Below are 144,179 nucleotides of genomic sequence, written 5' to 3' on the forward strand. Positions count from 1 at the left end.
TTAGATCAAGGAAAACAGCCCTACTGCTTTGCTTTCTTCTCACATTTGTTTACATGCCCCTATGTGATTGATGGTTACCGTCAGGTTTTACTGCCTCACAGTTCTAGACTGGGGCTTCTCAAAATTTACCTCACCTAAGAATCACACAGAGAATTTGTTGGAATATAGGTTCCTGCTCCCACGCCCCATTTCCTGATTCTGATTCAGCAGATCAGGGATGGGACCTGAGATTCTCATGATGCTGATGCTTCTGGTCTAAAAACTACTCTTTGAAAGACACTGTAGACTGATAATTCTCAATACTCATGTCCAAGTACTACCCATAGAGATTTTGCTTTAATGGTTTAGTTTATATTAGGACCCAACATTGGTATATTATTAAATCTTCAGATAAATCTAATGTGCTGATAGGATTGAGAACCATTATTCTTTTTTCTCTTTACTGCCATTACAATTTCAGTAATTTGAGATATCTGCCATCACTGATAAACTCTAAGATCCCTGAGGACAGAGACCATACCTATGGGTCCTAGCATAGGAGGACCCATGGGTCCTCCATCCTCATGGAGGATTAATGTATGACAAACCCCCTCAAAACTCAGGGTCTCAAAAGAGTAGAAACCTTTTATTGCTAATTAGTTTACATATAAAGCTTCTAGTCACCAGTTCTGGTATTTATATCCCCCCCCCGCCCCAGCAGCACCAAGCAGTCCTACTATACCAGCTGTAATTCAACTCAAAGCTGATACTATCTTCCCAGAGATAACATCAGATTCCATGGTTTAAGGACTCAGTTCCATACGACTGCCTTCCACCTCAGATGCCAATAACAAGTCCAGGTGGTTACCTGTGCTTCTGATTGGCTATAAATCAGAGGTTCCCATGGCCCACTCTGGGAATGGGGCTGAAGGTTCTAGCCCACCAATCACATAGTTGGTTCTTCTGGCAACCAGCTCCTACCTGTCCATAGGTGTGACCAAAGTTACCTCATTAAAGTAACAAAAGATACCTTTTTTATTCTCATCATTTAATTTTCAAATTCCAGTGGTTTTAGGAACTCTGTGCCAGAAGCTGAGATGAAGACAAAGTATGTATTTCTTACTATTAATCACAATATCACAACATGCCAGCAGATGGTTCTGCTGGCCTTGAATAAGCTTGTTCTTGCATATGTGGTCAGCTAGGGTTTGGGAAACAGCCTGCTGATCTTCGCTGGGCTCTCCCAGAAGTTTAGGGGCTGGCTGACTCGAGGCTGGTCCATGTTGGCTTTGGCTGAGATTACTGAAATCTTCTCCAAGTGCCTCTCACCCTCCAAAAGGCTAGCCTGGGCTGGCCTACATGGAGGCTGCTGAAGTTTCTGAGAGAGGAGGGAAGTGTGGAAGGCCTTGCTTGGCCACATTCTGTTGACAGAAATAAGTCACCAGGCAGTTCCAATTCAGGTGGAGAGAGAGTAGACCCAACCTTTTGTTGGAGAGTTTCAGAGTCTTAATGCAAAGAATCTGGCTGCAGGGAAGTCATGAATAGGACCAGAAGTGCCATCAGTCCACCACAGTATCCAAGGCAAGGTCATCAGGCTCTCTCTCTTCATGTTGTCACCTTGGAAGAATCGCCAGTAAGTTTAATTGAAAAGTAGCTAATTGCAGCCCATTCAGTTTGTTAGCTTTAGCTATTTAGTAAATGAAAAGCTCAGAAGATTTAATTTTGAATGTTTGAAAGCTGAAGAGGTGCAAATATCTAAGAAAAATAAAATTTCAGTTGCTACTTGTTTTTATTTAAGAATAGGTTATGAATTCTCAGTGGGAAACTTGGATCAATGAACTTGACAAATGACTTGCCACTAAATTTAGTAGAAATTACAACTACAGAAGGCTGAAATGTAGGATATTAAAAGAAAATATACTCTGAAAGTCACTTTTAAATTAAATAGGCTGATACCTGCTCTCATTGGTTCCTAACTTCCTTGTAAAGGTATATAAACTGAAGAGATTGCAGTTAGGGATCTAGACAAGAACCTCATAACTCCCAAAGATAATGATTTGATGTAAACCTGAGGCCATACCCTGGGTTGCATTATAAGTTTTCCTGACTGATGCACTTTTTTCAGGAGGTTGAATACCATCTCCCTGGCTCAGGGTCTCCCTTGATATCTGCCAAGAGAGATATCTGCCATCACTGAGACCTCTGGGTAAGAAATTTAACATCTGTGCTCCTGGAGGACATCGTTTCTGGGGTACAAGTGAGCAAACCACATGAGTTCAAAGGCTCTTCCTTCTATAGCAATAAACATTTGATCAACTGCTTTTACAAGACACCTCCTACTCTGCCCTCAGGGTTTCTCATCGCTAGGCCATCTGGCTTCAAGGTAGCTAGGCTCTTCTACATTTATCCTGCTTCTCCTATTTCTTATATTTCAACTTGTTTTGAAATTATTTCTTAAAAATGTTTATTTTAAAAACCTTCCCTCTATTGCCTCCCTTACCACCATAACCTGCACTCAGCAGAGCACACTGCAGGGATGCAAACAGGGTGGACTTCTGCGAGGGAGAGGGAGGTTTGGCTGCATGGTAGTCACCTTCAGAAGGGCCCAAACATACCAGCTGGAGCTGACCAAAATCTCTCTCCCAAGGAAGACAGTTCATTGGTTTCCAAAGACCTTGTTTATGTAACTCTTTAATTATAGCATAACCAAATCACAAGTATTTTGCCATGGGAAAATGTAAAGTCATTAGGCAACTTAAATACCACCCCGCCCTTTTCAAGTAGACAGCACAACCATTAAGCAATTAATGCATGTTAAGACATTTCCAATTTTTTGGCACTATTGCAGGTTCAATCATTTGGGGCTGGAGAGCATAGGTGAAACCTACTCATTACATTCCTTGATGGGAAGCAGAGTATCTTATGTGCTTCTTTTTAAAATGCAACTCAGTCTCCAGCCCCCACAATGCACAGAACATTAAACTGGTTGCAAAACAAGATTGAATACTGTTTGACATTGCCTGGCATCTCCAATCCATGTATGAGTCATATTTGGACTTTAATCTCTGTTAATTGGGTATATTCTTGTGCTTGTGGATTTTAGGGCTTGTAAGTCCTTGGGTTCTGCTGAGATAGTAGGTTGAGGTTTGTTGTGGGTCTTATGGAGTGGAACACTTCATCTGCTTCTGTTTCTCCCACAAAAACAGCAACCTGCTGTACTGTGAACTGTGACCAGCATTGGTGACAGAGAGACATGTTCTCTTAGTACAATAGTAAAATTGTGGACATGGAAAGAGATGTAGAATAACCAAAGACTTTTGTGTGATTTGTTCCTGAAAAATATTAGGCCACTAAAAATCTTACACTCCTGCTTTTTCCATTTGCTCAAGAATCAATGGCTTCAGTTTAGTTGTTGACAGGGGATACTTTGTAGATAAAATTATTTTAGCTCTGTAAGAAGCAAGAATAGACCATTCAATGAAGACCTACTAATCCAGATTTACCATGTTCCAGGTACTTCTTTAAGTACTGGGGGCACAGCACTAAATAAAAAGCAAGAAATCCCTAGTTTGTCATGAAGTGTAGTCCTTTGAGGAGAGACAGACTGCAAAGAAGAAAACACATAAATAGAATATGATATAGCAAAAATACTAGGAAGAGAACATGGTAGTGTGGTAGATCTTAGGGGCTATATACTGGCTCATCAGATTGGGCTTTAGTGAGGAATTGACACTTAACAGAGACCCAAATAGTCCGTAAAACATCTGGATTAAGAGCCTTTTAGGCAGAAGGAACATCTAGTAGAAAGGTAAGGGTTATTGGTTTGGTACTACCTCAGGCAAATGCTAGAGAGAGACAGTGTATGTGAGCATGTGTGTATATGTGTGTATTACATAAAGAAACTATCAGAATATATGTGGGGCCCTTACAGATTTCTTATTCCTATTTGAAAGCCAGTTGATTTTTTGTGCTTTTCTTAGTGTTTGGAGAAAGTACTGTAGAATTAGGATGTTTTTCTTTCCATAAGTAGTTACCTTCTGCAGGTTTTCTGATTGGAGCTCATGGATAATACTGAGATAGTTTGGCTTGGAAAACAGAGAGGAAAGAAGGAAATCCTATCACAGAACCTATAGGCCTCATTCCTTATGATAGGTGTAACTGTTAGCTTTTGCTGTGTAACAAACCACTCCAAAATAGATGGGTGAAAAATACCATAGACATTTATTTAGCCTGTGAATCTGCAGATGGGCTCATATGAGTACTTCTTTTTATCTTGATCAGGTGCATTTGTACATCTATGGTCAGCTAGTTTAGCAGGGCAACTCCCTCTGGAGATTGGCTAATTTTTAGCTGAGGCAATGGGGTAAACTGGCCTATGTGTGTTTCTTGCCATCCCGAGGTTTATTCACATAGGTTGGGATCCAAAAGAGCAAGCAAAAGTGTGCAAGGGCTCTTGAAGCCTAGGCTTAGAATGGGTACAGTATCCCTTCTCCAGCATTCTGTGAGTTAAAACAACTCGCAAAACCAGCCCAGACTTAGTGAGTAGTGAAATGGGTTCCAGTCTCATCACAGAAAGCTGCAGCACATTGAACAGGAGATAGAGTTAGGGAGGGCTTAAGAACTGGCCATATTTTTACAATGCAGCCACTCTGGAAAACTGTGTGGAGGTTCCTCAAAGAGTTAAAAATAGACCTGCTCTGCGACCCAGCAATTGCACTTCTGGGGATTTACCCCAAAGATACAGATGCAATGAAACGCCGGGACACCTGCACCCCGATGTTTATAGCAGCAATGTCCACAATAGCCAAACTGTGGAAGGATCTCGGTGTCCATCGAAAGATGAATGGATAAAGAAGATGTGGTTTATGTATACAATGGAATATTCCTCAGCCATTAGAAATGACAAATACCCACCATTTGCTTCAACATGGATGGAACTGGAGGGTATGATGCTGAGTGAAATAAGTCAATCGGAGAAGGACAAACATTATATGTTCTCATTCATTTGGGGAATATAAATAATAGTGAAAGGGAATAGAAGGGAAGGGAGAAGAAATGGGTAGGAAATATCAGAAAGGGAGACAGAACATGAAGACTCCTAACTCTGGGAAATGAACTAGGGGTGGTGGAAGGGGAGGTGGGTGGGGGTGGGGGTGACTGGGTGACGGGCACTGAGGGGGGCACTTGTTGGGATGAGCACTGGGTGTTATTCTGTATGTTGGCAAATTGAACACCAATAAAAAATAAATTTATTATTAAATAAAATAAAATAAAATAAAATCCATTCACCACAGTAGGCAAATGCTAACACAAGAGCCTAGAAATGTCTGTATTACCTGGGTTGGCAAACATTTGTAAAGGACCAGATAGTAAACATCATCTGCATTTTAGGTCGTACAGTTTCTGACACAACTATTCTGTCGTGCAGCACAAAAGTAAATGAATGAGCACAGCTGTGTTCAGTGAAACTTGGCCCATGGACGTGTAGTTTGCTGACCCCTTGTCTATAAATTTTGCTACAAAAGCCTTACCTTTCAAACAAATAGGCTGGAATATAATGTGGCCTCTAATGGCTTTCATTAGACACTAACTCTGGGAGTCAAACAAAGTTGACTCACACATTAGACCACAGGCCAATATGTGGATGAGTTTTCATTCTCATAGTGGGGGGAGGGTGTTCCATCAGCTTTTAATACAGCACTTATTTACGGAACCACTTACATAAACTAAGATATTTATCATTGGTAGTAGTTGGTTGCTCCCTGGATGTAATAATTGCTTATTTCCTTTTGTTTATTGTGGTTAGTTCACTTTCAAGGAAGAAAGACAAAAATTTCTAAGTAGAGCAAATGCTAAGAGGCAGGAGAAGGGAAATAGTAAAGCAATTAGAGAGCTCCTCAAGGGCAGGGATGGGGCCTGGTCCAGGAAGCCAAATTCTCCAGTTGGAAGTGATCCCAGGCCTCCACATGCTTATTCTCACCCTTGAGTGCACCTTAGAGTCACCTGGAGAGGTTTGCAAAACCCTGATGCCCAGGCCACACCCTAAGGCAATTAAATCAGACTCACTAGGGGCAGGAGCTAAGCATCATACTTTCTAAGCCTTTGCATATAGTCCAGTATGCAGCCAGGTTTGAGAACTGAGAGTCAGGGTTATAATCTTGGCACCTCTCAGTGACTCTTTCTGTGGTTAAGATGATCCCGCGCATGCATGTCCCCCGCTCACCTGAACTAACCACCTGAGAATTCCTCGGCTCCAGGCCTATCCTTTCGAGGAGCTCAATAATATGTAATTATGTGATAATCTCTATGAATTGTGTCATATTCCTGTCCTGGAACTTCAATATTTGTCAACTTGAAAGTTCATTTCCTCTTTTCAAAACCTCATTTCTGTTTTCAGCATTTAGCTCTCTGTTTATCATCTCTGCTTAGAGTACTCTACTTTGGAAAATCAATACTGTTTTCAACTGAAGTATTCCTTCTGTTCAGGATAAAAAAATGAATAGCCAGAACTATCTTAAGGGAGACTTCACAATATATTCAATTCTCTAATAGATAGAATAACTTATAATTAAATATCCTCTGGATATGCTACTAGAGTCAGAATTTTATTTCTACTTTATATTGCTTACAGCAGCATGGTAGACAGACTTAGAAACTCTAATGGGTCAGTCATGTTCTGCTGTTACTTTGCTCAGGTGATGGGTAGAGATTTAAGCTACAAAGAAGTCTAGAGATCATCTGGTCTGATGCCACCTTCCCCTTTCATAAGTATACTAATGGCCCCAAAGTGACTTTCTCAGTGAAGGAGGAAAAATATTTCTCATGATGTGCAGTTTAGAGAGGCAGGCAGCCTCTCAGATGGAAGGCTCTGCAGTGCTCCCAGGAAACAGTTTGCAGACTGTACAAGTGATGTCCTCTGTTCTGTCCTCATAGCACCCTTCCTTTTGCTGTGCCCACTTCAGGGACTGTGACTCCTCTTCAGAAGTGACTCACTCCAGGCATCTCCTCAAATCCATCCTCATGGAATCCTACTTTTCCAGTTTAGTCCCTACCTGTCTCCTTTGCCCAGCTCATTATTGACTCTCATCTGCTTGTCTTGGGACACAGAATGTCCAGACCTTAACTTTCTCCTGGAGCTAGCACACTGGGGAGAAGGCAACCAAGAGATCTCTTACGTAGCAGGAAGCCCTGCTGCTGGAAACGAGGAGCTGTTTCTTACTAAATTTTCCGTGGCCAAGTCTTCTCCCTCTCCCATGATATTCCTCTAAAGCCCTTCAAGTAAAGTCATCAGTATCTGAGGGACCAGCATTGAGACAGTAAAGCTACCCATCTGTCCTGAGGCTGATCCTACACCTAGAAAGGTGTCAGCACCCAGATTTTTACAGCCACTTGGAGTTTAGAGACAGAAAACTTTGAGCTGGAACCTCTCCATTCTTGCTGCTCCTGAAGGATAAGAAACCACAACTTCTGGAATGCTGGCTGCAAATAACACCTTTTTTGAGAAAGGAACTTTGAGGGTTTGTTTCTAGCATTTGCCACTTTCATGCTACAAATGAACTCTGCTCGTCCCATACTCGGGGAAAGGAGCAGCTGTAAAGCAAGCCCATCCAGATTGTAATCAAAGGTATGCAGTACCTCCGAGAGAGAGAGAGAGAGAGAGAGAGAGAGAGAGAGCAGAGACTAACTATTAAGCCTAGGCTAGTTAACAAGTTCAGAATCACATTAACCAGTAGTCTTATAACCAACAATAAATAGTGACTTTAATACATAATTATTTTAATGAGTATTTAAAAATAGGACTAGATCATCAAATCCATGTTTAGTAGACTATTGCTCTTCTTATTTGCTATTTAATTTTGAAACATTTTAAGTATACAGAAAAGTAAAGAGGATAATATAGTGAGAACTTAAGCACTCATCACCTTGATTTAATACTTTTTAATATTTTGTCATCTTTTTTTCTATAGTAAGAGAAATTTACAGATATGTTTCCCACCCATCCCCCAAACTCAGTATGCATCTCTAAAATAAGTACATTTTTCTGCATATACTCAATAAAAGTAATAATTTCTTAGCACTATCTCATATACCAGTCCATTTCTCTAGTTGTTCTCATAATATTTTGGGGACTTGTTCGTTCAAATCCAGATTCAGTCAAGGAAAGCATGTCTTGGATTGGGATGTTACAAATGGATGAGTATCCAATCCTTTGTTGGTCTGTGGGGGGAAGAAGTTGTGAGGCACCACATCGGTCAAGGAAGACTGTATAGAAGACACATATCTGGAAGGGAAATAAAGGACAGTATTTAGGCAAGGTAGGAAGCATAGATAATTAGGGAAAACTTTTCAGGAAGAGATAGCAAGAAGGATAATATATGGGCAAGGAGAATGCAGTGAATCAGTGTCTAGAAATACTGATATCAATTATTTACTCATGAATGCTGGGCAGAGAAAGTGGTCACCTAGCCAGCTCCTGGATAATTCATGGTTTGGTAAGGAAAGGACACAGAAAGAAAGGAAGAGTATTAGAAACCAGGCTGGAAAATTACAACACAATAGTTCTAGAAAGCCCAGGGAATACTGAGCCCCAGTGTGTCTCTGAGTTGAAAGCTGCAGAGAGAAGGAGACCAGAAGTCTGCCCAAACTGTGTTGCTTATTAGAAGTGCAGATCTTGAGCCAGCCCTAGACCAACTATATCAGAATCCCCAGGAATGAGGGCCTGGGAGTCTATATTTTAATGTGTTTCCCAGAGATTCTTTATATACATTCAAATTTAAGAAGAACTGGTTTAGATCTTGTCAATCTCTGGCCTTAGCACATGCCCTGCTTCTGCAAAAGCACATTCAGTCTTTACTCTTACTTTCTGTCTATAGCACATATTTTCCCTATTCTTAAAAAGAAAGGAAAGCAAGGAAGAAAGACACACGTATCAATCAAACTAGGGGTAAAACGTGCCTCATGTTTTCTGCCTTAATAGTTTTTCCTTTAATGTCTGAAGTTATGTGTAACCTACAGCCTACCCTCCATTGACTCACAAAATGTACTATATAAGAATCTGAAGTCCATCTTGTGCAGAACCCTACTCCACAGCCTCAAGCAGCAGCATACTCTAAAATGACCAAATGCCCTACTAATCCATAATTCTCCATCCTTATTCATGACCATTGGCAGCATTGAGATTTAATTCTTCGAGCTTCTTAGTAAAACAATGTGATACCATTTAAGTTCTCAAGTCCTACTCGTAGAGGTTCCCATTCCACCCCCACCCCTAAACAAGTGCATTTTCCCAGATTCAATCCCCAGCATTCACTCTCTCTTTTTCTATTCTCTCTCCAATAGAGACAACATCAGTGTTTCTATTTCAGTACCTGGTAAATGAGCATGGTTATGCAGGGACTGCCAGGCTCTAGTCACACCTGTCAGCTCACCAGTTGGACAGTACAGGTTAGATGTGCTTCTGTCACCTGATATCCATGTATTTTCTCCAAATCCTCAGTCTTCCCAACTAGTTCTTTTCCAATTTCCTTTTGTCTGTCAATAGAATCCCACAACTCAAACCTCAAACCTCATATTACCTCAGCCTACATTGCTCTATCATATTTCCTGATTTACCAAACCATGGATCTTTTATCTATACATCTGTTTCTTTCCTAGCTTGCTTCTGTGGTTCTTGCCCCAGTCCCATTATACACATTAAACATCTAGTTATGATAATACTTTTCAATGGACTTGAAGAAAATATATAAGAAAAGTTCTAATCAGTCTACCTCTCCAAGGCACAGTTTCCTGGCCTGTAAAATTATGGTTTTGAGAACTGCTTACTTTATGGGCTGCTGTGAAGAATACAGACTTAATATAGCACATTCAGCTTACAGTTATTATTATTCTCTATCTTCTCCCTTCCCTAAATGACTTTTTTTTAAGATTTTATTTATTTACTATGAAAGACACACAGAGGCAGAAACATAGGCAGAGGGAGAAGCAGGATCCCTGTGGGGAGCCTGATGTGGGACTCGATCCCAGGACCCTGGCATCATGCCCTGAGCCAAAGGCAGATGCTCAACCACTGAGTCACCCAGGCGTCCCCCTAAATGACTCTTGATTCTCCTTTCACATCAAGATAAGAAAAATCAGGGTTGACGTCTAAGTAGGAGTATAAAATAAATGAAGTCAAGTTCCCCATCTTATTGATCTCATTGGAGTATCCCTGTCAAACCCATGGTTTCATGAAGGTCTTAATACTGGCTGTCTAAATGGTCGTAGAAACATAGGATTTTAAACATAGGTTTTGTGTGTGTGTGCACACACACGGGAGTATCCCTCTGGAGAGTAGCTTTGGGGAACAATCACCTTTCACAGTATCTTTGTAGTCTCTCTCCCACTTCTAATGAGGTAGCCTCAAAGGACTTGAGAACAAGAACAGAGCAAGTCGGAGTCAGGATTTCCTACCGCCTCACGCCACCCACAGGCACTATCCCTCTCTTCTGGAATGAACAGTCAGAAGCCAGAACAGGCTGTTCTTGCATGATTCACCATTTATGCCTCAGGATCATTTTGAAGCTGAATGGCTCAAGTCCTTAGATTGGACAGAGTAAGGTTTTATACTACCTATTCATTAATCGTTTTAATGCTATCAGATCCCTTAAGAAACTCATTATTCCAAATGTGTTAATAATCCTTTAGAATTTAGATATGTTGTAACAGCAAAAACAATCTACAAAACCAAAAGGGAAAAACAAGCACCTTGAATGGTAGTACAATGACATATGAAGTTTTAACCCATTTAAGGTATAACACCTAGAACTGGGAATATTCACACATTAAAAATGAAATAGGGAGAATTCAGAAGCTCATGCTCCCTCTCGCTTGCTCGCTCTCTTTTTGATTTGGTTTTTGTGGAAGCAAAAATGAGAATGTGATTTTGTGTAGTAGTGTAATGGAAAAATTGTGTTTTGTTTATCTGGGACAGTAAAGTTTATCTTTTCACAGCAGGTGGGAAGAGGATCTAACACTTATTGGGCCACAGAGAGCTTTATACAAATCTTAAAATTTAATCCCCATAAAGATCATGATAATATTGAATTATCACCAATGTGCACATGAAGAAATTGGGACTCAGAAAAATAAAGAATGTTGTTCAAATCCAAACAGTAGAGCTGGGTTTGAACTCAGATTTTAGAGTTCTATCTCCTTTTCTTAAAACCCTTTTACTGAAGCATAATACACCAAAAAATATGCAAGTCCTACCTGTAAAGAGCTGAAATCTTCATAAACACTTTTTGTGTAAGCAGCTCCCAGATGAAGAAACTGAGCATTACCAGTACCCCAAAAGCCCCTTGTGTTCCCTCCGATTCCCCCCCCATACATAGATAATCACTGTATTTACTTCCAGTGCCAGAGATTACTTTTGCCTGATTTTGAACTTACAAATAAGTGGAATCACATAGCAAGTACTCTTTTGACTTCTTTTGCCCAATCTTAGATTTGTGGAATTTATTTTATCATTATAAATAGTTGTAAACCATTGATTCTCACTGCTGTGTAATAATCCATCATAAGAACAGACAATGATATGTTTACCCATTTTATGCTGACTGGGACATGAGAGATATTTCCTCTTTGGTGGTACTACAAATACTCCTGCTGTGAATATTCTTGGTGAACTTATTTAACATTTATGTTTGTATCTAGGACTGGAATCACTGGGTCATGGAATATGTGTATCATCAGCTTTACTGAAAAATGCCAGTTACCCAAAGTCATTGTACCATTATGCCTTTTCATCAATTATTCTCCATCTTTGCCAACATTTGTAATTGTCTTTTTTTTTAATTTTAAGATTTTATTTATTTATTCATGAGAGACACACACAGAGAGGGAGAGGCAGAGACACAGGCAGAGGGAGAAGCAGGCTCCATGCAGGGAGCCCGATGTAGGACTCGATCCAGGACTCTGGGATCACACCCTGAGTCAAAGGCAGACGCTCAACAGCTGAGCTACCCAGACATCCCAAGTAATTGTCTTTTTCATTCAGCACATTTTAGCAGTGTATTGGTATCTCATTGAGATTTTAATTTATATCAAAATTCAGTACTTTCTTCACTTTCTTCTTCCACCCGTCTCCATTGTACTTGAGTCTTGCATTTTGGAGGTAGCCAACCAGAGGCCCTAAATGCATGCTGTGGATCCCAGATATATCTAACCAGGAAAAGAAGTAAGCCCATGAACAACAAAATGGACTCTTTAGGTGAGAACAAATATACTGATAATTGTTTCAAAAAAGAACAGATAAGAACCAGTTAGTAGGAGTGTGACAGATTACAGAATAACCCCCAATCTCCATCCTATATCCATGCCCTTTTGGCAAGGTGCCCTTGCTGCTCCTCCAATCAAGAGGTAGAGTGTGCTCCCCCAGCCTTTAAATATAGACTGGCCTTTCAGTTTGATCAGTACAATGCAACAGAACTAACAGGATGCCAGGTTGGCTTAGGTCTCAAGATGTTTTGAGTCTTTCATTTATTTTCTTGGAATTCCACTAAACCACCAAGGCTAACCTGCAGGAGGATGAGGGACACATGGCCCAGATCAGAGTTGCCCAGCTGAAACCATTCTGGTGGCCTGGAAGAAGACTCATGAGAAATTTCCTTGAGAATCAACTAAGCCTGGGCCAGGTGAGCAGACCACTGGTCAGCTGCACATGGCTGCTGTTTTGATCCCTAAATACTGACAGGTTGACAAAGTGTCCTGTGTTACACATTTCTCCAAACATAGGCCCCTGCTTCAGTCTGATACTGATTTTTTTCTGCCCCATATCATCTCATCTTCCTGGGAAAGAAACTAGTTTTGAATTGGTTGTGTTCCCTACAAGCCAAGTGATAGTTGCTCCTTCTCTTCCTTAGTTTAACTACTAGTTTGAAGACCCTTTTGAAGATTTTTTGGAGCAATCCTTCAATAAAAACAGGCTGCAAGGAGAGAAGGCCCTGCTGTATAATCTAATTGACTTCTGGCGATGGTTGCACATCAGCTCCCAAGTGCAGCCCAGAAAAGCCAGGACTGCCTGTGTCAGCACATGTAGCTCCCCTGAACTCTGATGTGCTGCCAAGTAGTCCTACTCCCAGAGCAATCAAACCATCCCTTTGCCAGTGATGAAAATGACTGCCTTTGATGTCTCACCAGGTCTGTGCTGAAGCATTTCCAATAAAGAAAATGACTCTGCAAAAAAATCCTTCCTTGGTAGAGAGGCAGTGTATGGCAGAGAGGGCCCAAACCGTGCACTAAGAGGCACAGGAATCACCTGGCATTTTGTTAAAATTAAGACTCTTGTCAAATAGGTCAGCAGTGGGGCTTCAGATGCAGCATATTTTAGTAGCTTCTAAGTGATGCAGATGCTTCTGGTCCATGGGCCATGCTTTCAGTAGCAAGGATCTGGAGCACAGGTTTTGGACAAATAGGTCTGTGATCCAGTGGCTTATCATCTCTGCTTTCTCATCTGCTAATTGGGTTGGTATAACATTTATATGAGACTGCATGTAAAGGACTAATCCCAGGCCCTAGCACATAGGACATGTGGAGGATATAGAATTTGTTTTATGCAGAGAATGGAGAGTTGTCCAGTATTTAATATGAAGTCTCTTACAAAATGGATCTTGACCATTCTCAGAATTTTCATGGGCCTAGTGCCAGGCAGCTGTCAGTGTTTTTGAGCCCCATGTTCATGTTTTGGCAGCCTTGGAGGCAGTCCTAAAGAGGAGGTAAAGTACAGGTTATGGAACTTAGGTATTGCTGAGGGAGTCTTATTTATGATGGAAAAGGTAGGGAGTCTTATTTATGATGAAAAAGGTTCAAGTGGGGATCATAGAGAGGTTACAGTGAGTCAGTATCCCCTGATTTAAAACCTATGCTGTCTACCCTCTTCTGTAGTTTTCGTTCATGTCCAGGACCTATGCAGCTTTTAGTTCTGTGCATTTACCCTAATATTGTAAGGTTAAGTTGAAAGCAGAATGAATCTGCCCCTAGTAAAAATTCTCAGCAGTTTTCCAAACTCATTAACCCATGCAAATAAAGTAGCAAAAAAAAAAAAAAAAAAAAAAAAAAAAAGCCCATTTTTTTTTTAATGAGACTTTTCCATTAGATATGCTCACTAAACCCTCACTGCTCAAAAGTACGTTTCAGGGACCAACAGCACTGACATCATATGGGAATTTAGTACAAATAGAGAATCACAAGTGCCCCACCAGACCTTACTACATCAAGATCTCTGGGATGGGGCCCAGGGATCTGTGTTTTAACAATCTTTCCAGGGGATTCAGAGGCATGTTAAAGTTTGCATGGCTTTAGGGTCTTGGACCAATAGCATCAATTTATTCGTTTTTCTTTGTTAGAATATAAGATCCCAGGCCTTAACCAACAAGCTACACTTAAAATTTGTATTTTAACAAGATTTTCAGAATATTAGTATGCTCACTAAAGTTTGGGAAACAATTCTTAAGCCTAGAGCATACCTGAGGCCCAGTCTGCCCTCTGGGGAAGTGATTAGATAGGTTGTAGAATCAGACAAAATACAAATAAATTATTGGAAAAATAGAAAAGTCCAAATAGTGCTGTCTTTGCATTATATTGAAACAAAGAAAAAAAGAATAAAAGCTTCAGGCTTTAATGTTCTGCCATTTACAGGGTTGCTTAACCAAGATCTGGGATGTACTGGACTGAAGTGTGTTACAGACTGTGTTCCTGCTGGAAGACAATTAGAACAATTACCATATTGGCAATAGGGAAGAAAAGAAAAAAAGAGTCCTGGATTTCCTGCTCCCTTTCTGTTCAACTCAGATCATAAGCCAGCAGAAGGGAGGAAGTGGTTTTGTTCTTTGGGTGTTGGTGAGGCATTCTTTCCCCAATTTTTATTCAGTGCCCTAGGTTTAAAAATGACTGCCTCCCATAGTTCTGATTTCCTTGAGTCCCTAGGTATAGAAAGAAACTTCAATGGTGATGATGATGATGATGATGATGATGATGATGATAATGATAAAACCTTCTGGACACGATATTTCAGTGGAACACATCACTGTTTATCTTGCCCATTATTTGTACTGCAAAGGGCTGTCCCATCAGTCCAGGCCAGCCACCATGCCTAGGCTCATCTTAGATTTTTTAGGAATAAATATGGGGAAAGCTGGTATCTGACCAAGATCTAGTACTGGAACAATTATCAGAGGGTCTAACAATTTTAAAATTCATTTTTGGTTTCAATGTTATTTACAAACACATATATAGCAGCTGCTGACTTAAGCATCTAAAACCCTTTGCTTCCTTGTCCAAGTCCTCCCATACTTGGATACCAAGATGCAATTAACTATGTAAAGATATTAAAGGAAATGCCTGAGAGAAAATGAGGAGTGAGCCAGGGAAGGCTGGAGAGTTGTCTGACCATGATGCAGGTCTTCCTTATATGGAGAAGAAGAGGGAGAAAGGAAGATTGGGAGGAAGCATCCAAGACCACTTTGCAGTCTAGGGAAGGGGGGTCAGTAAGGTTATCACAGGAGCCTCATTTTCCCCAAAAGTGGCCTATCTTAACATTCATACCATGTTCAGTCACTGACTAGGAGCAGCTTTGATGCCAAGAAGGCAGCGAGTGTCTGTAGTAGGTGAGAGCCTCCATCAAGTTCTCAAAGCCATATCTTTTCTTCTTTCACCTCATCAAAAATGCTCAGTGGTGCCTAGTATTTAGCCATATGCCAGTCCATTCAGCATCTCATGGAGGGTTTTATAAATATGAAATACAGCCAATCTGCATCCTCAGTTCAGACTTTCCATGCTATTAGAACAGTCTCAACTCTGTATTTGCATGAAGGTTTTATGCTCTCTTTGGAGAATAAGAATTTTGTAAAACTTGAGCAATGGAATTGTCATTCTTGACTAAAGTGTTGAGTGTTGTTGGATAGCCTTCAGGAAGGCAAGAAGACCAATGTGATAGAGACAACATGAAGCTTTGTCATGTCAACAGACTGTTGGCAGTTAGGATTTTTTGAGCAGCTCTCTGAGGTTTCTTTCAGTAAACTCTGACATAGTCCTAGAGGAGATTGTTGCACATTTTTCAATAAAAGGTATTTTAAAAGACATGCTGTGTATATATTACTAAAGATGTCCAATTTCAATTTTGAGAAAACCCTAAAGATCCTAGGACTGGGAAGCAGAAGAACTGAGTTTAAATTTTGTAACCTTGCTGTATGACCTTAAACCAGTCACTTAACCTTCCTTCAAGGCTGTAATTTTCTCTCTTGTGAAATGGTGATAATAGTAGTTGATTGCAGTTCACTTGATAGACTATTTTTACTTGTTGAAGACATTGAAAAATTTGAAATGTCATTCAAAGTAAAGGTGATTGTATGAATCGGATTTAAGCTCTGTAGGGAAAATAATTTAAGGGCACAAATGGATTAGATTTAAAAACAGAAAGACACTCCCACACCCCAAAACAGAGTAGAACCAGAGGTTGGCTATTATGTCTCTTCCAGTTTTACCTTTCACGGTCTTCAGATTGACAGAACTCTGTCTTTTCATACCTCCCAGTTTAAATTCTGGCCCATTGTGGAAGATCACCCCTTACAGAAGACACGTCTGTCAAGAGGAGCCCAGAGCTGTTTCCTTTGGAAGTAGTTTTGGACCAGGGCATTTTGGTAAGAAAGGAGAAATTGGGCATGATTGGCCCCTAGACAAATCCAACAGATGTAGCAACCCAGGTGGCTCAGCGGTTTAATGCCACCTTCAGCCCAGGGTGTGATCCTGGAGTCCCGGGTTCGAGTCCCACGTCAGGCTCCCTGCATGGAGCCTGCTTCTCCCTCTGCCTATGTCTCTGCCTCTCTCTGTATGTCTCTCATGAATAAATAAATAAAACCTTAAAAAAAATCCAACGGATGCAGATATATAAACTGGGAAGGTGACATCATTGAAATCAGACTGTTGAACAAAAATCTCAAAGCATGACCTAATCCTTTTCCCTGTGGTCCACATGACCTGGTAAAAATCATAAAACTGCTATAAGCCCCAGTTTTCTTCCTGGGGATAAAAAATGGGTTAATAGGGGAGTGCCTGAGTGGCTCAGTGGGTTCAGTGTCCTACCTAAGCTCAGGTCTTGATTTCAGGGTTGTGAATTCAAGCGCTGCATTGAGCTTTATGCCAAGAGTGGAGTCTACTTAAAAAAAAAAAAAAAAAAAAAAAAAAAAAAAGGAAATCCAAATCAGATAATTAACATGAAAATATGTTACGAACTCAGAGATGGAAAGAATGATCACTGGACCTTAAAAAGAAGTAAGCAAGCAAACTTAGTCACTAATATGCTAGGGAAGTAATAACACTCTTGTGAAGAAGTTCACTCAGTGAGTAGAAAACATGCCGCATTCAAGAAGGCTTTTTTTATTATAGCATGTGAAATTTTTGACAAATTATAAAGTTATAATAATGATTGAATAAGCAGCCCTATGAGTGAACTGAAAGCCTATCCACTAATCATTTCCTTAAAGGTTAGTGACAAAATTGGGATTCCTTTTAACAAAAGAGTGAGCCTTTAAAAATAAAAATGAATAAAAAAACATAAATTCAGAAGCACTGGTCTCTGTAAATGTAACCTCCTTTTTAAAAGCTGTGTTCTCAACATCTTGCTGGTTGGCAGACAAGCAAAACTCAGAGCACATTCATGAAAGAACAGACTGAGCACTTGAAGACCAGAGGCCTGTGTCCTGTGTTGCTCCTCTCTGGCTGCCTGATGCAAAGTTATTTATTTCCTTCGGCTAGGCCTCCAGTTCCCCAACTGTAATACTGTCTGTAGCTCAGGACTAGTGCTAACATCCTTTCCTTCTCTAACATACCCATTCCAAGGAACTTAATGTGATCATGGCCTCAAAAGCTATTTCTCTCTTCAGAAATGGTAAGTAACATTAAAAAATGTTAAACATGATAACGTTGGTATAGCATGATCTGTTGTCATGACACTGTTGTAATAAATCGCCCCCCAAACTTGGTGCTTAAAACAACCACTGTTTATTTTTCTTCTACAAGTCTGTAAGTGGCCTGGGTCACTTGGCTGACATGGCCTGGGCTTGGTTCATTGCACCTGTTCTCACTCACATTTCTGAAGTGTGCTGGTGTATATAGCTGGTGGTGGCTGGTCTGTGTTGCCAACAGCTAGGACGGGTAGAAGGGCCCAGGGCTTCTCTCCGGTGGGCTGGGGTCTCTGATCTTCCTTAGTCCAGGCTTATTCACATGGCAGTGGAAGTTCCCAAGAAAGACAATGGGAGCAGGTAAGACTTCTTGACTCTTGGCTCAGAACTGACACATTGTCACTTCCATGGCATTTTTCTGACTAACATAAACCATAAGGTTAGTGCACATTTACAGGTGAGGAAGTAGACTTCACTTCTTGATGTGAAGAGCTACAAAATATTGCAGAATCCATGGAAACAGGTAATAATGCGGAATTGGGGAAATTTTGGCCACTAAATGATAGCTAGATAGGCCGATATGATTCTTTCTGAAACATTTTGCAACATATATTTTCAAGTTAGGCAGTTTAAAGTTTCTTAAAGTCAGGAGAGTCATAGTAGTAGACTGTTCATCTTTCTAGAAAATCCTCAGAACAAACATAACAGAGACATGCCATTTGCCTAAGGAATAGCAGATTATTGGCTTATTTATATCTTTTCAAAAGAAGTGTTAGCTTCCCTGGTGACCCTAAAGGCTCTTTGCTTCTTTCCACAGTTTATAAATGACAACCAGAGCTTTTTTTCTAACGCTGTCTTCCCTGGAAACTGCGACAGATGCAACTAACTATATCAGAACAGGAGCTGCAAAACTGCCACTATGCCAGCTATCCAAACAAAAGCCCTGAAGCTCCTGTTTCATGTTAAACCTTAGTGGTCAGTATCCCCTAGTGTTGAAGGCCTCTCTCTTCCCTACTTGCCCTCTTCCAGCTAGTAATACTAACCCCATTCCAGGGCTCAGTGGGCATGAGTGCCCATTGAACAGTGGAGATATAGAACACCTCTGCTGTTGGAGAAGGTTAGGTCTAAAGCTACCTGACCTGGAGAGAGAGGGCCCGTTCAGGTGGGACGCTGACCAACTCCAGACACCTGAGAGAAAGATGATTGTCCAGAATGGACATTGTGACTCATGTAGTGTGGCCCTCTTCTCCCAAGTACAAATTCACTCAGTGACATTAGGCAACTTATTTCTTTGAGCACTAGTTGATTCTTGAGGAGAATGAGAGTTAGATCAGGCCCCTGAAACTCTTGTGCATGAATCATCTGGAGATCTTGTGAAAATATAAATTCTGGTACAGTAGATGGTTGAGGCCTGAGATGCTACATATGTAACCAGCTCTCAGGTGATGCCAATGATACTGATGCTTCTGGTCCATGGACCTCTCTGACTAGGAAAGAATTCAGGCACAGAGTCATTGAATACTGCCTGCCACGGAAAGGACCCTTCCAAATTCCTTATTGCAATCTTGTCTCTAAGGTCTTGTCTAAGAGCTCCTAGAATCCCTGAGGTTGGAGAAAAGCCCCATTCCCATTAGCAAAGGGGCCCTAGTGCCCAAGGCTCTGTAAGAATTTAATAGTCTTTTGAATTGTTGTATAAAACAACAAAATGACTTAAGAGTAACTTCACAGTTTCCTTGTAAGGAAAGGTTTGCTTCTTGTCTAATGGCCTATATGAAGTGAAGAGCTCTTACAGTTCCTATATTCCACTCAGTAGAGACTGACTAATCTTTACATTTACTTTAAATGATCTCCCAAGGCCACTCTCTTCAAATGTTAATTGTACAGTAAAATATGGGTACTCCTAATACCATGGCTATTCTTTTTTTTTAATTTTAATTTTTATTATTTTTTAATAATAAATTTATTTTTTATTGGTGTTCAATTTGCCAACATACAGAATAACACCCATGGCTATTCTTACTTAAAATTGGCAAGTGAACAGAGAAGCAGCACAAAATCATATACCAGTGAGACTGCCCCAGTAGCTGGATGACTCTAGATTTCTCCATGTAGTTAAGAACAGTGGCTAGTAGGAAAGTACACTACATATGTATACTGTATATGTATGTGTGTGTGTATAACATATACTGTAATACCAATGTAGTGTACTTCCACCAAGTCTCACAGTGTGCTCTCTAGTCCATAGATCATTAGTCTTGAATCTAAGACCTGCTGCTTTCTCATGAACCAAGTGATGGGTGCTTTTAGTGAGCAGTACTACCAGATGTGGTGCTATCGCCTCTTTAATGTGGGCCATTCATTTTGTCCTAAATGGGTGGGCAGGTTTTCTGCATTTGCAACTTGGATTTCAAGGCTGGGAATAGTAATGCTAAGGAAGCCAGAGTACAAAAGAAAAGAATAAAAGGGCAAAGGACTAAAACCAACAGGGAAAGGCAATTTACAAGGTGTATTAATGTATACTACCCAGAAGGAGGGATTTATTACACTTTCAAGGTTGTGTTTTGTTTTTGTGTTTTTTTTTTTTTTTCATGAAAGGTAAGGGGGAAAGAACTGATATTTGTCAGTCTGAATTGGATAAGTTCAATTGCAAAGAATAAAGGGAGCTTTTAGAAAGTGGGCAGCTGCGGCAGAGCCTGAAGCCATGGTACTTGATACTGCAATATACTCTCAGTGATTCTGGGCAGCTTTTGAGAACAGCAGGCGAGGCATTCAGGGCAGAGAACAATGGCAAATGTCAAGAATGAGAAAGAATACAGAGTTTAAAAGACTGTTGATTGACAAGTAGGACAGATCAAAGAGAGAAATTCATATCAAGTATTTATAATTCTAATTCTAATAGAACTCAGCAACCATAAAAGAAGGAAACTAACAACAAGAAAGCTGATGGCTTTCAATCTTAAAAACAGGAGAAACTGGTCTGTGACTCAAACTTCATCATTTCATCCATTCTGATTTTTTCCCACTGTCTATTTTGTTATTCAACTAATCATTGAAAAGGAAGCTTAAATGTGCTTGAATGTCTGCCTTAAAAATTATATTTCTTTGCCTTAAAAAAGTGGAAGTATTTTTGGGGAAGCCCAAGATGGGGTTCATGTACAATCCACTACAAATCAGGCATCAGAGACCATGTCTAAGCATGAGCTTTTATGATCTGCGGAGTGTGTTTTGGGAGAAGTGGTGTTCTGAAAATGCATCACCTGTGCCCACTGGGCTTGCTTTCACTTCCTTCCATTCTCTTCTCCACAGAGGTATTGATATGCAGAACTTCCTCATGGTAGATTGGAAGGTAGGACTGAAGGAAGAACCCTGTTTTTGGAAACTTGCTGGGGCTTGCTCGGGACCAGGGTGGTTTAGAAGCCCAGAGAGAAATGTTGAAATCAGTCATTGCAAAAGAGCTGTTGCAATAAGTAATGAATAAAAACTGAAAGAAAATCTCTTTCCTCCCCAAAGTAAAAACCTACCATAGAACTTGTCTAAACAGCTCCTTATAACAGAACTTTTGAAAGACAGCATAAACTCAAGTGCTTCCCACAGCCAAGGCCAGAACCTCTGGCCATTATCAATTGATTCATTCATTCAGGAAGTATCTATCAAGACACAGTATGTGGCAAGCACAGCCATGGACAGGTCTAAGGAACAAGAACATGATGACTCCCTTCAGAGTCCTCAGACATCAATTCACATGTCACCTCCTCAGAGAGTCATTGTCTGACAGTTCAGACTTACCTCTTCCTACCTCTGTCATTCTCTGTCCTGGTTATTTCCATCATAGCCCTTGATAGACTTGAATTGTGTCATTTTCTTAATAATACCCATTACTGTGAAAGACCGTCTGAATTATTCACTGTTGTATGCCCAGTCTTTAGAACAATGCCCGTATATAATAGCATCTCAAGAAAATGTTTATTAAGGAAATGAAGATAGGACAAACCATCCTACTGCCTTCCTGTTCAGATACAATATCATAAACAAAAAGAAAACTGTAAAACAGTAAGTGAAAGATGTGTAAGAAAAATCATTAGATTACTATAGGAATTAAATTTTTAAAAGATCACTTTAGAATAAGACCATTGGAGAATACTCTCCCCAATTCCTAAAACTTTCCAGTTTTTTTTTTGGATTCAAATCAATGTTTTGTGAAAGAACTCAAATAATTGTGAAAGCAATAGCTAACTCTTTAATCAAAATGATATTCTGGCAATAACATGTTGTAGTCAATAGAAAATGATAGAGTCTAGAAATTATCCAAAATACATGTGAGAATTGAATATGTCTCAAAGGAGGCATTTTAAGGCAGTGAAGAAGTGTTAGGCTATTTAATAAAAAGTAATAAAAAGTACCATGAAAATTTTATCTTTCTTAAAATAAAGTTTATCTCTTTCTTACTCTTTATCCCAATTCAAGTTACACATTATATTACTTTTAATTAAAATTAAATTCTACAAGAGAACATTGGTAATTTATAATGTAATTTGTGCTGGGATACTTACAGTATTTTCTTAACAAGATTTCAATATCTAAAGAACAAAGTCAGAAGAGATAATCAGCAGGGAAAATATTTGTAATATGTATTATAGAGAGATAAATTCCTCAGTATATAAAGAAGTTTTATTAATAAGAAACATAAATGAATAGAAAAGTGAAGCAAGGAGCTAAACAGGGAAATAAATACAAAGAGTTTACAATAAATGAAGTTCAATATTATATGTAAGAAATTGAAAAATGCAATATAGCAATATGATTTCTTACCTTAAAAATGACAGGAAAAATTGGAGGTTTTCATTACGTGATGTTTGATGAGGCTATGGGAAAAATATACATTCAAGCATTAAGTATAAAAATGAATTTCTATGATTTTTGGGGGGTAATTTGGCAACATCTATGAAAATCAAAGCAGGTTTCCTTAGTCCCACTAAACTGCTGTACAGTATCTCTTATGTATACTTCCATGTATACAAAAGCATGATAATGGTGAGACAGAGAGAGGAAGAGAAGAAAGGGTGAAAGAGGAGGAGGAGAAAGGACATAAAGGAGAAGAGGAAGCAGCAGCTTCTAACTGTTCATTTATAGAGACTGTTTATCTACACAGTTGAATGATACACAACAGTCAAAGGAAGTAGCTTTGTGGATGTTGACATAGAAAGATATCTGGAATATCAGAAAAAGGTAAGATAGGAACTGTGTTAAAAACCGTATTAAAAAGAAAATATCCACATATTCTGGACAAATAGATAAGAAATTTTACTGGTTATTATTTGATTGTCATTTAGCTAGAAACCCATCCTGCTATACTCTGCTCTGATCATGGAGCTGGGATACTTCAAAACATACAAAACGGCTCTCCTTTGCCGTTTGGCTCCCTGTTAAATTCTGGTGATAGATCACTCATCATGGTTCTCTTTGGGAAATAAGACTGGAGCCTATGATGGTAGAGATAATGCTTCCTTTAAAACAGAAGTCACACCAGCAGAAGTTCAGAATGCTGGACTTCTAATAGATGTGTGTGCAACAATCATCTTCCCAGTTCCCAAACCCAGGAAGTATCCATGGCATCGTCTTTTTAGGGACATTCCTTAACTTTCTCCAGATTTGATATCAGCATAGGCAGGCATACCAGTTGGATAAAGTTATAAATAGGCTGGACTAGTGAAAGAAAAACTTCCAGTTACAAAAAGGAGTTAATTTAAGAATACCAGTCAAATATTTTAGCCATTAAAAGACAAATAACAGGTATTAAGGCAGTGCTTTTCAAATATTTTTAACCCACAGGGAAAATACATATTTTTCGTTATAACTATGAACATACAAAGAGAAACAAAAGTTTTATCAAACAACACCTTAACCTTATTACATAAATTCACTTTGATATATTCCATTCCATTATAATTGGAAAAATAACCCCCTAACTTTATTTCACAGTCTATAATGGCATGAAACCTACAATTTGAACAACACTAACATAAAATAATACATATAGACTCTCTTATCAGATTGACCTCAGTCCTAAATGCAGGCTGACCCACTTAAGATTGAGTTAATTCTCTAAATTTTGCCTCATCTGTAAAATGGGCCATTTAAACCTTAAATGATTGAAGAATGAACTTGTACAATGTGTGTAAAGTGTGTAATGTGCTTGGCCCATGGTTGACATCAGTGGTTGACTTTTTTATTTATTAAAGATTCGCTGAAGGAAGTAGATGTGGTTCTACTTGCCTGCTACACTCATGTAGCTTGCCTTCATGTAGCTTCTCACTGTGCATTCAGTAAGCTGAAAACTGACTTGTTCATGCCATCAGGCCATAGAGAGGGGCAAATTCACCATTGCTTCTAACAGTCTGTCAAAGAGACTGAGGAGCCTGTTAGCACAAAGGCAGTAGAGAGGAAGGTATGTAAACACGAGAACCCATTTGTTACGGAGCCTGATTCTCTTATGGCAGTGGTTCTCAACCACGGATGATTGTGTCCTCTAGGGAATAGTTTTGGTTAGGGATGCTACTAGCACCTAGTGGGTAGAGGCCAGGGATGCCACTAAACATCCTACAATGCACAGGATAGACCCCTACAACCAAAAATTATCTGTCCCTAAGTTTCTTATAGAGCCCAGTTTGAGAAATCCTGTGTTATGGGAACTGAACCACTTTGATTACTGGTGATTTGAGGTATCTTAAGAGTCTTGATGAGGGAGTCATTCTCACATGCTTGAGCAAGTCTCCAAAGCTCCCAGTTTCAGTTTTCTCATTTGCAAAATGGGTATAATAATATCTGCCCACCTCTATAATTGGTTGAGACGTGCAAATCAATCCAAAGATGAAAAGCTTCAAGAATTAGAACTAGGTGGCTAATTTCAATAGGTACTTTGTTATTATTATTATTATTAGCCTTTTCACAAAATAAAAATTGCCAGCAAACATCAAAGATTTTGTTACTTAAAAGAGATATATCAAAAATACAACATTGGTATAATTATGGCACCAGCACCCAATTTTCATTACTGAGAATATATGGCTCATTTGGAGGGTTTGCATTATAACATCACGGTTTCAGAAGGGAATCAAAATTAAATTAGTGTCTTAATAGTGCCAACATTCCAAATACCTGATGTAAAAATAAACAAAGAATATATTATGGTTACACATTATTCATTCTGTTTATAGATACTTCCCTTTTCAATACTGTCCTGGACCCAGGGAGCCAATAAAGCAAACCATGCCAAGAATTACAAATTGTGTCTTGCTCAGTACTTGACAATTTCCCTGAAATTATCAGGGTTAATTTAAAACCCAACTTGCCAGTAGCTGTTACAGAACATTGTGAGCATAAGTTGTTGGTTTCTTTTTCTTCTGTATGCTCACACCTTGGTCTTGGTGCCTCTTTTAGAGAACAATTTGTTTTGTAGCTTCATGAATTATGAACTATTCATAATGAATTCATTATGTTCATTCATTCATCATGAACTGTTCATAATTCAGAATATTCAGCTATTCTGTTCATCTCCTGTGTAAGCCCAGCACATACTCTGATTGTGAGTCCAGAGAGAAGATGATCTTGCCTTAAAGCTCCAAGTTGTAGCTTTGCAAAGAGCGTGCCATGTAACCAGGTGAACTAAATTCTGTGAGCGTTTCTCAAGAGAGCTCTCCTCATCACTTTCAGTCTTTCCTTGCTTTCTGCCATCTGTGCAGAGATAATTGGTGAACACTTCTGGAAGGAAATGAATATGGCCCCTGCCCTTATGTAACTTATACTCTCAGTGCCACCAGTAATTTGAAAACTGCTGCTGGATTATGCCATCAGGTCATAATCAAAGCCACATTTACCATAGATCTCTGTACTTTTTTGAAGTCTGAGGACCCCATTAGCCTTTTCAGTGGAATGTCACAGGATCAGAGCAAACCTCACAGTGCAGAGTAAAAAGTAAGAGTGATTTCCTCAGTCTCTGCTGTGGGAGGAAAAAGGCTGTGTGCTAGGGAGTGTGGAGCTTGAACAATCAATGTGGGTGAGGATGGCAGTAGGACCAAATTTAAGAGCTGATAGATTATTGACCTTTAGAATTTATTTAAGCCAAAGGACTTTCTTTGAGCTAAGCCATTCTTTGAGACTCTTTCCAAAAATCTGATTATAACATAAACAAGGACAATCTTGATAAGTACAACCAAGACTTAAGTCAGTGTTTAATTAAGCACTAAATCCTGTAATCTAGTGGATTCTGGGATTATAGGGATGAAAAAACTTGGCTTCTATCCTCAAAAAAAAATTCATGAGGATTCAAGGATGTCTATAGATAATGACCTAAAGTGGGATAAGTGCTAGTACAGGGATATGAGAGCATGGACTGTGTCTGGAAGTATCATAGAATTGATGATGTTTGAAAGTAGATTTAGGACAAGGAATAACCAGCACAAGGGCACGTGGTCATGAATTGCAGAAACAGAGAAGCATGACTCCTATCAGGGGTTGATGATGGAGATGTTGGCAGGGTTAGAGCTTGAAGAACCATATATTCCGGGGTATGACATTTTGCTTTCATAGAATGTGTCAGTAGTTCCAAACTTTGACATTTTATGTGCTGATATATTGTCCCAAATTAAGTGGGGTGCTCACATAGGGTGTCTTTTCTTTCTTTTGTCATTTCATGGATTAGGAAATTAATTTGCCATCTACCATGATAATATGTAATAAAAATTCCTACTGAATATCTCATATCTTGTTCTTAATTACCTGAACACACTTAAAACTACACTTGCAGCCTCCTTTAATTTAGATCAGGCTGTGTATCTTATTCTGGCCAATAATCTGGATTACAGGCCACTTCACGGCTGAGACAGAAAATAGTTCTAGTGTATCTTGCAACTCTCTCTACAGTGACCCTGACTGGCCACATGTTTTAGGTGGCATTGCTACAATATTTAAGTAAGTACAAGTGTATCTTGGAGATATTGTGAGTTTGATTCCAGGGTGTCACAATAAAACAAACATTGCAGTAAAGTAAATCAAATGATTTTTTTGGGTTTCCCAGTGCATATAAAAGGTATGTGTAGTCAAATGTGTTAATACCATTTTATATAAAAAAGTGTACATACCTCAATTAAAAAATACTTTATTGCTGAAAAAAATGTTAACCATCATCTAAAGGTTGGTGAATTGTAATCTTTTTGCTGGTGGAGGGTCTTGCCTTGTTATTGATGGCTGCTGACTGACCAAGGTGATGGTTGTTGAAGGCTGAGGTGGCTGTGGCAATTCCTTAAATAAGACATTGGTGAAGTTTGCCACATTGACTGACTCTTCCTTTTATAAAGGATTTCTCTGTAGCATCTGGTGCTGTTTGGTAGCATTTTATCCATGGCACAACTTCTTTCAAAATTGGAGTCCGTTCTCTCAAACTCTGCTGCTTTATCAACTAAGTTTATGTAAGATTCTAAACCCGTTGTCATTTCAGCAATTTTCATGGTGTCTTCACCAGGAGTAGGTTCCATCTCAAAATCATTTTCTTTGTTCATCTTAAGGAGTGACTCCTCATCCATTAAAGTTTTATTGTGAGATTGTAACAATTTAGTCATCTTTAGGCTCCACTTCTAGTTCTCTTGCTATTTCCACGTCTGCAGTTACTTTCTCCACTGAAGTCTTGAACCCCTCAAAGTCATCCATGAGGGCTGGAATCAGCTTCTTCCAGACTTCTGCTCATGTTGATATTTTGATCTCTTCCCATGAATCACAAATATTCTTGATGGAATTTAGGGTGAATCCCCTCCAGAAGGTTTTCAATTTATGTTGCCTAGATCCAGCAGAGGAATCACTGTCTATGGAAGCTATAGCCTTACAAAATATGTTTCCAAACAATAAGACTTGAAAGTTAGAATTACTGCTTGATCCATGGGCTGCAGAAGGATATTGTGTTAGTAGGCATGAAAACAACAATAATCTTCTTGAACATTGCCATCAGAGCTCTTGGATGACCAGCTGCATTGTCAATAAGCAGTAATGTTTTGAAAGGAATCTTTTTCTCGGCAGTAGATCGCAACAGTGGGCTTCAGGTATTCAGTAAACCATGTTGTATACAGATAGGCTGTCATCCAGGCTTTGTTGTTCCATTTATAGAGCACAGAGTAGACTTAGCATAATTTTTAAAGGCCCTAGGATTTTCTTAATGGTAAATGATCAGTGGCTTAACTTCAAGTCCCCCCTGCACTGGTCCCTAACAAGAGGGTCAGCCTGGTCTTTTGAAGCTTTGAAGCCAGGCATTGACTTCTCATCTCTAGCTATGAAAGTCCTAGATGGCATCTTCTTCTAATATAAGGCTATTTCATCTACACTGAAAATCTCTTGCTTAGTGTAGTCACCTTTATTAATTAACTAACTAGATCTTCTGGACGACTTGCTGCAGCTTCTCTGACAGCTCTCACTGTTTTACTTGAACTTTTATGTTATGGAGATGCTTTTTTACTTAAACCTCATGCACCAATCTTTGCTAGCTTCAGTCTTTTCTTCTGCAGCCTTCGTAGAATTAAAGAGAGTTAGAGCCTTCCTTTGGTTTATGCTTTTGCTTGAGGGAATGTTGTGGCTGGTTTGATCTTCTCTCCAGACTACTCAATTTCTCTGTATTAGCAATAAGGCTATTTTGCTTTTTTATTATTCATATGTTTACTGGAGTAGCACTTTTAATATCCTCCATGAATTTTTTTCTTTGCATTCACAACTTGGAAAACTGACATAGAGCCTTGCTTCCAGCCTATCTCTACTTATGACATGGCTTCCTCATTAAGCTTAATAATTTCTAGCTTTTGATTTTAATTGAAATATATATGACTTTTGCCTTTACTTGAACACTTAGAGGCATTGTAGGGTGATTAACTGACTTCATTTCCATATCATTGTGTCTCAGAGATTAGGCCTGAGGAGAGGGAGAGACACAAGGAAAATGCCAGTTGGTGGAGCAGTCCGAACATGTACATTTATCAATTAAGTTTGCCATCTTATATAGGTGTGGTTCATGGTATTCCTGAATGATTACAATAATAGCATCAAAGATCACTGATCACAGAGAACCATAACAAATATAATAATAATGGGAAAGTTTCAAATACTTTAAGATTTATCAAAATGTAATACAGAGACAAAAAATGAGCAAATGCTATTAGAAAAATGACACCAATAGACATGTTGGATGCAAGATACCACAAACTTTCAATATGTAAAAAAGAAAAAAATGTAAAAAAGATAGTATCGATGAAGTACAACAAAACAATGTATGCCAATAATCTAAAGTCCTACATCACTGCTTGGAAATATGGATCTTGGGAATGCCCACTAGGTCAGCAGCAAACTTTTTGTAAGAGATCAACTTTCATGTTAAGCCTTTACAATTTGGGAGTTTGTTACTACACCTGAGCAAGCCTCTCCCGACTAATACACAGTAGTTTTATAAAGAGAAATTGCAAATTTTTTAAACCAGAAAAAAATAATCCTATAATAATGGGTAATCCTTTGAATTCAATAAGTTTAATACAATAAAGAAGTCCATATGTCTTATATTTTTTCATTTGATTTCAAATTAAGCTAAGGTCAACATTATTCATTAAACTAGAATATAGATGGAAATAGGGGCAATGAAGGGCTTCTAGTGGGAGTTGATTGTACCACGATTAGTTTTATATTTAGAAAGACCAATCTACTGCTTGTCAAGAGTGAGTTGAAGATACCACTGAGAAAAGATGATGTCAAAGTTGTTTTAGAGGAGCCATGGATGCGATCAACGTAGTGTGTAGAAAGAGAAAACGTGACTTACTGCCAGGAAGGATTGGCTCCAAATCTAGCCATAATGGCATCTCTCCAGAAGATGCCATTTTTTAAAAAAAAATGCCAGTTTTTGTGTGCTGCCACTACTGTCTATTCTCATTGGACATCTACTTAACTCATTACATCAGTTGGACCCTCTGTCATCCTAAGCTCCAGTGCTATCAAGAGAACTACCTAACTTGCTATACAGCATGAATTATTCTAAATCAAAAAGCTTAATGTGGAAGCATTCTAAGAGGAATGTCTAGTCTGTGTTTTATCTGTTGATTACAAATGTTGGCTCTCCTATCTAGACAGTGTAGTTTTGAAAAATGTTTTGAAAACATACATATAAACATACAGGATTGTAATCACAGAGTTTTATTTTAATAAAATACAAATATTATTCTCCAAGTAGCAAAGGACTTGTAATTTAGTGTCTTAGGAGAGTAGTGCTTTCCAGTGGATATCAAATAGCAACTGTGTTACTGGATATGGGCTCTGGATTCTTAACTCTAGATTTTGAAGCGTTTGGGCGAAAAGGTGTGAATACCAATAGGAAACCATATTTAATTGGCCATAAACAGATTGCCTTCTACCCATAGTACTCTTACCTTTCTAGCTGAGTCCAGGAGAGAAGCAAAATGCCTTCTGGACATTTTGAACTGTACGTTTTCTCTTGCCACCTTGACAGCCAAAATTCTGTATAGGTTGGGGATGTGGATGGGAAATCCTAACTGTCATACCAGTTCTAGTTTTATTATTTCATTTGAAGGAAGCATGGCCAGTATTGTGTCAGCACTGACAAGAGATCTTAATTCTTAATCTCATTGTGAAAATAGGAAACTGTTTTCAGTTGGAAATTTTATCAGTTGGAAATGATAAAAGAGCAAAATGGTTTGTTTTGTTTTTTTGTGGTTTGTGTGTGTGTGTGTGTGTGTGTGTGTGTGTGTGTTGTTTTGTTTTGAGAGAGAGAACATGCACGGGAGTGGGGAGGAGAGAGAATCTTAAACGGGCTCCATGCTCAGCACAGAGCCTAATGTGGGGGCTTGATCTCTCAACCCTGAGATTATGACCTGTGCCATAATCAAGAGTTGGATGCTAATCAACTGAGCCACCCAGGCACCTTGGAAATTTGGTTTTAATGCATCCTTATCACCTAATTTCTCTTGCATCCTTTCATATATACTTTGCTCTTGCTAAATGGTCATTCTCTCAGCTTAGAAGGTCTTTTCCATCTGTGTATCTTTGTGTGTATGTTTGTACACATACACACTAAATATGGCACTCCACCCCACTATCCTTGCTATTTCACACTCATTGGTTCATCTTCCAACTGTTTGCACCTACCTCTGTTTGTCTGAGGGATTTCTCTGGCCAGAAGCCTGTTCTAACTTTTCACAAGCAGGCAGAAAGTGCCAGAGAATTCATACTATCTCCCTCAGGGGCAAGCTAAGCCTATTGGCATGAATGGGGTACAAAAAACAACAGCTTTTTCATCCTTTGGGGAGAATTTGTCTAAGGCACTTTTTCAGCATGCTTTCCAGGGCTTTTCACTGGGATATAAGTTGCCCCAGGTGCTCTTATTATTTATCCTTTATTGACTAACTTCCCTTCCTATCTTCTGTACTTTTCTACTGGTGTTTCCTCTACCTCCTAAATAAATTACTTGCACTTGACTACTTATATGTATCAAGGTTACTTCTGGAGGAACCCAAACTAACATACATGCACAGTTTAATTAGAGCTTCTGAGAGGAAGCTTCTTCTGATGACTCCTGAAGAAAAAAATTTCTTCACCATTTTAATTCCCAGAGCACACAGTGTGTGCTAGGGCTCCCTACTTGGAATCAGCCAGTGGGTTTAAATCTTTCGCTCTGGCCATGATTTAGATGCCTCACCTTGGTCAAGTCAATTTAACTTTCAAAGTCTCAACTCCCTTATCTGTGAAATGGTGATACCAATACCCACTTCAGAGATAGTGAATGAATTTTCGTGAAGAGTAAATAAGATTATACATAGAACGTATGTAGTATAGCACTGGGCATATACTATAATATCAATGGATGTCACTGCTATTATTAGAATAATTTCTATTATGTGTCACTAGATTATGTACATATACACAGAAGAGTCATGCCAACCTAAAAATAATCCACATCTAAAAATACTTACCTTTAGGATGGTGTCTATACCACCAACCTGGGAGTCTTTGCTGGCAGATATTTAGGCTGTGTATTTAAAGTCAGTATCATGGAAACAATGAGCAGTTCTACATAAGTCATGTGAACCAAATGTAAATGACAATGTTTAGCTTGAAATATATAGCTTATTTTGCTTCCTGGAGCCATTTTTATTTACCATGTGAGGGAAGGATAGAAACAAGATGGGAAAAAAAAAACTCTACTTCTCTCCACCAAGTAGAATTTAACTTATTCCTTGAGTCTAGTGATCAAAGTAATTGGAAAACTGGAATAGTAAATTTGTGAAGCAATATTAAGTATAAAAATATTTTTGAATAAAGCATTTAAAAAGTCATAATAATTTTTTATAAATTTATTTTTTATTGGTGTTCAATTTGCCAACAAGTCATAATAATTTTATTAAAACCATGTTGCTTAGAGAAAAAAGAATCTCTGATATTATGAAAATACCATCACTCTGTTGTGTCTGTTGGTTATTACATCTCTGACATATTGTCTTTGGAGCCATCTAAGAAGCAATGACAAGGTGGTAAGAACCTTCTATTAAATGCACTTTTTTGCAGATCAGGATGCAAATCCAGGCCGACTAAGTTATCTCTGGTTCTTAGGAAATATCAGAGGCAGAATTAAGAAAAAGCCCCCAATTCATTGTCTAGTGCTCTTCTCCCTAAAACTTAAGCCTACTCTTTTTCCTCAGTCATGGTCCATCTGGCAAAGATGTTAAATTATCTGTAGCATTCTTAAATTCTGCAGTGAAGACCATCCCCCCCAATATCGCTAATGGATTAAAAAATTGGTCTAATTATTTTTATTTTTTATTTTTTAATTATTTAAACTATTTTTGTTCTGATATCTTTGTTCTATATCCTGTTAGTGAGTCCAGTGATCATGCCACTTAAATGTCAAGCAATACTAGATTTCTTAAGGCTTGCTTTCAGTTCCCACATTTATCTCACATAGTCCAATAGAAGTTGTGTGTGTGTGTGTGTATTTTTTTAAGTTAGTGAATGTCTAAAAGTTGGATATCGTTCTAATACAAGTATAGTGTGTTCTACAGTGGTTTTCTTCTTCAAATATCTATAAGTATATCTGATTTATTGTGTTTGGAGATAGTCATAAGAATCTCCTTAGAAAATGTTTTTAATCTCCTATATAGTGAATAGCACCTAAGATGTCCCCTGATGACTCTCAACTACTGACATTCAGGCCCTGTACAAATCCTCTCTTCAAGAGTGTGGGTTGGACTTATTAACTCACTTCTAAGGGTTAGAATACATTAGAAACCATGAGATATCATTTATTAGATTGCTATAAATTAAGTTTGATTTTACTTTTCTCTCTCTTTCTCTTACCTTCCTCTTTACTTCCTTCCTTCAGATCGTTGTGCTTTTGGGGCAGTAGTTGACAGTAGTCCTACTGTCAGGTACTGAGTAGTTGAGTAGTCCTACATATAGACCCACATGACAAGCAACTGATTGATATATCTGACCAACAGCCAGTGAGGAATTCTTACCTGCTCTCATGAGAGTGAGGTTGGTAGCAAATCCTTTTTTTTTTTTTTTTTTTTAAGATTTTTATTTGTTTCTTCATGAGAAACACACAGAGAGAGAGAGAGAGGCAGAGACACAGGCAGATGGAGAAGCAGGCTCCATGCAGGGAGCTCGATGTGGGACTTGATCCTGGGTCTCTAGGATCACGCCCTGGGCTGAAGGCAGGCGCTGAACTGCTGAGCCACCCAGGCTACCCAGCAAATCCTTATCCAGTAGAGCCTTGAGGTGACAGTGGTCCTAGTCAACACCCTGATTTTGGCCTTATGAGAGACTGTGAGTCAGGGGCATCTAGCTTAAGCCATGCCTGGTCCTCTGACTTAGAGAAACTGTGAGATAATAAAGGCTTCTTGTTTTATGCCACTGAATTTCAAGGTTATTTGTTACATAGCAATAGATAACTAATAGACTCTGCTATGAGCATAGCCAGGCAAAGCTCTAATCAGCATCAACAATTAGTGTAAATACATGTACTTTCTTTTTAGCTGCATAGGTGAAATTCAGTAGAACAAATATGAAGTCTTATTCACATAGAAAGTGCATAGTGGATACTCTTCAAGAGTAATGTACCCATACCCGAGATGTTGAGAACTAATACATACTGGTGGCTCATAGCTTTCCTCCTCGTAAGAATTTCCCTCAGGGAACAAACTACCCTTGCCGAGAGCATGACAAATTAATTCAGGAACACAAGAGTCTGGCTCCCTTGCCTCAATTAGGACATTTTAGAAGACCATGCCAGTCCCAGAGCTACTCATGGGGTCAGCTGAGGCCTCTGTTGTTCACTGTATTAAGGGATCATATTTCCTCTCTGCCCAATCTTCCTTACTTTCTTACACATATATCTCCCATTGTATTTCTGGTTGAATTCTTTGTGCAGGGTATCATGTGCTAAAATCTTTCTAAGTAAGTAGATATATTTATCACAGAAAGCTCAATGGGTTTATTATTTCTTCAGGATAAAACCCAACTCAACCTTCTTTATTACTGTCAGCACGACCCTCACCCCTACCAACATGCTTATATCTTCAGCTTGTCACTCACACTGGTTAACTTTACCCAGAACTGGGGAAATGAAGTAGACTGGTAGATTTGGTGGCTGAGAGTCACTGAGCCACTGGCTGCTTTATCAGTCTTTAGAGTGGTTCTCACAGTTCTCGCCATGTCTGGAAGAGAATATAAAGCCATTCCTGACTCCATGTTTGGCTGGCCAAAGAAGCCCCCCCACCAAACTGAACATTATAGACAGGACTTATGTTGGACCCCCCCCCCCAAAAAAAAAGTTGTAGACAAGCTGTCACTCGCTCCTGAGCCTCTTGCTGTTTAAGTCAGCTGGCCTCTACCTCCATCTTAAGCAAATGGCCTTGTTTTCTCAGATTTTGTGAGAAACAATGTGAGATCATCTCTCACTTTTTTGACTAAGAATAAAGCAAAGGTTGGAAGGGATAAATACCTTAGAATACTAACCCACTAAATGCTTATAATACTCTAAGGATTTCTAAAAATGACCCCATTCAACAAATGAGGAAATTAAACTGAGAAAACGAGTAACTTGGATAAGTCCTACAAACTAGTCATGGTCTAAGAGAAAGTATCCCAAACTTGGAGATAATACAAAAGATCGCTATGTATCCTTTCAAAGTCCTGTGAGACTATTCTCTAAGAGGCCCACCCAGGATTATTTGATTCTTTAAGACAGGGGTTGATAAACTATGGCCTGCCAGCCAAATCTGACCCATAGCATGTTTTTATAGATAAAGTTTTATTGGAACATACCCTGTTCATTTGTTTATATGTTGTTTATGATTACTTTTGTGCTACAGTGGTATAGAGATGAGTAGTTGCAACAGATACCTATGTGGCCCACAAAGTCTCAAGTATTTACTAACTGGCAGTTTAGAGAAAAGGTTTATTGACCTCTGAATTACTATGTGCTCCTAATTAGGGATCAGACTTGAAGTTACTTGTTAACTCATAGTTTTATCTGATAGAGGTATAAATGACTTGTGTGGTTAAAAAGATAATAATAACCCCACAGGTTTCAGTCTTTATACTTGGGGAACAATAGCTGGTTTTGCACCTAACCTAGCAATTTTATTTCTAGTGTCTTTATTTCTTTCAGTGTCTGTATACATTTGGTCTCTCAAGTTATCTTTGAACCAGCTTTATTATCTTGATGATTTCTTCATTACTGAATCAAATAAATTTCTGACTCATGCTCACTATATATTTGTATCAGATTAGTGTTCTTAAGTTTGTGAAAATTATACTTTGACACAAGCAGAACTGTGATTTGAAAAAAAGGTATCTTATTTTAAAATCCATTTTTTCTGCTACCTCCTCATCTATGAAAATTAAAAAATATACATGTTGATGAACCCTCTGATTATGATGTTAAAATGGTAGGGCCAGAGATTGTCAAGATTGTTTCCCCTTCACTTCAGTTTGAGTTCTTTGGGCAAGAGCTCTTATGTAAGTCTAATAAACACATCTTAACAAATAGCTTCATTCAGTGATGATGAAAAAATAAGCAAGTTTCCTTTCAAGCCTCAGCAAGCAGAAATTGATTTGGAAGACAAATCGAATAGCTCAGCTTTTTGTTGTTTTACTTTCCTTTTTTTTTTTTTTTTTTTTGTTTTACTTTCCATACTCAACATTACTATGTTCTACAATCCTTCCAATCTCCAGGATTTACCTCATGAGGAAAAGAAAAAAAATAAGATCCTCTTGAAAAAGCCTTTTGCTAGAAGATGGCTTTTGTGCAAGCCACTTGTCATTGAACAAGGTAAGGAGTTTGGGGAGGAGCAGATCAGACAGTCTCATAGCCAAGGTTCTTCTTTAATCTACCTTTGGCATCAAGTGAGATAGAAATATTCTCTTCAATAAGATCAGGATTATAATCCTTACATTGCAGACTTGTGAGGAATTGAACAATATATTCAAATTTCCCACAGTAGGTATTCAATAAATGTAATTACTACAGATTCTTCTCCCATTTAATTGGGTACTGTCATGTACATACATATATACCACCTTGATATATACCATCAGGGTGGGAGAGCAAACATAAGTTTTGTAGGACTCCTAAAATATCCTGGAACAGAGGGGCCTTTGGTGCAGCCAGTGGTGCCTCCTATTCTTCTAGGAAGGTCTCTTAGGCTGTTGTAGTCTTATTCTATTTTAAGAGATTATTCATGCCTTAGCGTTACTGATGCCGAGCATCATCATTTCTGTATCTGTGTTCCTGGCAGACTGAAGTCTTAAGATGGATCTTGAAAACTCTTCCATTGTCCCTTTTTATCTGTGAAGTTTTATGTCCTCCGTTGGCAAGTATACAACTGTCAGATTCCTTGTTCCCAAATGATCCATGTAATAAGAATGATCCCAGATCACCCACAGACTCTCAGCACAGGCTCATTTGTCTATTCCTGAAATGAGAAAGTCTCCTAGAAAACTTCATTTCTTCTTCCTGGTATATTTTCCCTGTGTATCTACTTGACTCTTCAGTTACTGAAAGGACTCCTAGTTTTTGCTTTACAGAAACCTGGCAGCCAGCACAACAGGCAGCTATTTATTTGTGGTTCCAATCATCTATTTCAGCTTCTCTGTTAAATGCCCTATATGGGTGTGCAGCTCACCCTAGAGAATGGTCTCTGCCCCACTCAGCCGGAGACCACCAGTCTCAGAGATGTCTTCCTTGGTGTACACTGTGAGAGGCAGTGCTGCCTATGATGCCCAGAATGCATATTCTCATTGGGTGGGTGGTTTTTACCTTCTAGAGGCTCTTGACCTTTGTATCCCTAGGATTTATAAAATCCATATTCCAGAAAGAATGCTTCTTAAGTCCTGCTTGAAATTGCTCCTCAGTGAGGAAAGGCAGTAAACTTTTCTTGGTTATATGCCAGTTGTTGTTCTCTCATTATGTCCATACCCAACCCTGTGAGGTAAGTTACTATTATCTCCACTTTGTGGGTGAAAAACAACCTCAGAGGGCTTAAAGAACTTAGCCTGGGTCCTGGCTAGTATGAGGCAGAGCTGGTGTTCAAATCTAGATTGGAGTCCACGGTCCACATTTTTACTGCATTTTAGGACATCACTTTGCAAATTTTAGCATAAAAATCACCCTTGAGAGCTTGTTAGAATTCATATTACTGGGTCTCAACCCCAGAGTTTCTGCTTCAGCAGGTCTAGAGTGAGCCCCAAGTGTTTGCTCCCCAGTATGTTGATGTTACTGGTCTGTGGATCACATTTTGGGAAGCACTGAACTAAATCATGTTGCTTTATTTAACAAATACACTTTCAACAGTCTGATAGCTGGCTTCCAGATCTCTTCAGAGCTGAATCCTTTTTAAACTTTTATACTTGATTGTAAACTCAGTAGGGTGAATGTCCATTAAGGGATATGAATGATGTCTAGTCCCTTGATGTAATATTAATAACAGTATTCTAGAGTTTGAAGGGACCTTAGAGATTATCTCATTCAACCTCTTCATATTACAAAAGAGCAAGCTTGTTTTGCCCAAATTTATGGGAGAAATAAATTTTCTGAGTCAATAAACTTGTCAGAAACACAATTCATAGTTGCTCAGCGTATCTATTTCTGGCCAACTTTATTCTTTCAAGACCAGAGCAGGTTGATTTGGGCCAGTTTGTGATTAGAGCTCACCTTCCTATAGTTTCAGCAAACAGATGTTTAAGAATCCAGCCTTTTTATTCATATACCAATCAGACAATGTATATGGCCTGGGATGGTGGTTCTTCGAGAAATTGGTCATGGAATCCCTCTGATTGGTATGTGTGGGAAGAGGTATGTGCATCCATACAAGTTATGAGGAGTTTTATTTTGTTTTTCCTGAACCTGATCCAGAGATTCTGACTCAGAAAGAATTTCCCAGCGCTGGTTGCTTTTAAAGTAAATCTGCCCTAGACCTAATTTTTCACTCCTCCTTAGTTGTTCTGTACTTTCTCTCACCTGGACTTTGTAAATTATATCCAGTCAGCTCAAGAAAACCTCATATCAATGGTTTATTTTATCTTATTGTCAGACACTCCAGAATATGCATATTATTATCTTTATTTTACAGTTCAGTAATGTATCCCAGAGAAGTAAAAAATAATGCCCAAAGTCACAGAGCCATTAAGTCTTAGCCCCAGGATTCAAGCCCAGCAGTTTGGTTCCAGAACATGTAATCTTTCAAAAGGTAACAGTCCTCTTAACATAGGCCAGAACACAAATGACCTCAGCACTTCATAAAGGACACTTATAAATGAACTCAGGAGTCAGAGAATATGCCTTCCCCTATTCAGATAATTTGACTTTCCAGGCTGAAACTTGTTTGGGGGTGGCGGTGGTGTGTGTATATGCATGCATGCACACGTATGTGTGTGTGACTTTGTTCTGCTTTTGGTCACAGTGTAGAAAGGCAGGATATCCCATTACTTTGTTATCGTCAAATATGTCTTCTTTTCTCAAAATTGACTTTGCCAGCTCTTTTTACAAAAATAAATCAGTGTACATAGGGCATTCACATATTTCTTTTCTGAGTTAGTGCTATTTTATGCTTGGATTTCTATTTAACTTTGGATGTCTGTTGAACTCATGGGTTAGTATCAGGGAAAAATCTTTAAAACTCAATTGTAATGCAAGTGATAGGATTTATGCAGAATAAAGTGTGGACTACTTTTGTTACATATGCTTTCAAACCCATGTACTGCCACTCTAAAAAGAAAAAAAAATTGGTTTATTTAGCAACTGGAGATCCATTATGTGAAAGCTCTTAACATCTCAAGAAGTGTCTTCATTATGAACCAAGACCAAACAATGGACAATGGACCATAGACAAAAGTTGTTTTTGAGACTAAAGAATCCCCCTTGATTTTACTTTTCTTGTTGTGTTTTCATTTGAGAAAATATTGTTGTCAGATCAATGGGATAAAGTTATTCAGTAACTTCTGTGGAAACATGTTCAAAGGAAGCTAACTTAGTAACCAGTTTTCCAGACTTAGGGGAAGGGGAGGTCATAATACAGCTGAGGGAGGGATTTGTCTCAGGAGAGAAAATATTTGAGATTTAGAGTCTGATACTCTCTTAGGCCAAACAGAGGAAGGATTTTTAGAGACCCCAGAGTTGTCACTTGTTTGGAAGGATTTTGTAATTATGGAAAAGAGGCTCATCTATCAGGCTTGTTGAACTTGACAAGCTTCTATATTTAATACATATTTTACATGACATAATTCGCCATTGCTCATAAACTGTTGATGTTCCCTGGAGTGTCCACTCTTTTATATAACCTGATTCCCAGAGTCTTTTCCATTAGGCTTAATGATCTATAGGGACATATTAATTGACCCTGTTGACAGGTCTAAGTCATCCAGTGGTTCCAGTATTGTTGACACCATTAAGTAAAGTCCCTGTTTCTACTAATACACTGATCTTTGCCTTTATAATTTTGGTGCTCTACTTGCTTTCTTAAAAGTTGGTTAGTTTTCAGCTCATTTGGAATAGCACTGAAAGATAGCAAGGTATACCTTATGTCTGATTTATGGTTATGCCTGATGAAAATAAAGAGACTAACCAAATTTTTGAACATGCTGTCATTTTTTAAAGGACTTCCATGGAATTTGGCTTTGAAATTGAAGTTGTAGAACCAAATGGCCATGTTGCACATAATATTTACATGCAGTTACCTTGGTAACCTATGGCCTATGTTGCTGGGTGTGATATTTGAGGGAAAAAGCCTCATGTCCCAGGGATTCTTGGTCTAACACTATTAACCTGCTCTTATAGACTTTAGTAAGCACCGATCTTTCTTGGATGTGGTGATGGTGGCCAGAAATAGCTCTTCTCAGCCATAGACTGTGCCTCTGTGTCTTCCTCATTCTACTCAACTGCCAAACAACACTGGAGATTTCCATGACTTTCCTGACATGCAGATTGAGTCAAGGAACACTTCCTCCATTTCTCCCATGGCATCTATCTTTTTGTTCCAGATTCTACCCTAAATGGACAAACACAGACTCATGTACATATACTTTTAGGCACATGTTCCATCACCCATTAATAGGTAATGATTTTTTTTAAAGATTTATTTTATTTATTTATTTATTTATTTATTTATTTATTTATTTATTTATAGGGCTTTTTATTTTTTAAAAATATTTATTTATTTATTTATGAGAGAGAGAGAGAGAGAGAGAGAGAGGCAGAGACACAGGCAGAGGGAGAAGCAGGCTCCTTACAGGGAGCCCGATGTAGGACTCGATCCTGGATTCCAGGATCATGACCTGAGCTGAAGGCAGGCACCCAACCGCTGAGCCACCCAGGCATCCCGGTAATGATTTTTTTAAATCACATTCTGTTGTTTGACATTTACTATTTTTAGGGTCAACAACATTTTAATACTTTCTTAGCCATTGTTTAACAGCAACAACAACATTCATCATTTTTTTAGAGATACCATGAGGTAGGCCTGGAAACACATGCTTTAGATAAAATATCTTATTTAATTTTTATGCAGACATTGAACATTACCTGTTACCAGCTCTGTTTTATGTAAGTAGTTCAGAGAGGACTTTGTCCCAGAGGATATAGCTAAACTGACAGAACCAGGACTGCCCACTTCCAAATCCTTGATCACTTGTACTTAACAACAATTTAGCTTCTCTCCACACTGGTCTTTAAACTTTGAAAACTGAATTCCCAAAGTGATCAGAAGTTGTCCAGAAGGAATGGAGGCCCAGATACTTCTGATCATTGGTAACCTCTATCAGACTCTCCATCATTAGATCCACTGTTCCCTTAGACCTTTCTCCATCAGCCCTACTTTCCCACCTCCACATCTCCCTCTATTTTTCTTCCCTGCCCCCAAACATCTGTAATTTTTCCATCAATCTCCTTCCTTCCATCACCCCCTTTTTTTTCTCTTTCCCTTTTCTCCATCTTCTCTCATCCCCCCTCCCTCCATTGCTCCTCCTTCCTTGAGGACCCCCATATCCTTAATTCTTCATCCAACACTATCCTCATGCTGCATATTTGATTTAAAGAGGATTTGAAATGTGACAAGTAGCCTTCTATGTTTACTATGTGGATAAATTTATTTCATTGTCACAGCACATTTTCCTATATTATGTGTGTGGAAATGTACTTTCAAAGAGATTAGCTAACAAACTCAAAGCAGTACCATGTGTAAGTGCTGGAATTTGAACCTCAGCAGTTTGATTCTTGATCTCTCATCTGACACTGTGATACCTTCATTTTACTAGGTCGAAATAAAATAAATGCAGATTAAAGCAATCAGATATTACCCAAATTATAGTACTTGACACTAATGAATGTGCAGTGATGCAGAGATCCTTATATTATGGGGAGTACAGCTTGCATAGTCACTTTGGAAAACAATTTCATATTCTGTCAAAAACACTTTAAAACTCCATATGGTCTGACCATGTCCCCCTTCTTCCAGGAATTTATTCTAACCAGTAAAAAATGCCTACACAAATATTTGTCTCTTGAAACCCTATTTTGGGCAGGAAAAACAGAAGGCAATAGAAATGTTTAGCAATGCAGTAAATCATTAAATACAATAAATCCAACTCTTAAAATGTAGTATATCCATTAAAATAGTTCTAACCTTTTTGTCATGATATGTAGCTACTTTTATAGAAGAGTCTACAATAAAGTACAATTTAATGAATAGACTGTAAAGAAAATATCTGTGTATCTATTTTGTAGATTTCAAAATGGACCAACATTCTTTCTAGACTTCTGTCACCTACATTCCTGATTGCTGTTTCTTTCCTGACCTTTTTTTTTTTTTCCCCCATCATCCCCTTGCTGTCTGACTGGGGAAGATAGTTTATTTTTTCTTGTTTTTGAGCTCTAATAAATGGAATTTAACTTGTAGGTATTCTATTGTATCTGGTGTTTTTTGTTTTGTTTTCAGTCACTATCCATTCTACTGATGATGCAATTTGGGTTATTTCAAAGTTTCAGGCTACTAAAAACAAAATAATTCTATAAAATTCATGAACTTCTGTCCTGGTGCACATGAGCACACAATTTTGTTATCTGCATAGCTGCCTCTGTCTAAGGCATTACTTGGTCATAGGGTCCATAGATCTTCAGCTAGGCTCTGTCCTGACAGGCTGCTTTCCAAAGTGACTGCAATAATTTATTCTACTACTAGCAGGTTTGAAAGTTCCTGCTGCTTAATACTTTCACCAGATATGCATACCATTATTAAGGATCTATTTAAATCTTTCAGTTTCTTGGGTTGGCTTTCTTTTATTAATTTATAGATATTCTTTATATATTCTCAAGGCAAGTCATTTTGGCTGTGTGTGCTTACACATCCTCTCCCAGGTATGATTTGCCTTTCCACTCTTTTAATGGTGACATTTGATTAAACATAGTTGTTTAGTTGACATTTGATTAAACATAGTTGTTCATAGTACAATATATCTTTTTTATGTTAAAAAATCTTTCTCTTCCCCATTTTCCTTTATTGTCCTCTAAAATCCTATTTATTTACCTATTTATGAATGACTATACTGTAGTTTAAATTGATCTTTAAGAATAATATGAAGTAGGGCTTCCAAATTATTTTTTCCCATGTACCTATCCACTTGTCCCATGACTTCTATTGAAAAAATACTTCCTTACTATTCTTTAGTATCACCCTTTATAAAAACCAGTTACATTTCCAATTTTGCATCATTGATCTATTCATCTATCCTAATCTTAATCCAAATCCTATCTTTAATTTTACTGTAAACTCAGTGTGATGCCAAACATTAAACCTAGTCCTAACTGTAGCTCTACCCCTAACCCAACACTAATCCTCTACTCCTAACCCTAAAGCCAACACTAACCCCAAAGCTAGCAAACTAATAAAGTCTAACACTAATCCTAAACCAAATTCGAACTTTACATCTAAAGCTAGCCTTCAACTTAAAGATAAGCATAAAGCATTCCAGCCTAAATCTTTTACCTTAACCCCAAATGTAAGCAATAAACTTAACCATACCTTTCTGAAATAACTGAAACTTTCTTTGTGGTACTGTAGAAGGTAAATTTTTATAAATTCTCCATGTAGATTGAGAAGAATGTGTATTCTGCAATTATTGGGTACTGTATTCTACATATGGTCAAGTTTGTTCAATTGTTCACTTCTCTTTTAATTTTATTCGTGTTTTTTTCTGAGAATGTTTTTTCTATCTATCTGAGGTGTTTTTTCTATCTGAGATGTAGTAAAATTGTCTATGCATGAGTTTTAGCATATCAGTATCATTTAACTTATTTTTGGTAAAATTTTCCATATTCAACCCTCTCTAATTTTCAATCCATGTGTGAGGATGGAGATCAGGTTGGCGGGAAGGCACTTCAGTAAAGGAAGGAAGAGTTATTTTCTTGAAATCATCAGCCACCTTGTGAACAAGCGTGGCTTGCCAAATTAATGATGAGATGTAGTGGAAGAAAACTTTGCTATACATGACCACCCAGCCACTAGCCAACCACCAAATAGAAGAGAGGCCAACTGATATCAGCAGAATTCTTTGTGACGTAGAGTTGACTGCACATGTATGAGGAAGCCCAGGTGAAGTCAGCCTAAATTGATAATTCAATTGTGAACAATGATGAAAGCTTATTGTTTTTAGCCACAGAATTTTAGATTGGTTTGTGATGCAGGAGTAGTTAAACAATATTCATATCTCAACAGGATTTTATAGTATTTTACCATAGAATTCACAAATTTCATGAATGGGTGGGATCCTCACAAATGTATTTAGATGTTCACATCTTCCTGCCTAACAGTGTGTGCATCAAAGTTTGGACTTACACTAATTTCACCCTGAAAATTTAAAGCCATTTGACCACCCACTGTAGAAAACAACCACCCAATAAGTTAGGTCACTCTGAAAATACTACTAACCTAGCTGAAGGTGGAGGAATTGAAGGATACTTCCCACAGATTTCAAAATTCTTGAACACAATTTCAAAAATCAGATTTCACCTGTGTCATATTTTGATATTGCATGTTTTTTGGAGACTGATTTCCTTCCTTTAATAAAATACTCCCACAAATCAGGAGCCATATGTATTATTGTGGTAGTAACATTTTAAAATATATGTTAATAAAAAAACACTAAGAAAAAAAGAAACTCAGTTAAATATTTAATGTCATTTCTTACAGTTGTTTCCATTTCTTGGAAGAACTCCTAGTATAATAAATGAAGCAAACATTTCCATCATAAATACATTTATTATTTCCACATGGCGTATATATGTGTAGTATGTGCAATTAAGTTTGCTTTCAAATTAGAAATGCTTTAAATCTCACACAAAGAGTCATTTCTATTTCATCAAGGGGGCCTGCCAGCCTGAATTTTCTCATGGAAACTGGAGAGACCCAAAGCAACTCTACATTTGTGCTCCTTGGAGAATTAAAGTCATGTCTTTGGTACTTTCATAGCTTCTTTTATTTCTTTAAACCATAAAGGAATATATGTGTCTGATTCAGTGGGTCTTTGCTCATCCATCTTTTTTTCTATTTCACATGTTGCCTTAATCCTTCAGCACTTTTCTTGGTCCTATGGTGCTTACTCACCTAGACCCTATTTGTGCCTTACACAGAGCATTGGTGGGCCTTACCAGGATAAATGGCATTGTCTCATGTCCCTACCTGTCAGTGAGTATGTATATCTAAGTATTATTACTCTGTAACCACACTCTTGAGTTCAGAAACACTAGTTTTGAATTACTTAAGATGTTCAGATACTTTCTTGTGATCATGGAGTTTAGTTCCTCAATTTCCTTATCTGTCAAGGGAGATGATAATGCCTGCATGGCAAAAGCAGTGAGAGGATGAAAAATAATATTTTTAAACTAATGGTAGAGCTTAATAAAAGGTCACTGTTTTTATTAGCATTTGTAGTGTTAGTGTAGGGAAAACTCTTTTTATGTAAAATTTCAAAAATACATAAATTGCCTAGGCTACACGTTGAAATCTATTGCTTTACTCGGTTATCTAATACTGCAGCTAGGGAAAAAACGTGCACTGTAATGATGACAGTACACTTGGGGTTCTGGAAAAAAATTTACCATTCTGGAGACTCTCTCTTTAACTTCTTTGCAAGGCTTTTACAAGAGATGCCTGTCCTCCCCACTAGTGCTCTTTTTGCTGTCTATTTATTCTACAGTCACATGCTTCCATTGCTCTACCTAACTTGCCAATATCATGAATGTTATCCTAATTGCCAAGCCCACTGGATATGTTCTATTTTCATACCTAAGCTTGCCATAATGAACAGTTATAGTACTTGTTACAGGTTTGGTTTTTGTTTGTTTGTTTGTTTTATTTAAAGTCTGTTTAATTTGTTAAAAGTATAGCTACTCCTGTTCTTCTTTGGTTTGCATGGAATATTCTTTTCCATCTCTTTACTTTTAGCCAATGCAATAAAGTTGAATGAGTCTCCTGTGGATAGCATATAGTGATCTTGTTCTTATCCATTTAGCCACTCTGTCTCTTGGTTGGAGAATGTAGTCCATTCACATTTAATTTGCCAGTGCTATCTTACTGTTTTCTGGCTGTTTTGTACTTCATTTGTTCCTTCCTCTTTTACTGTCTTGCTTTGTGAATTGATGATTTTCTGTAGTGGTATGCTTTGATTCTCTTTATCTTTTAGGTATATGTTGTAAGTTTTTGCTTTGTGGTTACCATAAGGCTTATATAAGACATAGTTACACACTTGTCTTTTAACTTTTGCACTAGAGTTAATTCACTAATAAACCGCATTCTAATATATAGTATTCTGAATTTGACTATATACTTACCTTTAGCAACGCATTTTGTATTGTCACATGGCTTTATATTTATGTTTCACTTCAGCTTGAAGAACTCCCTTTTAGCATTTCTTTTAAGGCAAGACTAGAGGTAGTGAAATTCCTCAGCTTTTGTTTATCTTTTAAAATCTTTATCTCTCTCATTTCTGAAGGACACAGTTTTTCAAATAAAGTATTCTTATTTGGCAGTTTTTGTTCTTTGAGTTCTTTAAATATATAATCCCACTTTCCCCTGTACTGCAAGATTGTTACTGAGAAATCTACTGATAGACTTATGGCAGTTTCCTTTTATGTGAGGATTTTTTTTTCTCTTTCTGCTTTTGAGATTCTCTCTATGCTTTTGATTTTAGATAGTTTTATTAGAATGTATATCGGAAAAATCTTTTTGGATTAAATCCTTTGGGGGACTTCTGAGCTTTGTGAACTTAGATTTCCAAATCGTTCTTCAAATTTGGGAAATTTGTAGCCATTATTTCCTTAAATAGGCTTTCTGTTGCTTTCTCTCTTTCTGGGACCCCAGTAATGCATAACTTGTTTTCTGAATAGTATCCTATAATTAAAATAGGCTTTCTTTACTCTGTTTCATTCTTTTTCTTTTCTGGATTGGAAAATGGCAGGCCAAATAAAATGAGTTTAATGTGACCTGTTCAATGGTTGGCCTCATCATTTATTAAGGAATCTGCTCAGATTTGAGACATTGGAGTCACTCTTGATTCCTTTCTTTCTCATACTCAACATTTAATATCAAGTAAGCCTACTGGATTTATCTCAAATACAGATTAAAACATAGTCACTTTTCACCTTGGCCTTTTCTACCACTCTGATTCAAGGCCCTGTCATCTCTCATCTAGGTTACTAAGACAATATCTTAGATGGTTGATTTGCTTCTATTATTGTCTACTCTCAATACAGTAGCCAGAGTAGACCTTTTAAAACATGATGTTACTCTGTTCAAAACCCTCTAATAGATATATGTTTTTTATGTGGACCAAAAGTCAAAGGCCTTAACTTGCTTTGTCCACTATCACACTATAATTATCCCTCTGACCGTATCTGTTACTGTGTTCTCTCACTCTTTCTATCCTTGTCACACTGGCCTTTCTGTTATTGGAAAAAAGAGACATGTCCCCTGCCTTAGGGTTTTGGTACTAGATGTTCATTCCACTAGAAGTGCTTTTCCCCATATATCTTCACGGCTAACTCCCTCCCCTCCTTCATGCTTCTGCTTCAAATTAGCTGCTCAATGAGATCTACTATTTAAAATTGTAGTCTGCGCCTTCCCAGATGTCCTCTCCAACTCTTAGTCATTGTTTTCTTCCATAATACCACATTCTGACATCTTATGCTGGAACTACCCAATATGTGGTCTTCTGACCAACATCAGCATCACCTAAGAACCTGTTAGAAACTCCAATTTTCAGGGTCCTCTTTACACTTGCTGAATTACTAGGGCAGGGTGCAGGGATATATGTTTTCATAAACTCTCTAGATTCTTATGTATGGTAAAGTCTAAAAAGCATTGTTTTGTTTTATATTCCTAACTTACTTGCCACACTTAGTATTAAACTACATCTCCTGATAGAATATAAGTTCCAAAAAGCCAAAGTTTTCTGTTTATTTTTGTTCACTATTTCAGCATTTAGAATAGGTCTGGCACATTGTAGGCATTCAGTAAACAGTTTTTAAATAAATAAATTAGTACTTCAGAGAAAATAATTCACTATTAGTATTTTTAAGGTTAAGTTTTGAGTATAATTTACATAAGTAAAACTCATGATTTTAGAGAATAGTTCTGTGAGTTTTTATAAATGCTTGAAGTTGTATAACTACTAACACAATTAAGACATGGGAGAGCCTATTATCACCAAAATTCCTTTGGAGCCCTTTGGAGCCACATACTGCTCACACACATGCAGTTCCTGGGAATCACTGATGTTTCCTGTTTCTATACTTTTACCTTTTTCAAAATGTTATATAGATGGAGTCATATAGTATAGCTCTTTGGGTCTGGCTTTCTTAACTTACCATATGGCACCTTTGATTCTCCATGTTGTTGTAGATATTAATAGTTCCTTCCTGTTGTGTAGTATTCCATTGTAGAGATATAATACAACTTGTTTAAACCTTCACCACTTGAAAAACATTTTGTTATTCTAGTTTTAGTGACTGAATGGAGGCACTATAAACGTTTACATACAGACATTTGCATGAAAACTTTTATTTCTCGGTAAATACCTAGGGGTCAGATTGTTGGTCATATGATAAATACATGTTGAACATTAAAAAAAACAATACCAGAGTACTTTCCATTTTGCATCCCCACAAACAGTTTATAAGAATCCCAATTGTTCTGGATTCTTGCCAGCATCTTTCATTCTCAATTGATGATGATGATGTGATGGTAATGATGATAACAAAGACAGTGATATTAGCTATTCTAACAGTTGTGTTGTGGTCTCTTTTTATAGTTTTAATTTACATCTCTATAATAGCTAATGAAGCTGACAGTCTTTTTGTGGTTTAAGGAATATCTTTTTATTGAGATTTATGTTCAGATCTTTTGTCCATTTTTTAAAACTATGTTTTTTCAGTTGTTAAGTTCTGAGAGTTCATTTTCCATTCTGGCTACAAGTACTGTATCAGATACATGATTTGCAAATGTTTTCTCCAAGTCTGTGGCCTATTTTTATATTTCCTTAAAAGCATTTTTCAAAGAGCAGAAGTTTTAAATTTTTATTAAGTCTAATTTATTATTTATTCTTTTCTGGATTGTGCTTTTGTGAGACATTTAAAATCTTTGCCTAAATCAAGGTCACAAAGAATGTTTTCTAATTTTTCTTTTTTTTTTCCTTCATCATGATAATGTACTCTTAAATACCCTTTATCTATTTCACCCATCCCTCTCCCACCTCCCTTCTGGTAACCATCAGTTTGTTCCTTGTGTAGTTAAGAGTCTGTTTCTTGGCTTCTCTCTCTCTCTTTTTTTCTTTGCTCATTTGTTTTGTTTCTTAACATCTACTTACAAGTGAAATTATATAGTATTTGTCTTTTCTGACTGACTTGTTTCACTTAACATTATATTCTCTAGCTCCATCCATGTTGTTGGACATAGCAAGATTTCATGCCATTTTATGGCTGGATAATATTCTTTTATATATATTTACCACATCTTCTTTATATATTCATCAGTCAGTGGATACTTGGGCTGCTTCTTTATCTTGGCTATTGTAAATTATGCTGTTATAAACATAAGGGTGCACGTAACCCTTTGATTCGTGCTTTTGTGTGTGGGTAAACATCCAATAGTGCAATTGCTGAACTGTAGGGTAGTTCTATTTTTGACTTTTTGAGGACTCTCCATACTGTTTTCCAGAGTGGCTACACCAGTTTGCATTCCCACTGACAGTGCATGAGTGTTCCTTTTTCTCCACATCCTCCACCAACACTTGTTTCTTGTGTTGTTGATTTTAATCATTCTGACAGGTGTGAGGTGATATCTCATTGTAGTTTTGATTTTGCATTTCCCTGATGATAAGGGATGATGAACATCTTTTCATGTGTCTGGTGGCCATCTCTATGTCTTCTTTGGAGAAATTCCTGTTCATGTCTTCTACCCATTTTTAATATGATTATTTGTTTTTTTGGGGTATTGAGTTTCCTAAGTTCTTTATATATTTTTGATACTAACCCTTTATCAGACATATTATTTGCAAAAATCTTATCCCATTCAGTAGATTGCCTTTTAGTTTTGTTGATTGCTTCCTTTGCTGTGTGGAAGTTGTTTATTTTTATTTTATTTTATTTTATTTTTTTTATGATAGTCACACACACACACACACAGAGGCAGAGACACAGGCAGAGGGAAAAACAGGCTCCACGCACCGGGAGCCCAACGTGGGACTCGATCCCGGGTCTCCAGGACCGCGCCCTGGGCCAAAAGCAGGCGCTAAACCACTGTGCCACCCAGGGATCCCCAAAGTTTTTTATTTTGATGTAATCCCAGTAGTTTATTTTTACTTTTGTTTCTCTTGCCTCAGGAGACATCTAGAAAAATGTGCCATGGCTGATATAAAAGAAATTACTGCCTCTATTCTCCTCTAAGATTTTTTATGGTTTTAGTTCTCCCGTTTATGTCTTTAATCCATTATGAATCTATTTTTGTTTATGTTGTAAGAAAGTGGTCCAGTTTCTTTCTTTTTTACGTTGCTGTCAAGTTTTCCCATCACCATTTGTTGAAGAAGCTCTCCCATTGGATATACTTTCCTGCTTTGTCAAAGATTAATTAACCATACATTCTGAGTGTTCTATTCCATTGGTATATGTGTCTGCTTTTGTGCCAATACTATACTATTTTGATTACTACCACTTTGTAATACAACTTAAAGTCTGGAATTGTTATACCTCCAGTTTTGTTTTTCTTTTTCAAGATTTCTTTGGTTATTTGAGGTCTTTTGTGGTTCCATACAAATTTGAGAATTGTTTGTTCTGGTTCTGTGAAAAATTCTTTTGGTATTTTGATAGGGGTTGCATTAAATCTGTAGATTGCTCTGGGCGGTACAGACATTTTGACAATTTTTGTTCCTCCAACTCATGAGCATGGAATGTCATTCCATTTTTTTTTTTTTTTTGCATTGTCTTGAATTTCTTTCATCAGTGTTTTATAGTTCTCAGAGTACAGGTCTTTCACGTCTTTGGTTAAGTTTATTCTTTGATATTTTCTTGGTTTTGGTGCAATAGTAAATAGGATTGTTTTCCGAATTTCACTTTCTGTTGCTTCATTATTAGTGTATAGAAGTGCAATAGATTTCTGGATATTGATTTTGTATCATGTGACTTTACTGAATTCTTTGATCAGTTCTAGTAGTTTTTTGATGGAGTCTTGAGGGATTTTTATAAATAGTATCATGTCATCTGCAAATAGTGAGTTTTATTTCCTACCAATTTGGATGCCTTTTATTTTTTATGTTTCCTAATTGCTGTAGCTAAGATTTTGAATACTGTGTTGAATAAAAGTGTTGAGAGTGGACATCCTTGTCTTGTTTGTGACTTTAGGGGAAAAGCTCTCAGGTTTTCACCATTGAGTATGATGTTTGCTATAGGTTTTTCATACAAGGCCTTTATTAAGTTGAGGTATGTTTTCTCTAGATCTGTTTTGCAGAGGGCTTTTATCATGACAGGATATTATACTTTGTCAAATGCTTTTTCTGCATCTATTGAAATGATCATACAGTTTTTAATCTTATTGTTGTGAGAAATCATGTTGAATGTTTTGTGACTATTGAACTACCTTTGCATTCTGGGAGTAAATGCTACTCGATCATGGTGTGTGTGTGTTTTTTAATGCATTGTTGGATTCAGTTTGCTAATATTTTGTTTAGGTTTTTTACATCTATATTCATGAAAGATGTTGGCCTGTAGTTCTCTTTTTGTATGGTGTCTTTATCAGGTTTTGGTGTCAGAGTGATATTGACCTCATAGAATGAATTTGGAAGTTTTCCTTCCTTTTGTAAGTTTTGGAATAGTTGGAGAATAGGTATTAACTCTTCCTTGAATGTTTGGTAGAATTCACCTTTGAAGCCACCTGGTCCTGGACTTGTTTTTGGGGATTTTTTTTCATTACTGGTTCAATTTCATTGCTCGTAGTTGGTCTTCTCAAATTTTCTATTCTTGATTTAGTTTTGGTAGATCATGTGTTTCTTGGAATTTATCTCTTTCTTCTAGTTTGTATAGTTTGTTGGCATATCATTTTTCACAATATTGTTGTAATTGTATTTTTCTGGTTTTGATTTTTATTTCTTCTCTTTCATTAGTTATTTTGTTTATTTGGGTTCTCTCTTTTTATTGAGTCTGACTAGAAGTTTATCAATTTTGTTGAACTTTTCAAAGAACTTGTTCCTGGTTTCATTGATCTGTCTTATTCTGTTTTTTAAATTTCTGTATTCTTTATTTCTACTCTAATCTTTATCGTTTCCTTCCTTTTGCTGGGTGCAGGTTTTGTTATTTTTTTTTTTTTCTATCGCCTTTAGGTGTAAGGTTAGGTGGTTCATTTGAGATGATTTTTCCCTTGAGGTAGGTCTCTATTACTCAAAACTTCCCTCTTAGAACCACTTTGCTGCATCCCAAAAGTTTTAGACTGTTGTGTTTTCATTTTTATTTGTTTCTATATAATTTTTAAATTTCTTCTTTGATTTCTTGGTTGACCCATTATTGTTTAGCAGCGTGCTATTTAATCTCCATATATTCATGTTCTCTTCAGATTTTTTTCTTGTAGCTGATTTCTAGTTCCATAGCATTGTGGTCAGAAAAGATGCATGATATGACTTCAATCTTGAATTTGTTGAGGCTCATTTTGTGGGCTAATATGTGATATGTTCTGGAGAATGTTCCATTGTATGCTTGAAAAGAGTGTGTATTCTGCTCTTTTAGGATTTTAGGATAGAATGTTCTGAATATATTAAATCCATCTGTTCTAGTGTGTCATTCAAAGCATTGTTTCCTTGTTGGTTTTCTATTTAGTTGATATGTCCATTGATATAAGTGGAGGTGTTAAAGTCCCCTATTATTATTGTATTGCTATCAGTTATTTCCTTTCTGTTCACTGTTAGCTGTTTTATGTATTTGGTGCTCCCATGTTATATCCTCTTGTTGGAATGTCCTCTTTAGGGTTATATATTATCCTTTGTCTATTGTTACAGTCTTTGTTTTAAAATCTATTTTGTCTAAGTATTTTTACCTTGGCTTTCTTTTGATATCCATTTGTATGATATATGTTTCTTCATCCCCCCACTTCCAATCTACAGGTGTTTTTCAGTATGAAATTAGTCTCTTATAGGCAGCATACAGTTGTGTTTTTTTTTTTTGTATCCACTCTGTCACCCTGTGTCTTTTGATTAGATCATTTAGTCCAATTACCATTTAATTTTTTATAGATATGTATTTAATGTCATTTTGTTACCTTTTTGTGGTTGTTTATATAGATTTTCTGTTTTCTTCTCTCTTTCATGGTTTGTTAGCTTTCTTTAGATATACTTGGATTCCTTTCCCTTTATTCTAAGCACATCTATTACTGGCTTTGACTTATGGTTATCATTAGGTTTGTATGTAACATCTATATTAGCAGTTTGTATTAAGTTGATGGCTTTTTAAGTTTGAACCCATTCTTTACTCCTCCCTGCCCCTTCCCCCCGTTTTGGATATATAGTGTCATATTTTACATCCTTTTATCTTATGAATCCCTTGAGTAATTTTTATAGAAATATTTATTTTTACTGTTTTTGTGATTTTTTACTTTTCATACTCTCACTAATGATCTATCCATTCAAAGTATTTCTTGTAGGGCTGGTTTAGTGGTCGTGAACTCCTCTAGTTTTTGTTTGTCTGAGAAACACTTTATTACTTCTATTCTGAATGGTAGTCTTGCTGGATAGAATATCTTGGCTGCAGATTTTTCCCTTTCAGCACTTGGATTATATCATGCTATTCTCTTCTGGCCTGCAAATTTTCTTCTGAAAAATATGCTGATAACCTGATGGGATTTCCCTTATATGTAACTGTTTTCTTTTCTCTTTTTCTTTTGAAAGTTTTTCTTCATACTGATTTTTGCCATTTTAATTTTTATATATCTTGCTGTGGACCTCCTTGGGTTGAATATTGTTGGGGTGGGGGAAATCTCTGTGTCTCCTGGATCTGGATATCTCTTTCCTTCCCCAGATTAGGGAATTTTTCAGCTATTATTCCTTCAAAGAACTTTTCTGCCCCACTTTCTCTCTCTTTTTTCCTCTGAGATCCCTATAATGACAGTGTTATTACACTTGACGAGTCACTGAGTTCCCTAGGACTATTCTTAGTTTGCATATTGTCTTTCCTCACCTTTACTCATCTTGGTTACTTTCTGTTACTCTGTCTTCCAGGTTGTTAGTTTATTCCTCTGCTTCATCTAGCCTGCTATTTATTCCATCAAGGGTATTTTTAATTTCATTTATTGTGTTCTTCATCTCTGATTTGTTTTTGTCTCTGTGTTGTCTCAATGATGTCCTCCAATTTTTTCTCACATCCAGTGAATACATTTATGATCATTATTTTAAATTCTCTATCACTTATATCCTTTTTGCTTAGCTCTCTTGCTGTAGTTTGGTTCTGTTCTTTAATTTGGGTCATATTTTTCTGTCTCCTCATTTTGTCTGACTCTCTGTTTTGTTTTGTTTTTTCCTGTGTTGAGAAAGTCAGCTACTTCTCTTGCTCTTAATGATAATAGCCTTATGAAGAAGAGGTCCTGTAGTGCCCTGCAGTGCAGTGTTCCCTGTTCCCTGGGGCCTGGTGTTTCAGGGTATATCCTCTGTGTAAGTTGCATGTGTTCTGCTATTAGTCTCAGCCTCTTTTTCCTTTAGTCCAATTGTCTGCAAAGACTCTTTTTGCCTATTGTAGGCACTATTTGATCTCCAGTAAGAATGGGGCATATTTTAACATGGTGTGCAGTGGTCTGCTTGCAAAATGAGACCTTCCCCCACTGCTGCTAGAACTGAGGTCTCATAAAACATGCAGGTCAGGAAATGTGGTTTTGGCAGGCTTTGAGCTGGTCTTCAGGGGAAGCAGGCCCATAGTACCAGGACTAAGGTGATGGTGCCTGGGAAGGGTGACCACCAAAGTGTGGTGAGCAGGGTTTGGTTCAGGCAAGTTAGTAAGGAGTGTTGGTGCTGTGCTCATTCCCACAGGTGGCCATTTATGCTGAGGGACAGGGGAGGGAACTAGTACCTGCCAGCTCCTTTATTCCTGGAGGGGTTTCCCTGTGATCCCTGTCTCCCATGCCATGCTCTAAGATGAGCAAATCACTCGTCCTCCTTTCTGCCCCTGGCATTTTTCAAACTGCTAGTTATACGCTTTATCTGCATGAGCTGTTTGTCATGCTGTCTCTTTAAGGGCATGACTCTAATTCCTAATGCCCTCCCAGCCACTGATTTTTTAAATTCCAGACTAAGTCCTGCTAGTTGTAAGAACTCATGAAATTTGTCTCCTCTTACTTTCAGAGGCAAGTCTTATGAGGATTCATCCTCCCTGTTTTGGGGCTCCCGAGTGTGAAAGGCTATCTTTCACCCTCCTCTGGGCCACCAGGTACCCCACTGTGGAAGTCAGGATCCATTTCACTCCCAGACCATGTTTTAATTCTTTCTACCTTCTTCAGTATAGCTTCCTCTCTATCTTTAGTTATGGAGTTTGTTCTGCCAGTCTTTGGATCATTTTCTGGGTTATTTTTGATGATGTGAGTGCTATCTATTTGTATTTGTAGGATGAGTCAAGCTTAGGGTCCTCCTACTCCACCATCTTTCCTCTGACCTCTTCTGTTTTCTTCTAGAATTTCATAGTTTTAGGTTCTAAATTTTAAGTTAATTTCTGAATATGGTGAAATTCTTTTTTGGTTGTATATAGATAGATGTTCAATTATTCCAGCATAATTTTCTAAAAATACTATTAGTAATTTGAAACTCAGATGCTATGTATTATTTCAAAAAAGTTTATATGAACTTCTTTAATAGACCCATAAAACAAAATTTAATTTCTTTGATGACATATCAAGTAAAGTATATGTATGACTTAATGTCTCAATCCTGAATGAAGGACCTGACAAGACTTATAATTATGAGTAAGAAGCTTTTAAGAAAAGAACAAATTCTGGAGAATAATTCATGAAGAATTATAAAACTAAAATTCTTAAAAGTTAATCCTGAGAATTTTAGAAATAAACATTTTATTGGACCAAAGGCTCTTGGTGGCAAGCAAAAGAATGTTACTTTTTTAACTCAAGTAGGAAAAAAATATACTATAATGTATTCTCAGAAAAGACAGGAATCCTGGAAAGTAGACTTATTTAGCCATCAAGAGGAGCAAAAGCCTAGCCAAGACCCAACTCCAGGAAAGGCAACTTTTATCATGGCTGCCTTGTACTTCACCTCTGGATAGCACACCCGCACTACTGCCCCACTGCTCTGTCACTGCTACTCTATATACTTGCTTCTGTGCTGCAAAGCCCACTGACCCCAGACACTCCTTGCTATGTCCTTAAACTTGCTACATCACATCCCCGTTGCCATGGTGGCCATAATGGCTTTGTGAGCCTGTACCTTTCCATCACATTCTGAAGATTCACAGTCCCCACTGGAAGTCAGTCTCCTGTTTACCACATTTTAATCCCCAAGCACAATCCCTAGAAGACATAAAGTGATGAAAAGGAATATGCATATACCCTTGGCATATGTATTAGTGATATTCCTTCTGAACATGAAAGGTTTATGGGTGAGGAGTTACCTTTTTTGTGTTTGTGAACTCTCATATGTATATCATTAAAATCTGGCTTTTCTCTGAAGGGAGGGAAAGAAATTGGGATGGTGGGGGAGGAAGAGGGAGATGTGAAACCAAAGCCAGAAATGTCCACCATGATAATTTTGGCAAATACTTTAATTTTACAAGTATGGAAATTACATTAAAAACTAGTTTCATTGGGGTGCTACCAGAAGAGAAGCTTTACCTAAAGTAACCTTACTTGAACTAAAGTATAGGCACCGGGCCCAATTCCCATTAAGCATAATTCTGGAAAGAGACTGGATTGGTGTTTAACCAAAGTATTTCCAGTTGATCAAATTGGCACCCAGACAGATCTATCTTGTATGGCAACCTGTGAGGTATTAGAAGGACCAGAGGCCAGATTTTTCAAGAAGAGTTATATGAAAACATCCCTTGAAGTGTAATAGTCTTGTGTCTATAAAAATTTGTTCTAGCATTGGCTGCAGGGAGCATGCGCAGATGTCTTATGGTGAATACAACTACCCTGCTTCGTAGGAGGTAATTGTAGTCTTTGGCCAAAGTCTGATAGAAAAAAAAAATTCCCAAATATAAATATTTTCTTTCCAATTGAATATGCCTATAAAAGGAGAAAACTAAAACCATGTCTGGTGTTATGTCAGTTGTTGTATGATTTTTTGTTTAAGACCGTAGCTCAAGGCCATGTGTCTCATTAATTCTGATCCGCCTGTCCCCGCCCCTCCCTCTCCCCTGCCCTGCAATCTTTGGATATGGTGGTTGATGGTGAAACCTTCCCTGTTTCTACAGGCAAGATTAGGCAGTTGTAACTTATTAGATAGTGACTCTGCTATGATAAAGACTATGTTTGCCAATGGAGGTGATTTTTCTTTCTTGGAAGTAATCCTGAACCAGGGTAGCTTTCAGCTTCATTTAACAAAGAAGGAATACACTTCAAGAGAGCCAGATTTTTTTTAGTAAAGCAAAATTTGTTCCCATTTTGCAGATGAGGTGACTGAGGTTTAGAAAATTGAGCTATCTTGGCCAGTGTCCCTAATCAAATAAGTGATAGAAGATGATTCTTTAAAGCTAGAAATACACACCACCACCACACACACACACACACACACACACACACACACACCCCATTCACATGGCTTTTATCAGTCAGAGGAAGCTAAGTTATATTGTAGTAATAACCCCAAATCTTAGTCACTTACATCAATAAAGGTTTTCTGTTTCTTATCCATGCTACCTCATTTCTTCTGCAGACTGTAGATTTGTTCCACGTGTCTTTATTCCCACATGCAGGCTGACTGAGACACATCTGCCTAGATCATTGCTGATCTTATTGTAGAAGGAAAAAAAGTCATGGACGCTCATATATTACCTCTTAAAGCCTCTACTAGAAAAAAACATATCATTTTTGCCCATTTAATGACCAAAACATATATGGCCAAGCCTGACATCAAAGAGGTGGGGAAAGTATCAACCATCTCAGAGTTAAGCAACACAGTTTGGGTAATAATAGAATTTTCCACTTTTTTTGAAGTGTGGTCTGTAGATCAATCAGTATCACTCTAGAACCTTATGTGAAATGCATGCTCTCAGACCTTACCCAAACCTAATCAGAATCTGCATTTTAACAGGATGTTTAGGTGATTCATATGCTGTTAGAGAAGCACTGGCTTAACACACTACTCAAATGTTAGTTACTTATCCCGAAACTTTGATACTTCTTTTGCTAATTTCTTACTTTTATTCCTTCTCTAATATTTTTTTTTTCATGAATTGAAAGGAAGACTGAGATACAGGACAGGATCCCCAGCTTCATCTATAAACTTATGTTAAGCCCTTGATTTAAAGTTTAGGACAAAGTATAAATGTTCTTTTCCTTAAGTATTAACCAAAAGGTGAATACTAATTCACCTTTTGGTTAATACTAATGTAGCCACACAGATCTACCAGGCATCTAATGTAGCCACACAGATCTACCACCTGAGTGGTAAATTCGAAGCTTTCCAAATCCCATAGGGCATGCCTAGGGTAGTTTTTGCTAGAGATATTTTGTTAGGTCTCTGTTTTGTTCAGCAAAAATATATAGACTTCAAGGTGACTGCTGCTCTAACACCAGTGACCTGCAAAGAAAAAAAAAAAAAAGGACATTCTACGTCACAAATCTCTAAACCTACATTCCATCCTTTTGCTACACCAAAATACTTGGCAAAAGCAAAGGCCAAAAATCTACAGCTTTGGAGAATTCTCTGAAAACATACATAAAACTATGAGCTGGAACTGTTGAATGAAATAACACGCCATATTGAACAAAAAGTCTTGGAGAAGAGAAAGAACTCTTACAAACATTAATTCATAGTGTTTATAGGCTCAAAGAAGACAAGCAGAAAAACTCAGGACATCCCTCAGCCTATCGTTTTATTTGAGTTGATGGTGGAGAGGCTGTAGGAAAAGAAGGAAGAGTATGGCTTAAAAAGAAGAGTATGGTTTTGGTATCCAGAAAAGAATTCTGGCCTTGAATCTACCTTGGCTAGCCATATGACCATGAACAAACAACTCACTTTTCTGTTGACCTGAAGCCTGTGTGTTCCACAAGGTTAAGTTACTGATATAAACCTAGTGAATTTCAAGAATTCCTCATTTTCTATCCGTTTTATCAGTTTGGCTTGTGTTTAAGAATTCCTTAAAAAAAATATTCTGCAGCTTGACAAAAACAGGATCTCCATGGTACCTTCTTACTGTAACATGCTTTGCTATCAGCACAAAGGACACTGTGGTGGTAATGGTTGAGATGAAGAAGTTTTCATCTGCTATACCAAATGGGAGAAAATGTAAATTAGCCTAATAATCAAAGGTATTGTTTATTTCCAAAAGTGTGAAGATTCACTTTTTACAGATACTTAGCTTCCACAGAGGGTGAGAACAGCAAAGAATCAAGCCCTTATATATAAGGTTATATATATACATATATATATATAACCACATATATAAACACCATATAACATGAATGGTATTTAATGTGTGGGCTTTAGGCTATCTTAGCCCTGGTATATACTGAATAGTGACCCTAGCTAATCCCATCATATTTGTATTAGCAATTTAATTTCAAATATGATATGAATATATTTGTGCCTAACTTTGTAAGACTGTTGTGAAGACCAAATGAGGCGCTGCACACAAATCATTTAATAAAGTTCCTGGAACATAGTATATTGTCAATAAATGCTGTTGTGATTATTATTGTCACAATAATAATTAAATTATAACCTTGCTACAAGTTTAGTTACTATATTTTGTAGATTGAATTCTGTCCCTAACTTCTACTACATGTATAAATGAAGAAAAATGCCATTTTCCAATGAAAGAAGGTTTATAAAGAGGGCTTTGGAAAACACAAAATACTATAGAGATTAAAATATTTATCTGATTATCAATATTTAGTCTGTAATAGTCACCCATGAATAGCTTACATAGAAGAAGAAGGAAGAAGAATGGATTTAATTAGACTCTAAGAAAACCTGACTAGGCCTTGAAATGATTATGGATTTCATGATTGTGGTAGACTGTTACAGTAGCAACCCCCAGTGAATCATGCCTCCCTGAGTCTACGCCCTTATGTAGTCTCTTTCCATTTTGATCCTGGGATTGCTCAGGCGACTAGTTTTGGCCGAGGGAAGACAGCAAACATGATGCAGGGAGAAGTTTGCTCCTGGGGCTTACAGTCTTAGAATGCTGCCGTCATGTGAAGAAGCCCAAATTGACTACTAATGATGGATAGCCCAACCAGCAGCCAGTCCCAAGCACCAGACCTGTGAGTTGAGGCCATTTTAGTCTCTGTAGCCCAGGTGATCTGTCAGGCAACTGCAGCCATTAATAGTGACTTCAGCGGAGACTGGCAAAAGAAGTGCCCAGCAGAGCCAAGCCCTAATTGCTGACCTGCAGAATCCTATGCAAATAAAATGGTGGTGGTTTTAAGCCACTGTTTTTGGTATGGTCTGTTATGCAGCAATTGATAAATGATACACAGGGAGGAAAAAAAGGAAATAAAATTCACCTATGTATCCTTCAACCTTCTGAGCACTATTAAATTTATGACGAGTGTCAAGGGATATTCTTCTGTTTCTAGTGGATGAGGGACCTAAGCTAAGTTGAAGCAGCTCTACATCTAGAGTAGCACAAAGTGGGCATCAGTGTCAAATTTAGTGACTCTCATCTCACCTTCCTTATTTTTGCAACGGGTTAATAAAATATTTGTGTTTATAAAATATTTACATGTACTGTTTTATTTAATACCCCAAATCTCCCAATAAACTTAAATATCCATTTTCTTCCTTATGATGAAAATAAAAAAAAAAAGACTGTAGAGAAATCTGGTGACTTGCCCAAAAGATTAGGGTTAATAAGGTTGAAAGAAATCCAGATCATTTCCCCCAATACTCTGTTTCATGGCTACCCAGTTAACCTATTTGGTGAATCCCTACTGAGGTTGAAAAAGGAAAAAAATAAAAATAAATTGATCTGCTGATGGGGTACAAGTGTGAAGGCCAACCTCAAACAGTAACATGAATGTTATATACTTTATTCAACCGTTAATAATTTGAATATTTTCCAATTATTTCTACAAATTATGTCCTTGATTTTCCCCATAGTTTAAAGTCAAACAATGTGGAAAGTTGCTAAAAATGGGAACTGATGTTTGCTTACATAATTACCTCATTTGCTACTTGATGATCTCAGCTTTGAAATCCAATTTTATAGAAAAAAGGAGCAGTTAGAAAATGAAGTCATGTCCTCATTTTCAGAGAGGTTTTAAAGTCCCTTTTGAGGCTCTAAAATATGATGAGCTTTAAACCCTGAATGGTCAAACTGGTATTTGGATATCTCTGAATAATGTCCTTCTTAGTATGTATACTACAACTTTCCTCATTTTGCAGCATAAAATGCTCAAGTGGGTGTCAGTAGGTGTAACTTGTCACCATTTTTAAGCCTTAGTGACTTCATATATAAAGTAAATGTTTTTTTAAAAGATTTTATTTATTTATTCATGAGAAACAGAGAGAGGCAGAGACAGAAGTAGAGGAAGAAGCAGGCTCCATGCAGGGAGCCTGATGCAGTACTCGATCCTGGGACCGCGGGATCATGCCCAGAACGGAAGGCAGATGCTCAAACCACTGCGCCACCCAGGCATCCTAAAGTAAATATTAACTACTATCCTGTCATGGAATAGCCACATGTGTAATGTATCCAGTAGAGTACCTGTCTTATAGAAAGCTCCCAATAAACAGTGATTGCTTTCATTATTACCACCCACCTTGTAAGGTAGGTGCAGCAGATATTAAATTTCTCATCTGTCCATAATGGGCAATAAAGCTGAGCAGAGTTAATACATCTGATTTAGTCTTGCACAGGAAATTAGTGTCTATGAGTCAGAGCTAGAGCTATAGTCTCATCTTCTGTCTGTACCATATTCCTGCCAGATCACATGGTTATAGTCATGTAATGATAAAACACAAAACTCTCTCAATTAATACAGCATTTACATATCTAATATTTATGGAGTGCCTCTATTTTGAAAAGTATCATGCTAGGAACTGTGAAAGCTGTACAAATGGTATTGCATAATGGACAGATGCATGGCATTTAGAGACAGTAAGACTGGGCTCTAACTCTTCCCTCTCATCAATTCTCTGAATTTGAAAAAATTAACTTTCTCAAGACTTGATTTCCTCATATTTAAAATAATAATAATTAGATTTATTTCTCATCACAACTCTGTGCAGAAGATTAATACAAAGGGTGTAAAGTCCTAGCAAGACTCATAAATCATATCTGTTAATTGTATATTATGCTTGCCATTTATCCTGATCTTAAAGAGCTTATAATCTGGTAGGGGATATAGGACATTAACATTAAATATATAGTAAGGAAAAAAGAAGTGAATGCCTGTGGACAGAATAGATTAAGTATCGTGGGATGTGAAGGGGAGGACATCTTACCTCTAGCTGTGGAATCTGACAAGGTTTTTTTGGAAGAAATATTATTTGAACTGGGCCCTAAAATACAGATGGATTTGGTGCATGTAAAGACTTTTAATAGGCTCCGTTTTCTTTCTTTCTTTTTTTTTTTTTAAGGTTTTACTTATTTATTCATGAGAGACACAGACAGAGGGAGAAAGCAGGCTCTATGCAGGAAACCTGACATGTGACTCGATCCTGGGTCTCCAGGATCAGACCCTGGGCCAAAGGCAGCGCTAAACCACTGAGCCATCCGGGCTGCCCATTAGACTCCGTTTTCATAAAGAGTTATATTTCATACTGGGCATGGGTATTGTATATAATATTTTTGGTAAAGAAATGTTTGCATATTATTGAACTGAACCATCAGGAAGCAAGGAAATTGTTTGTGGTTATAGAGAAGAAATCTCAGTTGTCCTTTTGTGTCCTGTTTTCTGACCCACTTTCTTTACTAAGCATTGATCCCAAAGAAGTATCTGTTGACAGAAGGAGTAATTCAATACTACTTTTCCCTATTAGAGTATAATCCCTATCAAGATTATAATCTTGAAAGATTATAAAATCCTACATGCTTAGAATCAGGTTCTGCCATCTACTGTTGTGGAATCAAACATGCTGTATAAGTAAAGAGTGATATTTTCCTGAGTGGCCAATGTAATTACTTTTGTTCCAGAAGCCAGCAGGGTGGGACCTGGATCACCCTTCACATTCCAGCAAAACCCCTACTAACAAGTGAAACTAAATTGCTTCTCTCCCCTCTATGCATCTGGGTCCATTTGTGCAGGCCAAATAGATTAGCCTCTGATATCTTGAAACAGATGTTTGCTATTGGAATTGTCATATGTGTGCAACATGTTCCACAAGTTGGTGGGGATATTCTGGGCTTCAGGGTGTGTAGAGACATCATTCTGGGTGGGGTTTTCCAAACAATCAGTGTGGGTGAGAGTGTTGCTGGCAAGGTTTTGCTCTCCTTAGCTCTTTCCTCAGTAGGAGAGCTGCATGGAGGAAAGTGCCAGGTGTTTATGAGAAGGATGAATGTGTTTGGACCCTAATGTGTACATTAGTTAAGACCTGGTCAAGAAAACCAAAGACACACCAGCTGTTTTAACACAAAGTATTTAACGTAGGAAATATAGTGAGTAGGAAAAGGCAAAACTGGAAAACTAATATAACAAGTAATTGCAGGAAGAACTATGACCCTGGGATTTGAGGAGAAAAGAGAAGACATTGGGCATTACTAAAATGGAGAAAGCTTGAAAAAAAAAAAAAAAAGTCTTGCAGTGGTGACCCTGACTTCTAAGATGAGGAAGCTTCCAAACTGAAGCTGATATCCCAGAAACACAAGAGAGTGACCCTGCAGAGCTGGTAATTAGAACCATGACTGGCTGGCTGTTACTGGAGGCTGGAAGAGTTTGCAGTGAGCTATTGCTGGGAATTCAAGGAAACTGGAAACTGGAACCAACTGACTGTCTTGAGTTTGCATGCCTATGCCCCATTCTTTACCCACTGACTCAAAATCTTAGAGTAGGCATGGGCATGTATAATTTTTAACAATCTTTCCAACTGCTAGTTGACATTGTCAACACATGTGGGACTACTGTACCTTTGCCCTCTTTGCCAAAGTGTTCTAAGATGTTCTCAACTGATTTAATATGTCTATGGATTGTCTTTGGCTGTCCTGTCCTTTCCAGCAATGGGTGGTATGGATACATGAGCTGTCACCAGCCATAACTTTCTAATTGGGTATCAGATAGTCAGTTACTAGATCTGTCTAGGTCATATTGCCAATACTTTATTCCCAGTGCTTGCATCAACCTGGCGAATTAGCCACAGGGCAACTAATTATTCATTCACTTAGTGCTTATTATATGCCAAAAAATATGTGAGGAGCAAACATCCAACTTAAGTAAAAACCAACATAGTCTTGGCCCCTATGTAGCTTTCATCTACTAGAAGTGAGGCATTTACAAATAAACACATTAATCAGTATGTGGTTGCAAATCTAGGTAAATTTTCTAAAGAAGCAGAAGAATAGAATATTACAAAAGAGTATTATGGTAGATTGGTTGCAAAAATGGCCCTAATTAATCTACTTACTCTACCTGTACAATCTGCAACATGACCCTGGAGTTCTTCCCAGTAAGAGGTAAAGTCTGTTTCCTTACCTCTTTGAATCTGAGCTGGCCTCTGTGACTTGCTTTAGCAAATAGAATGTTGTGGTAGTGACACTATGTCTTTTCCAAGACTGAGTAATACCTGATAGTGTCATGTGAACAATATCAAGCTATTGTGCTAAAGGATATCTGACCATGTGAGCTGGGATGACTTGTCTCATGTGAGTTAGACCTCACGGAGCAGAGATGGATTATCCCAGCTAAAACCATTCCAACCAAGATCCCTGAGCAGCTGACACTGGATGAGCTGTGCAGTTGAGCTCAAATCACCTACCTGAGACATCCAGAGCAAAAAAAGTGTTTGATTTTAAACCATTGGGTTTTAAGTGTTTTTTTTATGCAACAAAAGAAATTGATAGTTGTAATCAAAGTAGGGAAAAATCTGTACTTTAGAATTAAGTATCCTTCTGAGTTTTCTGATTCTGATTCTGCATGGGGACATTCTGGGTCTCATTGCTTTAAGCTGTTTTTAATTCTCTATGCTGTACAGAACTGATGTCAGTGCAAATGATTCCTATCTGTAGATATGCAAATGAATTGTATTTATGGAGGAACAACCCTCTTCCCTGTGGAAAAGCCAGTTTTGAGCCCATTGCAACTTCATTTCAATATTCTTTTTTAAATTATTGTAAAATTTTTATTTATTTGAGAGAGAGATAGAGCACAAGCATGGAGGAAAAGAAGAAGCAGGCCCCCAGCTGAACAAGGAGCCTGATGTGGGACTCAATTCTAAGACCGTAGGATCATGACCTAAGCTGAAGGCAGACACTTAATCAGCTGGGCCACCCAGGCACACCTCAATATTCTTGATCTATAAAGGTGTTAGTTTCAATTTGCATACTCTTTATTACAACTTTATTATATTTATACAGCATATATGTTTATAACTTATATTGCATAAAGTTCATCCATTTTCAACTCAGTGAATATACAGCTCAGTTTTTAATATGTTTATGGAGTTGTGTAGTCATCAGCAAAATCTAATTTTAGAACATTTTCATTACCTTAAAAAGAATCCTTGTATCAATTAGCAGTCATTTGCTGACCACCCTCTTGTCCTCCCACCCTCCAAGGGCAATTGGTCAGTGTTAATCTGTTTTCTGTTTCTACAGATATACTTATTCTAGACAATTTATATAAAGGAAGTCATACAGTATATATTTTTTTCTGATTGTCTTCCTGAATTTAGGATAATATTTTTGAGATTTATACATGTTGTATCATGTGCCAATACTCAGTTACTTTATAATATTATACTTTATACTATTATAAATAATATTCCATGATATGGATAAACTACAATTTGTTTATCCATTCATCAGTTAATGGTCATGTGGGTTATTTCCACTTTTTGGCTATTATGAATAATGGCATTGTGAACAGAAGTGTACAAAATTTTGTGTGGATATATGTTCTCATTTCTCTTGGGTATATACTTAGGAATAGAATAGCTAGGCCAAATGGTAAATGTATATTTGGCATTTGAAGGAACTTACAATGACTGTCTTTTCATTTCTTGATAATGTAGTTTAAAGCACAAAAGTTTTAAATTTTGATGAAACCCAATTTATTTTTTCTTTTATCAGTTACACTTTTGGTATAATGTTAGAAAGAATTGCCTAACATAATCTCACAAAGATGTGTTATTCTAATAGTTTTAGCTTACATTTAAGTTTACAATCGTTTGAGATATTTTTGTGTATGATGTAAAATAAAGGTTCCAATTCCTTCTTTTGTATGTAAATATCCATTTATCTCAGCACTTTGTTGAGAAAACTGTTCTTTCTTCATTGAACTATCTGTGTTTTGTTGAAAATTGACTATAAATGTTAGAGTTTACATTGACAATGGGATTCTCAATCCCATCCCTTTGATCCTTGTGTCTATCCTCATGCTAGTCTTGATTCCACATCGTCTTGATTGCTATAGCTTTGTACTAAGATTTGAAATTACAAAATATGTCTTTCAATTTTTTTTTTCTTTTTCAAGATTGTTTTGACTCTTCTAGACCTCTTACATTTCTTTTCTTTTCTTTTTTCTTTCTTTTTTTGTTTTTGCCTCTTGCATTTTGATATGAATTTAGGATCAGCTTGTCAATTTTAGCAACAGCACCAGCTGAGATTGTGACAGGGATTGTATTGAATCTGTAAATCAAAATGAGGATTGAACCAAGTTGTCAGATCTGTCTGTTTCAATAATTCAAAATTAATTAAGAAGTCTTTAAATATGCACATTTTAAATGTTTATGACAGTGATGCTTTATATTTTCATAAAAATTATTTTTAACAGCAGATACTAAATTGTGGAGTATCACATGTCTCAGCCTTAGCCTTTCAGCATTCCTTACTCTACACTCTTTTTCCTAAGCAATGTCATTCACACCCACAGCCTCAATTAGCCTCAGTCAGTGCCTCCCAGAGTTTTTTTTTTTTTTCTCTCTCTCTAAAACCTCATTGTCTAAGCTCCAGACATAGGCTCTTAATTCTATCTGCCTACTCAATATCTCCACTTACATATCTCAAAGATACTTCAAACTCAATAGGATTGAGCTTGAATTCATTTCTTTACCTCCCTGGCCTATGTTCTGTTCAACCATTGATCTCTATGTCATTAAATGAGAAAATCTGCTATTAGGTTGTACAAGCCAGATACCTGAGAATCAGTTTACCTTCCCTCTTCTCTGCTTCCTTTCCTACCAGATTCTCCTTAGAAGTATTCATGAACCTAGGGAGGGAAGGAAAGGGAGGAGAGGAGAGGAAGAAAGAAAGAAATGACATCTTTTGGAGTAATGTAATTGAAAAATTTAGAGGTTCATGTCCAAGTTCCAAGTAAGTCAGGAGTCAGGCACACGACTGGTGTTTTCTCCTCATCTCTTGGCTCAGCTTTCTTCAAGTACTTCATCTTCAGTGAATTTCCTGCCATGTTTCAGAAAGATGGCTTGAAAAATTCTAGGCTTAAGTTCTACCACCTGCTCTAACCAAAGATGTTTCTCTTTGCTAATTGTTCCAGGGAAAGCCCCCAGTCTGATTCTCAGTGACACATATTGGATCACATCCACTCCTCAACAGACTACTGGGGCCAGGGATGCTTGATTGCTTCCAGAGCCAAATGATGGGATCAGGCTTACTCAAGCCATATGAGCAGGAATTTAGGAAAAGGCACTCCCCAAAGGAAGAAGAGGAAGAAGAAGGGAAATAAATGCTGAATAGAAAAAGCATCAGAAATTCTTCAGTACCTAGCACATAACTAGCATATAACTCTTGCCCAGTGAATACTAGTAGAACAAATGAAGTAAATCAGGACAGTTGATGTCAGGAGAGGGAGTGATGAAATAGGATGGTTGGAGTAGGTTGGATGAATGAATAAATCTGGCCTTGAATTCTATTTCCATCAGTTACTACCTTGGTAACCATAGGCAAATTACTGAAACACCTTTATCTTCAGTTTTTTCATCTGTTGAACTATGATGATAATCCCTAATAACCAGGGGTTTTGTAAGACAGATGTACTAGTAAACATAAAGTGCTTATCAGTGTCATCTTTTCCCTCTTTGTTCTTTGTTTTTTGGTTTTTTATTTTAAATTTTATTTCATTTAAATTTTTTTATAATAAATTTATTTTTTATTGGTGTTCAATTTGCCAACTTACAGAATAATACCCAGTGCACATCCCGTCAAGTGCCCCCCTCAGTGCCCGTCACCCATTCACCCACACCCCGTGCCCTCCTCCCTTTCCACCACCCCTAGTTCGTTGTTTCTCTTTGTTCTTTGAAGTGGAGGCCACAGTCTGGATCTGGAGTACTATTTTCCCATTTTTTTTCTTTTTTTCTAATGAATACAAAGCATCTGCCAGTCATGCAGGAAAAAAAGAGAAAGGAGAGAGGACTAAACTTAAGAAAAAATTGAAATGATGGTTGAGTCAGATGAAGTTGACAGATACACCACAAGCCCTCTTTTCTACACCAACCAATAGAACCTTGAGCCGATAATATCCTTTCTATTCAATTCACATCTGGTTCTCAGGGAGCTGTAGCTCCGAATTAGCACAATGAACTTGGCTGTATTGTTCTGTGCTATTTCCTCCTGTCCGTGCCTGAAACCACACTTCAATCAGTTGCTAATGTCAGCGTGGGAGTCATAATCCTGCTTTAGCACTGCTGCAAGTTACCACATCTCCATGGGTCAGGCAAGGGAGTTTGTCTAAGGGAGTATACCTGAAAGCCAGACAAAGCTTTCTGTTTTCTCCCAGACAGTGAACTATATAGTGAGATCCAAACCAGTCAATCTCATAAAATATCTTCCTTCTTGCCAGGGAAGCAGTTAACTCTACAGGTAGAACTCCAGCAAGGTTGTGAACCTCTGGAAATTAATGTACCCCCAGTTCTGTCTAACTTGTCTTTACAGACTAGAGGAATATTGCCTAATATCCACAGCCTATAGGGAGACATAGCTAAAATTGAATGACTTTTTTTGTGCGAATCTTCAGGTGTGCCAAGCATAAAACACTTCTACACCATGTTATCAGATACATCACCATGAGAATAGTGGTATAATAAAGAGCTCAGAGAAGAGACATCCACAGTGTTTGGAGGTGGGACAAGCAATGACCTGATTCCCCAGTGACATGGGATTACCATCCCTCTGAGATATGTCATAGTGCCTCAGCCTAGTCAGTGTAGCATCATGTGTTTGTCAGTTAGCTTCAGCTTTAACTCAAGTGTCAGTCCTCTTCATCAAAAATGCACAATCTGGGCAGCCAATTGGCATTACTTAGAGAATGCCATAGTATAGGAACACCTATCATGAACTCATCTCTTATTCCTCCCTTGATCATGGTTTTTCTAGTTAGTATACTCAATGTGACAAATTTCACAAATGGTGAAACTGAGTGGCTTGTTGAGAAGTGTAATGAATATCAGAAATGGGCAAAATTAAAGGCTACAATTTTTTTAGAGATATTCCCAATGAAACATAAAAAGGGAATTAGGATTCAATTAGTGCAAATACGTCTTAACCAGTTCCTAAGTGATGCTGTCTAGTTTTTTATTTTAGGGGATAGATGATTACCTGAGCCCAACTCCGAAAGGAATGCTGTGTCCACCTTAAGTGAACTATCATGCAAGGAGTAGTCAAGGCACTTATATAGACTGCTATACCATCATTAAATTTACAGTCAGGTTTTTTGCTAAATTAACGTCCATATATGTGGTGGACTTTGGCTTGAGACTTGAATTTGTTAACCTTGTAGTGAAGTTGGGGGAAACTAACTCACTTACCTCAAACTCTTTAGTGGCTGTGCCATGATCTACCAAAAGAAACTTTAGAGCATAATTAGTTTAGTTTGGTTAAGAACACATAATTTTTAAGAATGTTTATCTTTTGTCACTCTTCATCAGATTGTATCAGCCATTCCTGAGTTTAAAATATTATTCCAGTAATATATGGATGGCCTGGACATGGTAATTATTAGGATGATAATTATAATTTGATAGGCAATTGACATTTGTACAAAGCTTTGTAGATCACATATATACTTTGTCACAAGAAAGGTGATGTCATTTAATAATGGACATATTTATTCCCCCACAGCACATAGTGTTCAAGTGTTAAAACAGCGGGATGTGGGTATCAGATGGGAGAGGTGTGAGGATGAGCAAGGCCAAGTGTGTGGTGTTTTTTCAAGCCTCTGCTGGTGTCACATTTTCTAACATCTCATTGGCCAGAGTAAGTCACATGGTTGAATCAAGAGTCAGAGTGAGAAAGTTCTACAAAGTCCTATTTGCTGGATTGGGGGATGCCAAGGTAACCTCACAATCATAGAAGGTATGGCCCCAACATGGAAAGTCTGGACCCTGAGTTAGCAGGGTGAGGAAAGGCAGCCAGGGATATCCCCCCTAAACTTCATCAGGTTATGAAGCAAGCAAGAAGTTACCTGTTATTGTAGTAAGCCTCTGAAAGTTCTTTTTTAGGATTGTGGTTGGATATTTATAAACCTCGCCTAGCCAGACTGATTCTGACATATAGAGAAATCCTAACATTTCTCCCTTTAATATCTCTTTTAGATGGCTTCATGGTATACACTCTGGTCTTTAATTCTGTGTATTTGTTTAGAGTTACACTTTTGCTCAATCCACATCTTATAGGAAAATTGTAAGACTAATAATCAGAAAATGTGTGCTAGAGTTGTAGGTCTACTACTTAAATAAGCTATATAATATAAGCTATTTGGCTTTTCTAAGAAATTTCTTCTTCTAGAAGTTTGAGGCAGTAGCATCTACTTTGTGTGGTTGCTGTGAGGCCATGAGAAGCATATGTGATAAATACCTATGAATTTTTCTCTTAGACTATGAAGTATGCAAATACTGATTGAATTAGTATTTATTTTGGAACTTGCCAAATCAAATGAAAAATAAATACTGTGTTGTTATAATTCTGGAGACACATCCCTTATAATTTTCCTAATTCAAACTTACTGGACTTGAATAACAGTTTTGTGTCCAAGATTCTGGGTTCTTTAGGTTCATAGACAGAGAGAAATTCCTACATTAAGTGATCATCCCCTACAGGCAAAGTCCAAAGATCTCCTTCATGGCGTTTATAGGTTCTTTCATATGGAGGTTGCTTTTCTACCTTGTCCCCAACCACCCTATCACCGGCTTCCTCTGTATTCCTGCCATCCTGAACTTCCCAGGGTTTACAGGTCTGTGTCTCTGCACAGCTTCCCCTAGGACTTGAATCTTCCCATTTCCTTGCCAGGCCACCTGCACTTCCCAATGCCAGGGAGGCAAGCCACTCCCCAACACCAAAGTCTAGCTTCCAACTTTGTGTTTTTGGGAAAGCCTCTGTTGCCTCTCCTACCCTCCAGGCAGAGTTAGTCATTCTCTTCCTGAGCTGGAACAGGGCCTCATACATTCTTCTTATAATACTTCATTTATTTTGTTTACATGTCTGTCTCTCCAACAAGGTGGTGCTGAGTTCTTGGGAACAGGTCTGTGTTATTCATCTCTACCCCTAGTACCTAGCCTAGTGCCTGGAACATTAACAAGGGCATTTGGGTCCCCAGAGAGAGTCCTCTGAATTTTCTATGCTGTATTCAGAGAATTGGTAGATTAGATTTACTGAATATAACCTCTTTCTTCCTTGAGGGTTTTGGTGAACATTTGAAAATCTAGGATAACAGTAATACAAAGGACATATATTTCCCCTAAATAGTTTCCCCTTCCAGATTGGTGGTAATTCCCAACATTGAGCCAATGGTTATTAAACTGTAGGCGCATCTAGAAGGTGAAACCCAGATACTGTATTTCCAGAAACTTCCCCAAGTGATTCTGATGCATATCAATTTTTAGAACCAGTGCACTAGGCTGATCTGACTTACAAATCGCTGGTTCCAATTGCTTCAAATGTTTCCTGTTGTCAAAAGGAACAGAAACAAAAACGCCCATTCAGAGGGTTTGATGCTGTCTCCCCTGCTGGCCACAGGTGCCCAGGCTTTCCCTGGAGAAGCACTGTCGCCTTTCTTATCGTTTAGCCGCCTTTGATCAGGAGCTTCTTCATTCTGGCTCATTCTTTACTTCAAAGCTGGAAACCTGATCGGCTCTACTTTCTTCCCTTCACCCAGGGCCCAGGCAGCCCCACAGGTGAGCTGGTCACTTGGGAAGTCTAAGTCACAGCCAGCCTTCAGCATTCTGTTAGAGGCCAGAGGCCAGTCTTTTGTGTAGCACTCCTCTCTGCTTCTCCCCCTACACAACTGGTGCCAAAGAGAAACCAGGAGAGGAAATGTGACCTTGTTCTAAGTTTACCTCTCTCAGTGTGGAAAAACCACATATAGGGCACAGTTTTAGGAATAGTTTTGCAGTGTTCCATCTCCTAATCCCTGAGTTAAGTCTTCCTAAGTTAAAGAGCAAAAGTTCTTTTAGAAAAGAATCTCTTGGAGCCTCCAGAATAAATCTCCTTTTATCTAAGCAATGAAAATTAGCTCCTAAGTGAAACTTTATATAGGGAAAGATGATAGATGATTTGGCTTTGGGAGTTTAGAGGAGGAGCAGTGTTAGTTCAGTTTCCTTGGTAAATTCCTTAATATTAGAAGAGTTGCATGTACTAGTTAGTGTAAGATTCTGTTTTCAACCCAGACTTTCAATCCATGGCCCCCAAATTCCCCCCTTTTCCAAGTACCCAAAGAACAAAACAAACCTTACTTTTAAATAAGTACACATAAATCATAAGGTCATTTAACAAAAACAGTTTTGTTGAGATTCATTTCACATATCATAAAATCTATCTGTTTATTTATTTATTTAATATTTTATTCATTTATTCATAGAGACGGAGAGAGAGAGGCAGAGACATAGGCAGAGGGAGAAGCAGGCATCATACAGAGAGCCTGACGTGGGACTCGATTCAAGGTCTCCAGGATCACGCCCTGGGCTGTAGGCGGCGCTAAACCGCTGCACCACCGGGGCTTCCCAAAATCTATTTATTTAAAGTATGCCTCAAAAGTTTTTAGTGTATTCACTGAGTTATGTAATGATCACTACAATCTAAGTTTAGAACATTCTCATCACCTAAAAATCTTATACCCACCAGCAGTCATTCCACATCTTCCTCTTCCAGCATAGCCCTGGGCAGCTCTATTATAATTTCTGCCTCAGTGGATTTGCCTATTTGGGACATTTTTTATAAATGGAATCATACAAAATGTGGTCTTTGGTTATTGGCTTCTTAGGATAATGTTTTCAAGGCTCACCTATATTGGAGCATTTATCAGTGCTTCATTCCTTTTGAAAGCTGAATGATACTCTATTGAATGGATATTCCACACTTGTTGATCCTTCATTCATTGAGGAATATTTGCATCGTTTCTACTTTTTTACTATTATGAATGATGCTATTTTAAATTTTCATGTCCAACTCTTCATGTGTACCAAAGGTTAAATTTCATTTCTAGGAATGGAATTACTATGTCATATAGTAATCCTATTATTAATATCTTGAGAAACCCTATTATTAATATTTCTCCAAATTTTCCAAAGTGGCTGTACTGTTTTATATTCTCACCAGCATTGTATGAGGGTTCCATTTTCTTTGTATCCACACTAAAAGTTATTGTTGTCTTTTTTATTATAACCCTCCTAATGGATGTACATCGGTATTGCATGGTAGTTTTGACTTGTATTTCACTAATAACTAATGATGTTGAGTATCCTTTCATGTCTTTATTATTTGTAGATCTCTGAAGAAATGTCTATTCAAATCTTTTGCCCATTTTTAAGTTGGATTACTTGCCCTTTCACTATTGTTAGGTTTTTTAAAAATATTTTTTATATATAAAACCCTTATCAAAGATATCATTTTCAAATATTTTCTCCAAGACTGTGGATTCCTTTCCTTTCTTGATGGTATCATTTGAGCACAAAAGTTTTTAGTTTTAATAAAGTCCAGTTTATCTATTTTTGCTTTTGCATTTTTGCTGTTGTATTTCAGAAACCATTTCCTATTCAAGGTCACAGAAATTTATTTTTATATTTTCTTCTAGGAGTGTAAAAAATTTTAACCCTGAAATTTAAATCTATGATCCATTTTAAGGTTTTTTATTTATTTATTTTTTGGTATGGTGTGAGGTAGGAGTCCAAATTAACTCTTTTCCATGTTATCCCAACTGTATTTGCTTGAAAATTGCTCCTTCCTCATTTTCTTGACACCCTTTTCAAAAATCAATTGACCATAAGCTTTTGGACTGTTAAGTCTATTTTATTTATCTATAAGTTTATACCTGTGCTAGTACTCTTTGGTCCTTATTATTCAACTGTGTACTAAGATTTGAAATTGGAAAGTGTGAGTCTTACTTGTTTTTCTTTCAAGATTATTATTGCTATTCCAGATACTTTACATTCCTATATGAAATTTATGTTCAGTTTGGCAAAAATCTTTTTCATTAAAATACCAGTTGGGATACTGATAGAATTTGCATTAAATTTGTAACAAATTTGAGGACCATTGTCATTTGAATAATATTAAGTCTTCCAGTCCTTGAACAGCGAATATCTTTCCATTTATTTAGATATTCCTTAATTTCTTTCAACAGTGTTTTATGATTTTCAGTGTACAAGTCATGCACTTTTGCTTAATTCTAGGTATTTTGTGCTATTTTAAATGGAATTATTTTATTTTTGTAATTTAATTTTTAAATTGTTCATTGGTATTCCATAGAGTTATAGTTTTTTTTAAAAATATTAATCCTGTATCATAAAGCCTTGCTAAACTCAGTTAGCAGTCACAATAATTTTTGGTAGATTCCTTAGAATTTTCTCTATATAAGATCATGTAATATGAAAGTAGAGTTAATTTTACTTCCTTTCCAATTTGGATGTCTTTTTATTTCCTTGCCTAGTTGCCCTGGCTAGATATCCAGTAAAATGTTGAATAGAAGTGGTGAGAGCAGGGTCACCTGGACGACTCAGTCAAACATCTGCCTTTGGCTCAAGTCATGATCCCAGGGATTGAGTGCCACATTGAGCTCCTTGCTCAGAGGGATGTTTGCTTCTCTACTCCTCTCCCTACTTGTGATCTTTCTCTTTCTCAAATAAATAAAGTCTTAAAAAAAAATAATGAGAGCAGACATCCTTATCTTATTCCTGATCTTAAGGAGAAAGCATTAAATCTTTTGCAATTTAACATCATGTTAGCTGTGTGTTGTTCAGAGATGCCTTTTTATCAGATTGAGAAAGTTCCCTTCTATTCCTAATTTGTTGAGTCTTTTTATCATGACAGAGTGGTAGATATCATCACATGTTTTTTTCTCCATCTACTGAAATGATCATGTGGTTTTTTGCTCTTTATTTTATAAAATTGTGTCAAATTGTTTGATTTTTAAAAATATTAAATCAGACATATTCCTGGCATAAATCTAGTTTGTCATGATACAATTCTTTTTATTTGTTGCTGGTTTTAGCTTGCTCCTAAGTTGATGGAAGTTTTTATGTCTATCTTCATAAGAGATGTTGGTCTGTAGTAGTCTTGTATTGTTTTTGTCTGGTTTGGGTATATGGGTAATGGTGATGTTAAAGAATGAGCTGGGAACTGTTACCCTCTTCTACTTTTTGCAAGAGTTTGTGTAGGATTAGTGTTAATTCTTTAAGTTTGATAGAATTCACCAGTGAAGTTATCTATATCTAAGCTTTTCTTTGTGAGAAGTTTTAGATTACTATTTTAGGCTTGTTACTTGTGGGTATATACAGATTATTGATTTCTTCTGAAGTAAATTATTGTAGTGTGTGTCTTTCTAGGGAACCGTTCATTTCATCTGCATACAATTTGTTGGCATACAATTGTTCATAGTATTTTCTTATAATCCTTATTATTTCTGTAAGGTCTGTAGTGATGTCCTCTCTTCTATTCTGATTTTGGTAATTTGAGTCTTCTTTCTTTACTTCTTGGTCAGCCTAGCTAAAGTATTATGAATTTTGTTGACTTTTAAAAAGCAAAAGAACTTTTGCTTCTATTGATTTTTTTCTATATTTTTTCTATTTTATTTAGCTCTCTATCTTTATTATTTTCTTCCTTCTGCCAACCTTGAATAAGTTTGCCCTCCCTTCTTTTTTCAGTTTTAAGGCAGAAGTTTACATTGATTTGAGATATTCTATTAATTAATTAATTAATTAAAGATTTTATTTATTTATTCATGAGAGACACACAGAGAGAGGCAGAGACATAGACAGAGGAAGATGCAGGCTCCCTGCAGGGAGCCCAGTGTGAGACTCAATCCCAGGACCCCACGATCACAACCTGAGCCAAAGGCAGAGACGCTCAACCACTGAGCAGCCCAGGTGCTCCAAGATATTTTGTTTTAAATGTAGATTTTTACAGTTATAAATTTTCCTCTCTGTACTACTTTAGTTGTATCTTACATATTTCAGTATGTTTTTTAAAATTTCATTCATCTCAGAGTATTTTCTAATTTTGCTTATGATTTCTTTTTTGAAACATTGATTATTTAGGACTATTTTGTTTAATTTCTACATATTTGTGAACTTCTCAAATTTCTTTTGTTACTGATTTCTAATTTCATTCCATTTTAGTCAGGAAACATACTTTGTGTGATTTCAATTCTTTTAAATATATTGATATTGTTTTATGGCCTAATATATGGTCTGTTCTGGTGAGTGTTCATGTACACTTAAAAGGAATGTGTATTGTTGCTCCATTCTAGACATAATGAATCAGAATATCTGGGAGTTGCAGGAATCTTTGTTTAACAATCCCTCTAGGTTATTCTGATTCACGCTCCAATTTGAGAACCACTGATTTTGACTCAGTGATTGTCTGCCTTGCTCATCTTTTTCTGAGATGTAATCGATCAGAAGATTCCCATGTAGATTTTCTGGAATTCATTGCAATTTTCTGACTCTGGTGTCAAATGAGTCCTCCAACTGCATATTCCTGGTTCTGTGGTGTTGGCTCAATTTGGATCCTTAAGCTTGAACTTTATTTGCCACCTAGCACTCTGTACCCCTGCTGGTCCAGGAGGCCTTCAGCTACGTTCCTTGGGCAGGGTTCTGATGCATTGCTTAGTTTTTTTTTAAGCCCTTCCTTACAGCCCTGGGATCTACTCCTTTTATTCCCACATAATAGCTGGGCCTAGATCTGAATAGAGTAATTGCTTGGAATCTTGGCACTGGTCCCCTTTACCCTTTCTTGAATCACTCACTACCTTCAGACTTTAATAAACTATTCCCATTTCCCGGGACTTCTGCTCTGTTGGTTTAACCTGACTCATAATAATAATGGATCTTAGTTTTTGTCACTCATCCAAATCAATCTCCATTGCACTGTTCCTCTCTTTTCACAGTTCTTCAAACTGTTTATCTAGGACTATGGTCAGACTCAGCAGATGCCCTCCATATCTGCATCCATATCCTCCTGCAGAGTCCCTATCTGATCTTGGGTTCTGTTCCTTATGACTCAACAAGAGAGGTCAAGTTTCAGTGTCACCTTATTCTGTCATATTGTATTTTAATAAGAACTGCACCAGTGGAGACTTTAAGGACACTAAGACACATTGCAATCAGGTGATTTAACCAATACTTCAGTGAGGGGACTGGAAAAGCATATAAAGAATATAGAAATTTAGAGTTTGCTTCTTTTCTGACCATCCATAGACTCACTTAGTCCAGCTTATTTTGTATTTTTTTATCTTGACATTTCCACACATAAACCCACAGTTACCCATTAGAAGAACCAATAGTATCATCAATAGGGGAACCCATTATCTTAAGGAAATACAGTACTCAAACATATTTTTCTGAGGGAGAAATAGGGAAAGTGTCCCTTAGTAGATTATTTTAGAACCCCATTTAATGAAAACCATAGTTTGTTCTGTGAGCCTCTAAGACATAGGGAATTTCTTTACTCTTATGGTGACCCTGGTTAATTGCTATGTTCTCTAAATCCTTCTGTTTTCCAGGTGCTGGTCAGGACAAAGAGATATCTTTTCCACCATAAGGAGAGATAAAACAGGATAGACAATAATAGAAGGTGGCTTTTGTGTTGAGCTAGATTTTGCCTGTGAACTATGATGCATGACAGATGCAGTTTCATGATGAAAACTGGGTTGAATGCTCCAAGCTCAGTTATCCATCTGAATACCTATAATTATAGAACTTTAGGTACTTAATGTCCTGGGAATTGGTGAGTTTACAAAATTCAATTGAGTATATTTAAAAATAATTCAGTAGTATTAAGAAATGATTTCACAGTTATTCAAAATAATTCACTACTTCATACTTCATATTGACATTATAGTTCTTAACTTTTCAATTTAAATAACAAAATTTCTTGAAATTTGGAATTTCCAGATATTTCCAAAGGGCTGATAGACAGTGTTCTTCCTATTAGGCTAGGCATTAGCCATCCACATTATCAGAGACAGACCTATTCTGTATATCCAAACATTAGAAAATTTTATAAAGCATATTTTTTTCTTTGAAATAACAAAACACTTCCAAAATCGAATTAAATTTAGTTCCAGGACTGTTTTCTAGCACTCCAGCTTTATAATTAACACATTTTGAATAATCATTAAAGATAGGCATGAAATCACAAAAATATAGTAAGATTGAAAGATGTGATTTAGGTAGTAGTGAAACTCTAGAAAGTGGTTGAGGTAGAATTACAGAATGAATCTTTGGAGATCTAAAGTGCTTATTACTCCACATAATGCCAGATATTCTGTAATTCCAAGTTGAGTCTAGAGACTCCCAGAATTTGATGGAGCTTAGCTTAACCAAATTCAGTTAAAGATGCTTTGGTGAAGGCAACTCTGCCCCTCTCTTCTTTCTGAAATCAACATCAAAGTGATAATGATGATGATTATTTTTATTGTTATCATTATTATTAAACTACATTTACAAAGAAATTAGAAGGCAAGAAAATTCCAGACCACAACCTATGAAAAGGGTTGAATGCAAGGAAAAATGCAAGGTAAAGGAAATCTAGCTGAGGGATAAAGCCAAGAGTTGACAAACAACTCTGACAAACATGTTTACCCAAAAGTAGTGCTTATAAACAGAAAGACCAGAGATATCTCCACTGTAAGGACATTTGAGTACATCCTGAGCCACATCTATTACTGTGAATAGGCAGAAAAGGTGTATAGGAGTGAAGAGACATACCATACAGATACAAATTACAATTATTCTACCAATAGTAACTAGGCAGTTGCATGACAAGATGAAGAGAAAGAGTGGGTGACCAAGAGCTCTGAAAATGATATTGAAAAAGATATTTCTTAAGGCATACCCCCTTCCATACACACAAAGAATTATAATTTAAAGTGGTTATGAGTACTTAATGTACCCAGGCACTGGACAAGTAAATATAAATATTTCCTCAAAGAATTTCCACAGAAAAATTTCCAACACTTACTGGTTCTCTTTCTTTTTTCTCACACACACCCTCATAATGTACCAGCAGAAACAAGATATAAGAGATAGAAAGAAAAAAAAATGCAAAATCAAACCTACACGGAAGGCAGATATTGATTTACCAAATATAAAATAATAATTCAAAATATTTGCATTTAAAGAAATAAATCAAATTTGAAACGCTTAAAAAGTAAGAGCTTATATAAAATAACTAGAAAATTTTGAAAATAAAGCAAACAGAATTTTAAAAAATCTCTAGACTCTTCAAAGTACATCTGCAGAATACAACAAAAACTATTCTAGACTCAAGTCAGCTTAATATCAAACCATAAATAGAGAATATCTTTCCTTGCTTATAACCTGGCTCTTCTGATTCTGTTTCTCTCATGGACTTTTTCATAGCATATAAATAGTAGTTCATGGAAACAAATAGGCATGCAAAGAAGTTTTAATATTAGAAATCTATTAGTATAATTTAACATGTTATTTAAGACTGGAGAAAAGAAAGAAATCTTCTCAAAAACTGCTAACAGGAATTTTGGTAGGTTTTAAATCCATTTTTAATAAAAACAGTAAACTAGGAAGTAGAATGTTTCTTCAACCTGATTAAAAATCTAAATCTAAATCATGGAGCCAGTTCAATACATAACCATGAAACAGCAGGGCCTTCTGATTAAAATCAAGAACAACAGCAGCAGAGGGTGGCTGCTCTTATTTTTCTGTTAGTGTTCAAGGAGGCTTTTGGTCCAGTTCTCCTCCACAGGCTTGACTCTTTGAAGCTCAACATGTATTCACTAATTCTTTATTTTCTATTTTGGATATTTGTGAGAATAGAACATTTGTTCTGTTAAATGTTACTTGAGAGTCAGTTACACCAAGAAATTAGTAAAACTTTGTCAGAAAGATAAGTTTCACATTATAAATGAGATGTAAAATCTTTATAAGCTCTCATGAGAAGTTTTGGTCTAAAAATTGTGCTGTCCTACATTTAATGTTATTACTAAAAAAGAAAGAGATGGAGAGAAGAAAGAGAGGAAAAGAGATAGAGGAGGGAGATAGAGACAGACTTGTCCAGTAAACCTAAGGTAAAAATCCAATTTTACCCCATATACAAGCAAACAAGTTATCCTGCCACAGTTTCTTGAATCTCATGAAAAATTGTAGGCTCCTGGGTCAGAGATGAAGGATAGATTTTTACCCACAGCAATAGCAGTAGCCAGAATATTGATATTTTTGCACCATTTTTCTGAGCCCCAATTCCCATAGAATGATGCAGAGAGAGCCAGATGACCTCTGTTAACGCAAAGCATTGCATTATGGAAGAAACCCTGAGCTTAGTGAACCTGAATCTTTTATAATGGACATACTTGCTTGCCCTTTTATCCAGGAGATGTCTTTATTATACTGGACAGTAAATATGCCTGTGCTATGCCATAGAGGGAGATACCATCTCTATCTTCCAAAGCTATTAACTGTACACGCAACCTTGAAATGACAATTCAGAAAAAAAAGGGCATTGGTGCTCTTGCTCACAAGACACATAGAAATACAAGAAACCCATGAAGAATTGCCTCCCCACAGTAATCATCTCTCCATTGTAATTATATAGGTATAAGCATGACATTTATTGTCAAGCTCCCATATTATACCCTTATTTCCATGAGATTGTGGACTGTGTTCATTTTGTTCACTACTACATACATGATGTATGACTCAGTGATAAGTGGATAAAACTTCACTGAGTCAAGAAAGTTTCCAGCAAATAAAAATTCTAGTGATTTTGCTTATGTCAGTACTTTTCCAGATATGTGTGTGTATACATATGGATGTGTATTTCATATAATCAAAACTAAAGTATACCTCTGTACATTTGATTCAAACCCAATAAATGAGAAGTATAAAATGAATTTTGGTTATAATATACATAAACTCGGGATTCATTTTTACCTAAGGCACAAATCTAGTAAATGCAAAGATAATTTTATACCCTTTTATCAAACATACAGTCATTTAACCACTGTTATATTGATTCTATGCAACTTTTATAATATAAACCTAGAATAATTTCGTGAATACTTGGTCACACTAGTGGGATTCTACTCTTTAACATGTAATCCACAAAGCAAGAAGTTTTAGATGGATTACTATAGTCACCAGTTCACCAGGATTCATTTAATTTGCCAAGAATCATCTTGTTTGCTTTCTCCAAGTCACTGATTACTTTTAGAAAGCAGATCCCTGATGGTTCTATATTTTTAAAAGCTGTGCTTCTCGAACTTCAGTGTATATCAGAATCATCCGGAAGACTTATTAAAACATAGACTCTAGGGACCCATCTCAAAGATTCTAATCAGTAGATCTGAGGTGGGGCCCAAGACTCTGCATTTCTAACAAATTCTAATGCTGTTAGTGACTCAAAGAACTTTAATTTTTGGAGTATTTATTGATGATCACAACAATAACAGGAAGGATAAAAGGACATGGTCATTTATCAGTGTAGCTCAATTTCAGCCACAGTGATTTACCACCCTCTGATTCATCCCTAGTGAAATTATTTATCACACTTGGAAACTGATAACTTCTGCCCAGATCTTGATATTCTTTAGAATTACCATACTCACTAGGGCATCTGAAATTTTGATTTCTCATCTCTAAATGCAAAACACTTATGTCAGTAATAATTTTTGCTCTTACATGCTAAAAACAATGAGTGTGACTGTTTCATTGGTGATAAGCATTCATTCAGCCTGCTCTTCCCTAGTCCTAATCCCATAGCAGCATCCTTCTTAATGAATATAAAACATTTTCCTTTTCCCATCCAAGGGACATGATATTGCAACTCATGGCTCAGGGTTAATTCAATGTAGTCTTGCTATTTTACAGAATTCTGAAGAGAATTGCTCACTGAGTGCAACTCCTTTTGCAGTTCTAATGAGTATTAGAGTATTATCTGCACTTCCTTATCATATTGGGTTAACTCTGATACTGTAACTGATTCTCAGCTAGCACACATGATGCAAAACTGCTGTTAAAGGATAGCTGGTGTCTGTAAGATATGATGGTCACTTTTTTACCAGGTGCCTTGGATGTACTCTCAAAAGTGTAGTACTTCATTCTCTTGAATGCCAAGTGGCTTATATGTGGAAGAAACATGCTGTCCTAAGAGTGAGTGTGACAATTGCTGAGGCAATAATGTAAATACAAGCATTTCATAATATTTTTCATAATATTTTGATTTTTGCATTTAGCTTTGAGTAAAATCTTCTTTATGCTCAAAGTTGACAAATTATTCTTTCTCTGTGATTCCCCTGTTCTGCATTATGCTCTGCAATAATACCCTCTTCATATGTCCCCCAGCCAGCTGAATCTGCTGCAGTACCACTGACTATAGTCAGCTTAGTCCCCTCCTCTCAAATTCAGTAGCACTTTCCACTTTCTGCCTTATAAGAATAATTTAATAAACAAAAACTAACAATGATAACTAAAAAATTATCAGATGTTGAATGTATGCAAAGCATTATTTGCAGGCATAATGCATTTTGCTTTTTTCATGTACCTTGGATAGAGACATTTAACCCTATTTTGAATGAAAGCCTTAAATGATACCCAAGAGAATCAATGGACAAATATCAGGATATAGATTAACATTCAAAAATCAATAGTTTCCATATACATAGATAAGAACCAGTTAGTGGATACAGCATAGAAGTCCTCATTTACAATAGGCAACTAAAAAGTTAATATACCTAGACATAAATGAATTTAAAAATGTTGAAAATTTAATGAGAGAAAAGTAAAAAGACATTTTATCCTTTAATAGGAACTCTCAATATCATTTAAATGTCACTTAAACAAATTTATAAAATTAACATAAAAAAGCAATGATTTTTTTCTGGAGGGGTTGACAAAGTGAAGAGAAAGTTTATATTAAACAATAAAGATAACCAGAAACATGCTACAACAAATGTACAGTGTAGGGAGTTTAGACATAGATATTAAATAAAACACATCATAAGTCTTACATAATTAATAGTCTGACTTGAAAGATGGAAAGACAAAAGGAAGAGGGCTCTTGGCTGGCTCAGTGGGTAAAGTATGCAAACTTGATCTCAGGGTCATGAGTTCAAGCCCCATGTTGGGCATGGAGCCTACTTAAAATAAAAAATAAAAATAAAAATAAAAACATTTTGAAAAACAAAAGGAACATAATAGAACATTCAGAAATAGACCCAAATAGATATGAAACAGAAAATATGAAAAAGATTGTGATTTAAATCAATTGAGAGGAAATTAAGTTTTTAAAAAAATGGTATTGAGGGATGTATGGGTAGCTTAGTTGGTTAAGTGTCTGCTTTTAGCTCAAATAGTGTGGGGCTGGGCCCCTGGGTGGCTCAGTCGGTGAAGAGTCTGCCTTCAGCTCAGGTCATGATCTCAGGGTCCGGGGATCGAGACCCACATCGGGCTCTGCTCAGTAGGGAGTCTGCTTCTCCCTCTCTTCCCTCTGTGTTCTCACACTCTAGTTCTCACTTCCTCTCAAATATATAAATAAAATCTTAAAAAAAAAATAGTGTGGGGCTCCCTACTCAGCAGGAAGCCTATGTCCCCCTCTCCCCCTGCCCCTCCAACTTGTGCTCTAATTCTCATTCTTTCTCTCTCTCTCTCTCTTCTTAAATAAATAAATAAATAAATAAACTCTTTAAAAAATAAATAAAAATTAAAAAATGGTATTGACAAAACTGGCTAGCCATTAAAATAAGATAAAATTCAATTCACTTGCCATACCATAATCCACAGTAAATGCCTTATGATTCAAGATCTGAGCATAAAAAGCGAAATCCCTTGTAACTCAATGGTGAGAAAATCTTTCTAATTTTAACAAAATCTAGAAGTAACATATAAAATATGATATATTTAACTATAGCTTAAAAATTATATTTACACTATTGACTATTAAAAGAAAAAAAAAACCTTATGAGAAATAAAATGAAAATGACAAACTGGGGGAAAAAGGCAGTTTATACCATGACCAAGAGCTAATACATCTTCAACCTACAAAAGCACTGTCTTCTAGAAGGCTTAGAAGACAAACAATAGCAGTGTGCATACTTAGTGCCCTGATGGCAGGTCCTAAATATCATTCACTACTGAAAGAACCAGGGTCCTTGGATAAATGGTGTTTCTGGGAGTAGGGCATAACACAAAAAAATAATGCTGGGTCCTGTTCTGTCAGAAAACAAGGAAGAGATTAGAGACCACGTATGGCATCTCAAAGGGATATAGATACCAATAAGATTATTGAGACAGTTGGAATAACAAAATGTTGAATACAATTTATTGAAACACACATAAAAGCTGTGTGTGTATATTTTTTAAATACTCAAAAAAGAGAAAGAAAAAGCCACCTTCTCCACATCCACATTCCTCCTCTTTTCCCTCCACATTCCCGGCAAAAGCAAGCAATGTATTATATACTACTGTAGGTCATTAGATCACTAATTCTTTACTCAGAAAATAGCAATTAGGAAAGTATTTACCCTTATTTTCCTGTTTGCACTATATTCATGGTAGCCAAATATTCCTAGTTGATAAGGAAATAGTATTTATATGAGAAATCCAGTTGTTGAAATATGGGAAGAAAAGAATTAGAAAAATCACCATTTTCAATTACTATTGAAATAACTGATCAGGAACGATCATCACTGTTGGATGAAAGGGTGATACAAATGTTTACAATGGACAGGTCAGATCATTAGTGACCTGAACCTAATGATAATGATTCTGTTTAGCATCCCTAGATGAGTCACAACTGATGAATGTCCCTTCCTGTGTGCTTTGTATTGATGAAGCACACTGCACCAACAAACGATAGTTTGAAAAAAAGAAATCTAAATCTAATCATACCTTGAATACACAGGAAATGCAGGAGGCAGAGAAACAAGTTAGATATCCATGAGGAAGCAGACAGTTCTGGATGTGGTATGACCTGCAGGGGGGCAGCAGCCCTAGTGTCCATAAGCCAATGGTGTAACAGACAAAATAGAAGAATAGAAAGTACTGCTCTATTCCACAAATGAATGAGACCAATGAGTCTCATATATGAGATATATAATGTTTGTCCTTCTCCGATTGACTTATTTCACTCAGCATAATACCCTCCAGTTCCATCCACGTTGAAGCAAATGGTGGGTATTTGTCATTTCTAATGGCTGAGGAATATTCCATTGTATATATAGACCACATTTTCTTTATCCATTCATCTTTCGGTGAACACCAAGGCTCCTTCCACAGTTTAGCTATTGTGGACATTGCTGCTATAAACTTCGGGGTCCAGGTGTCCCGGGGTTTCACTGCATCTGTATCTTTGGGATAAAGCCCCAGCAGTGCAATTGCTGGGTCATAGGGCAGATCAATTTTTAACTCTTTGAGGAACCTCCACACAGTTTTCCAGAGTGGCTGTACCAGTTCACATTCCCACCAACAGTGCAAGAGGGTTCCCCTTTCTCCACATCCTTGCCAACATTTGTTGTATCCAAATTGAACTCCAATAAAAAACATACAATAAATAAATAAATAAATAAATAGATAGAAAAAAATAAAGTACTGCTCTAGATTGAGAGAATAGCAACCAAAAAACATGTATGAACCTATAGACTGTACTTGGATCCCGATTTAATCACATAGACTGCAAAATGACATTTTGAGACTATGAGGAATAAGTGATTGTGGGCTGGGTATTAGATAATGCCAAGAAATTGCTGGTAATTTTATTAGGTTTAGTAATTGCACAGTGGCGATGCTTAAAAAAGAAAGTCCACAATTTTTAGGGAAATATGGTGAAATATGTAAGAGAGGAATGCAAGATGAATAAAAATTTATTTAAAATCATTTTTTATGATAAATACAATAAATGTACCAAACTCCTAATAAATTTTGAATCTGGATAATGGATATATGAAATTTCATTGTACTACCTTGTCTAATTTTGCATATGAAAGATTTTAAAATGTATATTAAAAAAAAACCTTCAAAGTACATTAAAGCCATTGATAAAATTAAAGGCTATATCAGTGGCTTATGGGAACCTCAGAATGGCTCATGGCATTACCCTGTAGGAGGATTATTGTGAAAGCTGTTCCCAGCCAGCTGTCCATCACCTTACCATTCCCACACTTCAGGGGGAGCGTGAGATCTGTTGCCTCAGCAGAGCCCCTTTATTTGACTATTTGTGTTGGAGATGGGAACAAACTCTTATCAAGTACAAAGTATGTGACAGTTGAGGGAAGGTGACATTCTGTCTCACTAGAGAAGTGTTTATCTGGGTCCAAAGCTAGTGAGTTACAGGGACTATATGAAAGAAAGCACAGCCTGAGACCTATCCAGGTCTGCAGAGTAAGAGGTTGGAGTATGGATAATCAATAAACAAAATAAAACTGAGGCTTATCATTGTGTGATAGGTCAAGGCCACAAGTGGAAAGCAGTTAATTATAATCTGAGAGAAACATATTCCCAGAATAGCACCAGTGTCTTCACAGTGAATGCTATTTTGGATCAAGATACGGAGATTCAAGAGGTACTCTAGGAACAGCCATTGGCCCAGAAATAGAAAAGAGAAATTGTACAGATTGACATGGCGCTAAATAAAGTCAATAGATCAAATGTGAAAAGAGCTCATTTATATAACTGAAAAGTGATATGACTGTACTTTTTGTAATAAAAAATGCAGAGTTGATACAGGCCCTTTAAAACAGGTTTGCTTAGAACCTCTGCTCCCATTACAAAAAAATTATCACTGCTTAAGACTTTTTAATTAATCACTCCTTTACCTGCTATAGAGGATACCTGGCAATACTTTAAGGATTATATTATTACTATTACTATTATTATTACTACTACTATAATTTTTGTTTGTTTGAAATAAAGTTTGTCAAGTATAAACTATATACAATTAGAATATACAGATTTTTAAACTGATGACCAGTGTGACCACCACCTCAGTAAAGATAAGAAATAGTTTCATTACCTTCCAAAGCTTTCCTCATGTCCTTTTCCATTTGGTTCACCTTCTCCAGTAACCACTGATGTATTTTCTGTCACCATATGCCATAGGCAGCAACCACTTAACCTCTTCTAAAGCTTCATTATAAACAGAATAATTTTTCATAAATTCCTATGTGAGGCTTTTCACTCAACATGTTTTTTAGATTTGACCATGCTGTGGCATATGTGAGTAGTTGGTTCAATTTTATACCATTATTTAATACTTTTGAAATCTACATGGTATTATTTTGTTTCCTAAGTTTTACAGAAATGCTATAATACTATATTTTTATAACTTTTTGAGGTATCTCATTTGTTCATTTGAATTGCTGTATACAACATTACATTGTAGGAATATGCCACAATTGTTTATCATTATAATTTCTGATACTATTATTATTTTTAAATATGAGACATTTTAATCATCATCATCAATATCATTATGCAGTCTATATGTGCAGTATTCAATTTGATAATAGATGACCAATTATCAGTTCCTTATAAGTTGATATGCAATCTACAAAACTAATAAAAAGATTAAGAGCTGAATAGATTTGTTCACCAACTTTGTAAGTATTAATTGATGTACACTTTTTTAAGTTTTTTTTTTTTTTTTTTTTTTTTTTTATTATAGGCACACAGTGAGAGAGAGAGAGGCAGAGACACAGGCAGAGGGAGAAGCAGGCTCCATGCACCGGGAGCCCGACGTGGGATTCGATCCCGGGTCTCCAGGATCGCTCCCTGGGTCAAAGGCAGGCGTCAAACCGCTACGCCACCCAGGGATCCCTTTTTTAAGTTTTCATTTTAATTCTAGTTAGTTAACATACAGTGTTCTATTAGTGTCAGGTGTACAACATAATGATTGAGTTATTCCCTATATCATCCAATGCTCGTCATGACAAGTGCAGCCCGTAATCTCCATTACCTATTTCCCATATCCCCCCACCCATCTCCCCTCTGGTAACCATCAGTTTGTTCTCCATTGTTAAGAGTCTGGTTTTTAATTTATCCTCCTCTTATCATTTGCTTTGTTTCTTAAATTCCACACATGAATGAAATCATATGGTATTTGTCTTTCTCTGACTTATTTTGCTTATCATTATACTTTCTACTTCCATCCATGTTGTTATAAATGGCAAGATTATATTTTTTATTACAGCTGAATTATATTCCACTGTATGTATATATACACATGTACACACTATCTTGATAATTTGCTTCCATAATTTAGCTATTATAAATAATGCTGCTATAAGCATAGGGGTGCATGTATCCCTTTGAATTAGTGTTTTTGTATTCTTGGGTAAGTACCTAGTAGTGTGATTGTGGGATTCTAGGGGAGTTCAGTTTTTAACTTTTTGAAGAACTTCCATACTGTTCCACAATGGCTTCACTAGTTTGCATTCCCACCAACAGTGCATGAGTGTTCTCCTTTCTCCACATCCTCATCAACATCTATTAATTTTATCCATTCTAACAGATGTGAGATGATATCTCATTGTAGTTTTGATTTACATTTCCTTGATGATAAGTGATGATGAACATCTTTTCATGTGTCTGTTGGTCATCTGTATTTATTCTTTGGAGCAGTGTCTGTTCATGTGTTCTGCCCATTTTTAATTAGATTATTTGTTTTTTTTGGTGTTCAGTTTCATAAGTTCTTTATATATTTTGGATATTAACCCTTTACCAGATATGTCATTTGTAAATATCTTAGCCCATTTGGTAGGTTGCCTTTGTGGATTATTTCCTTTGCTGTGTAGAAGCTATTTAATTTGATACAGTCCTAATAGTTTATTTTTGCTTTTGTTTCCCTTGCCTCAGGAGACATATCTGTAAGAAAGGTGCTATGGCCAATGTCAGAGGTTACTACTTATGTTCTCCTCTAGGATTTTGATGGATTCCTGTCTTTAATCCATTTTGAGTTTGTCTTTGTGTATGGTGTAAGAGAATGGTCCAATTTCATTCTTTTGCATGTAGCTGTCCAGTTTTTCCAAAACCACTTGTTACAGAGACTGTCTTTTTCCTGTTGGATATTCTTTCCTGCTTTGTGGAAGATTAATTAACCATAGGTTGTGGGTTTATTTCTGGGTTTTCTGTTCTGGTCCATTGATCTGTGTGTCTGTTTTGTAATATAACTTCAAGTCTGGAATTCTGTTGCCTCTAGCTTTGTTTTTTTTTTTTCAAGTTTGCTTTGGTTTTTCGAGGTCTTTTGTAGTTCAATACAAATTTGAGAATTGTTTGTTCTAGTTCTATGAAAAATAGTATTGGTATTTTAATAGCAATTGCACTAAATTTATCAATTGCTTTCGTCAGTACAGATATTTTAACAATATTTGTTCCTCCAACCCATGAGCATGGAATGTCTTTCCATTTCGTTGCATCATCTTAAATTTCTTTCATCAATGTTTTATAATTTTCAGAGTACAGCTCTTTCATGTCTTTGGTTAGTTTATTCCTCGATATTTTATTGTTTTGGAGCACTTGGAAACGGGGTTGTTTTCTGAATTTCACTTTCTGCTGCTTCATTATTAGTACCGCAACAAATTTCTATGCATTGATTTTGTATCATGCGACTTTACTGAATTCCTTTATCCAGTTGTAGTAGTTTTTTGGTGGAGTCTTTATGAGTTTTTATATATAGTATCATGTCACCTGTAAATAGAGTTTTACTTTTTTCTTACTAACTTGGATGCTTTTATTTCTTTATGTTGTCTAATTGCCGTGGCTAGAACCTCCAGTACTATGTTGAATAAAAGGGGTGAGAGCTGACATCCTAGTCTTGTTTGTGACCTTTGGAGGAAAGCTCTCAATTTTTCACCATTGAGTTTGATGTTCACTGTGGGTTTTTCACAGAAGGCCTTTGTTATGTTGAGGTATGTTCCCTCTAAATCTACTTTATTGAGGCTTTTTATCATGAATGAATTTTGTACTTTGTCAAATGCCTTTTTTGCATCTGTTGAAATGATCATATAGCTTTTAATCTTTTATTGATGTGATGTATTATGTTGATCACTTTGTGAATATTGAACTCCACCCTTCCATCCCAGGAACAAATCCCACTTGATCATGCTAAATAATTTTTTAACATATTCTTGGATTAGGTTTGCTAATTATATATATATATATATATATATATATATATATATATATATATATATATGATTTTATTTATTTATTTGACAGAGCACAAGTAGGCAGAGTGGCAAGCAGAGGGAGAGGAAGAATCAGGCACCTCACTGAGCAGAGAGCCCTATGCAGGGCTTGATCCCAGGACCCTGGGATGCTGACCTGAGCCAAAGGCAGATGCCTAATTGACTGAGTAACCCAGGCACCCCAGTTTGCTCATATTTTATTTGTGGTTTTTCCATCGATATTCACATAGTTCTCTTTTTTTGTGGTGTCTTTATCTGGTTTTAGTATCAGGTAATACTGGCCTCATCAATGAATTTGGAAGTTTTCCTTCCTTTTCTATTTTTTGGAATAGTTTGAGAAGAATAGATATTAACTAACCCTTCTTTAAAAATTAGGTAGAATTCACCTGTGAAAGCCTTCACAGTCCTGTGAAGTCCTGGACTTTTGTTTCTTGGAAGTTTTTAAATTACTGATTCAGTTTCAGTGCTGGTAATTGGTCTGTTCAAATTTTGTTTCTTCCTTTTGCAGTTTTGCTAGTTTATATGTTTCTAGGAATTTATCCATTTCTTCCAGGTTGTCCAATTTGTTGGCATATAGTTTTTCATATTATCATGATTATATTTCCATGATGCTTGTTGTTATTTCTCTTCTCTTCTCTCATTTGTCATTTTACTTATTTGAGTCCTTTCTCTTTCTTTCTTGATGAGCCTGGCTGGAGGTTTATCAATTTTAATGATTTTTTTATTTTGGTTTCTGTGTTATTCATGCCCTTTATTTCCTTTATTATTTCCTTCCTTCTGCTGGTTTTAGGTTTTCATTGCTGTCCTTTTTCTTGCTTCTTTAGGTGTAAGCTTAGGTTGTTCATTTGAGATGATTCTTGCCACTTGAGCTAGGCCTATAATCTGTCCTCTTAGAACCACTGTTGCTACATCCCAAAGGTTTTGGACAATTGTGTTTTCATTTTCATTTGTTTCCATGTACTTTTTTATTTCTTTTTTAATTTCTTGGTTGACCCATCCATTGTTTGGTAGCATGTTAGTTAGCCTCCAAGTATTTTTGGTCTTTCCAGATTATTGCTTATGGTTGATTTCTATGTTCATAGCATTGAGGTCAGAAAATATTCATGGTATGACTTCACTTTTATATTTGTTGAGGTTCATTTTGTAGGCTAATATGTGATTTGTTCTGGAATGTACCCTTGTGCATTAAAAAATAATGTATATTCTGCTATTTTATGATGGAATGTTCTGAACATCTGTTAAATCCATCTGTTCCAGTTTATCATTCAAAGTCATGGTTTCCTGGTTTAATTTTCTGTTTAGATGATGTGTCCATTGATGTAATTGGGAGTGTTAAAAATCCCCTGCTATTATGATATTGCTTTTGATTATTTCCTTTATATTTGTTATTAACTTTTTTTTTTTTTTGTATTTGGGTGCTCCCATGTGGGATCTATAAATATTTACATTAATTACATCCTCTTATTGGATTGCCCCTTTTATTATATAGTGTCCTTCTTTGTCTCTTGTCGTAGTCTTTGCATTAAAATCTATTTTGTCCAATATAAGAATTGCTACTCTGGCTTTCTTTTGACATCCATTTGATTGCTAGATGTTTCTCCACCCTCTCACTTTCAACCTGCAGGTGCCTTTAGGTCATAATGCTCTTGTGGGCAGCATATAGATGGGCCTTTTTTTTTTTTTTTAATCCTTTCTGTCACTCTGTCTATTGACTAAAGTGTTTAGTCCATTTACATTCAAAATAATTATTGATTTATATGTTTATTGTCATTGTATTATTTGTTTTGTGTTTTTTTCTGAAGATTTTCTCTGATCCTTTCTTGTCTTTCTCCCATGTTTGCTGATTTTCTTTAGTGATATATTTGGATTTTTTTCTTTTTATTCTCTGCATATTTATTGTGGGTTTTGATGCATGGTTACCACTAGATTTGTATATAACCTCTTCTGCATATAGCAGTCTATATTAAGTTGATGGTAGTTTGTTTGAACTCTTTCTTTACTCCTCTTCTCCCCACATTTTAGCTATATGTAGTCATATTTTACATCCTTCTGTTTTGTGAGTTCCTTGACTGATTGTTTACAGAAATACTCATTTTTACTGCTCTTGTGTTTTCTGCCTTTATACTGTCACTTTTGGTCTCTCCACTCAAAAAGGTCCCTTTAATATTTCTTTCAGGGGTGGTTTAGTGATCATGAACTCCTTTAGTTTTTGTTTGTTTGGGGAAACTCTTTATCTTTATTCTGAATGATAGCCTTCCTATGTAGAGTACATTTGCCTGAAGATTTTCCCCAGTCAGTACTTTGAATATATCACACCATTCTCTTCTGGTTTGGAAAGTTTCTGCTGAAAACTCCCTTGCTAGCCTTATGGGTTTTCCTTTGTAAGTTACTGTCTTCTTCTGTCTTGCTGCATTTAAATTTTTATTCCTAGTAACTTCCACTGCAGTGGAAGAAGTGGGGTGAGATCTAGTAAATGTTTTCAGAAGTTTCATCACTTTCTTCTATTTTGCCAATGTCCTCTTCACTCCAGGCTCAGAAGCATCTAATGTTGCAGGTTTCTGAGGCTTTTTATGACCACATGAACTATCAGTTTGGTTCTGTGTTTTCAGAGAACCAACAACAAAATATTCAGCTTTCTTGGATCTGCTAAGTTAGAGTTACTTCTCAAAATTGCATAGCTCCTGTCTCTTCTGCTGTTCTCTCCATTCTTATGGATATGTCTTTTATGTTAAATCCATTTTTGTACTTTCCATAGGGTTTTTGAGGGAAGCAAAGTTAGCTGACTATGGTAAGTCCTCCATGGTATTCTAGGAATTAAGCCATTTTTATTTATAAATTCAGTTATATTATATACTGTGGTCATTTGTTTTATTAATTAGATTTGTCTCTGAATGGATTTGAGTTGTTCGCTAAATATCAAATTTATTTTAGTTTCCACCATTAAAGATATTCAAATATGTGACTTAAATATACTACTAGAATCTCCCAAAGTCTTCAGTGAATGTTTCAGCGCATGGCAACACCACTGGGAAAAACTCTTAAGATACTAGATAGGAAGGGGAAAATTGTCATATAGGTACATCTGTTGGTATAGTCAGTCTTGTTAGTCTATATTTATAATTGCATTAAATTAGACATTAGAGATGCAAGAAAGGGTATCATAAGCTTTGAATTAGCATAGAAAAGCTTAATCAAGAAGGTGAATTTTGAACTTTTAAGGAAATTGATAGAACTTGTTTAAAATACAATCAGAAATAATTTGAATAAAACAATAGTTTATATAGATTCATATATAATAGATATTTCTGTTGCAGTCTTTCCCTTTTTTGTTTTTTCACTCTCTATTGTATACCAGAAATGTAGGTACAAGTGTCTCATTGTCTCTTTCCCATCTGTGTGATGCTTCAGCACTGTCTTCATATATGGCAGCATTAAGTAGTGAAAAGTCTACTTTGCTACTTCCTGTTGATTCAGTCTAATTCTCCATTAGTAAGATCTACAATTATGAACAACATTGAGGCATAGACATTTCTCTGTATACATTCTGCTAAACACACATATTCTCTAAAGTTTTGTCCAGGCACTCTTCAAACACATGTTTGCCATCACATTGAAAATAGAGAAACCCTGTTGAGGATTCAGTAACAATATGATATCTCTAAACTGGTTTGAGCACTCTCCCTCTCTCTGGTGAGACTAGAGTACTAGCTGCTCTGCCATTACTCTCCATTCCCACACACCCCTTTCACAGGTGCCTTACATCTTCCTCTACCCTTCAAAACTGCTCTTGCTATTTATTTTACTTGCTTTTACTTGAATAGTGGGGTAAGAATAAATGTTACCCATCTTCTGCCTTAATCTATTTTTAAGAAAGACCTGGGAATAAGAATTTGGCTGGATTCCTATTGGGTTGAACAACACGTAGGATTTTAAAAACCAGTCATTTCACACTGATCATTACAGTTTTTGAAGCAGCCCCCAAACATTCTTAGCAATGTGATTGTGGCTTCTAAGTAGTATCTGCTCTCAAAAGCTCAGATCAGTAGCCTACAAATATGAGAATACTTTTCTCAGCAATTCAGTATGGCCATCATGTTTTGATGCTTTTTATAGTCCTCAAACTCACTTATTCTCTTTATACATGATTTTTCTTTATTATTAGAGGAAAACTTTTATTCCCTTCATTTCGTGTGATAGTTGATAGAACTTTTATTCCCTTCATTTCAAGTGATAGTTGATAAAACTTTTATTCCCTTCATTTCATGTGATAGTTAATAGAGCATCATACAAATTTTATTCAGGCCAAACGCAGTCAATGAAATAATAGTACAATCACATTTGTTCTTCTGTAGAAAGTGAAAAATACTTTTCTAAGGGATTATGTAGAAAATATTCAGTAGAAGCAAATATTCTAGCAGTTCTATCAAATGGCTTGTTTCAGAATTCCAGAATGTTTCCCACTTAATAGGTTGGTTAAGAAAGATATAAAGTTTGTGTGCAGTGCAAAGGAAGCCTATTAGTAAGACATGTTATCTCAGAACAAGAATGTATTTCTAAAAAAAGATAAAGTAGATCAGAGTTACTTCGGGAAATATTATTTTTCATGTGCATAGTAGAAAAGAAAAGACTCTAAACTCCCAGAATGGTTTGAGTTTGAGGATAATAATTTGGTCTGTGACTGATGCACTTGGTATTGTGGTATCTTAGCAATTTTCTAATTTCAAAACTAGTTCACAGATTTCCTTGCCCTCCAAATGAATGGCCATATCAGATAAAGAGAAATCACTAATAAACCAGTCATCTATAGCTAAATAATTTTAAATATATCTTATTATTTTAATTATAAAACATATCTTAGAATTTTTCCCAAATGACACCTTCTTTGATATCTATCTATTGTATGTCTTTATATTGCTGAAAATGCTCCTAAAACATCAAAGTAGGAGGAAAAATGCATATGCCTTTATCAACATGATATATGTTAATGCTAGATTTAAATAATCGTCAATTCCCAAAACTCTCAATGAACTAGAAATCATACATAACCTAGCTCTGGTTTTTCTTCTTCATAAGAATTTCTTAGAATTGCAGACTCTTCCTTCATAAATAGAATCTCACTGGAAAAAAGGGCCATCATGAGTAGGAAATGACCTCTACAAGTTTTATATGCCTGTAACAGAGATCTAGCTTTGGAAATTTTATCTAACCTATTCATGTATTTCATATGTTGGAGGATTTATATATCATCTCATCCTTTTAAACTTACTTCATTTTCTGTCTTGGTTCTGCACAGTGCTGTGGATCCCCATGATTCAGATGGGTTCTAGGGAAACACCTGAAGCCCTCCCTTGGCTCTCCCTAAAAACCACTAAAAGATAAAACAATCAACAAGAAGATAAATACCAAGTTGCTTATTTTTGTTTTTCAAATGGAATATCATAAAATGCATACCTTGGTCTATATAAACCTCAAATGAAATGGAAGCATGCATTCTGAGGAAGTATGTATTTGTTGTACAATAAAGATTTGACTGTGATCTTACCTTTCCCTGACTTCTAATAGGGAAGGATATTATCAAGTATTTGAATAAAGGTTTTAAATAATAAATACTTGACAATCCCCTGAAACATCATGCATTCATCCGTAATTTATATTAGACGTTATGCCCCGTTCTGAACAGTATTCCTTATTCTAAAAGAATAAGATGCCTATGTTTGCCATTTTAGAAGTGGAAACTGATGAAATGTTAGGATGACATAATTCAGCAACTTTTTACCTTTCCTTCTCCTATAAAAACTTGAAAGAATATTAAAAGTTCAAAGGTAATTTGAAGTTTATAATTTTCATCGAATCAAAGATACTAAAGAAATGTTATAATGATCTCAATTTTTCATATGAAACAACTTCTGTCATTTCCCAGATACAAAACATAGTAAAGAAAAAATTCACATTTTGAAATATAACCAGAGTGCCCAAAATTGCCAATTCAAGATGGTACCTTTTGCTGCCCGATCACTTGTCACTTATCATTCTCCATCAAGTTCAGGATTAATAGTGCCTGTGGGCAATTTTGGCAGAGGCTAGAACCTCAACCTCTGTGGTTTGGGGACAGTACTTTTGTCAAAGGAACTTCTGTGGCATTAATTACATCAGTTGTTAACTACAGTTGTTGTAGAGGCTTCCCTACTCTACAGCCAAGCAGCAGGGGCCCTCTGGAATTCTTATGTCTAGATTCAATGATAGACTGGAATTCAAGACCCCAAGCCTTTCTCCCATCTCCCTGCTACAGAAAGTTTATCACTCTGTAATATAATTAGTTGTTTGATTATGTCTCTTGAGTAGATAGCATGCTTTTTTAAAGCAAGAATTCAATCTTATTTCACCTATTGCATTGAAAGTGTTCGATTAATATGCTTGAATGAACAAATGGAAGAAACACAGTGATGCATTAAACCAAGAATTATATACTGTTTTGAAGTTTTACAAACCATTTACAATATGTATTTTCATTTAAAATTTGAACTGACCCTTAGAGAAAGATGTTATCTCCTTTTGCTGATGAAGAAACAAAAGGTTAGGGAGTTTCAGTTACACATTAAAAGAGGCATGATAGCAAACTGGTTAAGAGCATGAACTATGGAATCACCCTGCCTGGATTTGAATCCTATACTGCTACCTCTAGTTATGCAACCATAGGCAAGTTTCTTAGCTTTCCTGTGCCTTAGTTTCCTCATCTATAAACAGTAACTTCCTCATAATATTACTCTGAAGCCTTAAAACAATGTCTGGCACATAGGAATTACTATAAAGTTTGTGGGTATGGCTTCTCTGAATATAAAGCCAGTGCTCTCTGTACTAAACTACAACTGGATCTTAATGACTACTTCTAAAAGTGCCCCGAGAGAAAAGCATATTTTGAGTTTCAACCAACCATTTAGAAAGATCTTTTGAAACAGGTTATGGACAGTTAAAATGGTATGATATCCTGTATCCCTTTGTTTTGTATCATTGTGAGAAAGGCTGCTGGGGGAAATGATCCTGACATAATAAGCTGAAACAGAGACACAGAATGCTTCAAATGGAGCCACAGAACTCCCTGCCCTTGATGGACTTATATACAAGAACAGGTATGGTGGCTAGTCTCCAAGGATGACTTCCAAAAGAACCCTACTTCCCAGTATTCATATCCTGTGTAGTTCTCTTTCCTTCAGTCTGGAAAAACTTGTGACTGACTTTATTTTGCTTTTTTACTATGAAATTCACATAACATAAAATTAATCATTTAAGAGTGATTAATTTAGTAGCATATAGTGCAGTGTTCTACAGTTACTGCTTCTATCTAGTTCCAAAACACTGTAATCATCCCTAAACCAAACATCCTACCCAATAAGCAGTTATTCTATCCTTCATTCCTTTAGCCCCCAATAATTACCAATTTACTTTGCCAAAAGGTAGAGACCAGGTAAGAGTGATGAGTACCCTGAGACTGGAAACTCAGCTAGCCACATGGAGGAGTAGCATGAAAAGAGAAATACCCAACCAGCCTTACTAATTCAGCCATGCCAGTTGAGGTGTCAGAGATGTGAGCAAAGCAACCTTCTGGAACATTCTGGCCCCAGAAGACACCTGTAGAGAAGGAAGAACCTGATTGACAGAACTAAGACTCAGGACATGGCCCCAAGGAAGCCGTGCTGCCATCTGCAGTTATTGAAGTGACTCCAACTCAGGCGCCAGCAATAATAAAAAAATGGATGGATGGATAGATGGATGGATAGGTAATAGTATGTTACAAAGTGACAAAGTGGTAGGAAAGCAAACAAGGGCAGAGTATCAGGAATGCTGTGTTGTGGGTGGGGGGCAAATTGCAGTGCTAATTATGCTGATCTGAGGAGCCTCACATTTCTAACTGAGAAGCCATAAGAATTTTTGAGGCAGAAAGTTGTATGATTTAATTAATCTTTAAGAAACACTTCCCTATTATAGGGATAAAGGAAAGGAGTGGGGTTAATGGCCTACTCTTACCTAAGCACTTGTCTTTAAAATGAAGGTGAAAAGGCTGATGTTAGCAAGAGAAAATCTGCAGAATGGGGCCAAGCAAGCATTTCAGTGCAGTGCAGAAATGCTGTCCTCAATAATGGGTTCAGTTGTTCCAATCTCTACAAACAGTTTCTGGAATTTCACATTGCGTGGATCTGGGAAGTCTTAAACAAATAATTGGTTCTGGAACAAAATTAAATTATCAGTTAATGAAAGGAGAAAGTAGTGGAGAATAGAGAAGGAAACATTTTCCTTGGAAATCTCTAAATCATCATTTTGCAAGCTTGCTTGAAGTGGAAAAAACTTTTCTTCCCACAAAATATCAGTCTCCACTTTGGCATTCTCTACTTCCTCCCAACAACCCTCATTGCCCATCGTCCCTGAAGGTCCCAGATCCCTGAGGCTGGGACCCAAGATCAAATCGACATGTAGGAGAAAATTATCTTCATAGAGCTCTACCTAGGTCCTTCAGATATTAGGATTATATGTGAAAAAATCACCTGGCAAAGTTGCTGCACATTCAGAACTTCAAAGGAAAGACAATTGAAAACCAATACAAATGAGAAGAAAAATCTAAGAACAAATCTAAATCCAAACAATAGCAATAAGCACCAGAATCTAAAGTCTAAGAGTGTAAATGATGTCTAAAACCAACAGAAAAATTAGCTTTTATTGTTGTGCACAAGATGTGCCGGTTAAAAAAATATATATATATATGTTTATGTATATGTATGTGTATATATATAGCATATATATACTTATATTTGTTATGTATATGTGTATATATATAGTATATGGTATAAATAAATATATGGTATATATAAATATATGGTATATATATACAAACATATAAATATATATTAATATCCCACTTTATCCCTAAATAGTTGATTATTCTCTATAAAAGTTTGCTGTAGAGGGGCACCTGAGTAGCTCATTCATTTGAGTGTTCAACTCTTGATTTCAGCTCAGGTCACAATCTCAGGATTGTGAGATCATGCCCCTGTCAGGCTTCATGCTGGGCATGGAACCTCCTTGGGATTCTCTCCCTTTCTCTTCCTCTATCTTCCACCCCCCATTCCCACTCAAGCACATTCTCTCTCTCTCTCCTTCTGTGTCTCTCAAAAGAAAAAAAAAAACAACACAAAAACAGTTGACTATTAAAAAGCTATGGATATCCATTAAATAGCCATCTCCTTTGCTATATCAATGATTATTTAATTTGCAAGCATTTAATCACAATAATTTGGGGAATTATCCCGAAAAATCCCTTCATCAGGCCCCAGTCATGGTATGACTAACATTTTATTTTTTTATGACTAACATTTTAAAAATATAATTGTATACCTAATTTTTTGAAGAGTTTGTTTGCTTATAGAGCTTATAATTGCTCCATAGAGATAAGGAGAACGAGTCTCCAGGATAGGAATGGCAATTACAATGACAACAAAAGTAGAAAATATAAAGGAAAAAAATGAAATCAGTTTTATCCTTTCTGCCTTTTTGCAACTCACCTGAAAATGTCCTAGCAATTTCATAATTAATTTTTAAAAATGTTGTAGCAAAAAATGGACAATTTGGTTTATGATACTATACATTTATGGACTCAGTCCCAGGCAACTTGAGTGGCTATAAATTATCTTGATGGAGCTTGAACCCTCTCCATGTTCCAGTGGCATTTTACCTTCTTCATTAGAGCATGTAAGGCAAATGTGGACTGGAGCATAATTGGATAAGAATCACCTGGATGTTTGTTGGAAATTCATACTTAAGGCCCCACTGCAAGTCCCAGGAATCTGTAAAGCAACAGAGTGTCTGGGCTGGTAGAATACTGGGATGCACTCTCGTTGCCTCCTGATGGATAGGATGCCTGGGGCCTAGACGCACTGGGCCAGTCAGGATGGAACTAACCAGCTACTGTGTGATTGAGGGAAGCCCGTAGACTTCTCTGGATTTTATTTTCTTATAGCTCTCCCAAGACAAGACCCCGAACTCCTTGTAATACTGAGAAAGCTATGATTATATAGATATAATTATATATTTAATATATATTCCATTAATTGTGCTCAAAATCCTAAAATCAGACAAAATGAAAGGAGAAATATTTTATTATGGCATAACTCAATCTAAAATGGATATCAATAGGTTAAGGTTAATTGCACAGGACTTGCCTGTGTAAAGTATATATTTTTTTTTCTGAACTTTTGAATGTATAAGACAACACGTTCTATTAATCATAGCGTATTCTTTCATTGGAGGATGCCAGTAGTCCTTCAGAATATCCCCCACTGTGTGTCAGCAGCATGACCACCAGTTTTCCATTGTGTGGGTAGACAGAAAGAAATCTACTTTAAATGCTTGTTTGGATTCTGATACCAGGGCAGTTTGCCCAGCATTTTTGATACTTTTATTCCCCTCTGCAAACATATTTGGTGTAGAAATGAATGTATTTGTGTTATAATAGAGACCACTGTACACAAATCTGTGCTGATAGGAGAGGGTCATTTTTGTGGCCCTCTCAGGTGAAGAAAGTGTCCCTAGAGCTGGTTTTATTTTCTTTGTCACTAGATGTCACTGCATACACAGCGTGCTTACTGTAGCAGAGGGTAATGGGAGCCCTGAGAGCAGGGGAAAGAGGCAAAATAGATTCTGGATGCCTTCCCTCTGATCTACTTGGAAGATATCTGGGCTTTGGATCTCATTGAGGCATTCCCACAACCTCGTTTAATTAGGCTAATCCCCTTAATGCTCTGTCATTTTATAGATTGTGTGAAATGTAATTTAAATGTGTGCAAATCTTTTGTCATTCAAAGGACCTTTGTGTGTGTGTGGGGGGGGGGGTCATATGTGGTAAATGTATCTTATTCAGAGTTTCTTTTGGTGTGGAATTATGGGCAGGATGCAAATTGGCTACTTCTATGCTGCTTCTAATTCAGGGTTATATCCTGTTAAAAAGCCAATTTGTTCTCAATCAGAGTGAAACATTTAATAGATGTTCAAAATTGGCTCCAAACAGCCTATTTGCTAGCTAGTGACATTGTACATCTGCTTCAAGTTAAGAAACTTTAATTAAAATTACAATTCATCTATCCATTGTCCTTTCAAATTTCAGGTTGATATTTGCATCTTTGGGGGCCAAAGGCATGCTCGGTTAGGCCCCAGTCCAGTGATTTCTCCTCACTTAAGAGATTAATTCAAGTTGCTATTGCAGCCTTCTAGGGAGACAGTAATTGACATCTTCTCTTCTTATTCCCAACCCCCAAAGGTTTTGTGACATTCTTATGGGGAAGACCCTGCTGAGTCATTAGTGGAATTTCACCTTCATATTTTTATTCACTGAGATCCCACGGCAGGCAGAAATTTTACCCAAGGCATCTAGTATTTAGAATTCCCCCTCTCCTTAGCAGCAGAACCAGATGTGAACAGATATCTTACTGGAACTTGGACAAGCAGGTCCTTAAGTTAAAGCCCTACACCCCTGCCTGTGATCTGGTTTAATTAAATAAGCACATATAAGATATTAACATATAACCCAGGTTATGATCCTGACTCTCTTTATTTGGTTGTGAGAAATCCGGGCCTGAGTTTTCTCATCAAAAAAGGGAACTAAGGAAACCTACCTTTGTCTACCTCACAATGTTGTTGGGAGAATCAAACAGGATAATAGATTTGAAAAAAGTCAAAACTGCTACATAGATTCATGGCATTTTCTTCCTATTTCTGATAATTTAAATGGTGACACATGTTTTAAATAAAATTAGAACAGCAATCAGTTTATATCACTTTCAAAAGTTATCTGTAGTTTTTTTCTTCTCTTTTTTTTTAAAGTTTATGTAATATTTTAGCCAATAACTAAATGTGATCAGGAACTTTGTGACCAGAGATATTCATTTTCCTATGCTCAGCCAACAGGCAGTATCTGACAAATTAAAATAGAAGATGACATCACAGAACATGGTGGCGTGTTCCTGGCCACCCATGTAGATTATATTCAGGTGACAGCACCGATCATCTTTATTTCAGTGCAGACCTTGAGATGCCAGGGCTGGATTTGGGGAGTGTGGAAAGGAGATGCATTCAGGGGATAGTTGCCACAGCTGAAGTCATGTCAAGTCTCAGAACAGGCAAACCTGTTAATTGAGGACTTCATCAGTTTCTATTTCTAAAAAATATACCCCAAGAGACCCAAGAGAAAGTTCTGTAAATCTTGTTGGATATGAAATTCTTCTCACAAAATAGCATTTTATGAGTCTAAGGTAAACAGATCAGATCCATACTGATTAAATTTCCATTAAAACACACATGATTTTAAGAATGGAGTGATGAGGAGGGGGGGTTGTGAAAATGAAAATGATTTTATTTTATTATTTTTTAAAGATTTTATTTATTTATTCATGAGACACACACACACACACACACACACACACAGAGGCAGAGACACAGGCAGAGGGAGAAGCAGGCCCTAAACCACTGAGCCACCCAGGCTGCCCATTAATTAAATCTTAAATGTGGTCAGGTCTTGTCCCAAATCTGCTCTTGAGATAGCCTTCTGACTTTCCTTAAAAAATGGTGTGTCCCATGAAATAAGAGAATTTTGGTAATGACAGCACATTTGGTAGATAGATGGTGGTCTTCAGAATTCCAGCAGCTCTCTCCATAGACATCACAGGGATGAAAGGGACCCTCTCATTCTGGGTGGGATTAGCACTCAACAGCCCCTGTGTTGTTCTTCGTGGCTTTCAGCCTTCGTGGTTTCTTGCTTCCTTATGGTCACTGTGGCCACCTAGAAATTCTTTTCAGGACTATAATAACCAGATCAGCTGCTGCAGGCTGGACCTAGGTGGAATAAAGGGAGGCGGAGGGCACTCCAGCAGACCCTGTCTGTTCCCAGGTCCCAGCGCACACCCCAGGGTCACAGCACACAAAACCACTGTCCAGCTCCATTTGATAAGGCGCCATCCCACACGACCCATTGCCCCTACTTAAGGTCTGGGGGGATACACTCCAATAGCATGCACCCCTCGCCCACAGAAATACTAGAAAAAAATACACACCCAGGTCTTGCAGTAAGCAGGAAGGCTTTTCTTGTTAATTTTCCCCCTTCAGATACTTCTCCGTGGAAATCTTTAAGGTAGATTTGGGGAATTTATTTCTTAAAGGTTGTTTTTAATATTAATCTTTTGATAGAGATCATTTTAACCTATGAATAACAATTAATGGGGGGAAAGGAGGCTAGTAGGAGTTTATTTTATTTTGAAATAAAGCAGGGCATCTCCTCACTCCTTGCTTTGTTCATCAGTTGCCTGATGCTGCAGGGTAGACAAGTTTTCCCTAAGTAGCATCTGGTCCCTCTTGAAGGATTCCACAGGCGTTTTGTCTCTCTCAGGTTTTAAATAGTGGCCTCTGGGGTGAGAGACCATCTGGCAAGGCGTCACTTGGCCAGTTGGTCCTGCCTGACTGCACGCCACCCTGCATTCCCCTGCATCAGATGGCCCCAGTACCCATCGGGGTCCTGGCTGAGGGCTGGACAGCAGGCGGTGGGATTTGGTCTTGGGCAAGGGGCCAGGGTTAGTAATAGGATCTCTAATGAAGAAGACGGCAAGACTACATGGTTTTAGGATGTGGGCTCATGGTCAGCAAAATGGCTTTCAGTTTTGGTTCACTTACCTCCTAGCCCAGAAGCCACAGGCAGCTTCTCTCAGCTTCTTACATCTGGAAAAGGAGGAACATCCGTAACAACTGGGTTGTTGCAAGGTATTAGTGAAATTACTCCCACTGTAAAGGTATATCTTATATCAGGAAACAGGGTACATTGTTATGGTTATAGAGGATTGTGTAATAAGGGGACTATTTGCAAACTTGCAGACAGGGTTTAGGAAAAGCAAGAGGGAATCTGTGCAATATTGCAAGGCTTGTGACATCCCAGAGCTGTTATCTGCTAGGGCTGAAGGGCTAAAACCAGGAAGCAGTTACAGGAAAGCAGGGAGGGAGCTTCAGGGAGAAGGTACATCCTTTCACAAGCTGTGTACTTTTTCAGAGGGGCAGCAGCCAATGTGTGACTAGAAGAGGGGGTAGACACTGAGGTGAGGGGATGATAATACTCTAAGAATAATCTTTGGCCCTCACTCTCCTTGTGCTCTTCTGCAGGTCCCACCCATTACCCAAACTAAATAGTAGTGCTGACGACACCCTCTTGGTGCTCAGGTATGTGTGGAAGGCTTTTTATTCTTGAGACATTCAGCCTGAAGGTTTTGTTTTTTTGTTTTTTTCCTAGCAGGGGAGCATGCATGGCACATTCCCACAGCAAACATGCTGGAAAGCTGATGCACACAAAAGCAGCCCTAAACCCATCACTGATGGGAGTTAGTGAATAAATGCCTAGCTTCCTCACCCTTTGCTGTCTTCTGGAGTAACCCCAGGCTCTACCACCAGTTGTCTACAATGGGAACTTTTCTCGTGGTGTGTGTGTGTGTGTGTGTGTGTGTTCACGCACAATACACACAATACATCTTAACGAATAGAGTTGTTCCATTGGACCGAACAAGTCACATGGGCAAGTCTATTGTCAGTACAGGATGGAGCTACAAAGGGGCCTCATATAAGAAAGCATGAACAACTTGGAACCAGTACTCTAATCAAGCATCTGCATCATTTCTCTCTCCTATTATAGTGGAGAAGATGTCCCTCCTCCCTCTTGTGCTCTGAGTACCATCTTCCTGCTCTTCATCTTGAAAGGCAGGGTGGATTTTATCCTGCTAGAGATTGGATAGATTCCTGTCAGAATTCCTTGGAGTGTTTGAATAAGTGATTTTCTGGGAACCGACCTGGATCCCCTAAAGCAGAACTTCTGTAGGAAGAACCTTAACATCTACATTTTAGTTATGTGTATGCAAGGGACAGAATAGGTATGTGTGTTTCATAGGTTTCCATTTCAACACAGCAATAAGACCCAGTGGTTGAGGTTGACACTGAGTGCTCCCATTGATCTGATCATACTCTTTTGTTAACTGATATACGTGTATTGTAATGGAGAATATGTTTGGCAACTTACTGTAATCCTCATCATTGTTGCCTATGGGGTAACCATGGTTTTACTTATTTTGAAGGGTAGTGAAGGGGGTTGAGGAAAGTTGCTGTTTTATGTGAACAGAGGCAAAGATCACATTTCAATCATATATTTATGATTGCATAGTGCATAATAGGTAGGAGAAAAGAGTTTGTGTTTTGAATTAAATTGAATTCCTTTATTACATTAAAAATATTTGAACTCTTCAAGTCACATGGAATTTAGGACACCTTAGTTAAATCCCCAATATTTTATTTAATTGAAGACACTGAGTGTGTGAATCTTAAGAAATGGGCTGATGTCATTTTTCAGCATGGCCCAAGTCCCTAGAATTCCTGTTGGCAACTTCAAGGGCTGCCCCAGCTGTAGGGAGAAGTGAGTTGGCAGTTCTGTTCCATGTCTGATCTGAAATTAATTGCTTAAATGTGTTAATTGGATAGGATATTAAGGTATGCAAACATAAGCAAAAACAATAAAGAGAACATTGTAGTCTCCACTAAGGCCAACTATCTATCTTCATTGGTTCTCTGAAGACAAAAACTGTAAAGAACCTTTCTTCTGATGTTAAGCTTTCATTCATTCCTTGGGAGATATAATCAACCTTTATACAAAAATTTTAAGGATACATATTTTGTGAGAATGTCCCTAATTGTGTCTACTATCCAAGAAGGAACGGTTACATATTTTATTTATTTATTTGTTTAGTTAGTTATTATTTTATGCAGGTGAGTTTCAGTTAGAAAATGAATTTTAAACCAATCTGGGATCCCTGGGTGGCGCAGCGGTTTGGCGCCTGCCTTTGACCCAGGGCGCGATCCTGGAGACCCGGGATCGAATCCCATGTTGGGCTCCCGGTGCATGGAGCCTGCTTCTCCCTCTGCCTATGTCTCTGCCTCTCTCTCTCTCTCTCTCTCTCTCTGTGACTATCATAAATAAAAATAAAAAAAAAATAAACCACCAATCAGATGGAATTTATTATTGAAACATATAGAATAGAATGTGGTAAGGGTCCAGAATCAAACATAAAGTGAGTCATAACATAAATTCCACTGAGTTTGAAAGATAACAATGACTAAGAATCATTTATTTTTAAATACTCTTTTCTTAATGTTGCTTACAAATGGGGCTTTATTCTAAGAGCCCTTTGATGGTAATAGTGCCCGAGACTCAAACAGATCACTTATATATACAGGGACCATATAATTTATTATCCAAACTCAGAGAAATGGGGTGGTATTTATAATTAAGCTATAATGATAGGTAAAAACTGGGACTATCTTTGGACAACTGGACGCATGCGTTACTCTACCTGTATACTTTATTCATAGGAGTGTTAAGTTCCCCTCTATGTTTTGTGTAGAGTTATTATGCTAGCTGTTTTGTGACTTAAAAGAAATTAGGCCTCCCTCAAAAAGAATCTAAACCCTCAGGAGATAAAATTAGTAAAACTTTAAAAATAAGTAAAAATAAATTTCAAAGGAAAGTAATGTACTGTTAAATGCTTGATGGATGAATAATGATACTTATTTATTGATTGTGTCCTGTATGTCAAGTATTGCACTGTTTTCTTCACTTCACCTCTTTTATGCAGGTGAAAAAGAGCTCTCTACAAATAGATATATCCATGTAGCATTATAATAAGTGTAGAAGTCAATATTTAAAACCAAGTAATTTGGCTTAATCACCAAGTTCTCAATTCTTTGACAGCCTCAGTGGAGCAAGAGGAAGAAGAAGGGAGAGTAATTAATTCATATATGACTCCTAGGGTTTTGAGCCTTAATGACATAATACTGACAGATAGAGGGAAGTTGGGAGTAAAAGTCACCAATGATTGGGAAGCAGAGATGAATTAAATTTTGATGCAAAACCAAAAGCAAGGTAATTACAAAGAGGTATTAGTTAGGAACTGTCTGTGTCCAAAGCCTTCTCAAAGGAGCATCTAAGTCCCAAAAAGGCTAAAAGTTATGAAATGCAGTAGTGGTGGGTTGGAGACTAGTCCTCTCATTTCCTGCCTGAAACTCCTTCTTTGAACAGTACCAGGCCTGCCAACCGAAAGGGCCCAGGAGCCAACTGGGGAAATGGGATGGAAACTTGATAGGGAGATGACAGATGCATGGGATGCAAGGAAAAGCACATGGAATGCCCTTCCTGAAGAAAGACCAGCCTTGAAGCTATGAAAGTGAGGAAGTGCTATCAAAATGGAGTGGAGAAAAGAGATGTAATAAAGTAGGTCATGTGAGGTCATGTCTCTGCAGGGCAAGGACTGAAGGGAGGACACACAGTCAGCAAAGCATACAAGCTACAAGTGGCCAGAGGGGTAGGAAGGAAGACAAGACGAGGTAGAGTTTCAGAAGCTGAAGGAGGAGGGGACTCCAAGAAGGATATATGACTATGAAATGCTAGAGAGACTCAAGGTTTGATTTCTATCATGTGCTGGGTCAGTTATTAGTGCTGCATATCTTAGCTTATTTGCTTTCATAATAGCACTGTGTGGCAGGTGTTATGGTTTCTATTCTACAGATGTCAATCAGGAGACAGGGAAGTGACCAAACAGAGCAACATCAGGAAGTTGCTTTTACCCTAAGGCTAGTGGGACAATGGGGACATGGTACTTTTGCCAGAGACTAAGAACCTCAAATCTTTGAATACCCAACAGGAGCGAAATTCATAGTAGGATCTTATTTGATGGACCAGGAGCCATGGAGGAGACATGACTGCTGAATGAATTGGGGTAAAATAGGGGGATTATGGGGAAAGAAATACTGATCCTGGCTTCCCCTTCCCTCCCACACTTCATCTTTCATCTGGCTTCTCCCATTGGCTGGAAGCATCTAGAACACAGAAGACAAGGGAACTTGGGAAATGAGTCCTGTAATACATACCAGAAAAGGAGAAAGGCAGTAGATACATCTACTGGAGTAGACAGGAAGCTGACTTGCATTTCCACACATAGGAGATCATTCATACATTTGTTTTACACGTATCTTACAGGCCAAAATTCAGTCATGTGCCACCACCCACCCCTTATCTATAAGGGAGGCTGCATGCCCAAGAAGAAGAAGGTAGTATAGAAAATAGTGGCCATGGCAGTCTCTACCATAGGCAACTACATTACAGACAGTACCATAGTGGCCATTGTAAGAAATACAAAAGTGAATAAACTGTCACTTCAGCTAATGTGGGCAACTGACATAGTCACAACATAGACTATAAAAAGTGGAGTAATAGAGGCACAGTGTGTGGCTGGAATGCTTGCAAGAGATTCAATCTGATTAGAGTACTAAACTGGAAGAATTTTTGGAGGTTATAGAATTTGAAAGGATTTTAACAAGCAGGACTATGGGGGGAAAGCCATTCTAGACTTAGCGAAGAGCTGCATGCCAGGCACAGAAATAGGAGAACTGTGTGTATTTAGGGGATTGGGAGTAGACTAGGGTCCCAAATATGTGTGGGTTAGGGTGCAATGAATAACTGGAAAGAAAGATAGTTAAAAGAGAATTAAGCTTGGGGTAGTTCTGAATATTAGATTTGCATAATAGTGAAACTGTAGGGGTGAGGGTGGACTGCAATGGAACTTTATTCTTACATACATTTCAGAAACACAGAAAGATTTTGAATAAGTAGAGCTCAAATAATCATAGCTGTGTTTTAGGAATATAACAGGCACATGAATGGGTGTTATGGGCTGAATTGTGTTCTTCCAAATACATATGTTGAAGTCCTAACCCCCAGTATCTCAGAATGTGACTGTATTTGGAGATCCCATCTTTAAGGAGGTCATTAAGTTCAAATGAGGTCAACAGAGTATGACTGGTGTCCTTATAAGAAGAAGAGATTAGGACACCAACACAAACAGAAGAAGCACCATGTGAAGACACAGGGAGAAGACCTATATCTTCCGACCAAGAAAAGAGGACTCAGAGGAAACCCAGCCTGTTGACATCTTGATCTTGTATTTCTAGCCTTCAGAATTATGAGAAAATGAATTTATGCTGTTGAAGCTACCCAGTCTATGATACTTTGTACTTTGCTACTCTAGCAAACTAATGCAGTGGCACTGATTGCATCTAGATTTGATTACCTGTGTACTGCAGGATAGTGGTAAAATTTCCTCTTAATGAATTCTTGTAACATACTTTAAGACCTTAAATTTCTCCAATTTTGGAAGGGCCTTTAAGCTGCAGTGTTTTAAGAGGACTCAGTATTCAGAAATATAGTCTCCTAAAACACATATGGCATGAGTTCTCTTACTGTAAAAAGGTCAGTCCATATAGTTGAGTTAAAATGCACAAAGGTAGTATGTCAGTTATGCACTGCCAACAACAAAAAACTGCAAATATTAGTGACCCAAAACAACAATTTTTTGTTTTTGTTTTCATGGAGCTACAGATCAGTCGAGAAGTTCTGTTAATTTGGACGAAAGTTGGCTGCTTTCTGCTGGATGTATTCGTCTGTGGTCAGCTGGCAGGTGGGTTGGGGTCTGATAGCTCTAGGACGGCCTCCACTTGGTTGACTCAGCTCTGCTGCACATGGTTGTCACTCACTAGCAAGCTAGCCTGTGTTTCCCATCACAGAAAGCAAAGGAGTAAAAAGAGAGCCAGAGAGTGTATGGTCTCTTGAGGCCCAGACCCTACACTGGCACAGGATCACTTTTGCAACATGCTGTTGGCTAAAGCAAACCACGTGTCCAAACCTACATTTGAAAGTGAGGAAAGACACCCCACCCTTTATGGGAGTATCAGAAAAGTCACATTGCAAAGAGCAGGGATACAGAGAGCAGTAAAAAAATGTGGGACTGTTTTCACACTCAAAGATAGATTATTCCCAATGGTAGAAGTGTAAGCCATAGTATTACTGAGTTACCTTAAAAGGGAACACCCAATGGAATCCCTCATTCAGTGCAGGCAGGAATTCCCCCAAATTAAACAGAAAAAGACAGAACCAAAATAAATAAATAAATAAATAAATAAATAAATAAATAAATAATCTCAAAGATGATTCCCACCACCTGCATTTGACCTAACTTTTCTCACTAGGCCAAAAAAAAAAAAAAAAAAAAAAAGGAAAAAACACTGTAGCTCTCTCCCACTCCTGCCATCATTCAGGGTTGAGTTTGAGTTTATCTGGCTTCAGCTGTGAGTCACAGCTGACTGAGGGGTGGGGGCGGGTCATGAGTCATGGCCTGAAACAAAGATAGAATGTGATGGGGGTGGACCAGAAGGCGGTACAGAAGACACTACAAGTTTAGGCATTATCTCAGCATTTATGGTGATTTCTCCTTTCCTGCAGCTGGGGAAGCTGGGCTGCATGCCCCCTTCTGAAATCTCAAAGGGGAGATACCACATGGGCTCTATGTTGCTGGATAGGGGACTTACACCTTTGTGTTTCTTTCTTTTTTTTTTTTTTTAATTCTTTTTTTTTAATAATAAATTTATTTTTTATTGGTGTTCAATTTGCCAACATACAGAATAACACCCAGTGCTCATCCCTTCAAGTGCCCCCCTCAGTGCCCGCCACCCAGTCACCCCCACCCCACGCCCTCCTCCCCTTCCACCACCCCCAGTTCGTTTCCCAGAGTCAGGAGTCTTCCATGTTCTGTCTCCCTTTCTGATATTTCCTACCCATTTCTTCTCCCTTCTAGAGTAGCTGATTTCAGAAGTGTTAGTATCACTGCCCTAACTGCACTACAGCTAAACTAACTCCCTTCCATCCCTGTGTGCCTGTTCAATAGACCATTCCATCCTGGCATCCCCAGGAGTGAGTTACCTGGTCAGTTTGAGAAGTTAATATTTAGAGAATCTAGTAGTTGCAAATGGTTTCCTGCATGAAAGAAATAATAAACCCATGTTATCTATTGACCCACTCCCACATCTATTTGCATTTGACAACTAAAAAAATTCTTTGGCTCAATGACAGTTTACCTCAAGTCACTAAGGTAGGAATTATTTTCAGCTATTACTCTCTGTTTTAATTTTGGCTGCACAGTAACCTGAGTAAAGTACACAAATATTTGTGCATCTGGCCTCAAGCAGTTAACATGTCTTCTACACTGGGGTAAAGATTAAATGAAAATCCTGTCACCCCAGAATAATTCTGGAAACAGAACTGCTGAATGTTTGCCAAATAAGGTGATCACTAGCCTTAAGATGCTGAACTTTGAAATGACATATAAACAAAGGCAAAGCATGGCTGGCTCCCATTCAACCTGGTCAACAACATCCTTCATTACAGGACATGGCATCATTTTGATTCATAGCAGAATAAAAAGAATCTATTTGTATATTTGGAAGTTGAATGAGGATTTCCTGAGGTCCTGATGATGTCATTTCTGCCTTACAGCAACCTTGCTTTTACCGCTAGAGTTAAAACCAGGTCATCATTTCCATGCAAGTGTGTGCACATGCGTACACACACACACACACACACACACATTTCAGAGTCTAATTAAAACTCAGTCATACATCATTTTCACCCAGATTAATGCTGGCATCAGATAAAAATTTCAGCTCTGAAGGAAAATGCTTTAAGCTAATCATACTGTATTTGCATTGCCTGCCAATGAGAGAGTGCTGTTTGTTAAATCCTGTAGAACACATGTACCCTGGACACACTATTTAATGAGGACAGAAACAAAAATGTTGGTTGCTAGTATCCAGGAAAGATGCCACTGGCCTCATAAGCTTCTACCCTAAGGAAATACTCGCAAATAGAAAATAATCTATAAACTGTTGCTTTTCCGTGATTGAGTTCCCCAAAGAGCCACTTAGGGTATTACCACTGACCCATGATCAGTTCACTGTAAGTTTTCATCACTGCTAATACCATCAGCCCTGCAGAAACTATGAATTCCGCAAAAGATGACCCATAGATTTAGACACAAGAGGATGTACTCCCTCCCAGCACTACCAGGCATAGAAACTGGACTTGGGGAGGCCAGGATGAACATGAGTCTGGTTGCAAAATCCCCAAGGGGTGCCACTATGTGTAGCTTCCAAGAATGGCTTAGTCCTGAGGAGTGCTTAGAGTATACTGTGCATATCCCATCCACACCTCTTACCCTTACTCCTTCAGGGCATAGAATCCCAACTTCCTCTTTGCCTAAGGGCCTCCTCTGGCCCCCACAGCCAGCAGCTCAGACATAACATTAACAGCAGTTTAGGCTGGAAGTGAAGGGGAATGAATACTTCCTAGGAGCAGCGCTCAGTGAATGACACACAGGACTTGGTACATACATACCTCCGCCATGCCCTTGCTGCCACTCAGGTGAGATACAAGAGAGCCATAGATTCACACCATTTCCCAGTGGTCTCCAGTAGGACTAAGTCTCACAGCAGATTCGTAGACGAATCTATTTGCCATTGAATTATTATCTCGGGGATTGCCTTTGGGGAACCCATTCTAAGAGAGGAGCAAACTCAGTTAAGACCCTCTGTTTTATGTAACTTGGGGGAACTGGTAGAACATCTTGACATTCTACTCTGACTGGGAGTACATCCCATGGTATGTTTGGGTCCTGCCTTTGAGGAGACAGAACTCACCACAACACAGCTGGCTGTTTCCTCATCACAGGAGATACATCCTCCTCACTGTCCTGTTTTGCCTTTACACACATGCCAGCCTGTCCATCATACAGAGCAGTCCCAGAAGGAAGTCAGCATTCTGTGGGGTTCTGATCTTTCCAAGGAGAAGACGACCCCACTTACTTCTTTTAGCCATAAGGCCTAATTCTGCTTTCCTGATAGAGTATAGCCCCAGATTTCCCTCTGGTTTTCGTATACAATGCATCCTATTGCTTTGCTTATATTCTCATTGCCAAAGTCAAAACAGTCCTCCTGAGATGTAGGTCAGATTATGTCACTCGATGTAGAAGTGATCATGTCAGTTCAACCTGGCATAAGCTCCCTTAGCCCTAAGAATATAGCTGTCAAATTTTGACCATGGTCTGCAAGGTTTCATGGTGACTTGATTCCTAGAGACCACTCCAACATCACTTCCTCTCACTCTTTTTCACTCCTGGCTCTTAGAAAATGGCAACATATTCCACTTGCAGGATTTAGCACTAGCTCTTCCCTGGGCCTGGAGCACTTTTCCCTGGGCCTGGAGCACTCTTCTGCAGATGTGCCTGAGTCTCTGCCTCAATTTATTCAAGTCTGTGCAAATGTCACAGGCCTTTGCCAGCCAGTCCAACACCCCTTTAATTTTTATTGCCTACCTTACTGAATTTTCTTTTTATTTTTTTAAGATTTTATTTATTTATTCATGAGAGACACAGAGAGAGAAAGAGAGAGAGGCCGAGACACAGGCAGAGGGAGAAGCGGGCTTCATGCAAGGAGCCCATTGTAGGACTCGATTCCGGGACTCCAGGATCATGCCCTGGGCCAAAGGCCGGTGCTAAACCTTTGAGCAACCCGGGATCCCCTGGTTTTTCTTTATAGCAGTCAGCACCACTTGACATCACATGTACTACTTTGGTGGTTTTTTGTTGGTCTTCCCACTACTATGTAAACTCCACCATTACTTCACTGTCATCATGTGCCTGGCACACAGAAGATGCTCAATTAGTAACTGTTTGGCTGGCTGAATATATGATATTAACTTTAAAAAGATCTCAGAGTGATCTATCAATATTTTCACCAGAATAATAATTAATATGTAGTCCAGATGTGTTTTATATTGTTTATTTCTATATTTGGATTCTTATCTTTTTAAAGGATTGACCCCTTACTCTCCAAAGATACATATTCCCTGTTTTACAGTTATTGTTGTTGTTTTCCTTTGGTATTCAGTCCCAAGTGAATGTCTAAAACTGGAGATGGACTGATTGAAAAAGTGGCAAAGAACAATGTGCACCCCAAAGTGAACTACTAGCATCTGTGTCCATTCATCCATTCAGCAGACATAAACTTAACATTGTATGCCAGGCATTGTGGTACATGCGAGGGATCGATTGGAAAACATGTAGTCAAATATCTCTAACCTAATGGAGCTTATATTTTGAAGGGGGAAACAGAAGAAAATATAAACATAATAAATAAGGAAATTATTTAGTATGTTTGAAGGACACACTAGAGTAGTCATAGAAGGCCTCATTGAGAAGCTGACTTCTGGGCAAAAGTTGAATGACTGAGTGTGAAGCCATGTTCATATATGTGGGAAGAGCATTCCAGGGCATGCTCATGCAATAGCCAGGGCAGAAGTCTGAGACAGGAAGGAGCATGCCAACTGTGCACGGACATAGGAAGTCAGAGGCCACTGAACAAGGAGGAGCAAGGAGGAAGAGTGATAGGAGATGATACCTAGAAGAAACACAATGTAGGTCACACAGTTCCCTGGAGGCATTAAAAGAACTTTGATTTTCACACAGGCCAATAATTTTTAGAAGGCGATAAAATAGTAGCTGTTGCCAATCCATTCAACTAAATCGTATTTCCTGATTGTTCCATATAAAAGGCTATTCCATGAAAACACAGTATGTCAGCACTATTTTTGATAATTATTATATTGTTACTTAAGATGATTGTTACCATAATTTTAATTACACAATAGTAAAGTATTACTATTGACAATACAAAAAGGAAAAAATAAAAAAAATTTGAGGCTTAAAGATTGGCTCTTAACTTTAATTTTTTAATAATAGCTTTATTGAGATCTAGTTCACAGACCGTTCAGTTCTTCCAGTTAAAGTGCACAATGCAGTGGTTTTTAGTATATTCACAGAGTTGTGCAACCATAATCATGATCAATTTTAGAACCTTTCCACCACCCCAAAAAGAAACCCTATACCCACTAATAATCAGTCCTTATCTCCCATGTTGGCTTTTTTCCCCTCTGTCAGATTTAAAAATAAGAATCATTTACTTTACCAGCAAAAATGGGTTTATTTGGGAATAGAAAATTGCAGTTCAGGAAATGCAAGCTATGGCAAAACCATAGGCAAGGACAACAAAGGAGAGAAATGTTATTTTACGGTGAAAAAGAATGGAGTTGAGAGGAGTTGTTTTGAACTAAAATCCAATAGGGGAAAAACACCAGTTCAGGGTGATGTTGGTTTCTCATTGGCTGAGTTGTAGGGGTAGTCAGTTTCTTATAGGAGGTACATTGTACATCTTTCCCTTTGGAGGGCTTATAATTAATGATTCATTCTTATTGAGATTCTTCTTTTAAGTCTGTAACAATTCTTCCTCTAATTGACATTGAGTGGTAGGGCTCCCACTTTCAGCCTCTGGACTCTAGTGAGGTGTCCCTTTACTAATTTGCACATCCCTTGACCTCTCTTATCAACCCTTAGGCAACCACTAATTTACCATCTGCCTCTTTAGATTTGTCTATTCTAGACACCATATAAATAGAATATGTGGTGTTTGAGTCTGGCTTTGCCTACATAATGCTTTCAAGGTTCATCTGTGCTATATAGCATATCAGTATTTCATTGCCTTTCATATCTGAATAATATTCCATTTATAGATATACCCCATTTTCATTATCTTTTCATCAGTTGGTAGATGTCTGGGGGTTTTGCACCTTTTGGCTATTATGAATGATGCTGTTGTGATTATTTACGTGCAGGTTTTTATGTGAACATATGTTTCATTCCTCTTCAGTGTATATGTAGGAGTAGAATACAGTGGCTCTTCAAATCCATCGTAAGGGACTAAGACTGCTCAGATTAATTGATTTCTTTTATATCTGGCTTGATCAAGAACTATTAATGAAGTATTTAGGAAAAAATCAGTTTTAGATTAGGAGAGACCCTCAAAATCGATCTACATATCAAAACAAGTAGATCAGCTAATAATACTTTTCAGGAGTAGATAGGTTTTATGTAAAAAAAATCACATATATATGTATATGGAATATGTTCCACCATAGAACTAAAGCAAATAGAGAAAAGGGGTTATATTGGCCACTAAAGCTTTTTGTTTTGTCAAGTGAGTTTGCAGAAGACAAGATATAATTTGTGGTGGGGAGGTGAGCTGGCAGCACTGACCAAAGCTGTCATATTGCCAGGCAGGTAATGGCCATTTCTAGAGGGGTCAAGAGTTGAAACGACAGCCCTCCTTGGGGAAACATCCATCAAATCATAAGCACCCCAGGCGCCCCTTATGACTGGCACTGGAAAAAGCATAAACTAAGGAGGCTTTGAGTACTCAAAATCTAGTTGGAAAACAAAATTATAAAATTATAAGAGATCAAAGCCCTCTTCGAATGTAAAGAATTGTTTGCAAATTCTGAAAAAAATTTTCATCTGATGGTATGGTGCTAGCTTGGTCTCTGTTTTTTTATTTTTTATTTATTTATTTATTTTTAAGTAGGCTCCATACCCAGCATGGAATCCCAGTGCCAGCTTGCTCTTAAAAGCATAAATCACTTTGCCCTAAACTGCTTTTTTCTCCTGCAATCCTCCCAGGGCCCTGAGGTTTCTCACCACCAGGAATGCTCATAGGATGGGTGGACTGACACCCAGGGAGTTTGGGAACTGAGGAGGTGAAGGGATCTTAGCCGCAGAAGTCTGACTGTCCTGCTTTTGTGGTCTTGAGTCAGACTCCAGTGTGCGTGTGGTGAGGGTGCTGTGGTCTAATAGGTCATACCCTCCAGCTTGTCTGACTCAGGGTGATGAGTGTCCCCTGCTTTGCTCAGTGGCAGTGGGAGCCTAGCTCCCACTCACCAAAGTGGAGGCAGAGGCAGGGGTGGCTGCTGGCCTCAGAACAAGAAGTTGGGGGCCGTGGAGGACTCCACAAACGAGCTGGGGATGGCCAGAGCTGACCAGTTCCAAAGGGTCTGTTTACCCAACAAGAAGTGAGGCCCCATATCTCCTGTCTGCCACTCCTACCCCCCCCACTGGGGTGTATTTCCAGAGACCAGCTATCTGTAAAGTGGACAAAGCAGCCTATTTCTGGTACCTGCTCCAGGACAGCCTGTAACATTCCTTTAAAATTATCCAGGTACATGAAGGGTCCAAGTTTTTTCTTCACATGACCTGTAACAAAATCAGAAGCTGTGAAGTACAGGTCTCAATCTCCCTATGAAAACTGTTTCTCGTTGCATTAAATTCTCTCCTTTTAAGGAAGAGCTCTACTCATACTGGACACACTTCTCTGAAATTGTCCTGGCCACCAAAGATTTATTAAGAATGGAGGAGATAAAATGGAGCGTCTTCCAGAGCTGTTTCTTCCTCTTTTTTCCTTTTTCTTCTGTGAACCGAACACCATCAGGTTTGAGAACTAAGTTAGATATTACATATAATCTCATATAATCTTCTCATTTTCTGGGTAAAATTGAGGCCCAGGAGAGTCCAAGTGACTAGAACAGGGTCAGAGATATGGTAGGCAATGGAGCTGGGCTTGAAAGTCTCATCCCCTTCACCCGTACCCACGATTCCCTCTTCTCTCCACACACCACAGTCAGCCAGGAAAACAGATCAGTCACAGAATCCTCAGAAAATATTTGCCCCGGGTTTCTAAGGTTGCCTCATCCTCGCTCTCCTTTTCTCATTCTACCCCTTGCCAGAGCATGAGGTAGCTAAGAATGACATTGACCACATTCTGTAGTTAATTCTGATGGTTTGTTCTAAAGTTTATTGACTCACCAGTATATTGTTGAAAAAGAAAACTTTTCCTTGGAGGAATACTGAAAGCTATAGGCAACTTCCTATTATCATAACAAAATATTATAACACGGCAAAAGTAGTCAGGGGATGTCATTCTAAACAAGTACAAACACAGCAGTGCCTTCTAGGTACTGATGGAGTCACTCAGTTGTATGCTGGCCCTGTTGTAGTCACTTAGACTTTCCACTCTGGCCAACCTCAGTGAGCCAGTGTGGCGTCACTGTACTCATGTGGGGAAGAGATGTGCAGCAGCACACCACTATGTAGTATTTCTACCATACAATCAACGTCAATAAGCCCAAGAACACAAATAACAAATTAATTAGGTTTGAGTATGTATTACTTTTGTATTCAATATAACTTGTTGCACAGTAAATTGATAAGTTTAATTTTTAATACTAATTGTATATAAAAACTGGCTTAAAAATGCTGAAAATTGAATGAATGACTCTCACCAACAGGTATAGGCTGGCTTCAGCACACCACTGGGAATCATCAGCTCCAGACTTTGTTGATTTAATTAAGTGACCTGCAGTGCAGCCCTCATGGGAATATGTAAACACAAACCACATATAAGCTGAGGACTCTTGGCCTCTTGGTTTTTATTCATAAAATTACTGGCCCTCATTAAAATTTTTCTTCCCTAAAAAACGATGCAATAAACAATAGATAGAAGTAAAAACTGGTTGTAGACAGTCCATCTCATTCCTTCCATCCAGTTTTGTGATTTACATGCCACACCTCAGCTCTAAGTGTGATAATAACAAGGAGTAGATGGGATCTCTTCTCTTGTGACTAATCTTACCAATGAGTGAAAGCATAGGCGCTATGCTAAATACTAAAAGCTTCATATGTTCTCATTTAGTTCTGACGACAGTTTATTCCCATTATAAAGAAGAGGAGTTTGAAGTTTTGCAAGTTTAATTACCAAGATTGCAGCTGTTAAAAAGCAAAGCTAGAATTTAAACTCAGGGAAATTTGATTTAGATTAAAGTGTGATTAAAGAGACTGAGGCCAAATAAAGGCCTAACACAATTCTTACAAGGACTGAGGTCAAAGACATTGTGAAAATTGCTGTTCATGAGTTGGACTTACAGTCATTATGCAGTCAAAGCTGTCATTAAAGTGGAATAATAGTCCAATGAAGCGATAGTATGGCTGGAGAGAAATGAGAGAGAGTATTAGTTATCTCTTGTCACAGCTGCTGTAATAAACAGCCATAGAACCACAGTAGCATACAACAGTAACTATGTTCAAGTGTCTTGAGTCAACAGCAAGCAAATTAATCTCTAATCTTTGCTGGGGATTGTTCCCATGTGTGAGGTTGGGTGGCTGTTGCTCCATTGGCTGGAGTGACTTGGCTGTGCTTTAGATTTTCCTTATCTTCCAGCAGACTAACCAGAGCCTGTTCTCATGATGACAACACAGGCACAGAGCATGAGCAGACACAAGACCTCTTGAGCCTTGGCTTAGATCTGGCATATTATCTCTTCTAATTAATATACTTCTATTAACTAAAGCAAATCACAAGGACAGCTATATTCAAAGATCAGTAAAAAACAGACTCCATCTCTATAGTGAAAGGAACTGCAAAGTCACATGGTAAAGGACATGGGAATAGAGAGAGGTAAAGAATTGGCACCGTTAAAAAAAAAGGATTGGCACCATTAAGGCCATGTATCAATCAAGAGGTAAGTAGAGTCATCCGTGGAGAATGTGGTTATCATCTCCTGGTAGTGATACACTGCCATGCTTCATGAACTTTTTTCCCTGGTACTTACTTTTAATCAGGCTATGACTAGTCCTGGGCCATCAGCATGGCACCTTGCAAGGAGTCATGAACTTTGAATTTTGGTCTAGATCAATGATCTAGTGCTGAAGCTATGAATTTCACCCATCTGCAACTGCATCATGAGGGCTTTGCTGCTCAAAGCATGTATTTATTCCTCCCTCACTGAAAACTCCAAATTGTGAATATGTGAAAGGGGGTTGGAGTAGGACTACATGCCTGAATTTTCTATTCTGGTCAGTCAATAACCCTCTTTTCCCTCTTTCCCACTTCCATGTATTTTGTCTGCCCTTCCACATCTTTTCTGCCCCTTTGTTAGCCAACTCCCTGCCCATTGCAGCTAACATACATGGACTATGTCCAAAGGCTTCAATATCCACTGGCTTCCAGCTGGGATGACTAAAAAAGAAGGCCCAGGAGACCTAAGAGGAGGTAGAAAATTAGGTCAGGATATTTATGTTCCTGAGTCTCTCTTTGTGAGATCACCTTGGCTTTCTGAGCCTTTTGAACTGACCTAAATGACTCATTCTTGCTCTCCTTCCAGATCCTAGAAACCATTTGCTCCCTTCATTCTTCTGAGCCTACGGATGACAACAGCCCCAAGTTCCTGCACCATCCCTACTATTCCCTCAACACATTACCTACCTCTTTAGAACTAATTCCTTTATCAATAAACTTACTTAAATTTTCCTAAGTTGAGATTTGCCTTGTTTCCTGTAGGAATCCCTCTTGATACTCTCACATATAGAAAATACTCAATGATTCCCCAAGAGAAATTATCTAAGATTCCATCTGTCATGTATCCTGCTCAAAATACAGAATATCCATATGATACACAACTGTTTGTGTCCAAATATAGTTTTTCTTAGTCCAGAATCTTGTGAACTAAATGTATTTTCTACTTGCCCCCATTATATAATGGTACAAAAGAAATAAAATTAACCACAATAAATAGGAATAATGGAAGACACATAACAGCCATTTGTCTCCTCTCTCTGGGGACACTTTTAAGGATCTGGACTTGAAGAATATTACTTGATTAGACACTCATTCTGTTCTCTGGGAGACTCCTTGCCCATTGTTCTCCAAGATGCTTGGATCTCTTTCCAGGATATTCTTATTTGTCCGTTATATTCCTTGGCCACATTTAATGGGCACTGGGGAATATACTGCCCTTTGAGCTTGCACAATTTTTTTCAGCCTGCTTCCCGACCATGAATGATTGGGAGACCAAGAGTTGTTTTAAACTTCAGGATTTATAAGTCTTTGGCAGCAAAATTTTCTAAAAAATTCAGTAGGCCTCTAATTCACTTGCTTCCAATAAGTTCTACATATCAGTAATCATACAGTTCTTTTAAATGCCATCTAAAATGTCTACTTCCTCACCTTCTCAGCATGTCTCTAGCTTTTAATTTACTGAGGCTATTGGCTCTAGTTAGAAGATTACACATTAAAAAAAAAAAAAAAAAAAAAAAAAAAACTTTAGCTTTGCAGAGTGGCAGTATCATAGCCGATGAGGTTTGTCCGAGGTGCGATTATTGCTAATTAAACAACAACAACAAAAACAACAACAAGATAAGAAAACAAAGCTTTGCTTTGAAAGATCTTACAGATAAAACTGGCAATAAAAACCCTTCTAGGGATCCCTGGGTGGCGCAGCGGTCTGGCGCCTGCCTTTGGCCAGGGCGCGATCCTGGAGACACGGGATCGAATCCCACGTCGGGCTCCCGGTGCATGGAGCCTGCTTCTCCCTCTGCCTGTGTCTCTGCCTCTCTCTCTCCCTGTGTGACTATCATAAATAAATTAAAAAAAAAAATTAAAAAAAAAAACCTTCTAAATCCCAACCCCTATGTTGAGGGGGTTTCAAAGCCAACTCTTCCCACAGTTCAGGGCCCCAGATTTCTGCATTAGTTCTCTATCATTCAGTTCTGTATGTGCACCTCTGTGGTTCTCTCTGAAATCTCCCCTTTTAAATCTTTGACCCTTTGCCAAATCTGGACACAGAAAAGTAATAGCAAAATTAAGATCCAGGTTTTCAATGTCTTTCCTGAGTATCTGGCTTAGAACCCAAATGGCCTGGTACCAAGTAGGCTTCCTCAGATGACAGTTTTACCAATATTTTGTTCCTGAGAAACACAGATTGCCATGTTTGTTGCCTCTGATGCATTTCTTTCTTTTTTTTTTTAAGATTTTATTTATTTATTCATGAGACACACACACACACACACACACACACACACAGGCAGAGACATAGAGGTAGAAGCAGGCTCCATGCAAAAAGCCTGATGTGAGACCGATCCTGGGATTTCGGGATCACACCCTGAGCCAAAGGCAGATGCTCAACAGCTGAGCCACCCAGGCGTCCTGCCTCTGATATGTTTCATCACTATATACCACCAGTCACTAAACCAAAACTACACATTTTAGATTTTGATGTATGTCTTAGTCAGTTGGGGCTGCTGTAACAGAATGCCATGGACTAGGTTGCTTATAAATGAGGAAATTTATTTCTCACAGCTCTGGAAGTTCAAGATTAGGGCTTGGTCAGGTTCTGGTGAGAACTCTCTTCTGGACCACAGACTTCTGACTGCTCCATATTCTTACATGGCAGAGTGCACAGAGAGGAAGCAAGTGTTCTCCTGATGCATAATTATAAGGTCACTAATCTCATGAACGAGGACTCGACTCTCATGACCTCATCTAATCCTGATTACTTCCCAAAGGTCCTACCTCCTAATATCACTTTGGAGGGTAAAGTTCTGAAGTATGAATTGGGAGGACACAAGCATTCAGTCCATAAGAGCAAGCAATCCTCCACTTCTGTTAACAATTCTGACATTAGGGTAGTGCTAGCTTGTGTTGTTACAAATTAATCCTTAAAACCCAGTTTATTAACATAGAAGAGCTTTATTACTCATGCTACATGTCCAGCAAAGGAGTTCATGACACACCATCCCATGGTGGTGGAAAATGGAGGAGGAAAGTACATGGAACACTCAGTAGCTCTTAATACTTGGCTGGAGTGATAGTCATCACTTCTACATATGTATCATCAGTCAAAACAGCTCAGGTATGGGCTAGTCAATGTGGGAAAGTGTGTGGGAATCCCATGAGCACCTCCACTTTTGTCACATTTGTATAAGGTGCATCCACATCTTTTAAGTGGCATAGGACTTAGTTTACACCCTTCTGTAACACAGCAATTACATAGAAATAATATATATATATAAATATAATATGTATATACCAGTACTAATTGCTTATTAAATATCAATTAGATGATACTGAAAATTTTACACAAGAGTATCACTAATAAGGAGAACAGAGAACTGTAGCAGTTTTCTCTGTGAAGTAGATGTCTGATGTTCAGGGAGTAGTGAACTAACCAGCAGGGCTTATTTTTGATTCTTTACCGACATTTACAGCCTGTGTTGACACTTCCCACATCATCTCCCACACCATTGACAGGGAGGATGATATTCAAAATAATAACCAGTTTGGCATAGAGAGGGACTAGGCAGTCGAACAGAACAGGCCCTCTCAGGATGGCTGCTCGCTGTAAATGACTGCTGTGTTTGTGCCAGTGTGTGCCGGGAGACCCCATTCTGGCTGTCTTCCAAGCACTGGCAGCATTCTTCAACCTGTCAAACTTCAGCACGTCCACCTTGCTTTTGCACAAATGGTGCCCCAGCCTGTAATTCTATTCTATATCTGGAGAAACTTCTCAGGTCCTCTTTCATGTCTGAGTTCCAGTAGGATTTTTCTGGGGAGGATTCACAGTTGCCTTCTCCCAGCTCTTTATTTCCTCCTCCTGTCTTTTTCAGAGTGCTACATCCATTCTGTTACATTAATTATTACACTGTACTAGCATTAATAATATTTACATCTTGTCACTCCTACTAAACTTTGAGCCCCTCTAAAAAAAATAATAGGCGCCTGGTTGGCTCAGTCAGGGGAGCATGTGACTCTTGATCTTGAGGTCACAGGTTCAAGCCCCATGTTGGGTGTAGAGATTGCTAAAAATAAATAAATTTTAAAAATAATAACTAGAGAGGCACCTGGGTGGTGCAGTTGGCTGAGCGTCTGACTCTTGATTTTGGCTCAGGTCATGATCTCAGGGTTGTGAAAGCAAGTCCTGCATCAGGCTCTGAGCTCAGCGTGGAGTCTGTTTGAGATTCTCTCGCCCTATGCCCTCCCCCCACACACTCACTCTTTCTCTCTCTCTCCCTGTCTCCATCTCTCTCTAAAATAAATAAATATTAAAAAATAGTGATTATACTTATTGAGGATGTACCATGTACAAGGTACTATTCTAAGTGCTTTATATGCAGTAACAAATTTAGTCCTGAATAGAGCTCTCTTACTGTCTCCGTTTTACAGATGAGGAAACTAAACTACAATGAAGTCAGTTTAATTGTCCAAGGTTAATTTTGTCATCCTTAGCACCTGACACAGCCTCACACACATGTGGCTATTGAATAAATAGATTCATACTGCCTTTATATTTTTACTGTCTTTTACCCAGTTTATTGTATTAGCTCTCTCTATCCCATTATCGTGTCTCCTCCTCTGCCTGGGACCACTCCTAACAACTGTGACCCACCCATATCTGCCTACTTCAGAAGCTCCTGCTACAAGTTACATCCTATTATTCAATTTAAGTTTAAGTCTTGTTATCTGGCTTTCTCAGTGAAACTCCATTAATACAGAAACCATGTCTTCTATATATTTTGACTACTGCGTATCAAAGAACTCACCAGAAACCAGGAATTCCAAACAGTGCTTATTAACTGAGCAGTTAGTGAGGAGTGATTTGAACTTCTGCCATTTTTGTTTGGGATAGCACCAATATTAAATACCTAATCCCTGTGCAGAACTCAGGGTCACAGTGGAATTTCGTACAAGCTGGAAACCATAAGGTAATTGGTTTTGTACCTCCTTGCACCTCCCATCCCTCTGACAGTAATATTGGGAATGAGTCCCTGGGCCTCAAGCAGGGCAGTAGCAGATATATCCCCATAATACTTCTGGATATGCTACAGGAAGATTCTGGAAAACTTGATAATCATGTGAATTTCAAAGGGGCATGCAGGGTATGGATGCATAAAGTAAGATTAGTACAATTTGTAAAAACCCAAGCCTAATAAACAGTGGCTTAAAAACATAGGATATATGTATATGTATTTGTGTATATATATGTGTATATTTTTCTTCAACATTTATAAATTTTGTACATTAGTAAGTCCTTATAGTATGATGCTCCATCATGTCAGAGACTCAAGAGTTTTCTGGTTTTTTCCTCTGTTATATATGGACGCCATTTGCACAATCATAATGGGAACTGTGGGAGCTTCCATTTTTCCTGTCATATTCCAGCTGGCATGCTGAAAGGCAGGTCAAAAGGTACTGCTGTAATGGGCACATACTACTTCCAGTTACATCTCATGGGCAGAGCTGAGTCACATGGTCACTTAGCCACAAGGAAGGCTGGGAAATGTAGTCTTTATCCAAGAAATCATTTGCCTAGCTAAAATGGGGTTTCTCTTATTGAGGAAGAAGGTGAAAACAGTAAGGGGAAATTGGTAGAATTTGATTCAGCAGGAAAAGGCATCTCTTTTTGCCCAAGACTTTGTGTCTGCCGTCTGAAATGTGGATGTCTCATACAAATGTAATTAAGGGGAACAGAGCTGTATCTCAAGCCTCTTTCTTAATCATCATATGGCTTCACTCATACAGGGAATATGAGAAATAGTGAAAGGGATTATAAGGGAAAGTAGGGAAAATGAGTGGGAAAATTAGAGAGGGAGACAGACCATGAGAGACTCTAACTCTGGGAAATGAACAAAGGGTTGTGGAAGGGAAGGTGGATAAGGGGATGGGGTAACTGGGTGATGGGCACTGAGGAGGGCACTTGATGGGATGAACACTGGGATTATACTATATGTTGGCAAGTCGAACTTCAATTAAAAAAAAAACTTTGCCATTCAAGCTGTCATAAATATGTTGTTGATCTTTGCTTCATTTTATTGCAAAATACATTAGAAATATGCTATTTAAGTGAACTACTTAAAAATCAAATTCAAAGTAGATTGATTTATTACATAATTGATGAAGGATTAATCTGAATTAACACCCTAGTTTTTTGACCATTAGAATGCATTCTGCCCTGCTGCCCACTCACATAATTTGAATATTTTTTTAAACCGGGACCAGTAAATGTACATACTCTCCTGAGTTCCACAGTGAAGACTGGTGTTATTATGCTGAACTGTGAGGATTATTATTATTTTCCATATGTTACAGACTCAATAAGTGTTTTTAATAAGGTCTCCAATGCAAATCTTCTTTTCTTTCCAAAGCAAAAATTAGCACTCAAATGCCACTACATATGTCCTCTTAAATGCCCATAGGGACAGCATATCCAGACTCAGACAGACCCAATTGTTGACTTGCAAGGAACACATACATAAAATTTTATCAATCACTTCTCCATCCCAGCAGAACAGATGGCTTTTACCACCATTCACTCAATGGGCCTTGAAGCAGCAGCGGGGGAAGGTCTCTGGGTTTTTTTATACAGAGGAGTGGCAAATATATCCTCACAATAGAAACTGGTCAGCTGATCTCCTCCTATAAGCTACCAGGAAGATTCAGAGTACACACATGCACTACCAGAGTCCTGAGAATATATCAGAGATGAATTCCAGAAGATTTCATAAGTATCTTTATTAGGCCCCTACTTCTAAAGAAACAGTTGTTTACTAGGTACTGTGCTAAATGGCTAACATACATTATCTTATTACAGCAATCTTAAAAGAGAGGCATTGTTACTGTCTTTTACAGTTGAAGAAATGATGACTCAGAAAGGCAAAGCAGATTTCCTACCTTACACAGATAGTAAAGAATGGAATCAAGATCTGAAAGCCTGTTCAACCCTGTCCTATACATGTCCTATGGATTTTTGCATCCAGAAAATATAAACAAGGAAAACATTTGACCTTGCAACTTAATAGATTATATAACAGTACTTTTCAGTAATAACAATCCACAATTTCTTTTGCACAATGACCTGTCATTACACGTTAAATTATTATCATTCACTATCTTTCATGGGACTTACCAGCCATTTATTACCAGTTATGTAAACAGCACTTCTTAGGACCATTATATATATCATTATATATATGGAATGAGTCCCTGGGCCTGGTTTTTTTTGCTCTGTTATATATAGAGAGCAATAAATATATATTATATTTATATATAAATATAATATTATTTGCTTTTTAAAAATAAGATATGTCAATGGAAAGAAATATGTGGCCCTGAAACTTAGAACATGATGTTAAAAAAGAAGAACATGATGTTAATGTATTTGAAAGAACAAAGAACGTATTTAGCAATACATTAATAATGAAGAAAGGATGAACTAGAGATGGTGGGGAATACACTTTTCTAGTTTCTATATGTTCCATGGTAAGCAAGTATTAAGTTAATAAGTGAAGAGAATGAAATGTATCATTTATGAAAGGTGAGGACCTAGACATAAATTTATCAGATATCTAAGCATTAACAAAAGCTTTCAGAATTTCATGGCATCACAAAATAATTGTGTGGAATCTCAGTCATTATCTAGCAGGCTCTTTACCCATCAGTTTGATAGTTTTTCTGATCATTTCTTTACTTCCAGTGGATCCAAGGTCTTGCCTATTCTGTTGAATAGAATGTAGAAGAAAATAGTGAAACCCAAGAAGCTAGGACTTCGGGGTGTACCTGAAAAGTCACCTCACCCAGGAAAACAGGCAGAAAGCAGATGAAATGAGAATTATCAGTTTCATTTTCAGAGAATTACAGAGAATGAATCCTGGATCCAAGAACCAGGGTTGGGGGAGTCTGGGGTCTGGGAATTCCAGATGATCCTTGTAAGGAATCCTAGCAAAAAAAAAAAAAAAAAAAATTCCATTTTATGGATTGGGAGCCCTTGCTTAGGGAAATTGAAACCGAGTGGAATGCACTAGCCTGTTTTCCTGTGAGCTCACTCAGGTAGTTTGTGTTCTTTCCTGGACCTCTGTATGAGATGGGATTAGTTCACAGACTTACGTGACATTGGACAAACCACTTCACCTTTTGTGTCTCTTCCCATATTTTGAAAATGATCAGCCAGATCCATCTACAAGATCCTTTCCAAACACATTCATTAGCTCGCTGTCTCATTGGCAGAAGCTGCTTTCCCACGTATCACGCTGAGGAATGCCTTTTGCTGGGAAAGCATTTACTCTTTGCTGGAGAAACCCCCAATGTAACATCACTCATTCTGACCAAGCTAAGTCCCCTCTGTTCAATTTTAAAGTGTAAGCACCATCAAATGAAATTATAGATGCTTGAGCACACAATCCTCAAAATACTGAATTTCTGAAGAATACTGACCTTGTGTAATTTCCCCACTTTAGCTGGTGTGGTCAGTGACAACTCTGGTGACGGTAGCTGAGTGCTTCCGACAAAAGGTGGTTGGTTGGGTTCTACATCGCAGAGGAGACTATCTGAGAATCCGGGGGGGGGGGGGGGGGGGGGGGCGGGTGGAGGGACCGACTGTTCCCAGGACAATGCTTCACCGCTTTTCTCAGTGGCTCACATAGTGAAAGGAAGCCTCTAGCATTTCATAGGATAAGACGGGGCGATGATTATGTGACTAAAATAGCACCAGGCTGAGCTGACAATTTGGAAGATGGTGCCCATTCAAAGTGAAAGAGAGGTAAAAGACACTGGCCAAAAAGGGTAGGGAGGCAGTTTCCTTGAAAGACCTGAAAATGAGCAGCAGGGAAGATAAAAGGATAGGAGTTGTGCACAATAGCATATTCTTCTCCTAACCACCTAATTCTCCCGCTCTGTATTCATCACTGTCAGGCTCTGCAGAGCCCTCAAAAGGGCTTTATGTTGAGCCTCATTATCGGCTCAGAGATAGAGGGCACGCCATGCAAATGAAGCCAAACCCAAGATAGGCTGTTAAAATACTGCAATTTGTCAGCATTTAGATAAACAAATGAAGGGCATACTGTGTGTGGGAGGTGGGCTCCCTCCACCCCCAGAGCTTTCAGGGTATTTTGACACTTGTTGTGAGAAATATCTCCAAGTTCCCCACACTGGCTCCCTCCTTATCATTTAAAGAGAGGAAAAAGAGTTGCTAATTTACTTATGACTAAGATTGTGGGGAGACTGGGGGAGTCTCTGCTTTCATCCATTGGTACTTAGGTTGTTGATTAATGTCCTTCTCATTAGGCTGCGCTTTCCTTTCTGTTTGCTGCTTGCACAGCCTCTAGGAAGAGCGAACTGTTAAGCTTCTAAGAGTAGTTTTGAAGAGTGGGGAGAAACACACCCCACACACCCATACCAGCTAGCACACTTCCCTGAAGCGAACCTTTGGGCTAACTGGAGCAACGCTGAAGTATTCTTCTCACGCCAAGAAGGTGGTGTAGAAGAGTTTAAACTCCTGTCTTCCAAAGAGTGTTGCCTTGCTTCTCCTAGTAACCTGGTCTTGATTAAAGAAAAACAAAATGATCCGTGTTAATTGTTTAGAGCTTACAGGCTGTGCCCCTTCTGTCAGCTGGAAGGGAAAGCGCCTCAAAGCAAGGCCGAGAGGAGGGGACAAAGCTGCCTTTGGTGATCTAGTCTATTCTCTAGTTTCTTAAAGGACTTTTAATGATGCTTTGATGACAGCACCTTAGAAATCAGATCGAATCCATTGTAGCAAATTTTCAAAAGCAAGATTATGTGACAATGGGGTCGCCAGCCCCTCCGTAAGCAGGCCTGGCCGCAAGGCTGCCTGCCTAAGCTTATCCACAGCTGTTGCCCAGCCTAAAGCTGTCAAGGAGCATCCCCACCCACCCCACCCCGGAGCTGAACCTTGGTGGCATGAGCCCCCCCATCCATCTCAATCCCTCCCACAAAATGAGAGTCACTAAAATCTCATTTGGGCCTCTTTGCCACTCGAGCCTCCGTGCAAACCTTTCTGTTCTTTGGAGGAGAATGATGTGGACTTAATTAAGTGTGGTAACTTATGTGTAAGGCTGTATTGATGGAGGAAATGTGGTACAGATGTGGTGTGAAATGATGGTGAATTACTCTTGTGAAGAATACAAATCAGGGTGAGTGCCCATTATCTGAGGCCAAAAGAAGTTACTGGGCACTCAATTATCACCCTCTTTGTTACTGCAGTACACCAGATGGTTACAACACTGAAGAGTTTTCTATTATCATAACATTTTCCTAGAGTGCCTTTTCTTCTTCTCCAATTCACCATAAGATGATTACCTTCTTATGGGCAGTTGATTGTTGGGAAGGGTGCTGGGGGGTCACGTACAGATTCAGTGGGGAGTATCATAAAAGGAGGCAGCAGGCTCTGTCTTTAGCACAAGAGCCTGTTGATAGACTCTGCTGTGATTTGGGCCACCCCATAATAGCTCATGTGAAATAACTGCTTGGTCTCCTCCCCTATCTAAATCCACCACTCCCCTTCTGCCCCCAAATCCAGAAGACAGTGTTCAAGTGTGACCGGCTGCTCTGCCTTCTGTCAAAGCATTTCCAGCCAAGTGAGCAGTTTTTCTTTTAAGGAACTGAGTGGTCCTCAATAAAATTAATTCCCACTCATTGGCAGCATTGAGGTGTCAGGTGAGAACAAAAGTAAATGAGCTTGTGAATATAGGGCTAGCCATTAACTTGGGGCACTCAGGTCTGTCATCTGCCCATCCCTCCTGGGCTTTAGAGTGGGGGTGACAACAACTCCATGGTAAATAAATAAATCAAACTCCACACTATGAAGATCTCTGAAGCAGAAAGCCCAAGCTTGAGGCTTGCAGAACTTGAGACAAATGGAATGATCCTGGGCCCTGAAGAATCTTCCTTACAAAAGAAAGATAAAATGGTGGCATGTCAAAAGCACAGGTTGCTATTTTGTTCATTGCTGGTCACCATTTTGAAAAAATGAATGTCTGGAGAAGTCCAAATGATGCTTCTAAACATGTGTTCTAGGTCAGTTGACTCCAGAACTGAGCTCATAGGAGGACGGGAAACTATGTCGTCCTTTCTTCCTCTACCAGCCTGGCCCTGGGATCCTACCGTCTCTCTTCCAGTCCTTGAAAAACATAGAGGGATCACATTTTCTAAAAGGGCCAAGGACCCTGCAGACCTCTTTGAAGTTAACTGTTGTTATGGTTGCATCTGTTTGCTAAACACAATGATGGTGCTATGAGTAGTGATGCCTTTATGACTTTCCTGCTTAAGACAAAAGCACAATCCTAGTGGTGTCTGCTTGAAACCTGATCATGTGGTTTTCAAGGCTGGCACCCACATCCTACTTTGGGGTTAGCCAAATAAAACTATATTTTGGTTTAGTGCTGCTAGCACTGAGGAAATGATGGGTATGATCTCTGGTTCAGAGTTTATGTTTACTTAAGCTGTGGCCACCGTGAAACACATGTCCATTTTTTTGTGTGACTGAGCAAAGCCTCCCCTTCTTTGCTCCTCCCCTACTGCTTCCAAAGGGAACATTTGCTTCTCCTCCCATAAATGTTTCCCTATTTAAAGCTAAAAACTTCGTGATGCCATTGGCTCATCAAAGGAGAAATCCAAATGATATCAAGTTTATAGCTTAGAACATCAGCCCTGAACACTGAAGTCTGTTTATTATTCACAAACACATAAAGTCACTGACATGGATTGCATAGATCCAATTTTTAACTTTGTCTTTAATGAATAAAACAAGAGATATGAGCAAATGAATAATCAAATGGTGTTAATGTCTGGTTTTATAAGCATGCACCCAAAAGATCCATTTTTCTGTAACAACCACCACCATCAAAAGAGCCCTCAGAAATACCCCAAACCTGATTTTGGCTGCAACTAAAAAAGAATGTGTATCATCTTATGCCCAGTTACCGAAGTTCCATGATCAGATGCTTCCTTCACTTATTTTCAAAGAAGAGTCTAGATATTTTGAATATCTTTTGTGCAAATACCCATTTACCCTACATAATCTACCAAAGAATGAGAGAACTTAGTCTAAAAAAAGGTACAAATTAAAGGTGATTATAGATTGCATTGACTACTATTGCTAGATAAATTCTTGAGATTGCAGCCTGAGATGTATGTAATTCTGTTCTCTATGGTAGCTATACTCTTTATTGTTATATAAGAGATTTTCTAAATTTACAATGAGAAAAGTATGTTCTATGCCATTGGACAAGCCCATGATTTCCACTTTTAAATGGACAGTTGTTATCTTGGTTATCATCCCTTTGCTTTATTTTCTAAATTCAGTGATGGGCAGCACAAGAGAACTGTTTGCTCGTAAGACATGCTTCAAGCAGAGATCCAGTGATCTAGAGATCCAGTCAGGGATCAAAGATATGATATAGCAGTAGATCAGTGGAGTGTTCAGCACTGGCTGCATGCTGAAAAGACCACAAAAACTATTGTGAAGTCAACTAAGAATTCTTAGAACATATTCCCTATATCTTATATTGTAAGCTATTTATCACTCAAGAAAAAAAGATACAAATATCTTTTATGATAGATTAGATTATTATTCCAAAACAGCTGTCTCCCTTCATTTCCATAGGAATAAAAGAACTCTTTGCTCCATTGGTGTTGGTTTAGCCATGTGATTTACTTTGGCCAATAGGATGTTAAAAAAATGGCAGAGCAAAGGTTCAAAATGAGCATACATGTTTCCCCTTGCGTACTTATACCTCAGCCAGCATCATGAGAAAAGCACATCCAAGCTTGTTTGCTAGTCCTTTGAGAAGGAGAAGAGCTGTGTGAAACAGCTGAGTTGTGCCAACCAAGTCCAGCCTAAATTGGTGAACTACCAGCCACCCCCTGTTGTGTGAACAATCCAACCTGATATCTGTAGAGCTGCCCTGATGAGCTCAGTCAACCTGCAGACACATAAGCAATAATACATGATTGTTTCTGTAGGTCGCTATTATTGTGGTTGTTTGTTACACAGATTATTTTAGCAATAGCTGACTGATAACACCTTCTTAGAAATGCTCGTATTGTTAGACTGAATAATTTAGTGCTATAGTTCTCAATCGTAACAGATTCTGATTTCATTAATTTAATTGATCTAATTAGGGACCAGATATCGGTATTTTTAAAAGCCCTCAAGTGATTCTAATGTAGAACCAGAGTTAAGAATCACTGAAACATATGAAGAAGCAATCATATACAGGGGATCATTGACAGATGGTTATGAAAATAAAGGCAGACCCTATGACTCTGACAGGTTAATAGGAGGAACAAGATAATCTATCTCACTTGCCTGGAATGGATTGCAGCCTTGGCTGTACATTCATTTATGTGGAGAACTTTACAAGATATTGAATACTGGGCCTTCCTTCAGAGATTCTGACTTAACTGGTCTGTACTGTAACTTGAGTGATTCTAATATGCAGCTAAGGTTGAGAACTGCTGTCATGGGTGGAACACATTGTTTTCAGGAATATTCAAATAGTGGATACACACTCATGGGGGCTGGACTTTCAAGGCAAGAGTCTAGTCCTAGGGCAACCAAAACATGAATGTTCACAGTCCAAAAGAAGTAGTATTCATGGTGGTAAACAGAGCTAGAAGAGAGTTTGAGTCTGGATTAAAATTACTCCTAAGGGTGTTATAGGTAAGGGTTGGTAACTCATCTGCCTACAGAGATCAATTTGGTAGTCCAAATAAGTCAGTGGATGGCATGGTGGGGACTGAAGTATCCTTGGAGGGGCACATACCTAGTGAAATGCACAACCCAACCCAAGTTCTTACCAGAATAATTTTTATTATTTATTATTTTTATTTTTTTTAAAGATTTTTACTTATTTATTAATGAGAGAGAGAGAGAGAGAGAGAGGCAGAGACATAGAGGGAAAATCAGGCTCCTCACAGGGAGCCCAATGTGGGACTCAATACTGGCACCCCAGGATCATGCCCTGGGCCGAAGGCAGGCACCCAACCGCTGAGCCACCCAGGCATCCCAAGCCACTCAGGTGTCCCTTACCAGGATAATTATTAAAAAGAGGCTGAGAATCTGGAATTTTATGTTAAATCACTTAGTCTTTAAATACTGGTAGCTAAAAAGGCACTTTATTTTTTTTTATTTTTTTATTTTTGAAATAAAAAGGCACTTTATATATATTGGACCAGTTAAATAAAAAATGACCTTGAAATAAATTTGGGCTACCATCTACCACTTTATGAACTTAAGGTTACATGTTCCAGCTGTTCAGTGTAATTTTTATTTCAACCATGCCCTTTTATCAGGGTGATTCAAGTGGGTCAAAAGCAAAAACACTAAGTGAAGGGGCATTTACTGAGACTAGTGCTAGAGCTTAAATGAGTCTTTGGTCCTATCAGAATCCATATAGTATCAGATAGAACTTCTGTGAAAAGCTTTCAAGATGTGTAGTCCTACCGTAGAGAAGGATTGTATTCTGAGTTTTAGCCCTAGCTTAAGGTTCCACACCTCTCTACATGTTAAAAATGTCTTCTGGGTACTGACATGCTCCTATTTTGACACATTGGACTGCTTTCAATTTGTTATGGTTAAGATTAACAGTACTGCTGTTTATCTAAAATTGGAAAATGCAGTGCATATGTAATGACTTTATATTTTGAGCCAAAAATCTAAACACGTAATCGGCCAGAGGTTTCTTATATCACTTCTGAATGTGAGAAATACTCTGGGAGAGCCCATCTGAATGCCAGTGATTTTGGAAATTCTGGGATGGTTTTATAGGAACAGCAGAATCCAGAATCATGGTGGCTGTGTGTATATGTGCTCACAGAGAGTTTATGCATTAGGTACTAAAGATTTCAGGGGAACTATTTCTCATATTTCCCTTTGTGAAATGCTGTTTTTCTTCCAGTTTTTGGATACAGGAATGAGTTTTCCTTACAAAGTTTCCCTTTCTCTATCCTTTCCTTTTTCCATCCATACCACCAACCTATATGTTTCCTGCTTTAAAATTATAATCATTGCTGTCAGAAGAAGAGTTTTTCATAAGAGAACATGTTTTATCCTACCTGGAAGATGAGGGTTATTTGTTCCTGATAAAGAAGAAGGTGGAGGCCATTTTGCAGTGTCCTTCTTCAGTTCCCTTGCCTTCTGAAGCTTCATTCCTTTCTCATCTGGAGTCTGCTGATTGGAGCTCCAGAGCATCTTCAAATTGGGAAATTAGAGCCACTAACTCCAGGCTGCAACCATTACCTAGTTTTCTTTCTTTCTTTTGTTTTTAAAGGACCCAAAGATATACACACACCTCAAATCTGACCTTTACAAGTAGCTCAGAGGTAAATACCACTTTGCATTTCCTTTTATTCCTTCACTCAACAAATATTAATGATATGCTTGTCACTTGACAGGCACTTTGCTAAGCTGCAAACATACAATGGTGGCCAAACTAGATGTGGCTCCTACCTTTATGAACTTGCAGCTATGAGGACAGTAAACATGAATAATAAGTGAGAAACAATACAAATAATTAATAGCCTAAGTAAATATAAAATTGCATTTGATTTAAGTGCTAAAAGGAAAGGGACTAAGATTTGATCTGGTCAGGAAAATGAGGGAAAATTTCATTGAGGATGTAGCCAGTGAATGGAGATCTAAGGGGTACAAGTCAACTAAGTAAAATGGAGAAAACCCTTCTGGGAGGATAGACCACCACATGGAAGACCTTGTGTTGAGAGGGAGCCCTAGGGAACAGGAAAAGAGATCTCTAGGTATGGCTGGCCCATATGGAGCACTATAAGCCTGAGGGGTGGGTGGAGACCAGGGAGAGAAGGGCTCTGTGGGCTGTTAATATGTTCCACTTGCTAAGAAACCAATGGGAAGCCACATAAGAGTTTGAAGCTACTGGTGATGGGCCTCTTCTGTACTACTCTAAAGAGGGTACATTGCGGGGGGAGGGGGGCAGTGTAGTTAGAATGGGTACAGAGGGATTTTCAGTTTTCTAGAGAAAATAGTACCTTAGAGAAATGGTTAGAATTTTGAAAAGAAACGAACAAAATTGAGATTTATTAGCACACAAAATTGGAGTTGGATTGGAGAGGGGATAAAGGAAAGAGCAGGCTCAGGGATGATTTGCATAATGGGATGAATGCTAGTATCTTGATCTGGGAAGTAAAGCCCAGAGGAAGATCAGATTATGAGATCATGAGCTTAGTTTTGGGCCAGTTGAATTTAGGATATCTTTGAGACATTGAGGAGAGAAAGTGAGTGGTTATTTACAAGTTTAAAAGTTTAAGGATGTGGGTTGGCTATTAGACTCTAGTTCACAGAGTGGGTGATTAAAGCAAGGCGTATAGGTGAGACCCTCTAAGAATATTATGGAATAAAAGAAGAGAGCTAGGACTATGTCCTGTAATAACCACTTAGTGAATAGGTAGAACAGCTTCCCATACTGAAGGTACAGAAAAGGTTCCACGATGGCAAGAGGAAAACTAGAATATTGTGCCTTGGAAGCCACAGGCAGATAGGATGCCAAAAAGGAAAAAGGGGTCATTAGTGTCAAATAATGCTGAAACGAGAAGAAAGATGAAGATTTGGGAATATTCTTTGGATTTAGTGAGGAGGTCTTTAGTCACCCTGACACGAACTATTTTGGTGCAATCGTAGGGCCAAACACATACTGAAATGAATTGGCAATTATCTCTGGATATTTTCCAGTCCCTCTCCTTTTTTCATGCAAATACAAGGGGAGTCATTTGAAGCAAATGTATCTAGTTTGGTTCTTTAGTAAATAGAGATTGTAACCAAAGATCAATATCATTTGACACAGGGTGTCCACAAGCCAGTAGTCAAATGTTTGCTTAATTCCAGCTACCCAGTGATTCCCTTCTTCCTACCACCACCTCTCTGCAGTGTGTTAGAATGCAATATTCATTTTTAAAAATTACTTTTACATGGGAGATAAAGTGAAGGGGATAATACACTTGTTTATCTTTTCACATAGCCTAATGGTCAAGTAACTTGGAATGTTAGCTGTAGCCAGTGCCAGGGGACAAATATTTCTTCCTAGTTTGTTAATGAGGTTTTAAAAAAAATACCTCAGTTATAAAAGAGAAGAAAAAATAACTGGAATTTGTGTTAAAGGTGCTCCAGTGAATGGGTAAAATAAATGACACAAATTTTTTAAGTGTCAGTATTAGACACTGACAGATGTCTAATCTGTCACAGATAGGAAGCTGATCCAATGCCCAAAGCTGTTATTTTCCAAATAATAACCAGAGACTACAAATTTCTCCCTCTTCTTTTGGATCTATTTATCTAGGAAAGGAAATATTATTCAATCCATGTACACTTAAACCATCAAATTAATTGAACAAAGATCTTTTGATGGCCCAAGTATATTTTAAACAGCTTAGAGAAAAATATTTTTTTTTGTTTATATATGGGAAACATCATTTTGACAAAAGTAGCTGAATAAAAATGGCAAAATTTAAGATTAAAAAGAAGTATGTTTAAAAGATTTCCAGTGGACTACAGGTTTGGAGTATTAGTAAGGATGTTTGGAGAGATCCAGCCAGCGTCTCTAACCTAAAGTGCATCTTGCCTTAATGTAAAAGTCATGTCATTTATTCACTCAGCACATATTTGGAGCATCTAAATATTTCCACACACTGTGCTAGGTGTTAGACAACAGCAACAGTAGTGAATTTATGGACAAATCCCTGCCCTCATTGAGTTTATATTCTAGTGGAGAAGACAATAAATAAATGTATAGTGTCAGTAAAAGGCAGTGAGAAGTTTTATGGAGAAAACTAGAGACAGTGGGAGAAAGAAGAGTAATGGTGGGTGTTAATGCAGTTAAGCTGGTAAAAGAAGCTCTCTGTGAAGAGGTTATGTGGAGATTTGAAAAACTTGAAGGAGCAAGTTTTTATAATTATGAGACTAAAAGAGCATTTTATAAAAGGCCCTGGAGCATGCATGTTGTGTGCTCCACAAAGCAGAGCCTTGCCAGCTCCATATTCCCCTCAAACCTTGAGGACACAGAGAATGGGTTTACTCCAGTGCCTCCCTGAAGATGCTCTCATTAGCTATGGCATCCAAAGAAGAAAAATCTGCTTTCTATTAGTGTCTCATCTTGGTGAGTTTAGTTTGCAAATTTTCTGTGGTTTCATTAAACTGAACCAGAAGGAGTCTTTGAATAGATCTATTGCTTTGGAAAACTGAATTAGAAGCCAGCTTGAAGCCTGGCTCCTTGGGGCACAGCCAACCTCCCCAGCTCACCTCTGGCAAAACTGATTCTGTTTGCTTCCCTTACTGAAGACAGACCCAGGCACCTCCCACTTCCAGAGGCACATTGTGGTGGTTCAACCCAGGGTACACAGGTAGTCTGTCCAGGACCAAGGTGCATGTACTCTCATAAGCTTCAAAGGCTTCAATGAAAACCATAACATGCAGAGCAGGGCCAAGGCAAGATTTTTGGCATATTGACATCTGCACCTGAGGGATGGTTCGCTTCTTCCTCCACTGATTTATGTAGACTGATGATAAAGCTACAGGGGCTTTTCTCTGTATTTTAAACTTTGGAGAAGGAACCTCACATTTGATTAAGCTGACGTGGATCCCCAGTGTGGTGGCATTCTTTTAGTGTAGCTCTATATTCCTTGTTCTGGACACCCAATTGGCTTCCCCAAAGCCACATTCTACCCAATGTGATACTGTGTATGGCCCTCACATTATTTAAAAGAAAAAAGCCCAACTACTCATAATTGCAAGATTGAGGGAATTCAGTTCAAACCTGGATTTCTGCATGCTCTCAGAAAAGCTCTGGCAGTTATACCACCACATTCCATCATGGCAACAATTGGCTGGGCCTTGACATGATTTCTTTACATGGAGCACATGCCCCCTGTTGTGCCCAACCCTCCCCCGCCCCCCCACCATCCCTTGTTACGTCTCATTTAGTCACCTTACTTAGTCTCATTTCCTGTTTGGCCTCTGTAGGCATTGATTCTTATGATTGCTCCTTTAAATCATTATCTTGTTCTTGTCACCCAGTTTCTTTTCCCCCAGTATTGAGAATAACAAAAGGAGTGATGTCATCATGATGGATACATCCAGTGACCACTACAGTCTGGTCCATAGTGCTGAAAGTAAGGCAAAGGCTTCTTTGTTTCTCCATCATAATATTGTAGTAATTTGATGGAATGATGATAGGCATAAAAGCCATTAGTTCATAATGACAGAAGTGTCAGAGTGTGGGTCTTCGATGGGGAGATAAACTATCCTGAAGAGAAGGGCAGATGGGGCTTTCTCAATATTTGAGGGTCTAAAAGCAGGATCCCAGTTTCATGTCTGCTTTTGACAATAAACTTTCAAACTATTTTGGCAAGTAAGTTTCGTACAAATGGTTCAACCACCTGTGTCCTCCTTGGACTGTAAGCTCTTGAGGGCAATGGCCAGATGTTGTTTTTCTACTAGTGTTTGGCAAGTGGTAAGGCCATGGTACATGGGAAGCCCTCAGTAGAGATGTTCCTGGAAGCGTGAAAGCCACAGTACCATCATGTGTGAGCTTTCCTTACAACATATATCCCTAGCCAGGTCAGCTTCAAGGACTCCCAGACAACCGAGTCAGAATCACACCTCACAAATTTTTGAGTGGGTACAGAAATTCCATTGGAGTGAAGCTGATCAATATGGTTATGGCACACAGAGAGGAAGAAAGATTTTACAATGGAGGCCAACTACTTATGCATCAAAACACCATTCCCCTCTTGTTCAGCTCTGAAACATCTTCCCTTAATTAATTATTCTTGCATTTATTTCCTAAGGCTGATGAACAGCTGGCTTGTACTTGACGTTACACAAAGAGCTGGGTTTAGGAGTAAATTTTAGTATCCACAACTTCATCTAATAGCTCTGGGGCATATTTCAAACATCTTGTTATTGAGCCTGCCTATATTATTACCGTCTGTGACCTTCCCTTTGGTAGCTGCCAATGCTGATTGGAATGCATCTGCCTCTTTCTGAGCAGAGTTATGGGAGGAAGGAAGCTAAAGAGATGTGAACAAGATCTAGATCTAGTACACACTTTGAAGAATACCCAAAATTTCTTTGAAAACAATTAAGCCATGGCAAGATAATTTGGGATAGAAATTGTGATCTTTTTTTCTTCCTATATTTCTTCGTTCCCACACTGTAAGCAGGTAGCTGTGCTGTGTAGTTGCATGCCTCAAGAGTTTTTGCCAGGCTGACAGCAACATTTAGAGGAAGATCATGATTCTTCCTCTCTTGAGCTTGCGTATCCTGGGGTGGAGGGGGGGCAACCAGTAATACAGGCCTTTGATGATGACAAGGCTCAAAAGTGGCACAATGACACTTTCACTACGTTCTGTTTGTTAGAATGGATCCCAAGGCCAGCCCAGATTCAACAGGTATTACAGTAGACCATGCCTCTTAAGAGAAGCAAGCTACAAAGTGATATTGCATATGGCATGCATACAGCATGGCCTGGAAGATGGGGGCCATTTTTGCAATCAGTTTATTACATGGAGCCTTTGCAGATTTGTTGAGGCCAGAACTCCTGTATTGGATTGACCACAGGTGCCCCTTGCTTTGAACTTATGTCCAAGTTAAACACAAATACCTGGAGGACAAGAGCTTTTTTTTATTCCTGCACCATTTGCAGAAGTAAATATCATACTAATCATAATTCTTTTTCTACAATTGGAGGTGAAAAAGTGATGCCCACAAAACTGGGACATTATGTATCTAGTTACTATTTATCTGGATTTACTTACAGTTAAGAAATATGTTCCTGGGCTTAAGAAACCATGAACTTATGTAGAAATTTTGATGTGTAAAACTCAGCAGTACATTTCTTTATAATTTTCTTTAAAACAGTCTTAATCCTTGTATCCCTATCCTGTTGAGCTGTTGAAATTATTTCAGAGCCATTTTTGGGGTTCTGGTACCCTCCTGGGGGAATTCAGGTATCTGTGGAAAGTTAAGGAAAGGTCTCTGGGCTCTATTTTGTCCCCGTTCAAGCCCATGTGGTTTCTTGGAGTTGCACAGAGTTTAGCTGCTGAACCTGATATGGGGAGTGGCTATCTTCAAGAGGTCCCGTCCACTGGTACTCTCTTGGAACTATTCCACCACCATGAGCACAGGCCTGAGCTAGGCTGCCAGAGGATGAGACAGCACATGGCACAGAGCTGTGTCTTCCCTACTCGGCCACCCCACACCAGCTGGCACCCAGCCCACTTCCTGCTGACCTTCATCATCTGTAGGAGCTCCGCTGGCATCAGCCAAGCCTAGTCCAAACCAGCAGAATTTCCCAGGCCACCACAGACTTTGGAAAATAATAAGTGGTGGTGGTTTTAAGCTACTGACTGAGTTTTATGGTAATCCGTTCTACAAGGTCAGTATATCAGTAGGTAATACAGGAGAAGAGTCAATGTATCAGGTTCTTGCAGGAGGAGGGGCTTCAAAAATTTAGTTAAGAAGGGAAGACTGGGTCATCATTCCAGGCAGGGGAAGGAGATTTTCCTGATTTGGTTTCAGCCTTTCCAGTTGATCAATCGCAGTCCCAGTTTTCGTAGATAGATCTCATCCTCTCTCTTTGGCGCCTTTTCTCATGCCATCCAGCCTCCTGGTTTCTGAGGAAGTCAGAGCGGCTATAAGCACCGGATCCCAGAGTCCACAAGAACCCTAAGCCTCCTGGGCCAACCTCAGTGGTTTCCATTCCCTTCATCTAAACTCAGGGGACAGGAACACTTGGACCTTTTTGGCAGATTTATATAGTGCTCACCAGACCTAGGAATCTCCTTGAGTGCCCAATAAAACAAGGTATTTTTTGCTGTTGTTTAATTCCCAGGACCTAGACTTTCATTACCAAATACAATTTAGAAATAAAAATAAAGTTTCCTTCACTCCTGGGGCTTCCACCCTCTTTGCCTATGAGCCCCTCTGCCCTCCTGGTTCTCAGGCTCTTGGACTGTGACTCTCAGGATTTCCAACTTCCTGCCTCTTTCCCAAACTGATGCCACTTTCCCAGGCACTGGGAGTGAAGTCTGAAAGGGTCAGTCCCCGGAATTCCTTGTGGTAACAGTGGGGAGACAACCGCTCCTGTCTGTTAATTGGCACAGGAAATGAGCAGAGTTGAATGTAGTTCTCCTGTGATTAGAAACCTTTTTAAAACAACAAGCATGGCCGAATCTTTCCTTAAAAGAGGGTTCAGAGTGGATTGAGAAACCTGAGAACTATCTAGGTGAGTTAATGAAAAAATTAAATTGGAGTCTTTTCATTTTGCAAAGTAAAAAAGTAAAACAAAAACAAGAGGTGAAAACATTCCTAAATGTTAGAGACTCAGAGGTCTCCCTCAAAATTTGTCTCTCTGGTCTTGCTAAAATAAATGCTAAAGAACACATCCCAGTTAGTTTTTCTTTCCCATTCATCCCTCTTCCCCTGATGTCTTCAGAGCAGGCCTTTTAAGGATCTGAGAGCCTTTGTAAGTGCTGCCTCCTCCCGCTTTTGCTCTCTGACAGATGTTGATTTTAATGATTCCTCCTTCTTGGGTTTCAAAACCATCAGGGTGTTTGTTCTTGTAACTAAAAATTAAAACAACCAATCCACAGTAAAACTTTTTTTGGTTTTGTTTTGTTTCAGAGAGATCTAAGGAGGAGGTGAGAAGCCCCACCTCCAGTGTTATTAAGGTGTGAAGAAAATACTATTTGCACAGAGGCATATACACCCCCCACCTTTGACCTCCTTCAATAGAATCCACTCACACTTTTGCTTATACAGCCATACACTTATATTTTCTTTTTGTTCCCCTAAGTGCTTAACTCAGTCCTGAGCACAGAGTAAGCACTTAATACACTTTTGCTGATGTGAATTGAAGGCCTGGGGTATTTCCTACAGATTAAGCAATTTTGACACCATAATCCCTAAATAATTCCCAGGAAGTGCCTCGCACAATGGTTTCTATTGCAGGCACATTAGGGCTCTTGATTCCTGTCTTTTGCTGTTTGTTTCTGGTTCATGTGTCAAGCCACTCACTCACTACCTCTTGGTTCAGTTCTTTAGACAGTCAGAGGAAAATGAGTGATAACTCCAGGGCAGGACATTTTTATTCTGTCTCGGAAACTAGGCTCCAAAGCAGAGAAATTATTTTTCCTCTGTGCTGAGTAATAGAATGATTATGACCTGCAAATATTTGGAGAGGGGTGGTCAAATGCAGCAAGAAGAGCTGAAGGTGCTTTCAATAGAAATGAAACCGTTCCAATTCCGAGGCCCCCTCTGAGCACAGGGAAATGTGGGTGAAACATTATAGCAGCAACAGGAATGGTTATTGAACTGTGAAAAGCATTTGCTACATAAAGAGGGCCTTAATTCCTTTGATGTTATCAGGGAGGGATGTATTAGGTTCTGCAAAGCAAGTGGCAATGATCAGCAAATGCATTTTTAAAATGTTCTTCTCCTTTAATATCAGATGACTATAACTCAATCTCCAGTTTGTGGGTTATTCTTCTTATCCCTCCCCTGCCCCCAAAAGAGGGTGTGGTCAGGGCAATTAAGAAGACCAATTAAGAGGGACATTTTAATTTCTGGAAGGAGTCACCATCTCACTTCTACTTTTCTGTTGCTTTTGTATTTGTGAGAAACAAAAATTAAGACGTTGGGATTTCTGAACTAATGAAGAATTTATGGAAAAATTACAATTCCGTTAATTGAAATAGAAATGATACTTGATAA

The 144,179-nt window shown here is 37.9% G+C and overlaps 3 long non-coding RNA genes and 1 pseudogene across 7 annotated transcripts; 2 read left to right on the forward strand and 2 right to left on the reverse strand.

Moving 5' to 3' along the window:
* The first annotated feature begins 18,141 nt into the window (after positions 1 to 18,141).
* On the forward strand, positions 18,142 to 119,305 carry LOC144297931 (uncharacterized). Its single transcript, XR_013364875.1, has 3 exons — positions 18,142 to 18,272; positions 118,105 to 118,252; positions 119,109 to 119,305. It is a non-coding gene; the product is annotated as an uncharacterized LOC144297931 (long non-coding RNA).
* LOC144297930 (uncharacterized) lies at positions 66,300 to 99,952 on the reverse strand. Of its 5 annotated transcripts, none has more exons than XR_013364873.1 (5): positions 99,900 to 99,947; positions 96,204 to 96,305; positions 70,101 to 70,142; positions 67,494 to 67,549; positions 66,300 to 66,969 (listed from the first exon to the last, which is right to left on the reverse strand). It is a non-coding gene; the product is annotated as an uncharacterized LOC144297930 (long non-coding RNA). The 5 variants fall into 5 exon arrangements; XR_013364871.1 differs by having other exon boundaries at positions 67,478 to 67,549; XR_013364872.1 differs by lacking the exons at positions 66,300 to 66,969; positions 67,494 to 67,549 and adding exons at positions 67,751 to 68,670; positions 98,960 to 99,157 and having other exon boundaries at positions 99,900 to 99,952.
* Positions 103,436 to 105,099, reverse strand: LOC144297932 (uncharacterized). The gene is made up of 3 exons (XR_013364876.1): positions 104,642 to 105,099; positions 104,029 to 104,098; positions 103,436 to 103,810 (listed from the first exon to the last, which is right to left on the reverse strand). It is a non-coding gene; the product is annotated as an uncharacterized LOC144297932 (long non-coding RNA).
* Positions 119,306 to 121,920: 2,615 nt separating the features above from the next.
* Positions 121,921 to 122,050, forward strand: LOC144298929 (U4 spliceosomal RNA; annotated as a pseudogene).
* Positions 122,051 to 144,179: the final 22,129 nt, after the last annotated feature.

This window comes from Canis aureus, chromosome 26 (genome assembly GCF_053574225.1).
Source record: "Canis aureus isolate CA01 chromosome 26, VMU_Caureus_v.1.0, whole genome shotgun sequence".
NCBI lineage: Eukaryota > Metazoa > Chordata > Mammalia > Carnivora > Canidae > Canis > Canis aureus.